Genomic DNA, 144,179 nt, shown 5'->3' with positions numbered 1-144,179 from the left:
TGGCCATTCATTGGTTGTTCAAGAGCCTTACAGCGGAGGGGAAGAAGCTGTTTTTGTGGTGTGAGATTCTGGTCTGTAAGGACCTGAACCTCCTCCCTGAAGGTAGGGCTTCAAACAATCCATGACCAGGGTGAGAGGGGTCAGCTGCTGTCTGACCTGCACGTTTCAGAACCCTGGAGTTGTACAGGTCATGTTCGGATAGAAGACTACATTCAGTGACTTTCTCCACTGAGCGCACCACCTGTTGCAGTCTTTGTTTGTCCCCGGCAGTGGCTCCTGCATACCACACAACCATGGAGGAGGTGAGTACTGATTCGATGATGGCCGTGTAGAACTGGATCATCAGCATGGCTGGCATGCAGAGGTTCCTCAGTTGACGCAGAAAGGAACATCCTTTACTGGGCCTTCCTGATGAGGGTATTGATGGACACCTTCCACTTGAGTTCATGGGTGGTGACGGACCCAAGGAAGCGAAAGGAGTTCACAGCACTGCAATGTTGTCACGGGACCCAAAGCAAAGAGATCTGCTGTGTGGAGTAGACAAGGAATGGTGTGTGTGTGTGTGTGTGTGTGTGTGTGTGTGTGTGTGTGTGTGTGTGTGTGTGTGTGTGTGTGTGTGTGTGTGTGTGTGTGTGTGTGTGTGTAGGTGTGTGGTCTTGTCTGAGCAGTTGGGAGGGAGGGGAAGGGCCCCGTTAAGGCGTGTGAGGCGGCCAACAGTGCTGTCAAATGGCAGATTTTTACTGTCTCTACTGTTGCAGTTCTAATTTGGTTCCAACTTTGTCAGCCCTCTGGAGTCCCCTGGTGGCCTTGAGCTATTTGCTCTACCTATTGGTATGCAGCGCCTCTGCCTGTTAAATAGTTGATCTCTTTCTGACAATCTAGAGAATGCACTTGCGTACTTTTATGGTTCTACGGATAATAATACCTGAGCAACCAGGTCTGCTTGGAAGCACGTTGGGACCGGTGAAATCATAAATCAGGGCTTTTAAATGTGTTGAAGCATCTTGGTCAGATTTGCAAAAACAAACATGCAAGCTGCCAGTTCAATGAGATGTGAAGATGTGAAGCCAATCACAAAGAACGGTGATGGATGCGCATGGCCGACACGCGTTCCATCATCCAAAAACACCCCAAAACAAAAGAGTTTTCTCCACGGGGTGGCTGGACTCACCCTTACGGATGGGGGAGGAGCTAGGTCATTCTGGAGAGACTCGGAGTAGAGCCGCTGCTCCTCCATACTAAAGCTTGGTTTATGCTTGACGCATTCACTTTCCGCTTGGTGATGCGGCTCGCGGATGGAACACGCTTCACAACTCGCGGCGTTTATGGTTCATGTGGCTTGTCTCTGCGGTGAGCCAATATTCTCCCAAACTGTAGGGGGCAGCATGGAGCTCTACGGCATGCATCCAACACTACACCATGGTAGAAGTAAAAATGACTGTTTACAACATGGCATTTCAGCATTTTTAACAGCGTCCTCGTCTTTTCCGACAGTGCGAGCTATTTCTCTCCAAGAATTATTAACAACATGTTGATCACGGTGATCTCTGAGAGCTGAATCATACAAATGTCTGTATTTACCAACCTCTGCCATACTAGTTCTTGCCGGTCTGCCATGTTTTTCCGCGTCCGACCGTTCCGCGTGGTTAGAAAATTTCCGAGGTGCGCGTTGCGGAAATTTTGGGCCGTGCGGAGGCGCGGTGGAGGGGCGTGGTTGTTAAAATGACGCAAAATGACGCAACTTTTCCGTGCGGAGCCGTGCGGACCTCGCGGACGCGTCAAGCATAAACCAACCTTAAGAGGAGTCAGTTGAGGTGGTTTGGGCATCTTGTTAGGAGGGAGGTGTTTCAGGTATGTCCTGCTGACCAGAGGGCGCCTGGTCGACCCAGGACACGTTGGAGAAAGTACATCTCTGAACTGGCCCAGGAACGCCTTGGGGTCCTGCAGGAGGAGCTGGTGGAGGTGGCCAGGGAGAGGACAGTCTGGAACTCCCTAGTTGGGATGCTGCCCCCGTGACCCGGACCCAGATAGGCGGAAGAAGACGAGAGACGAGAAACTTAAACAATACGTGTTTGCCGCTGAGCAGTAGTCAGAGGCCCTGTATTATTTGCTGATTGGTCACTCTTTTCTCTGTTCTGCACACCCTCCAGGCGGTAGATATCAGTCATGCGAGTCCCATGCAGGCAAGACTCTAAACATGTATGCTCAGAGAGCACACGGTCACATTTCCATTCCCCTTGTTTCTTCCACCAGATCTTTCAGCAAGTCGACAGGGTGAGGGTCTCTCCCTTTTTGGCGTCGCACCTTTCCGTTTGTCTTTCGATGCCTCAGATTTCAACATCACGGATCAGATTAGGCTCACATTGCCTGGCTGAGCGTCAGTCTTTGAGTTCTGTCGCACAGCGAGCGGGAGTCCACACGGGCACACGGTCGAGGAGGGATGCCTCTAAATTGGATTTTTGTTCAGATGCAACCTGAAATGAAGCTGCACAGATGCTCTATTTTTCTCTGCGCTCCTCGTTTGCTTTGTGATTCAAGGCACACAGCCTTGTCTGTTCAAATAATATCCAACCAAGAATTCCACACATATTAATGTGCAAGTCGCTTTGAATATTAATATCAGTCCGCAGTGGGTATTTTTTCATTTTTAACTGAAATATTTTAGTAATATGCATAAAATTTCATCAAAAAAACGATGTTGTTTTGGAAAGAAATGATGCACCGAGCTTGGTATGCATTTCTCAATGACAAATTGATGGATATTCATTGAAATTTAGTGCCCACATCACAAAATAATACAATGTTTTTAAATCTAACAACAGCAAAAGATGATATTATTACTGGTTAAATAAATAAAAGGGAAGAAATTCCTATAACATATAACGATGCCACTCCAGTTAGTCCTGTAACAAGGCCCCAAATAAGTCTGGTTCCCTGCTCCGTGTGGATGCATCTCTGCAGGGAGTTATAAAACAGGAACTTGTTCGTGTTGCCTCTCCGGAACAATCGTGCACCCTCCCAACACTCAAGTATCTGGGAGTCATCATTGATGAAAAAATGTCTTGGAAACTGCGTATAAATACTCAAACATACTCAAAACTAAAATATCTAAAACTATTGCACTGTTACATAGAGCAAAATGGTTACTTGATAATAATTCCCTATATTTGTTATATAACTCACTGATCATACCGTACCTGAACTACTGCATTGAAATCTGGGGAACAACATATAAAACTTACACAAATTCCATTTACATCTTAGAGAAAAAAGCAATAAGAATAATCACAAGGAGCAACTACAGAGATCCGTCCAATCCATTATTTATAACATTAAAAACACTAAAATTCTATGATCTGGTGGACTGCAATATTTTAAAATTGATGTATAATGCAAACAAAAGGAATGTACCTGCATGTTTAATCAAAAGATTTACAAAAAGACATAGCAAAAATGACTTCGAAGGACATGAATTATTCAATATACCTAGACATCGGATACTCATAAAGGAACATTGTGTGTCCATATATGGAGTTAAAATGTGGAATAAATTAAAGGGGCATTATGGAAGTTTGACAGCCAAAACATGAATAGAAATAATAAATGTCTTCTTCATACATTCTCCTGCAATGCCCTGGTCCTGTAGAATGAGCCCTGGCATTTTTACTGTGATTGCCTGTTTTTCTGTAAAATCACAGAAAAAGAGAGATGCTCGGGTCGAGCAGGCTGCTTCATGCGCGTTCACGCTCAGGCGTAGCTCGTAGCATTCGCTATCCGTAGCTTTAGCAGCAGAGAGAGAGGCAGTGCCACTTTGTCGCTGTTCCTAACGCCTAGTGACAAAGCTAGCTACATTTCTGAGGACCCTTAGCTACTTTCTGTAGAACTTTCTTCTAAATATTTCCTGCAAATTAGCAACAAAATAGCCATTTTTGCTTTGATCCGTTCTTTGAACGTTGTTTCAGCTGTCATCAAGGATATAAATGTTACAGATACTACAAATGTTACTGGTGTTAGCTCACCTTGTAAGACGTCAGACTCTCGTGCAGAAGACCTGGGTTTGATTCTGGATGTGAACAAAGTTTATTTAGAGTTTCTTTTTTACATTAATGGTATTTGTTTAGAGTAAGATGCCCACATTTTTATTTGAGACTGGCCGAACGGCATTGAATTCACAGATAAAGAAGATGTGGGTTCAACTTTCATTTTGGAACAATTTTTCAAGCAAGGGAAGGGAATGATCTGAGCATGCAGGAGGACTGACCCATCATAAACCTTTGTCGGCTGTGCTGAAGAGAAAGGTACAGAACCACATTATTTAATTAATTAGCTGCGCATTCTCCTGTCCTCTGTCCTCCGGGCCACACACACACACACACACACACACACACACACACACACACACACACACACACACACACACACACACACACACACACACACACACACACACACACACACACAGACACGGGACTATCTCACCTGTTATTTTCGTTAAGGAGTGTGCACGTACAGCATGCACTCCTCGTGCACGAGCCTACTATTGAAGCTGCCGTTACGCTTTTGGCCTGAGGGGGCAGTCGCGAGCATAACAATTCAAAAGTCCGTCAAGTCCCTTTAAATACTGAAATCAAGAATACAAAAACAATATTGACTTTCAAAAAAGAGATAAAAATGAAATGATTAACTGATCTGTTACATAAACGCGTTAGAGGAGGGGGGTTGGGGGGGTGAAAGAAAGAAAATAAAGGGAAAAAGGGCACAAGTCTATGTATGCATACGTGTATTTATGTAAGTATGTATGTACTGTATATAGCGTTATGCTTCTTTCTGTGTAACTAGTTTTCTCTCTTTTTTTTCAATTCATGGGTTGAGGTTGTGTTGGCCAACCAGTACAGAAACTATATTGTTCAAATTTTTTTAAGAATCATATGTTTGTTTCATTTGTAATAATGTTGTTTTAGTTAAAAGGGGCAGATAACATAAGTTTTTCTTCTTTCTGTCCCCCTTTTCATTCTGGCTTTTAGCAATTTAGTTCTGTATTTTTATTTTAATGTCAACAAATGAAAATAAAGTTGGGAAAAAAACCACTCCTGTCTCCTTCCCCTTCTTCTACATCTGCTGTCACGTTAGCTTTTCCCCCAGACGCTGCCACGGTTATCATCACGCTCCTTTATTTTGGAGTCCTGAATTAACCTCTATGGCCTCAATTCTGAGCACAGGGATGTGAAAGAGTTCTGTCCCTGCAGCTGGTTTGGAAAATTTGAATACCAACGTGAACAGAGGGGGAATTGAACTGATAAGATAAAAACGTTCATGCAACAATTTCCTTATGCAAAATGTATTTCTGTTTCATTACAAGTGGATAAACGGGTTGAAGCACAGTTAAAAAATTAGTGTCAGCTAAAATTTTAAAGCTAATTTTACTTTGAGTGACCTTTTTTAAAAATGTGTCTGAATTTTTTGGGACTTGTAACCATGGCAGCTTGTTTAACAAGCTTGTAAGAACAAAATGAAAATCCCCGTTTGGCTCCAAAAGACCTCTTTCAGAAGAATTACCAGACTCTGGCGTGGCGGTGAATGATTCGTCTGTATGGCTATCTGCTCTGGTAGAACCTTCACGGAAACACCAGAGAACACTTTCTGCACGCTGACCTCAAAAACGAGGCATCAATAGTTGTCTAATGAACAAACAAGGTCAATCCTTTCAGGAAGCAAGCTGTGTGAGCAATGGTATTAAAATAGGATGTTTTCACTCAGAAGTGCGTCTGAAGGCTTGTCTCCCTTTAGATAAGAGAGGAGGGATCATGTTAATGAAGCTGAAACATTTTCCTCAAACAAGAATTGGAAGACTTTCAGCTGCAGGTCCCTGAGGTCCAATGATCAAAGCCTACTGGTTGTGCAGCACCAGGCTAAAGGTCAAAGGTGACAGATCATCTGCTGCTGTGGCCCCCAGACTCTGGACCTCTCTCCCCCTGAGCCTGAGATCAGTGGACTCAGTGGTCTCCTTTAAAAAGCAGCTGAAGACTCACCTGTTCAGGCTTTTGTATGACCTTCTTCACCACTCTCTCTTTATTCTGCTCTCCCCACCTATTCCACCTTCCTCAGGATCCACTGATTTCCCTCTTTCCTGCTCACTCCCTCTCTTTCTTAACATTTTTTCACCACAATTGCCTATTTTTGCTCATTTTAAATATATTTTTAAACATTTTCTAAATTCTTTTTTATATTTTTACATTTTTTGCTTTTGTGAAGCGCCTCGTGATTTTTATCTTGAGAGGCGCTACACTTTCTTCTTCTTCTTCTGTAAACAGCGTTTATTGTTTGATGTGGGGTTGCTGGAGATTTCAGTTTTTATTCAAAAACTGTAAAAAGATCTGAATCAATAAGTTCTCAGGGCTAAATAATAAAATAGCTTCAACTTTAGCTCTGGCTTCCAAAAGAATCAGGTGTTGAGTTAGATTTGTTGCAGCTGTGCTTTTGGAGGCGCTGGAAGAGGCCGAGGCGGTCGTTTCAGGTGAAAGTCGTTTAAAGCCTCGGGAAGCCCTTTGAACAAAATGGCTACAACTTCATCATTTCCCAATATAAAACCATCTTCAAATCTTGTATGGGAGCATGGGACAATCTTTCCTTTTAAAAGATTTAGACTTTTGTCTTTTTCTGTAATTGCTCACTCTAAACCATAGCACCTGAAAAGTTGATGTGTGAAGCAGATCAGCTACCCTGAAATCCTCTCTAACAACCTGAAAATTTTAATATTTGAATATCCGTCCATCCAGTTTCATCCACTGATCTGGGAATGGGTCGCAGGGGAATTGAGCTTAAGCAGGGAGGCACAGACGTCCCTCTTTCCAAGTACTTGTTCCAGCTCCTCCGGGGGAATCCCAAGGCAATCCCTGGCCAGCCGAGAAAAATATACTCCCTCCAGTGTGTTTTGGATCTACCTTTGGGTCTCCTCCCGTTTGGACGTTCCCAGAAAACCTCACCAAGGAGGCGTTCAGGAGGCATCCTGACCAGATGCCTGAGCCACCTTAACTGACTCCCCTCGGTGTGGGCAGCGGATCTACTCCGAGCCCCCCCCACCGAGCTTCTCACCTTATCTCTGAGAGACACCCTGTGGAGAAAGCTAATTGCAGCCGCTTGCATCCGGGATCTGATCGCGTTCTTCCGGTCACTACTCAAAGCTGGCGACCATAGAGTAAGAATGTAGTGAATTTTAGAGCTTTGCCTTCCAGTCCAACTCTCTCTTCCAGTACAACACCCGCATCGCTGCAGACGCAGCACCAATCAGCCTTTCAATCTCCATCCGTCCCTCACTCGTGAACAAGAATCCGAGACACTTGACCTGGAGACGGCGTTCTACCCTTTTCCGATTCAAGACCATGTTCTCTGATTTAGAGAAGCCGATTCTCATTCCAGCTGCTTCACTCTCTGCTGCTAACCGCTCCAGCGAGAGCCAGAGATCACGTTCTGATGAAGCCAGCAGGACCACATCATCTGTAAAAAGCAGAGGACTAATTCTTAGGCCTCTAAAAAAGATTAGAAATCTGCAACTTCCCTTCACTGAGAACCTTCATAGACATCATCTCAATCTCTATTTGTTATCTTGGTTCTGGCCATCACTGTTTTGGCACTGGTCCACGCATTAAGCCTTTTTGCTGATTTGCAGACTGTTCAGGCGGTTTTGCAGCATTCCTAAGCCCTAACCCTAAGAGACATGATATGCTTGCTGTTTAACAATGCACATGCGTGTTTAAAATGGCTGCCACGCGTTGCTTGTGTTGATTTGAAGTGTTGTTTGTGTGCGTCCCTCGAAATTTACTCAACGCAACACGTCCGAATGCTGCAAAATTCCATTAACGAGTAGGTGGAGTTAACAAAATGTGTGAGACACACTCACCTCAGTACCTCCGTCTCTGGTTTAGAGATCTTTTACACCATCTACGACACCGCTGCTCTCTTTTATTCTGTCGTGATCTCAAAATTAACCAGTTAGTTAGCTCTTTTTTTAATTGATGCTATGTTTGTTTTGGTTGCACCCACAAACTTGACGCTCTATCCGGTCTGAGTTCTCTAGTTCTCCCCCTGGTGGAACACTCCAGTACTACATGTACAGCAGTGCCGCGTAGCAGCAAGTATGTGAACAAAGACGTAGCCTGCTGCCTGTGCCAACACAAGGTCTGGCCCTGCCACTCACCTCTACACACCGTTCTTTTCAAAGTCACGGAAACCCAGCTGACACCTCCCTGGAACACCCTTTGTTGCCTTTTCCCTGTCCTGTATTTAACAACAACCCCACACATCACAGCTTTGCTCTGGTTGAATTTTCTTAATCGGCTCTGTGTAAACACCACGCTCACGTACGAGCATGCACATGCTCAACCAAGTTCTGGATTTACTCGAGCAGGGGGATAGAGGTGCCGGTGGTTCAAGCGTTGTAAACATGTCTGACAGGAATATCTGTTTGGGTGATGTCATCCTGTGAGCTCCTTCGGCCAAATTCAGCACTCTTAAGTCGCACATGCAGGCAGCAGTCAGGGGTCGTAGAAGACAGAAGAAAAAAAAACATTTGACCAAAAGAAGACGATCCAGCATTGGCTCATGCATCAGTAGTCTGAAGCAAACATCATTAAGCTAAGAACCGTGACTAGCAGAGCAAAGAATTGAGTTAGGCCCGACAGTCAGCTTTCATCTAGATTCATTAGCTCACAGCTCATTCGGAGTCCTGACACACGACTATCTCTGCTGTTTTCATCTTCCTTTCCTCTTCATCCGTTTGTAGTTTCCTTCTTGTGTCTACATCCTTTTCTCCTTCTCCTTCTCGTGCACACACACACACACACACACACACACACACACACACACACACACACACACACACACACACACACACACACAAAACAAAACTTATTGACTCTGCATTGTGGAATGATTGCTCGTAAGCTGGTGCGGTGGCAGACTGCAGCCTGGTTTCAACTCCGTGACTCACTGTGAGCACATTTGGTACCAAGTGAGGTGGAGCTGTAGTGGAGGAGCAGGGTGCTTGACAGTCTCTTACATTGAGCGGGACAAAGGCAGACAAGTCATCCCCTGGTCGGCTGCTCCGCCTCACAAGGCTATGCAGACATTTTTTGTCTTGTGAAGCAAAAGACACTTTTAAGATGCCTGACCAAAGAGCCTTAAATTTTCCCTCCAGATATCATACTGCATGCATGCTCGTGTACTTGCATTACATTTAGCAACAACAAACAGATTGCATGTATGCTCTGTGCACATGAATAATTCAAGAAGCATGCAGCAACTTCAGAGCAGACTAAGAAGGCTGTGGAGAATGTCATTCTGAAATGTGTGACTCTGATTGTTTATGCATACAAACCAACGATAATACCTCACCAGTAGGAATATTTCTCTTTAGAGAGCTATTTCACAGAGAAACCTTTTTTTTTTACTTTAGTGATCGGAAGGCAGTATTTGGAGGTCGAGCGGCTGTGTGACGTAAAAAAACTGCATTTTTACGGTGCTCTGTAGGTGATCAAAAAGTGACGTGAATTACGGGGTTGGGGGGGATTTGGCAGCATTTTTTGCAGAGGTGTGGACTCGAGTCACATGACTTGGACTCGAGTCATTATTTTAATTACTTCTAACTTGACTTAATAAAATATGTAAAGACTTACGACTTGACTCGGACTTGAACGCCAATGACTTGCGACTTGAATCGACTAGCATCTGTTGACTTGAGCGTTTTTGATATTTTAGTACAAAAGTGACACGGCATGGAAAACAATCATAAATCATTCTTCGTTCTGGGTTTGATATTGTGACTTAGACTTGACTTGGACTTGGCTGTCTTTGACTTGGACTTGACTTGAAACTTGACTGGAAAGACTTGTGACTTACTTGTGACTTGCGAAGCTGTGGCTTGGTCACACCTCAGACTTTTTGGCATTGGGAGTTTAGAAACGGTGAGTTTACTTTATTTCCCTTCTTTTTTTCTTCTCCTCCAGCTCTTGTTTGGCGACGTCTGCCAATATTTTTCACCAAGTTACAACCAATCAGCAGGAGTTAGCCATAAGTCCCGCCCAGTGATTCTACTGGGCCTTTCTACTCGGTTGGTCCTTGAAATGGCTCGGAAATCAGTTCCTTCCAAATCGAGACATGCACATGCCACAAAGGTCCAGTACAATTACTCTGAAGTTCTGATGGTGGAAACCGGAATAATTTCATGAAAATGGAGTCAAGTCACCCTTTGAATGAAGCTCATTTGAGCTGCTTGTGCTGGAATTTGTTAGTGATTGTTTATATCTTGTGACCATCAGTGTTGGTGTCTTAGTGCAACGGGAGCGATTCTACACTGCTATCGCTACGTGTTGGATACACCGGGTATGTTAACGCAGCTCAACAGCAAGCCAGACTCGGCATTCATGAGCCAGGAAGCTGAGCGTCTTGCTCCTTTAATAATCCACTTGTCAGTTTACAAGTCATTACAAACGTGACTCAAAGCTCGGTGAAAAGGACGAGTAAAACCAAGAACAAGAAACAAATAATAATTAGCTCCTTATCATGTTAATAAATACAACAAATACAACTGAAACTTCAAATTGTTAACTTTAGCTTTTGTCAGTAATAACTGTTGTTTTCGAAGTATTTTAAAACGTTACTTGGACCTGTTAGCATCATTGCTATGTTAATATACAGTACTGTAGCGTGATGAATTGTCCATTTCTGATCTAAAGGCCCTGCTCTATTTGCTCTGCCCAAGCAGAAACACAAGTTTCTGACACAAGCCTAATCTACAAGATATGGGCCAAGGCCACTCATGCTCTGCTCTTATCTAAACTGTTGCTTCCTCGGACAGCACAAGAAAGAAGACGAAGAACTCTTTCTCTTTAAATAATAATCAAATAACTTTGTTAGTCCAAATAATGATGTGAAGCTCAATGTTCAATCTGTGAAATGAGAATATTCATTACTTGATATTATAATCCTATAATAGTACTTTAATAAGCAATATAACTTTAAACAAGACACTGGACTGATCACACGTAATGCTAAAGTCACATGACACATCTCCTTTTTCTGATCCAATCAGAACCTTCCAGATCTGACGCGAGGCGTGGTTTTGTTGGTGTTTGTATAATCCCCTTTTTTCCTGTCAAATTCTGATTCGACGGTAAATCAAAACATCCAAATTATAAAACTATGCCCCATGTCATCTTAACTTGAGTTCCAAGCATTCTAGAGAAGTTATCGGAGTGGCCAATCCGTAACTTTCCTCTTAAAGCCGAAAGAACCTAACGACAGGCTGGATTACATCTGTTGCATGTTCCACCTGCTGCAACTGTTCCTTTCAGAATAAAAGCTGAACCATCACAACCCACTTTTTGGGTCTTGCTAGATGCCCATAAAACTGTCGTGACCCGGAAGTATCTCAAGACTGGAAGGGTCGGCAACCGCTGCATATCTACAGGCGTCGGTTCCAAGAGGGTCCAAGCTGGACCCCCGACATTCCGGATCAAAACGGGAACTTCCGTTGGGGTACGTAGACCGACAGAATGGCGTCTCAATGTGTGTTATAATCTCCAAACCAAAGCTTAGAGCGAAACAGCCTTTCACTCCCATCAGAACTAATAGAGCTCCGGGAGTTGACGTCACGTTTCCCGGCATGCAACAGTTCAAATCGAAACGGCGCCATTAGGCAGACAGAAGCCGGCAGCCGGACTATTTGTTATTGTCAGAAAACTCAATCAGACAGGAAATATGGTAGATTCCTGTTGTGCCCCAGGATGCAGAACAGACGCGGACGACATAAGGAATGAGCCATCTACAGGATTCCCCAAGATCCGGAGCGCCGCAAACGTTGGATCATTGTAATAAAACGCGCTAGTGACCGGGCTAAAATGAAGCTGTGGGATCCCGAGAGTAATGGTTTTCACTTATGCAGCGACCACTTCATATCAGGTACTTAAACTAACGTTTCCTCAACTGTGTATGGTATTTATTTTAAATACTTTCATTACGATTCTTAGTGGGCTTCCAAAAATTATTTTGGCGTGGCTTTTTCTGTCTTATTACTCATAGTAATAAGTAAACATCACGTAAAACGTTGCCTCGTGAGTTCTGCGTGCTGCCGTTTACGTGTTATATGATCACAGCAATTAACCGGCTAAGCTGTATTTAATTTTTAAGCAATGGTTGATCAATTGTCAGATCACACATAAAAAGCACTTTGGATTGCTATTATCTGTCTCACCGAGACAGATCCTGAGACGCTCCTGCGTGACATATTTATTTTATTCACGAAGAAAAATCAAACTAGTGATTTCTCTTGGCGTTCAGTTTATACATTCAAACAGCACAGCACTCTATTTAAACTACTTACGTGTAAATCTGTTATTTCTCCATCCATCCATCCATTTTCATCCGCTTATCCGGAGTCGGGTTGCGGGGTCAGTAGCCTAAGTCGAGAGGCCCAGACTTCCCTCTCCCCAGCCGCTGGAGCCAGCTCCTCCGGGTAAATCCCAAGGGGTTCCCCGGCCAGGTCCAGTAAGAAGTCCGCTCCAACAGCTTCTGGCGTCGGAGCGGGCAGTAGCGTCGAGTCCCAGACCTCTCCCCAGCTCCTCCGGCCGGGGGAATCCCAAGGGGTTCGCCGGCCAGGTCCGGTGTAGTCCGCTCCCACAGCTTCTGGCGTTTTTAAAAAGTATTCCAGGGGCACGGTAAGGGTCGGAGATGTTTAGTCTATTTAATTTCTGACTATATAAAACAATTTCTTCGGTTTAAAAGTGTGAAGTAAACTCCGACGAAGTAAAATCCAAGCGGATCCCGTTCACGTTCATGGTTACATCCGTGTTTGTTTACCTTTTTTCCTGCCAAAATGGCGTCTACTAACTGAGAGTCACGTGGGGTCCGGAGCTCTATAGTCTCTCCGGATTTGCTGGTTCTGAACATATTTCACACACACACCATCCTCAGTCTTACTCCACCTTAGTTACATCATACACATAGTTTTTAGAGTTAAGCTTGCTTTATGCTTGACTTATTCACTTTCCGCTTGGTGATGCGGCTCGCGGCTGGAACGCGCTTCACAACTCGCAGCGTTTATGGTTCATGCGGCTTGTCTCTGTGGTGAGCCAATATTCTCCCAAACTGAATGGGGCAGCATGGAGCTCTACGGCATGCATCCAACACTACACCATAGTAGAAGTAAAAATCACTGTTGTTTACAACATGGCATTCCAGCATTTTTTAACAGCGTCCTCATCTTTTCTGACAGTGCGAGCTATTTCTCTCGGAGGCGCGGTGGAGGGACGTGGTTGTTAAAATGATGCAATTTCGTCGCGCGGAGCCGTGCGGACCTCGCGGACACGTCAAGCATAAACCAACCTTTAGTCTTGTTTAAATTGTTTAGAAATAAATCTTTTAACTTTTTAAACCTGACTCTCTTTCTTGGAGTTGATACGAAGTGTTGCTCAATCCCTGCAATAAAAAGATCCGATCTTCTGGTTAAATTTACTCAAAGATCCATTAAGGTGAAATTTCATATTTTATGATATTTCGCATTCTATGGTTTCTAATTAAATGTAAGAACATCTTCTCTACAGTACTTTAAGCTAAATCAACTGCTGGGATAAGGTTAATTGCTGGTTTCAACATACTCAAAACTGGTTCCTAAATAACATCCTAAAAAACATACAAAGTTAGCCAGAATGTTCTATAAACTTAGAGTCAATGCTTTCCAAGGTGTAGATAAGATTTATGACACAAAAATTAGGTTAACAATTGAGAGGCAGGTCTACCCCATAATGCCTTGCAACAAAAGTCTACACCTTCAAAATAAGATAAAATATAACTCACTGTATAGGAATTACCTTTTCTTACATGAAATCTTAAAGATGAATTACAACACATTTTTATTTATCCCTAAATTATGAATATTGCATAGCCCTGGGCAGAACAGATTCACATTTGAGTCGTCACCTCCAAATCTGAAGGCGTGGCCCTCATCTGAAAAAAATATGGAATCCTCACTACCAAAACTGTTTCAGTTTAGGTCACACTCTCCTGCATTTAATCAAAACAACCTACACAATAGGGCTCAATGACATCAACGACCTCCCGAGGGTTGGGAGGAGGGGTATTCGTAGATAGTTTCAGCTACGGTTTATAAGTCAGAATTGAAAAAATTCTTTGAGTAAGAAGTGTAGCGTCATGAATGGCCTCTAATTTGTGACAAAGGTCACATTTTCCCAGCTGGGTCGTTCTGTAACTTTGCCCCACAGATTAACCGCCAGGAGCCATTATGTCTGCTGAAACCATCTTTAAACCATAGTAGATAAGTAGTAGCTCAACAGGTTGAGCAGGTTGTCCAGTAATCGGAAGGTTGCAGGTTCGATCCCGGCTCTGGACAAGAGAATTCTGCTGTTGTGTCGTTGGGCAAGACACTTAACCCACCTTGCCTGCTGGTGGTGGTCAGAGGGACCGGTGGCGCCGGTGCTCGGCAGCCTCGCCTCTCATCCCCACCAGTGTATGAATGTGTGTGTGAATGGATGAATGATACACTGTAGTGTAAAGCGCTTTGGAGTCCTTACACTGAGAGGCGCTATACAAGTGCGGGTCATTTATCATTTATCTGCCGCTGTTCCGTCCCAAGATGGACACTTTAAGTTTCACAATAATAATTTTAATTAATTATTTTAATAAACTCTTGACTTTATTACTGTTATTACAACCATCATAAATAATCTCTTGATTCAGTATAATTGTATTTTAATTACTGAAATGACTTATTATGCTTTGGGTATAATAATGATTATTGTTGATGATCCATAATGTGTGTTCAGCAAACCAGAAGGTCATCTTGCACGTTAACCACCTCACTCAGAGGATATCCAGGGTTAAGGGTAAACCATCACATGTCGTTACCTCAAGACCAAGCTTTCTGACGCTGAGAGGGCGTGTTCTGAGGGTTTTGTTAAAACCAAATCCCGCAGCAAAAAGTTCAGTACTTGAACCCACCAGAGGAAGAGGGCCAGCCGCCCTAGCCTTACTAAGCATTCTGTCATGCTGATAGAATTGCTTCGAATAAACGCACTGTAACCAGCTGACGCAAAACTCCTTCAGAGTTATTGATTTTGAGATGCAAATAGTTTCACCAGTCGAGTGACCCACTGAGATATCTCAGGACCGATTTGGTCGCACTAAGGTCCTTCTACCAACCTCGTGCCCGGAGGACATCATCTCCACCTGACATTTCGGATCCAGAAGAGGGTCTCCTCATCTGGGTGAGGTAGACACTTTTGACAGATTGTGTCTGTATGCTGTTCTTCCTAAGAAACGACTCCGTCTTTGGACCAGAAATCCAGAAAAGGAAATTGCTTAGTCAATCACCTGACCTGAATGGCATACATTAATCTCCGAGAACAAAGTAAGGAACCTTGGTGTTATCTTTGACCAGGACATGTCATTCAAATCCCAGGTTAAACAGGTTTGTAGGATTTCCTTTTTCCACCTTCGGAATATTGCTAAGATTTGAAGCATCCTTTCCAGGAGTGATGCTGAAAAACTAGTTCATGCATTTATTACATCAAGACTGGATTACTGTAATTCATTACTCTCAGGAAGTCCACAGAATGTAGTTAAAATTCTTCAGCTTGTCCAAAATGCTGCAGCTAGAGTTCTGATGAGAATTAAAAAGAGAGATCATATCTCTCCTGTCTTAGCTTCCCTACATTGGCTACCTGTTGAATTCAGAATAGATTTTAAGATCCTTCTTCTCACATATAAAGCTCTTAATAATCAAGCTCCATCATACATCAGTGATCTGATTGTTCCATACGTTCCTAACCGAGCACTTCGCTCTCAGACTGCAGGTTTACTGGTGGTTCCCAGAATATCTAAAATTAGGATGGGAGGCAGATCTTGTAGTTATCAGGCTCCTCTCCTGTGGAACCAGCTCCCAGCGTCCGTGAGGCCGACACCTTGTCTACTTTTAAGAATATGCTTAAAACATTTTTATTTGATAGGGCCTATGGTTAAAATCTGATGTTAGCCTAAATCAGGACAAGTGGGGGAGTAGAGGGAGGTGGAGTGTACAGTCGGTAAAGACGGCTCACCCTTGCCCTGACTCCAACATGCCTCCTTCTAAAAAGGCTAGGTTATCCAGAGTTATCTCTGTAGTTATGCTGCTATAGGCTTAGACTGCTGGAGGATACACTGACTACTTTTCACACTCTACTACTTTCTTCTACTATCTGCTCTTTAACTGTACTATTTTCTGCAATTTCAGCTGTTAACTTTATTTTCTCTCTAAGTGTTTTTCTCCCCAGAAGAAGCTACAATGATGTTCTGCTGAGCTGTGGTGGCCTCATGGAGGGGGCCATCGTCTAGCACACTGCTGCTAACCACTTAAACATTCTCTCTCTCCTGATAATAACTTTTTTCTTTCCTTGACGTTGGATGTGCTACTACTAGTTTATCCGTTTAATTATGGATCCACTAGGATAAATACAATAAAGTTTATCTCTCACCAAATAGAATATTTACTAAGAAATTACAATGTAAGTATAGACACAATGCTTGGTGTGTGTGTGTGTGTGTGTGTGTGTGTGTGTGTGTGTGTGTGTGTGTGTGTGTGTGTGTGTGTGTGTGTGTGTGTGTGTGTGTGTGTGTGTGTGTGTGTGTGTGTGTGTGTGTGTGTGTGTGTGTGTGTGTGTGTGTGTGTGTCTGCTCTGTCTTCTCGATCCCCCAGTAAGACGTGGTGGATGGCTGTTTATACTGAGCCAGGATTCTCTGGAGGTTTCTTCCTGTTAAAAGGGAGTTTTCCTCTCCACAGTCGCCATATGCTTGCTTAGTATGAGGATTGCATCAAGTCACTGACACTAGTTCTCCCCAGAAGAAGCTAGTGTCAGTGACTTGATGCAATTTGCTGGGTTCCTTACATAGGAAACATTTTTTCTGATTGGCTCAATGAACTGACCTGAATTGGAATGTTTATTATGTGAAGTGCCTTGAGATGACTCTTGTCGTGATTTGGTGCCATGTAAATAAAATTGAACTGAATTGAAAGTTAGCTGCAAAACCAACTTTTCACCCAGAAACGCTTCTCTCGCTGAAAGAAACCTTCTGATATTCATTCATGCATCCAAAAACTCGCATTTTCATTTTAGCTTCCATTCAGTCACAGTTTTGCTTTTTAAAACAAGTTTTAATATCAAATTGTCAGTTAAAAATTGTCATTTCAAACTGTCATTTTTTAAAAGTGTTAGTAATAAATTCTTAACTTTAAAAACCTGACTCTTTCCTTTGAAATTAAACACAGAACGGTATATATTTCTGGTTATTGAAAAAGCAAAGATTCCTTTAAACTTCTGATTAAATAAATAACTTTAGCTAATAAAATTTAATTATCTTAAAATTAAACATTAATCTTTGGATTAAAAATAGACCAAGCTCGTTGGCATGTGAACTTCCATCGAATATATAATATCCTAGATATTTATATATGATAGAAGCTTCATTGTCAACTTGTTTGAGCTTTTCTCAGAATCTAACAAAGATGATAGCGAACAGCGTTAATTCTTGTATGTAGTTAAACACGCTACAGAAGTGAAACATCTTAAAAAGAAAACAAAGAAGTGAAGTTGCTTTCATTAAAACCTTTTTGAATCCTCATTCCAGGTTGAGAGTGAGTGTCTGACACAAGTGGAGGAGTTTGATAATGCTCACAATAACGCTGGGATGGAGCAGACTGCCCGGCGGATTTAGAATTAGTTTTTGTTATTTTGCCACAAAGTGAAACTCTCCACTTTCACTCCTATTCAGTCCTTCAATCTTTAGCATGTCTGGTTTTCCTGAGGCAGTATGGGTAGCGTAGTCCCTTAGAGAAGTGTCTCAGGGTGGGTCTGAGCTCACTGCTGCCTAAAGGGATTGGATATGCTCTGCTAACGCTATTAGCGCTGCAGCCGGGGATTACCGTCTCCCACAGAAAGGAGGAAAAGGTGTGAAAAGTGAAAGGAGGAAACATTTGCAAGTACAGTTTGTGTTTATTCCCAAGAGAAAAGGAGCGATTCAAATAAAATCAGTTGCACCTAAAATAATCAGAATAATCCTTCTTATTTTAGTCATCAGTGAAACAACAACAACAGGGATTTTATCTGGTAATCTATCGAACGCCTTTCAGAATTATGTATATTAAACACAAAACGGTATCATTTTAAAAGAAATCTAACATTCTGATGCTTTAAAAAGGATTTTGATAGAAAAGCAAGAGAATGGACCTTTTACTGAGACACTAGGGAATATTTTGTTTCTCTCATTTTCAGTAAAATGTCTTTTTGTTATATTTTATTCAGTTGATAACTGTACAGAAAAAGGTGATTGGGGATTTCTACCAAACCAAACGTGGTCTGATTGGTAAAAAATGCGCTAGTCAAAAGCTGCGATCAATTGGGAGTTAATTTCTACAAGGATTTTTATTTGAGTGTTGGCTGGTTGACATTCTGCTCAACAACAACATCGGCGGAGTACAGAGGAGTGGAGGAGACATCATCAGGGGCTCATTTAAAAGCTCAAAGAATAAAAATGTGCTTCAAGTTGGTTTACAGAACTACTGTATTTTGTGTTTACTCCCTCAAACACTTCAGGGTTGAAGCGGGATTGGAGTGGTCTGTCGACAGGTGTGAAATTCAATCCAAAGAACTGAGAAAGAGGGTTATTTTAAAAGCGCAGCGTCCATCTGCAGAAAACTAGTCCATACAGCTAGCGCCGTCCTAAATGTTCCATATGTCATAATGGTGAGAATGTGGTAAACAAGTCGCCCTGAAGACAGAAAAACTTTACTAATAAAACTAAAATACTGACGCAGCAGCAAAGAACTAAACATTAACAAATCCAAAAACCATCACGGACCAGCGCTCCAACAGATCCGGGGAGGATCCCAGTCGGGAATTGGGTTTTCAAGACTGTTTTACCTGCTTGCCAACTGTTGGGAACAGACGGTTCCACCTGGAAATTACTTGGAGCTTGTGTTTAATTTATTTCCAGCGGACAGAAAAATACATTCAATCATTAAAAGTTTACAAATTAGAGCCTGTTCTATCACAGCCAGAAAGGCTACCACCAGGCCTTACTTTTAACTGACGGCACAGTCAAACCAACTCGCTTGCTCCGTTTGGTGTATTTGTCTTCTTTTCAAAACATAACGTCATTTTTGTGTATGCAAGTCAGGCTCTGCAGGCTCTTTTTAGACTGCTTTAGTATTTTATTGCTGGCAAACCTCATATATGGACTTGTGGCCGACAGTGGTCAGATATTACATTTGTGCAAAACGCTCACATGAAAACTAATGTTCAATCGCACGCATCAGAGCGAGTGGTTTTACTGGATCAGCTATTTACAATTTAACAATTTTTATTGACATAAAAACGATATGTATCACGATATATGAGACTTATCTATACAAAAGGTGATTTTTCTGTAATAAAATTTTGTTCATGGTTTCTATTGGATTGTTTTGCCTAATTATCAGATTTGGTCCCGGTATTTAAAAAGGGGGACCTGAGCTATAACGCCCCACCTGTGAGAATAAGGCCTAGTCCACACGTAGCCGGGGTTTTTTGAAAACGAATATCCGCCCCTCCAAAAACTTGCATCCACACCACCGCGTTTTAAAACAAAACTCTGTCCACACGTACCCGGATAAATACGTTGTTATGGACATGCCAGACCTGTAGGCGGCAGTACTTCCCCCGTTCTTAACCTCGTCCTTCGTCTGTGGTCTTCCGCAAGGAGCAGTAATTCCGCTTGCAAAAACAAACAAGCAGAAAGTGCTTGGACAGTTGATGGATCGGGTAGTGACAGAGCGCAGCTCTGAAGGCATCCATGATGTCGGCTAGTGTAAACACAGGTCGCACACGTGATGTCAGCATTTTTTGTCGCGGAAAGTGACGTTGCGGACCTTAAAACTCCGGTTTTGTCTGTCCACACGCAGACACCCAAAACGGAGAAAACGCAGGTCTTCACTTTGGCCGGAGTTTTTAAAAAGATCCGTTTTCGTGTGAAAAAACTCCGTTTTCGTGTGGATGACAGGCCAAAACGTAGAAAAATATCTACGTTTTGGCAGATCCCCGGCTACGTGTGGACAGGGCCTTAAACTGCAAGGCTTATCTTCGGTATTCAGACATTGATTTGGATTTCTTCACAGCCGTACAGGGCACGGTATAAACAAACAAAAGTTTTTAAAATGATGGATGATTAAAAAAAATATTAAAATAACAAGGGGAACCACGTGATCACACTCCTGAGCCTCCCTGGTAAAGTCTATTCAGAGGTTCTGGAGATGAGGGTCAGTCGGATAATCAAACCTCGGATTCAGCAGGAACAATGTGGTTTTCATGCTGTCCACGGAACACTGGACCAGCTCTTTTCCCTTAGGCGGGTCCTGGAGGGTAAGTGGGAGTTCACACAACCGATCTAAATATGTTTTGTGGATTTGCGTCCTTTGGGGGGCTTGGTTGGGGGTCGCTGTATGACAGAGCACCTGAGTGTCAGCGCTTGGTCCCGGTGAGAGTCAGACTCTGCCAAGGCTGCCCTTTGTCTCCGACTCTGTTTGTAATTTTCATGTACAGGATTTCTAGGGGTAGCCAAGGTGTTGATCAGTTCTCCACGTTTTGCAGATGATGTGGTCCTGTTGGCTTCATCAGAACGTGAAGCAACTGAAATGAAAATCAGCTCCTCTAAATCCAAGACCATGGTGTTGAATTGGAAAAAGGTAGAATGCCTTCTTCGGGTCAGGGACGAGGTCCTGCCCCAAGTCGAGGGGTTTAAGTATATCGGTGTCTAGTTCATGAGTGAGGGAAGGATGGAGCACAGCGTGAGATTGGTGTGTCTGCAGTGATGCGGGCGTTGTACCGGTCTGTCGTGGTGAAGAGAGAGTTGAGCCAGAAGGCAAAGCTCTTGATTTACCGGTTGATCTACATTCCTACCCTCACTTATGGTCACGAGCTTTGGGTAGTACTGTAGATTGCAGATACAAGCGGCCGAAATGATTTTTTTCTGCAGAGTGTCTGGCCTCTCCCTTAGAGATAAGGTGACAAGTTCGGTCATCCGGGAGAGGCTCGGAGTAGATTTGCTGCTCCTCCACATTGAGAGGAGCCAGTTGAGGTGGCTTGAGCATCTGGTTAAGATGCCTCCTTGATGCCTCTGACGAGGTTTTCCGGGCACGTCCAACCGGAGGAGACCGAAGGGAAGACCCAGGACACGTTGGAGGGACTATGTCTCACGGCTGGCCAGGAATGAGTTGGGATTCCTCCAGAGGAGCTGGTCCAAGCGGCTGGGGAGAAGGAAGTCTGTGGGCCTCCCTGCTTAGGCTGCTGGCCCCGCGATCCAACCATGGATAAGTGGCCAACAATGGATGGACGTCTGAATTGACACAGCACAGGGACATTAATATAAAGAGAGTGATGAAGCTACCATACCTAACCCCTCCCCTCCCCCACCACCACCACCACCAACCTTAAACCCATCTAGAAGAAGTGAGAGAGCCTTAAGGGAAGGAAATTCTGAGTCTGAATTATAAAATGAGCAATGAAGCAGTGCTTTAAATCATTCAACACTCTGCACCTCATGTGATAAATGACACATCTGCATGAGCATGAACATGTGTGCAGAGGTGCTCTAATGTTACTCTAGGAGTTTTTTTTAAGTGGATTCAAACAGCAAAGACTTTCATTTAAGTTGGTAAAACTTCAAAAGTAAATATTACTTCCATGTTCTGTCAAATAATGTCATTCGACAATTAAAATGTTCTGGTCAAGTGTCAATTATGAGTCTGAAAAACAAAGTAGCGGCTCATTAGTCTGGTAACGTGTTGGCATCCTCTTTGGCTGAACTGTTTCCATCTCATCCCAAGTATATTCATCATATAAGCAACAGTTCTTCCTCTTCTCCTTTTTAATCTTTCATCCTTTTTCCTAAAGGTATCAACACCTCTCCTCTTGCTGCACACACTCCAGTGTTCGTTACCTCATTTTATTATTATCTTCATCCTAACGTCTCACACATTTCTACATCTCTGCTGGCTTGGATGAGTCCAGAGATCTTACTTATGAATATTTACCAGCAGCAGGTTACCGAGGGAAATCTGCTGAGGCTTGTTCACTCCCACCATGTTTACTGTGTGTGTGTGTGTGTGTGTTTTATTTTTCAGTATTATGCTCCTTAAGGCAGCCGCATGTATTTAGACACCCCCCCCCCCCCCCAAGCTATCTGAGATGTCAAGACTTCCCGCATCTTAAGCAGTACATATGGTGCCAAACAACCAACGAGTTTTAGGTTTTCTACATCTTTCTGAGAAGTAAACAGTTTTCCTTCACCTCTGATTCCCAGCTCGTATGAGCAGTTAGTGCTGTTATAATGACTGATGCAACTTTAGGCTTCGCCAACTTTAAAAAACTTTTAAGTGGGCCTAAACTCTTTATTTCAAGTCAGTTCACCTGCTGTGGTCTCTAGTTTGAACGAATGCCTTTTGAGTCATTTTCTGTGCAAAAACAAATAAAAAAAGCTCCTGTTTCAAACAGTCAAAGTTAAAGGTGTGGTTCACTAAAAAACGTTTTTCTAATGATTATTTCTGATTATAATCAGTCACTCTGAGTTTTTCACGCAGGCTGAACACGAAAATAGTCTCCTACACCCATCTCCTCATTTCTGATAGAGAACAGAAAGTGAAACTAAGATAGATCTATGTTACTGGATCTGAGACATTCATGGACTCACCCATCTTGACTCCTCTGTTGCCGGTTTTACGTCCACCATTTCAGGTTGGATGAATCGCTAAGATCAAGCCAGTGCTGTCGAGAGCATGTTTGGCAATGGTTGCACGTGCATTCGTGCAGCCTGGCTTTGACTACTGCAGTCCTGTGCACGCTATGGTGAGTTTGGGTGCAATTACCCACCTTCAACATGTTTAAAAATTTTGTTGCACATTTTCTGATGGGCTCTAGAATCAGAATCAGCTTTATTGTCAGCGCTCCAGCGTTCCGAAGCATAGGAAATAGACTGTGCAGTACAGCCTGGGCACATACGCAAAACAAAACAGATACAGGCAGACCACAAGAGCTGTCATTCAAAGCAGGCTCTATAAGAGGAAGCACACCATTCAAGTGTTGTCTAAACTCAACACATTCTCACACCCTAAGCGTCGGAAACAAACGCTTGGTCAGCCACCCTCCACGTCAGACCCCAGACGCCAAAAGTGCCCTTTTTCGTGACTTATGTGCGAAAAGGGGGTTTTCCCTTTTGTAACTGCAGATCCCAATGCAGCGTAAAACTGACGTGATTAGATATCCGCTGATGCGGGACCGAACCAGCTCGTTTAACCGCACCTAAACCTTAACGTTTCACTATTTATAGCCTTCCCCTCTCCCTCATCCTAACCTTAACCCTCTTGCTACCTAAAACGTTACTCTCACTGTGATCAAGCGTTTGTTTCCCATGCATTCTGACTCTGACTGTCAATTTTCATATTTGCCGCCCAAGGGGAACGTTAGAACATACCATCTGGCGAGGGGGAGGTTACACATACCCTCTACTTTTAACATCCACCGTGGTGGTTGAAACCTCCCCCTCCCGTTAGCTCGGTCCAAACTCGACCAATGACAAGGCGGCTCCCGCAGTTCACTTCATAGAGCCGGCTTTTAGAGCGACCGACACATCACTAACGTGTTCGCTAGCAAGATGGTTAAGGTTAGGATAGGGGTGAGGGGAAGGTTAAATAGGAGGATAAGGTTAAGGTGAGGTACAATGAGCTTGTTTGGTGCCCTGGCTGCGGACATCCCATCACGTCAGCTTAACGCTGCATTGGGATCTGCAGTCAAATAAGGGAAAAACCCCTTTTCGCACATAAGTAACGAAAAAGGGCACTTCTGGCATCAGGGGTCTGACATGGAGGGTGGCTGACCAAGCGTTTGTTTTTGACGCGCTGGGAGTGAGAATGTGTTGCTAAACTTCACTGTCTCCCGGTTGAGTACTGGATTAGGTTTTAGGCCTAGTCCACACGTAGCCGGGTTTGTTTAAAAGCGAATATCCACCCCTCCAAAAACTTGCATCCACACCACCTCGTTTAAAAACAAAACTCTGTCCACACGTACCCAGATAAATACGTTGTTAAGGACATGCCAGACCTGTAGGCGGCAGTACTTCCCCCGTTCTTAACCTCGTCCTTCATCTGTGGTCTTCCGCAAGCAGCAGTAATTCCGCTTGCAAAAACAAACAAGCAAAAAGCGCTTGGACATTTGATAAAGCGAGCGCAGCTCTGAGGGCATCCATGATGTTGGCTAGTGTAAACACAGGTCGCACACGTGATGTCAGCATTTTTTGTCGCGGAAAGTGACGTTGCGGACCTTAAAACTCCGGTTTTGTCTGTCCACACGCAGACACCCAAAACAGAGAAAACGCAGATCTTCACTTTGGCCGGAGTTTTTAAAAAACTCTGTTTTCGTGTGGATGACAGGCCAAAACATAGATATTTTTCTACAGATCCCCGGCTACGTATGGACAGGGCCTAAGACATTGGTCCCTAACCCTCTGGACTTGTGAAGCACACACCATCCCTCCAATTCTTCAACTCTCGCTTAAAAACACACTTTCAGGGGGGTAAGGGGGGGTAAGGGAAAAAAGGGGGAAGAAAAAAACTAAATAAACATATGTTTTAAAAAACACACACACACACACTTTCATCGATTTGCCTTTTCCTCCTGACATTTTGACCTGGTTTCATTCAGTTTGTTGGTATGAAATTGGTCATGAGTTCCCTTGATTTTTCTAGCTTAAACCTGGTTGTATTTGGTTTTTAACGCTTTTTCCCCTGTCTCCCCACCTGTGAATGTGTGTGTGCGTGGGTGACTGACGGATTGTGTTGTAAAGCTCCTTGGAGGGTTGTAGAACCCTAGAAGGCGCTATACAAATACAGGCTGATTATCATTTATCATGTTTCTGTTGGACTGTACGGCACGAGGGTGGTGGAAGGTGCTATAATGATGACAACAACAATGAAAATGTCTCTTTATATTCATTAGGATGCTACTGAGAGGAAAGTTAAGAGTCTGCATGCTACAAATGTTTAAATGGAGTTCTTCTTAAAGGGGCATTATGGAAGTTTGACAGCCCAAACATGTATAGAAATAATAAATTTCTTCTTCATACATTCTCCTGCAATGCCCTGGTCCTGTAGAATGAGCCCTGGCATTTTTACTGTGATTGCCTGTTTTTCTGTAAAATCACAGAAAAAGAGAGATGCTCGGGTCGAGCAGGCTGCTTCATGCGCGTTCACGCTCAGGCATCGCCCGTAGCATTTGCTGTCAGTGGCTTTAGCAGCAGAGAGAGAGGCAGTACCAACTCAGCGACTTTGTCGCTGTTCCTAACGCCCCGTGATGAACCTAGCTACATTTCTGAGGACCCTTAGCTACTTTCTTCTGGATAATTCCTGCAAATTTGCAACAAAATAGCCATTTTCGCTCCGAACCGTTCTTTGAACGTTGTTTCAGCTGTCATCAAGGATATAAATGTTACAGATACAAAAGATGTCACTGGTGCTTTAGCTCACCTAGTAAGATGGCGGACTCTCTGTGGAAGAACCGGGTATGATTCTGGATGTGAACATAGTTTATTTAGAGTTTATTTTTACATTAATGGTATATTTTTTTACAGTAAGATGCCTAAATTTTTATTTGAGACTCGCCGAACGGCATTGAATTTACAGATAAAAAAGATGTGGGTTCAACTTTCATTTTGGAACAATTTTTCAAGCAAGGGAAGGGAATGATCTGAGTATGCAGGAGGACTGACCCATCATAGACCTTTGTCGGCTGTGCTGAAGAGAAAGGTACAGAACCAAATTATTTAATTAATTAGCTGCACGTTCTCCTGTCCTCTGTCCTTTGGGGCCACACACACACACACACACACACACACACACACACACACACACACACACACACACACACACACACACACACACACACACACACACACACACACACACACACACACACACACACACACACACACACACACACACGGGACTGTCTCAGCTGTTATTTTTGTTAAGGAGTGTGCACGTACAGCATGCGCGCCTCGTGCACGAGCCTACTATTGAAGCTGCCGTTACGCTTTTGACCTGAGGGGGCAATCGTGAGCATAAAAATTCAAAACTCTGTAAAGTCCCTTTAATTCTGTTGGGTGAGTCTGTCTGTGCAGCAAAAGCTGATTGTAACATGAACACAAATGCCTCAGCCATCTTCCACTCACCTATCACATAAAGATAGGGGAAGATCTGTGAAAAAGTAAATAATCTCTTTTCCAGCGATGTTTGAAAAGCTACAAAACTGTGTAAAACTATGGAGTCCACTCAGATCTTTCATTATTGTGCTACCAAAGAGTCAAATTCCCTTATAACATTTTGAATCGGTCTTGGTCAACAGTTCTTCAGCTTTTCTGAAGGCAATTCAGAGGTTTTTTTTGGACTTTGTTTCTTTTTATTTAATTAAATATTCAGTGTAACAGCTTCATTTATTTAACACCGAACTCCTTTCTTTGAATTGTTTAAGAGTGTAAAAGTTCTTAATCTCAAAGGACGGACCAGTGTGACAAACTAAACAAAAACCTATTTTAAGTGGGACGTTTTGGCCGTTGGCACCGTTCCCCCTTATAAAAATAAACCAGTTCATTTCCAAAGAGTGTTTAGTTGGTGCGTGATCATGCCTTCAGACTAATATAGAACAACTTCCCTCCTAACTGCAAACGTACCGCATAGTTCTGCTTTTCCTGAGCTGAGGACAATCTGCTTGTTTATTTAAAAACACACGAACCAGAGTTCAGTCGGGTTTCATTTTTGACCAAAGCTGTACTAAAGTCTCCATGCTGGTGCTGATGCTTATAAAAATAAATACATCATATAATTACAAACATTTTTACATCAAAATGGAATTTGTAGATTCATGAAAACCCGCAAATATTACCTCATCTCTTTGGTATGTTCTTGCTGTGTTGTTTTTCTAACTGCATCGTTGGTTCTTTTTGAAAACACGGAAAAGGTTTCTTTTTACCTTGCTGACAGTTTTGTTCGCGGCTACAAACTTCCTCAGAGCTGACGCTGATGGAGGCGTCACTTCCTACTCCGTTTATTCGCGGGCAGCAGAGGACGTTGACAAAATACCAGCTGGACTTAAATGTGGAGTCGTTTATGAAATCCCATGCAAACTCTGCAATAAAACATACGTAGGAGAAACCGGACGCCAACTCAACACACGAACAATGGAACATAGAAAGGAGTGTGAGAAAAAAACAAGTCAAAAACACACAAGAGCAGCAAAAGAAGAAGCAGAAAACACAATAAAATAAGTCAGCCGTAACAGATCACTGCATAAGAGAAAACCATATAATAGACTGGGACAATACAAGGATCATAAACACCGAACAGCAGAAATACAAAAGATGGATAAAAGAAGCTATTGAGATAAGGAGACGTGGATGTGGGACCATGAACAGAGACAATGGGGTCTACACATAGGATCGTGCATGGGACTGCATCATCGGAGAGGGGAGAGCGAGCAGCAGAGGGCGACAACGTCCTCTGCTGCCCGCGGATAAACGGAGTAGGAAGTGACGGCACCATCAGTGTCAGCTCTGCGGATGTTTGCAGCCGCGAACAAAACCGTCAGCAAGGTCAAAACAAACCTTTTCTGTGTTTCAAAAAAGAACCAACAATGCAATTGTCTCATCTCCTCACCAAAGAAACCTGCAAATCAAGATACATTGCAACATGGTATTAGTGCACAGCAACTGTGCTTTCATAAGATCCAAATTTAGGTGAACAAAAGTCAAAAGGCAGTAATAATTACTCCTACAGGTCCGCCACCATCATTATGCATCAGCCTAATCAATGGTCACTGCGCTTGAGGGGACTTCGAGTCATTAATGAATAGTTTTGATGATCAACAAGTGTGTGTGTGTGTGTGTGTGTGTGTGTGTGTGTGTGTGTGTGTGTGTGTGTGTGTGTGTGTGTGTGTGTGTAGCCAGTGTTAATGTCTCTAATGAGTAGATGAGACACACTGAGCCTCTGGACACCTGCTACTGCTATTAGTCCCGAAGAGCAGACTAATCACACAGGCTCTCCAATCTCAGCAATTTATTCAACGTCCCTTAAATTCAAGAACCCTTCATTACAGAGACCGCACGAATGTTCGCTGACAGTGCCGGGGGATATAGGTTTCTATCAGAAACAAAACAATAAATACTGTTTTTTATCTGATTTATGGTCCTCTCCTTCAAAGCATCTGCAGGGATCACTTAAACTTAAACCCTGGTTGACACAGCAGGATTTTTTTTTTAAGAGTTGATCACTATTTAAAGCATAAGAGACCACACGTGGTGATTAAAAATCATGGGTATACCAGGTTTGATCCTTCAGTGTGCAGCAAAGACTACACATGAATCACCTTCACTCATGGACACTCTGCTCTCAGAAGGGAAATCTTGTGAGATACGTTGCAGCTTCATTGTGCTGCATGCTTCTGCCACCCCACTTTATGATTGGCTAAACATCACATTCACAATCACACTCTTTTGCCCCTGAAAATCAAACCAAGACAATCTAATATTTTTGAAATCGCAGATTGACATCAGCACCAGCACATTCGTAACACACCACACACAGTAGGATTATCTGATCAGATTATCTTAAGAGCCATTACAGCAACCATGTGAAACTTTAAGATGGTCGGAAAGGGCGGAGCTGGTCAAAAACCTGCAGGTTGACTTTTTTTTTTCTTTTTGTACTTCAAAATGTGCCTAAAAAATGCCCATTTGTAACATTATGAACATAAAACTGTCAGTGTCAAACTATATCACCAGTGTTCTGGATACAGACATTTTATCACTCTGGAAATGCCAAGTGGGGGCTGCGCAAAATTGGTCTGAGGACCATAAATTTCATTCACATTGTATAAAATAAACACAAACAAATACAGGATACATTAACATATTGGGAGAAAAAACATTTGAATGAAAAGGAGCAGATAGAAGAAAAAATCGTATGATTTCTGCCCCTTTTTACGAAATAAATTTATCCGCCAAACAAACACAATATAACCTCAGTCACTTTCTAATAGTTTCATGTCTAATCTTTGACATTATAATTCACCTTTTCATAATTACTAAATACATTAGATTTTATACATTTTTTAAATATAGCAAGTGAAGTTGATTTTTTAAATTCCTTGTTAATGGCATTCCACAATCTTACACCATTTACAGAAATGTTACATTCCCTAACTTTGGTTCTGAATCTAGGTTTCTTAAAGACATCAGTTCCTTTTAACGTGTACCCACACACTCTCTTATGAAACATTTTCCGAATATTAGTTGGTAGACTATTCGTATTCGCTCTGTACATTATTTGCAATATTTTCCACTCTACCAAGTCAGGAAATTTCAGTATTTTGTATCTAATGAATAATTGATTAGTGTGATCTCTATAGTTACTGTTATTAATGATTCTCAATGCTCTTTTTTGCAAAATGAACAATGGTTGTGTAAAAGTTTTGCAAGTGGCTCCCCAAATTTCTAAACAATAAAATAAATATGGTTCAATCAGTGAGTATCAATGTTAACAACCCCGACAAATTTAGAAACTTGACTCTATATAATACACCTATGGCTTTGGCGATTTTCCCCTTTATATAACCTACATGTGATTTTCACGTGAGACTCTCATCGAACATGACTCCAAGAAATTTGGTTTCTTTTACTGTTTGAATTTCCATTCCATCTATCATTAAAGACACATCACAGCTTCTTCTATTATTAAACAGTATAAAGTTTGTTTTGTTCAGGTTCAGTGACAGTCTATTTATATCAAACCATTTTTAAACTTTAATCAATTCACAGTTTATCACTTGAGTTACTTCATGTGCATTTAATCCTGAATAAACAATGTAGTATCATCCGCAAATAAAACTGTGCCAAGTAAATTAGATACATTTATCAGGTCATTAATAAACAATATGAACAGTTTAGGTCCGAGGACTGACCCTTGTGGCACACCATAATAAATATCTTTTAATTCAGATGTAGCATTATTTATTTGAACAAACTGTTTTCTATTGCGTGAATAACTATTAACCCATTGATGCGCCACCCCTCTTATTCCATACCGGTGTAATTTAAGAAGTAACCTTGAATGATCAATGACATCAAATGCCTTTTTTAAGTCAATAAAAACACTAATAAAATAGTTTTTATTGTCAATTGCTGATGAAATTTTATCTACTAAATCTATAACTGCCATTGCTGTTGAATGTTTGGTCCTAAAGTCATACTCTGTTCATGATTTAAAAATGAATTTTTGTCAATGAATGTGTCCAACCTTAATGCAAACACTTTCTCTAATATTTTGGAAAACTGTGGAAGCAATGACACTGGCCTGTAATTAGTGAAACTCTGTTTATCACCGCTCTTAAATAATGGAACCACCTTGGCAATTTTCATTAAATCAGGGAAGACTCCTGTAGATGGTGACAGATTACAGATGTAAGTGATTGGTTCAATAACAGATTCAATTATAGCTTTTACAGTCACCATGTCCAGATCATCACAATCAAGTTGATCTTTTGCTTCCCCAGTTTTTTACAATGTTTCTTATTTCTTGTTGATCTACTTTATCAAGCAGAATACTATTGACATTTCTAGGTATTGTATTCATTGTATCGTGAATTATTGGTTTGCTTTCCACCAGACTCCTTCCAACATTTATGAAAAAAAAAATAATTGAATTCATTAGAAATTTCTTTAACTTTATAAATGTCTTTATTGTCCTTTACAAAGTAGTTTGGAAGTCTTACATTTGTATTATCTCTGTTAATCACATTATTTATTATTCCCCATGTAGTCTTGATGTTGTCTTTGTTCTTATTCAATAGCTCACCACTCTTTCTTCTGTTTCTTAATTATTGATACTAATTTGTTTTTATATTCTTTACATCTATCTTCAGCTTCCTTTGTTTGTAACTTTAAGAACCTCGTATACAGACTATTTTTTTTTTGCACGTGCATTTTTAATTCCATTAGTCATCTATGGTTGGTTGTCCCTTTTACCTGCTATTTTAATTAATTTACAACTACTGTTAAACGATTTCAGCAGTATTTTCATGAAGGATGTATATGCGTTGTTCACATCACTGACATAGACTTCCGCCCAGTTCTGCATTTTAAGATCTTTATTTAGGTCCTCCAGGGCTTTAACTGATTTATTTCTTTTATAATTAATAAAATTATGTTTTATGATATTTTTATTGTTATTGTGATATTTAGACACTACAAAAATAGGTAAATTATCACTAATCTCTGTCATCAATATCCCAGCTTTAACAACGTCCTCCTTTCTATTAGTGAATATATTATCAATTATTGTTGCACTTTGGGTTGTGATCCAGGTAGGTTTGTTTATCAAAGGAACCAAACCTAAACTATATATCATATCAAAAAATCACTTGATGTTCTCAGTCCAACGGGATGTTCTAAGTTAATGTTAAAGTCCCCACACATAAACAATGTTTTGTTTTTAATATGATCCACAAACTCATTTATTTTATCTGTAAATGACCCGATGCACGAACCCGGTGCTCTATATACACAACTGATTATTATATTTTTTGATGTGTCATTGATAATTTCCACTGTTACCATTTCCATAACATTATCTACCATCATAGTCATTTTCTTATCTAATTTACATTTTAAATCATTGTTAATGTACAGGGCAACACACCACCCCTTTTATTTATTCTATTTACAAAATGAAGTTCATAACCTTCTATTTGCACTTCAGTCATCCTTTCATCATAAAGCCAAGTCTCAGTAATGGCAATGACTTTGAATTTACTTTTAAATTGACCTAAATAGTCCTTTATTGTTGACATCTTGGAAACTAAACTTCTACATGACTGCCTTAGAGGAACCTTCTCTACAGCCCCAAGTGTCACAATGTGGTAGAGGATAGAGTATTGATCTGGGTGGGAGGCAGCCAGGTAAGGTAAAGGAAATAAGTCTTTAGTTTCAAATGAGAGGATCGGGACGCACAATATGTGCAAACCACATAACACAAGTAACCAACAAAGAACTGTGAACTGGCTTAAATAGGACTGAGCAGGTGAGTGGAGACAAAGGGAACGGGTGTGCTGATGATTGATTACAACAATGGGCAGGTGTGAGCAATTAACTGAGGAGTAGGGAGGCAAAACAGAGAGACAACAGGAGGAGAGAAAATGACTGAACTAAACAATAAAGCACAGTGAACTAAAGCAAGATGACACTAGAAACTAAAAGTCTGGAAAAGAAACTAAACAAGGAAGAGCTGGCCGTCTGTTTTCTGGCCCTATAGGCAACTTAATGGCACTTCCACATCTGGGTCAGTACGATCGGTGCTGGGTGGCGTCAGTCTGGGCTCATTCAGGCAGTTTTTGTTCACAATATGTTTCCCACGGACTTCTCAGGAATGCAAAACGTCCCCGAGCACGTGGGTGCAGAAGACATGCAGAAATAAAGCGGTGTTGCTTTTGGAGACTTAGCCATTGATACTGCTGTGCATGTCCTTATAACACTGTTGGGGCTGAAGCTAAAAGTAAACAAATGCAAGTGTGAGCTGTGGCGCTCACGGCTGATCCTCCATGTTCCTTCCTCTCTCGTCCCACTGAGCAGCAGGCTGCCGCTGCGCTGGAGCGAGAGCTCCGTGCTGTAAACAAAGAGATGTTTACTCCACAGCATGCAGAATGATAATGAATTGCGCATGTGGGAATCCCCCACCGGCTAATTCCATCCAACAATTTGAGGTGGTAGGAGTGACTTTCAGCCAGCCAACCAGTTTGTAGTGTCACCTCGGTCCCAGTCAGACCGCCTAGGAAAGAGTCATCTCAGAATGGAAAGCACACATATTACCCAGATGTGAAACCAAAAAAGCTGCCCAGCTCGTACCGTACTGACCCAGATGTGGAAGCGGTGACAAGTCTCCTCCATTTCTGGTTGGCTCCTGAAAAAGGAATGCAAGTGAAAAGGCTTCGTCTTCGTTCGTCGTCTTCGTCTTCCTCCGCTTATCCGGGTCCGGGTTGCGGGGGCAGCATCCCAATTAGGGAGCTCCAGGCCGTCCTCTCCCCGGCCTTGTCCACCAGCTCCTCCGGCAGGACCCCAAGGCGTTCCCGGACCATATTGGAGATGTAACCTCTCCAACGTGTCCTGGGTCGACCCGGGGGCCTTCTGCCGGCAGGACATGCCCGAAACACCTCCCCGGGGAGGCGTCCAGGAGGCATCCTGACCAGATGCCCAAACCACCTCAACTGGCTCCTTTCGATCCGGAGGAGCAGCGGTTCTACTCCGAGTCCCTCCCGAATGTCCGAGCTCCTCACCCTATCTCTAAGGCTGAGCCCAGCCACCCTACGGAGGAAACTCATTTCGGCCGCTTGTATCCGTGATCTCGTTCTTTCGGTCATTACCCAAAGCTCATGACCATAGGTGAGGATTGGGACGTAGATCGACCGGTAAATCGAGAGCCTGGCTTTCTGGCTCAGCTCCCTCTTCCCCACGACAGATCGGCTCAGCGTCCGCATCACTGCAGACGCCGAACCAATCCGCCTGTCGATCTCCCGATCCCTCCTACCCTCACTCGTGAACAAGACCCCGAGATACTTAAACTCCTCCACTTGAGGTAGGACCTCTCCCCCGACCCAGAGGTGGCAAGCCACCCTTTTCTGGTCGAGAACCATGGTCTCAGATTTGGAGGTGCTGATCCTCATCCCAGCCGCTTCACATTCGGCCGCGAATCTACCCAGCAAGAGCTGAAGGTCAGAGCTGGATGAAGCTAGGAGGACCACATCATCCGCAAAAAGCAGAGACGAGATTCTCCTGCCACCAAACTCGACACACTCCACACCACGGCTGCGTCTAGAAATTCTGTCCATAAAAGTGATGAACAGAACCGGTGACAAAGGGCAGCCCTGGCGGAGTCCAACCCTCACTGGGAACAGTGAAAAGGCAATTTTCTAATTTGCTTTAGGTCCTGAATGCACATATGTTTTACTTCTATTTAAATGAAAAGTAATGATGTGAGCTTTGACCACGCCTGTCATGTACTTTGAGATTCATCAGCTTGTAAAAGTTTGTAATTATTACGGCTGCAAATCAGACGATGGCACATCACAAATATGACGTCACCACAGAATCTCCTCTCCCCTAGCGTAACTGCCACTTACATGGCCAGATTTATGGTGGTTCGTTCCTCCTGAGGGAAGGATTTGAAGTTTGCTGAACGTACAGCCATTTTTCTCTGATCTTCTCCATGTCTGGTTCGATGACATCAACACGGTGATGCGCATTTGTAGTTCTTTACGTCTTTTCACGCAAACGCTTAACCTCATTTTTGTGTTTTGTTTGACAATTGCAGATCTGGTTGTTTTGTAATTTTCTAATGAAGCCTTTTTGTGAGCAGTGATTTTAATCAAAGGCATGGTTTAAAATGTGTCACCCAACAGAATCCTCCCTTCCTGCTGCTTGCACTAAATCTCAGTGTCCTGAATCAAGTGCATATTGAATCACATATTATTAGCTTCTGCATTTGCAGCTCACATATCTCCAATCAGTCAGATTGTTGACAGGGTATCACGTTGGCCTCCTCAGACCATCAAGAAACACGTTTAAATTATTTAGTTTTATTTTTTTTAAATGATCACAAGCGAGCCTCTGAACTAGTCTGAACTCAGTAGAACTTGCTGCCTTCCACTTCATTCACAATACCTTTTGTTTTCGTTGCCAATCACACCGGCTGAATCACCGTCGCAACAATTTCAACAATCAATCCAAAGTGAATCCCAGTCCGCACCTGTTCCCATGACTACTGGAAGGACAGACAGCAGAGTTTAAATGCTGTTTCTCTGATATGCTTTTAAACTTGGGCCTAGTCCACACGTAGCTGTTTTTTTTTAAACGAATATCCGCCCCTCCAAAAACTTGCATCCACACCACCTCGTTTTGAAAAAAACTCTGTCCACACGTACCTGGATAAATACGTTGTTAAGGACATGCCAGACCTGTAGGCGGCAGTACTTCCCCCGTTCTTAACCTCGTCCTTCGTCTGTGGTCTTCCGCAAGGAGCAGTAATTCCGCTTGCAAAAACAAACCAGCAGAAAGCGCTTGGACAATTGATAAAGCGAGCGCAGCTCTGAGGGCATCCATGATGCCGGCTAGTGTAAACACAGGTCGCACACGTGATGTCAGCATTTTTTTGTCGCGGAAAGTGACGTTGCGGACCTTAAAACTCCGGTTTTGTCTGTCCACACGCAGACACGCAAAACGGAGAAAACGCAGATCTTCACTTTGGCCGGAGTTTTTAAAAAGATCCGTTTTTGTGTGAAAAAACTCCGTTTTCGTGTGGATGACAGGCCAAAACGTAGAAAAATATCTACGTTTTGGCAGATCCCCGGCTACGTGTGGACAGATCCTTAATCTAACTACAAGTTTCTCTTAAAATGATAAAGATTGGAGCTTTAAGTCAAAGGGACTAGTGGAGATGACTCGTATTCGTCAGGGAATTAAACGCGCAAGAACACTGAGTGTTGGAGGCTATCAGCGCGACGGTTGCTCTTTAGCATCCGGCCTAAGGTTGCTGATTTGCACAGCCTAAAGGACAACCAAGACCTACCACCCACTCTCTTACCACAGGAGATGCGGATCATTTTCATTTTTCCATCACTCTTTTCTCTTGTGTGACTTCATCTCTGTTTTTTCTTCCTCTGGCAGTTTCTTTCTAGAAATCAGCACTGAGGGAGGGCTCAATCCAACCTCCAGTCATGAAACCTGAACCAGCGGCGCCACCAGGCACGGCCCGTCCTTCAGCACACACAGAAGAACATGACAAATTCATTTCTATGGTCAGTTCAGCCGGACGTCCCTTACTGGAAACGTTACTCCTGCGAGCGTCGTCACTCAGCTGCAGGCCTCGGCGCGCTGGCAGCGGCTGCAATGGAAAAGAGGAAATAAACCATGAAAAGGGAACCAACATCAGCTTCCTGTAACTATTACACCAAAAAACTAACACTCAGAGACAAACACACATGTTCAGGAAGGATTGTGCTCACACACCAACAGCTGCTATCTGTCTGCCCCTCTCTGACTGAAACAAGCAACAGTTAGAGAGCACATGTTCACATTAGTCTTACTTTGTTTCATCCTAAACTACAAAGCTGAAATTAAAAAGAAGCAACAAAAAGGGCTCATTATGAAACTTAGTTCTTATTTTCACGATATCTATCGATTTAAACGGAATACACACGTAAAAAAGACTCAAACAACATGACACGAGCAAGGAGGATGGGAGGAGGGAGGCTGTTACCATGGCAACTGAAGCCGCGGCAGTCGTCATCACGAGGCTTCTTCTGCATCGTGCTTGCATGACAGTGTGTATGTGTGTGTGTGTGTGTGTGTTTGCCCTCCTCTCTCCAGTCAGGAGGTGAGGACATCCCCCCATGACACTGTGCCAGCAGAGAGAGAGAGAGAGAGAGAGAGAGAGAGAGAGAGAGAGAGAGAGAGAGAGAGAGAGAGAGAGAGAGAGAGAGAGAGAGAGAGAGAGAAAATGAGAAAGGAGAAGAGGAGGAGAGAGAGAAACCCCACAATGCACTGCACGCTGCAGGGCTGAAGTCGTGCAGATTCATCAGTTCCTGTTTGAGGAGTTGTGTGTGCATGTGTGTGTGTGTGTGTGTGTGTGTGTGTGTGTGTGTGTGTGTGTGTGTGTGTGTGTGTGTGTGTGTGTGTGTGAGTGTGTGTGAGTGAATGAGCACGCACACATCCACAGAGACAGACCGAGCACAGGAGAACGACGCAGACAAGCTGGCAGGTAAGAGGGCTTCGCTCTGACAGTGCTGATAGCTGCCGGTTTCACAGGATGATCCGATGGTTGGTCTGCTTCTGCCAGAGAGAGGACGGAGGGAGAGTAGCTCTTTACCGCGTCCTAAACACACACCGGACTGTTGTTAATGTTTGGCGTGTTGTGATTCTAACAACTTCCTCGCCTGTTGAGACAAACAGCTTATTTTACTTTTGTTTTTTGGCTCAAAACCTTATAAGGAGAATGTGTGTCAGGTATCTGTTCATCTTTATCTTTCACAGCTGTTCTGCCTTTTATTCCCTTCCCTAATGCAGCTACTGTTTAACTGTAGTCTGATCTGAATGTGATGGGACACTTTTGGATGAGCGAGGGGGGATGACTTTTGATAAAAGGCTATTTTGAGTGTCTTAGGGTTGGGGTCAGGGTTAAATAATCAGAAAAAGCCTAAATGAAGCACATTAATAGTGTTGGGCTTTATTGTGTTATTTTAGTCCTTTATGTGGCTTGAATGAGCAGTTGCAGAAGTACCAGTTAGTCCCGCTGTGTGAAATCATCTGCTGAAAGCAGGCCGCTTCCCTTTTCTAGGCGTGTACATGACACCAGCGTGAAGTAAAAGCCAGTCGGCTCAGTCACGGGTCATTCTGTGGTTTAACTGCCACCGAGGCGCGTTACCACATCAGTTGCACCAGAGAAACAGGCGGGCTGGGAAGTGTGAATGCAGCAGCGTAGGGCAGGAACTCTTAACTTTTATTAGGCCGTGTCTTGAAGGGGCATTATGGAAGTTTGACAGCCAAAACATGTATAGAAATAATAAATTTCTTCTTCATACATTCTCCTGCAATGCCCTGGTCCTGTAGAATGAGCCCTGGCATTTTTACTGTGATTGCCTGTTTTTCTGTAAAATCACAGAAAAAGAGAGATGCTCGGGTCGAGCAGGCTGCTTCATGCGCGTTCACGCTCAGGCATCGCCCGTAGCATTTGCTATCAGTAGCTTTAGCAGCAGAGAGAGAGGCAGTGCCGCCTAGTGACAAAGCTAGCTACATTTCTGAGGACCCTTAGTTACTTTCTGTAGAACTTTCTTCTAGATATTTCCTGCAAATTAGCAACAAAATAGCCATTTTAGCTCTGAACCGTTCTTTGGTTTGACGTTGTTTCAGCTGTCATCGAGGATATAAAAGTTACAGATACTGTGAATGCTACTAGAGTGTAGCTCACCTTGTAAGATGTCTGACTCTCGTGCAGAAGTCCTGGGTTTGATTCTGGATGTGAACATAGTTTATTTAGAGTTTCTTTTTTACATTAAAGGTATATATTTTTACAGTAAGATACCCAAATTTTTATTTGAGACTCGCCGAACGGCATTGAATTCACAGATAAAGAAGATGTGGGTTCAACTTTCATTTTGAAACAATTTTTCAAGCAAGGGAAGGGAATGATCTGAGCATGCAGGAGGACTGACCCATCATAAACCTTTGTCGGCTGTGCTGAAGAGAAAGGTACAGAACCAAATTATTTAATTAATTAGCTGCACGTTCTCCTGTCCTCTGTCCTCCGGGCCACACACACACACACACACACACACACACACACACACACACACACACACACACACACACACACACACACACACACACACACACACACACACAAGGGACTGTCTCAGCTGTTATTTTCGTTGAGTGTGCACGTACAGCATGCTCGCCTCGTGCACGAGCCTACTATTGAAGCTGTCGTTACACTTTTGACCTGAGGGGGCAATCGCGAGCATAAAAATTAAAAAGTCCGTAAAGTCCCTTTAAATGAGAAATTTCAGGTCTTTTGGGTAAGAGTTGTTTAGTCAGGTTAAATGTGACAATGAGGAAACAAAAATGTGGCTTTTAGTAGGAAGTGAAGCACCGCTGTAAAAAAATGGCCTTGTGAAAAAAGCAATGTGCACATGTGTTATAGTTTATAAAACAATATTAAAGTCCGAAATATGATTTCATTGCTTTTGTCACAAAGAGTCTCAGTGTTTTATGTGGATTTGTTAGGCCGTTTATCATGAATATAACAGACCAGACAAAGAGCTTTTGTCGTCTGAGGGAATAAAAAATAAATAAAAAAAGAACAAACAAACAAAAACTAATAAATAAATAAATAAAACAACACACATCAGACATAAAACTGTTTTAAAACTCGTTTTGTCCTCGCTTAGCTCAGAAAAACCCTCTCAACTGCAGAAACCCACCCGTCAAGAGTCAAACTGGAGACACTTTTTTCATTTAATGTTGAGTGTGTACATGTTTGACGCTTTTAATGAGATAATGCCGATCTGTACATTCATGGAAGAACGTGAGCAGTTAATGTCTTACCTCTTGTAGATGTACCTCTCTGATCAGCCTCTGTTCAGATAAACAGAGTTTGATTCTTATTGAACTGACAAGCTAACGGCTAGTCACAAAAGGGCCAGTTTAATGCTGGTAATATTTCATAAAGATTTACCATTCTGCACATTGGATTACACAATATTACATAGAATGGATACGTGGTCCATCGCTGAAGAAATCAGTAGAGATAAATATGGAACCATTTAAAGCCGATTTAGAATACAAATATATTTTCTATGCTTCTTAACAGCATTTTAACATCATTTAGCCATAAGCATATTGTCGAGATGAAAAAACAAACAAAAATATTAAAGTGGTTCTCTCGCATTTGTCTGAATACCTCCAGCAATAACACATTTCAAACTGAAAGCAGCCATTGGACCAGCCGGCTGTCGGTCTGGCTGAACCACGGCACTTTCCTGGGTCGTCAAGTTATTACGCACTCATGTCATCAGCAACAGAACACAACTGGTGTGAGAAGTTCTCAATAATATCAGAGAAGGAGAAACAGCCGGCTGCTACCACTTCTACTTTGGGACAAATTACCAGAGTCCCAAAACGACAAACCCCATTTGAAGTCACTGACAAGAAGACATTTGGAGCTAAAAAACAGCCACCGGTGTTTAGCAATATGTCGTTTCCTCTGTCAATGCTGGTTTCTAGTTCCAGTGGACAACGATCCAGGGAAGATACCCAGAGAGAGGGGAAAGTGACCGTGTTTGCGTTCAGCTTGTTTGCAGCTTGTTCAGCATGTTTGCAGATTTGCTATAACAGCTTCAAAAGGGACATACTATGACTCCCTCTCAAATAAAGAGATTTCAGCAGTTTCATTTTTGACATTTTCAATACCTTCCAAAATGAGTCGTTTCAGGGTTCTGTCATTTTCAGAAACCAAGCTGAAACTGGCCATGCCCACCCATGATCTCACTCAGGCTGCTATAGGCTGAGAAGCTCTGATATCCAGGAGGGGCTCAGAGTGGCAGCTAACACGAGGAGTGCTTTCATTCTATTCATAACGAGCTGTTTAAAAACAAATTCTCCTTAGTGAAGTCCCAAATGGGGACTTTTTGAAACAGCCCATTTTAGGCACACTTTGCAAAACCAAACACTGACAGAAAACCGATGAATGGTTTTTCTTTTGGAGTGTTATACAGTGAGTTTTGATCTGTTTTAAATCAAACATAAATGTGAATTATTGTGAAGGATTTTGGATAAGAACTATTTAAAACATTTTTGACACTGGCTTGACTTTGACTAGCCGTTAGCTTGTCCATCCAGCCAGAACTTCAAACTGATGGATGCTAATTTATGTTTATTCATTTAGGGGACGCTTTTATCCAAAGCGACTTACAATTTATAACCTATAGGACATGTTGTGATAATTTAAGATAATTTAAGTAGAAATGTGGATTTTATTCCAGACTGATGTATTTTCACTTTAGAGAGGGGGGGGGGGGGGGGGGGTATTTTTACAGTATGCTCTAATGGGAAACCGGCTTCAACACAAACGGCTGTTTTCCGCTTGGTCCTAGAGCTCAACCAGTGTCAATTTAATATAGCGTAATATTGTTTTTGGATGGTAAAAAGTGCAGGGGTCAAAACTTGACTTTGGAAAAAGCGGGGGGCATGCCCCCCCCCCCCCCCCCCCAAATTACGTCCATGCATCCCGGCTCCGGACAGAGAATTCTGCTGTTGTCTCCTTTGGCAAGACCCTTAACCCACCTTGCCTGCTGGTGGTGGTCAGAGGGACCGGTGGCGCCTGTGCTCAGCAGTCTCACCTCTGTCTGTGCACTCCAGGGCAGCTGTGGCTACATCGTAGCTCATCCCCACCAGTGTGTGAATGTGTGTGTGTGAATGGATGAACTGCAAAGGGCTTTGGAGTCCTCTGACTCTGAAAGGCACTATACAAGCGCCTTTATCATTTATCATAACTATCCATTTACATTAAATTGTAATTGAAAATGAGGATTTGTAGCTGTTTCTAGTTAAAGGATTGCGCTCAAGCAGACCACAAGAGTAAATCCAACATGTCTCTATCACACAAGAGTCGTGCCAAGAGAGCTTGAGGTTTTAAAGTTTTTGCAGTGACTGACATTCATTCTTCTCTACCCCTCTTGCTGCTAAGCTGACATGTTTGAACTCGGGGGCAACATCTGTGTTGTAGTTTTTAGACTGGTTTGGAGTCGCGGCATAGACGCAGTATCTCTGAACATCAACCACAAGTACTCTAGAAGAGAACGGGAAGCCCGCTGTGAGTGCTGAAAACACGTCAGACCAAAACCGTGGTGAAACTCTTGTTCCCACCTCTGCTTTTGCTTGGAAAGGATCAGAGAATCCGCATCTCCTTGTCTGTTCCTTTTCTTAGATTTTCCCTCATTCCTGTCTTTAATGATCTGGAAAACTGCGGGACGGAGGTGCTCAGGAGTCTATGACTTTGTTTTGACGTGATCAGAATGAGGGACACCGACACGTGTCACAGAGCCTGTGAAGTTCTCCGTTTTCTCCTGGCTTCACATTCATCAGCAGCGCAGTGAGCAGGCGCCTTAGTGTGCATTAAATCATCTGCAATTGCAGCAATTATCTGCAAGTCTAAAACCTTTCACTGCACCTTGGTTCTTCAGTACCGCGTCTCCCTTTAGACTAAAAGCCTGCAACTACAACATGTCTTTATTCAAGAGCAGATTTTAAAACCCAAATAACACCAGTTAAAACAAACATGGCTATCCGCTGGAGTGTCTTTTTTTCTATTTGTGTTGAACTATATATATATATATATATATATATATATATATATATATATATATATATATATATATATATATATATATATATATATATATATATATATATATATATATATATATATATTTCCAGATAAATAAAAAATTTAGCTAATACTATGATTGTATCAACATATCTCCCCAAAGGAAGGTCTTTGTGAATCAAGTACAGTAAAAACCCATCAAAGGATGGTAATCGGATCCTTCTGTTCATTTTAGTTAAGCTGAGCATTTGGAGCAGTTATTGTGAGTTATATATGATTATGCGTATGATTTTAAAGTTAGCTCCTTTTTTCCCAATCCATTTGCAGCAGTCTCTGGCACAAATGAATGCCTTGTGAGTTTATTTATGTGGGAAAAAACCTCTGGTGCTCCTGTTTCAGAAACTAGAAAGGAGCCAGAGGAGCGGCAGACGACAGGTTTTGGAGTCTTATGGGCCATTCCCATCTGTACCGGGTCGGTCCGGGCCAGGTAGCCCCAGTTGGCCCCAGCCTGGCCCGGTTGATTCCACACATCCTTGCCTTAAGCCCATGTGGGCTGATTCTACCCACCAATCAGAGACTTGCTCTAATGGAAGGTGTGAATTTGCTGTCAGCAGTGGGTGTGTTGGCCCTGGTCTGCCTGAAGCAGACCCCCTCGAGAAGAGGGCTGAGAATGAGCCTTGGTTGGCCCGGAAAAATGCCAGGCCACCCACATATGTAAATAACCTACGCTACCCGGCCCGGGCCGACCCGGTACAGATGGGAATGGCCCATTATTTCCTGATAATTGGACATCTCCCGTCTGATTGGCTATGGCCAATGCCACCTCTAACACTGGCTCCTTTGCTCTGCAATGTTGATGTTTTATCTCTACTAATAACACAAGCCTGCAGAAGTTCCACCATGTTGTGGAGTTGCTGATGCTAACGGTTAGCTTCTACTAGCTGGGACGTGCTCTGCTCTCTCCTGGATGCTAAATCAACAACAGCCTTCCTTTCTTTCTTTCTTTCTTTCTTTCTCTCTTTCTTTCTTTCTTTCTTACTTTCTTTCTTTCTTTCTTTCTTTCTACAGGTTTGAAGGTCCTTTAATCACACAGAGCGTTGTTTAGACATGAAAAAACAGTGACTTGCAGTTTTCCAGCACTTTTGATTTCCTGATGCTCACCAAACAACAACTAGAGACACTGTAAACTGTTAGCAGTTCAGCACAGACCTGTAACGTAGCTGCAGGACCTTTTAAGGACACAAGACAATGACTTGCCAGCTCTGAAGTCGAAATTCCTCATAAGCGGCCTCCGTGGTGTGTCGCCTTGGCTCGATGAGCGAACTGCTAAATATTTATAGAAGCCAGAGCTAAACATTAACACGTAGGGCAGTTCAGACATTCATCATAGGTGCTCTAGGGGGCAGGCTGCGGGCTGCTGTTCAATCAACACCTTTCTGTTACACACACACACACACACACACACACACACACACACACACACACACACACACACACACACGCAATCACTTGTACGCACAAAAGCCAATATGGTGATAAATTCCAAACAGCCTGATAAATTGCAGCCATTGGTCGGTGATGTGGCTCTGACTCAGTCCCACCCAACACACACACACACACACACACACACACACACCGACAAACACACACACAGATGCTCACACGCACATGCACCTGACGTGGTGTTTGATGGAGTTAGACACCATGGCAACAGAGCTGTGACTCTTGCTGTCCTGTGAGTGGACTGAAGCTGTGGAGGAGGGAGGAAAATACCAGCCAGCGCCGCGACTCAAGAGCAGCTATTATTCTTCCCACCCTGTTCCCCTGCTTCTCCTTTTCGCTGTCTTGCTTTTGCGCCTCAGCTGAAGTCTGAGCGTCACTTTCTGCTCATCTTGAAGGTGCGATCAGCGGCCTGGAGATTGTAAAGCCGTCGATTTAGCAGAACCTCAGCTGTGATCTGAGGGATGATGCTCGCGGGCAAAACCAGGAAGCCGTCTTGTTTGTTGATGTTTTAGCTTTATTTCACTTTTTCGGGCAACATCTGCAAATACAAGTGAACTCCTCTTTTCTTGATCACTTCTCGCCATCTTTTGATTTGGAGTTTCTTCTGCCAGCCACGTTTTAAAGTAGACGTGCAGGTCTCAAAGCATCTGTGAAGGTTTACCGCCTGCAGACTCAGATGGCGGAGAGACGGGGGAAACGGGGGAGGTGAAACGCATTTTGGTCTCTGGGTTGCTTTTTCACGCTCTGACTGTCAGCATTTGTTAACACACGCAAACAGATGCACACACACTTTTCACCCAGTGTGAAATTGTGGGAACGTGGCTGTTGACAGCAGAAGTTTGTCCGTTCCCCTACATTACTCCCTCCCTCCCTCCCTCCTCGCTTCCCTCCCTCTCCTCCCTCTTTTGCATACGATCCAAGTGCGAGCTGTGAAAGGTGAACTTGCAGCCTGCTGTGGATAAATTATGTGTGACATGTTTAGCTGTGCTGCCTTATATGGAGCCCCGTTTAGCGGAATACAGTAAGGCTCAGCCAGGAGGGAGGAAGGAAGGAAGGAAAGGAGGAGACGGAGGAGGAGGAAGAAGGAAAAAGAGGCAGGGCAGGGTGAAAGTGAAGGGAAAAAAGGGAGGAGGAGGGAGAGTAGTGACAGAGCGAGTGAAAGAGAAGATTGCCGCGAAGCAAGCATGAGGTTTTAGCTTTCCGTCCCCCTCAGCAGCAGTCAGATGAGTCCTTGCAGATGTACAGTAAGTCTCAGCTGTTTACTCTATGTGTGTTTAGCCGAGTTAGCCATCGTTACTTCATCTTCTTCCTTTAATGGCAACATCTCGTTTAAAGTGATGCTTCTGTGTGTGTTTGAATGAAGTGTGCGTTTGCACCAGATTTTGCTGCTTTGATCGAGAGCAAGGATATCAAAGACTGCAGAAAAGTGAAGTCAAACGCAGCGATGCTGGCTGGTTCCTCTGGGAGCCGTGTCCTCTCGTTATCAACATCACAGCTAATAAACGTGTTTGTGAATGAAGTAAAAGAAAAGTACACACTTACACCACCTCATGTGAAAAGCCTTGGCTTGTAAAGCTAACAGGACGACTGGTGTTTATACTTCGGCTGCCCTCAGAAATCCAACATCAACCAGACCATCTGTTTGAGTCTGACTCACGAGCACGAGCACATCCGCACGCGACGACACAGAAAACGGTGGATGCGAGGTCGCCATCGGGCCTCACTGAGTGCAATAATAAAGCTGTGGTTATCTCCGGCACACTTTAATGAGATAACTTGTGGGTCAAGGACGTGACGGGTCTGAAAAAAGGGGTGTGTCATGACAGTACTCTGGTGATGCTTGAGACAGGTGGACTAAACCACTGACAGGAATCATAAAGGGGACACAAAGGTTTCGCCGACAAACAGAACATCTGTTCTTTTTGAAAAACGTCCAGTCACCCCGAGTCTCACATGCATTCTGTAATTTGAAATTTGTCTTCTGCCCCTATATCCTACCAACACTCAGGTCAGAGAAAAACCGCACAGATCCACGTCACTCTGAAAATTTGCATTCATGGACTCACCCATCTTGACTTGCCACAAGGAAGGCTGTTGTTGGTTTAGCATGCAGGAAAGAGGAGGGCACGTCTCGGCTAGTAGAAGCTAACTGTTAGCATTAGCAACTCCACAGCATGGCGGAAAACGTTGACACGGGTGTTATTTGTGGCGGTAAAACATCAGTGTTGCACTTTTTACCAAAGGAAGATGAGTGAACGTGGGCAGTGGAAGAGTTGCATTGCTGTTAGCCAATCAGAGGCGATACATTTGAATATTAAATCATTCGCTGCCAGCGTTTCTCACCGTTTTTACTGTTTTCTTAAGAGTCACAGAACATTGCGTGCTAGGATGATGTCGACGCCAAAACTAACAAAACAAAGACTAGACTCGCCTCTTACATCAGGAAGAATCCGCGTGTTTTGAGTTTTATCCATTCTTTCATAATCAGTTGTTGAATTGTGATCGGCAGAAGCTTTTCCAGTTTGCGCCTCAATTTTTTTACAGCAGCGGCCCAAAACGATCTCCTAACACATGGATGTTCTGATTCCTGATCACGTGACGTGCGACGTTTGCGGATGAAGATCGGCTTTAGAGCTGGGATGTTTGTTCTCACGGTGAGGGGGCTCGTTCCGACGCCCACACAGTAAAAAAAATTGCAAACGATGACTTTAGTCGTCGTTGGCAGTGAATGAGTTAATGAGTAACACTCCACATCCTGCAGTTTTCCACCCCTCACTCCTCTGGCTAACTTCTACTTCCTGAAACAGGAGCGCCAGAACTGAATCAGACCTTTAAAGCTGAACAAAAGCAACAAAATGGTGTTTTTCTAAAAAAAATGACAACACGTCTTATCTTAGATCTATACTGAAGGGGCTGTTTTTGCCGTTCTCAGTCACTAATCTGAACACCTCTCTCCATTTTGCTCAGTTTTTCACGTTCACACATCCGGCTTTTGTGTCTCTATGCAGCTTTCTGTCTCATTCCTTGTCTTAAGGCATGGTTAACTATGATTCTTGCCTCATGTCTGGCTGGGGAAAAAAAAGAGAATAAACACACTCTGCAGATCAGAGAAGCCGATCTCCAAGGTCATCAGAGTCTAGATGCATATGGAGGAAGAAGTGGCTCATATAATCTTAACTGCATCCGACAGTTAACTTGGGAAACGTACATGTTTATACACAGTTTATTGATAAATGCGTCTTCGCTCCTCCTTCCCATCTTCCCAACTGAATCCCTTAGCTCATCTGTCCCGAGGAAGTGATGTCATCTCCGTGCTGTCCTCAGCAGTCAGAGGGCAGTTTGTCGCATGCAGATGAGCTTTGTGTGGAAAAAAGGGAAAAGTGGTGCGTATGTGGCACGATGCCGGCGCATTCCCGGGATCTGATTTGTTCTATTCATTTATGACAGGAAAAGAAAACGGGGCAGACGCTCTGACAGAGGTGACAGCAGCGGAACTTGACACCTGGCCTCGAAGAGAGAGAGAGAGAGAGAGTCACTCACTCACACAAGTGGTTTGGGGAGTCCGAGGAGGCCATTGGGCCAAAGTGGTAGAATCACCAGGAGTTAGTCAGTGGCGTATGATTGGTGTTTTCCCTGCAGTCTGCAAAGCTGTCACCGGACTAATGCACGCCAGTGGAAGAGGTAATCTATAGTAAATACAGTCCACTCCATGGAGCAGCCCTCCGTGATTTCCACAGATTACCGTGTCAAACGGAATCAGCGGTCACAGACAGCTGAAGAGGACAGATTATCCCGCCGGTTTGGCCCAAAGCTGTGCTGATGACAAGTTAAAGATTCTTCACGTCATGTGCAGGATTTCTGTGAACATCCACGACTTCTTTTCTTTTTCAGATTTCAACCCAAAAGTCTAGAATGGGAATTTTCCCATGCAGCACTTCCTCATTTTCTCCCCTCAAGATCATTATTCATGGAATGCTGATCAGCTTTCAAGTTACTTGGGTTCTTATCAAAAAACATCTGCAGTCAAGGATTTTCCAGAACTCAGACATTTTATAACCTTTTCTCATCTTGCTGCACTCGCCCTCTCTCCCTCTCTTTCTCTCGGAGCTCCAGCTCATCCGTCTCTGCTCTGTTTTTGTCTGTGGTGACTTCCTTCTGTTTACCTGTCTGTCCATCTGCCTGTCGCTGTCTTTCTCCTGTCCTTTTGTTTACATCCATGTGCATCAGAGCAAAGGAGAGATTTGGACACGCACGTGCGTGCTTCTGATTCCCGTAGTGACCCTGGCTTGACGTGGCTGAAACACCTTATGCAGCGGTGGTGCGTGGCACCTAGGAACTCACTGTCTCATCTTTAGCCCATCTGTCCTTCTTCAAATCCGTCTTTCTGTCTCTTCCTCCCTTTCAGTTTCCAAATCGTCCTCAATCTTGCCACCCACGTGCACGCTCCTCCTCCATTGCTATTCCTGAGAGGAGCAGACTAGTCTGGCTGTGGTTTGCTTTATGTCCATGAACTCAGTGACACCCTTGCTGCCGCTGCATTACACCACAGTCGCGTCACAACAGCCAGGTAGCAACGCTGCAGCGAAGGCAGGAAGGAAGCGCACCTGCACAGCTACGTCTGCACAACATGTGCAGTTATCTCTGTCTGTGCAACACATGCACCTCTTCATCTGGTTAAACATGTGGGATCTCTTGTCCACTAAAAGCATCGCTCTGTGTGCGCACGAGGCTCTTTAAACACTTGCACTGATGCCACCGTGCAGACAACAGATTGCATACGTGCCACTTGACTGCACTCGTCGTCTGTCTTCCCCTCTGTTTGCCTCACAGCTGAAGGAGGGGAGGTAGGGATGGAGTTTGTTTTTGTGTCTGTGTGAGATGGAGACAGCATATGAGAAATAGCTGCATATTTGAATATGTGCAACTCATACGGCAGAAGATCGACTGACCTTTTAGCCATGTTTGCGGGTGGGATTCCTCTTTAGATAGGGCAGAGCGGCCATCTGAGGACAAGTAGAAAAAAATATGTAGGAAAGGGAAGGAGTTATTGGGGGAAAAGATGGCGACTGTGGTGATTTTTTAACAACGGGTGTTTCTCAATGTCAAGGCGTCTTGCCTTGCGAGGCGATGTCTTGTGAGGACACGATCCTTCCTTGGTCAAAGAAAACGGTTAAATGGGAACAGACTTGCATCACGTGACCGCGGCTTCCACGGCGGTCACGTAACGTCACGTGACACAGGAGATAACGTTATATTTTATATATATTAGTCTCAATATAAATATATAACGAGCCTTTTACTTTTTAAATTGTGGTTATGTTTATTAAATTAAATATATAAGTGAGTTACTACCCGCTAGCCACCAAAGCTTGAAAATTGTCCCCGAAGTAGCTGCCGGCTTCTGATCCACCGTCTTTTTGAAAGTACCGAGATGTATTGTGGGTAATTTTTGACCAAGGCTAGGCTACAAGACACCTCACATGTATCCTCGCTCAGCTAGCTAAACGGCTAACAAACGGAGAACACACGCCTCGGTAGAACATGGTAGAACAGGCTGCATGGTGGCGCAGTGGTTAGCACTGTTGCCTCGCAGCACGAAGGTCGCAGGTTCGAAACTCGGCTGCGGCCTTTCTGCGTGGAGTTGCGTGTTCTCCCCATGCATGCGTGGGTTTGCTCCGGGTGCTCCGGTTTCCCCCACAGATCACAACATGCCCTACAGGTTATAAATGGTAAGTCGCTTTGGATAAAAGTGTCTGCTAATTGAATAAACATGAATATTGGAACACGTCTTGGCGGCTCCCGATGACGTATCTCCTAGGCAACCGGGGTGGGGCCAAGACATCAAGGCAAGGTTCCTTGGTATTGAGAAACACCCAATACCTCCTTATCTTTTGCAGCTTCCTGAATGGAGAAGTTACATTTACATCCTATAGGACTGATGAGCTAACTACTAGTCGGAGTGTCAAGAACAGTGTATGCAGTTAAAGTCCCATTCTGCAACTTTTACACCTTAAATAATGTTTTTTTTTAATATTTACTAGTAAATATGCTGGGTCCTCCAGGACCAGGATTGAGGATCACTGACCTAGGGACCGTCCATGAAGTGCAACACCGTGCTACAAAAAGCTTCAATAAGACACTCTAACTGTGGCCATTCACAGAAGAAACCAGTCGGCTTTGATTGAGCTTCAAACTTAGAAAAGAAAAACGTTGAGGAGTGTGTGTGTGTGTGTGTGTGTGTGTGTGTGTGTGTGTGTGTGTGTGTGTGTGTGTGTGTGTGTGTGTGTGTGTGTGTGTGTGTGTGTGTCTGTGTGTTTTACTTATTTTCTCCTGCTCTCTTATTTTGAAAGTAACGTTGACAGGTGAATGCCAGCTAGTTACCTGGTGTTGTAATGAGTCTGCAGCAGGCTGCTAGGTTCAAGCACGCTTATTATTACGGTAAATACAGCGATGAAAGCATTGGCTGTCTGCTTTTCATCTTAAAAAATAACTTATTTCTTATGTAAAAAGTATTTCACCTCTCAGCACACACACACAGCTGACTGACAGCTGGCAGCAACAAGGAGGGAAGTGCTACTCTGTGCTCCACATGACCTGAGAAAACCCCAGACTGTCTCTGACGTCCCATTAAAGGAACCCAGCCCTGTGGGGTGACTCAGCTCGCCTAGAGCTGTGCACTGAAAAAAAAGAAAAACTTTAAAAAGATTAAACTATCAAATCAAATGTCAGCCTGTTAGAAAGCCTCTGTATAAATGTAAAAACATATTTTTAATCTGTATTTTTAATAAGTTAAGGTGTTATTGTAGGACTCTGTTATTTTCTTGAAATATGTTTGTAGAAAGAAATTTCATTATAAAACGACCTAAGAGAGGTCAGATTATTATTATTATTATTATCATTATTGTTATTATTATTATTTTGTATTATTATTATTATTATTATTATTATTATTATTTGTAGTATTAGTATCAATAATTCAATAATACCAGTAATAATACTTTTTACTGTGAAACTTTTAGGATCAGCAACAATAAAAATTAAGTTAAACTAAAACTTAAATTAAATCATTTCTATATTTTATATTAAAGGTCCAATATGGAACACGAACACTAAAGCGACATCTAGTGTGTGAAGGTTGTAGCTGCAACAATAGAACAATGTATCCAGCCATCAGGACACCAGGTTTGCCGTCAGTAAGTCAAATTTGGGTCCATCGGTTCAGGCTTCACCCAAACTCACTCTGGTTTTAGATCTTTTATTGTCGCTCCTCTTCTGAGAAGGATAACGACACCTTCTGGGCTCAGAAGCAGCTGCTTGACTTGCCGAGTACGCCATTTTCCAGTGCCAGCCTCGCTGTGCCAAGCGGACTGTTTGGTGCCCTCTACTGGCTGGTAGATGTAAACAAAAACCCAGTGTGGTCCCCAACAAAATAAATATTTTTTAAATATAGCTTTATACTGTACCTTCATTCTGCACACCTCTAAACGTCCTGTGGAGGTTTTTTTTTTACTTTTTAATAAATCGTTCCATATTCAACCTTTAACACGAGTTATTTCATCATTGACTGAGTTTCATCTGCTTTTTTCCCTTACTTTTGTTTTCTGATAATTGTTTTTATTAGCTATAAAGCCCTTTGATTTACATCCAACCATAAAAACAAGTTTCATAAATAATGTTAGAATTATTATTTTTATGTTCTATTCCTTTCGTCGTGGCTCGAATCACATCTTTATCGCCATTTATCACCACATCTTGAACAAAAAAGGGACATAATGGCGTTTATAATAAAGCATGCTTTGGTGGCTTGGTAATAATAACTCAGCATCATACATTTCAACTCATTTGAGATGTTTTATCATCAGTTTTAAACCCGAGAAATTTCCCCTTTGAGTATATTTGTGTCATTAGCAGCTTTTTCTGGTGCTAAAATCTAATCTAACCACTAAAGGCTAATAAAGGAGCGCCACGGCATCGTTTAAAACCCTGCTTTGCTTTCCATGCATTTTCCACCATGTTGCTCTGATGTGAGACCGGACACGACAGCATTAACTGCTCCGTCCTTGCTTTAAGCGCGGTCCATCCTATCGCCGTGGTGACAATGACCTTGCAGCACAATGCTGTGCAGCTGCAGCATAAGGTGTGAGAACAAGAATGAGATGAGAGACGGTGCTACAGGGAGAGACGGAGGGTGCAGGGATAGTGGGCAAAGAAAATCAGGACAGCTATAAAAGATGAGCCCCATTCATGAGCTGTTTATGCCACATGAGACCGGGGGTGCACCGTAGAAGACCAGTGGATTTCTAACAGACTGGGACAGTTACAGGTGAAGATAAAAAGTAGGAAATGGGTGGAACCAGAGAGCGACAAACAAGGATGATCATGATCAAAGCTGATCAAAAATAAAATCTGCGTTTTGCCTTTTTTTACAGTTTTCTCTCTCCTCTTTCTCACTTCCTGACATGAAACTCTACCTCTTATCCTAATCACTCCTGTTTGCCTCCCTTCACTCTCTCTCTGGCCTCTGTGCTTTTCCACTCGTCTCTCCTTTACTCCGTTCGTCTCCCGCAGACACGTCTCCCTCGCCCCACCTTACCCGAGCTCCGTAAAAAGGGCAGCTCAGGTCGCTTTTAGACGATATCCTCGTCAGCTGGTGATGCTGTGTAATACGAAGCGTCCAGCATCTGGTTTTTGCTGCTGCAGTCAGCGCCCTTTAACCTCTCACGTTACTGACTTTCCTTCTCTCACTCCATCTTTGCTTCCTCTTTTTTCTTGTTTTGACTTGAGCCCTGAGCATTTAGCTGTTGACTTTGCTTCTCTGTGCTGCCCAAAAAACAAATCAAATATAGAAAAATCAGAGTTTTGTTTGGGGTTTGTACGACAGCATATGGAAGAATTGGTTTTTACTTCATGTACAAAACTGACAAAATAGCATAATTTTCTTCTTTTTTGAATAAAGTCATGAAGCTTTGGGCAGCTGTGCCCAATAAAATCAGGCATTTTCTTTTTCTTGTTGCATTTTCAGCTTAATATAAGGCTTATAATCCAATAACAGTGCTCTAATGTTTCTAAAAATACCTGCTTAAAGGCCTGAAATGGTTTAAATAGCTTGAAAAAAGGAGTTTTAAATTTTAAGGTTTTTCCAAAGCCCTTGAAACTTTTCTGTTTTTGAGTTTTAACGAAACAGAAGAAACCAGGATGGAAGAAAATCAGATCTTTCATTTCTCTTTTTCTTGTTTTGGCTTGAACCCCTTGCACCGTCAACTTTTGACCTGTCTTTCATCACGGATAAATCAGATTTATACGTGTCCCATCCAGAACCTTTAGACAGCTGAGGATTTTTGGAAAGTTCACAGTTGACACCGTGACTCGTGAATTTTGACTTGGGAGGAAATAGTGTCCTCTTTTCCCCGGTCACGTTTCTGTTTCACTGTCTGTTAGACGAATTCGAGCACAGGAAACCAACTTTCTCACCCAGTTTCATTGTTTTTCTCACCAGGAATCATCCGAGGTGAATAGGTGTTTTAGATCTGTGGCTGTTATTCAGCACGGTTCTCTCTCTGTGTAATGCTCTCACATGCAGAGCCAAATGTGGCTTCACTTAACGGTGGCATTCCACATTTATGATGCCAAGTAGTGCACATTAATTTCAGACTTGCAGCTACGTCAAGCAAGCAAAGAAAAAAAAAACAGGATTGGCACGTATGAACAAATGAATTCACTATTATTTAGGATTCAATTAAATTCTTTATTCAGGACAATGCACATTAATAAACAATCAAATACATTGTATTGATCGTAAACGGGCCAGATTATAGCATAGTTGCTAATTTGCATCTGTAGTCCGTCAACAAGATAACTAAGTAAAACAAGTAACACTCTACAATTTAAAAACAGTCAGATAGAAACATTCCATTAAAACAGACTAACAAAAAATAAGAATAACTAAAGATGCAAACAAGTCTGGGAACCTTTAAGATGTAGTTTGAGGTGCTTTTTAAAGGTGCTATAAGTGGCAAACTCTCTGATATTCGCTGGGATGTTGTTCCAAAATCGACTCCCTCTAACGGGCAGTACCATTTGTCCGAACGTCGTTTTCCTGTAGGGGATCTGAAGGTCTCCTCTAGTGGAGGCTCTAGTACCATAGCCTTTGTCTGGTCTTAATTTCACGTATGCGGAAAGTGGAGGTGGAGCTAGTCCATTAAGTGCTCTGTAGATTAAACAACTATTTTTGAACTTAATAAAAAAAATTTAATTAAGCATGTTGTACTTTGCCAAAATATTACAATGGTGATATGACAAAGGCTTTTGAGCCAAGATTTTTATAGACTTATTGAATAATATTTCTATTGGTTTTAAAAGAGTGTCCCCAGTGAATGACCAGGTTGTGATGCAATAGTCTATATGAGAGAAAATCATGGAGTGCAAAAACATCGTAGCTGATCACACTAAGGTTTGAATAATTAGCTCATCCTTCATTTGTTGATTAGCTGCACCCACATTTTAAATGAGCAAAACTTAATTTAGAAAAGAATCCTGTTTCAGATCTTTAATGTTTTTATTTGTGTTTTTAGACACTGATGTAAAACAAGCAAGGGCGTCAGTTTGTTTTCAGAATTGCTGGGGACAATAACCATACACTTGAGTGGGGTTTAAAAATTGCTGGGGACAATAAAGTAGGCTAGCAAAGGGGTCGGCGGCTCTGGAGCCGCATGCGGCTCTTCCATCCATCTGATGTGGCTCTCTGTGCTTGTAAAATAATGAATGGATATTTAAATAAAAAGCTTTATATGTTACTGCATTAATTTTACATCTGTATGCCAATTCTAAATGTAAAGATTGTCTGCGTAAACCTGAACAGGTCCAACCCGGTCTTACTGTGAGACCGGGTTGACGCGTCACGCTTGCGCGTAATCATAGGCGCTTCCTGAGCTGGAGGATGTCAGATTCTGGGCTTCTCCTCAGACGGCTCCTGGATGCATCGCCACATTGGAGACAGGAACAAGCACTATTCAGCCAAAGTTTCATAATCAGGTGTGGCAGTGTCCTGTCACAGTGTCCTGATAGATAATGCGCCCTGGCTACTTGGCCAAGGGGTTGTCCCTTTGGCTGACTGGTTAGAGCGTATGACTCTCACCCGGGAGTCTGGGGATCGAATCCCGCCCGGGCCCTCGTTTCTCCACCTTGCCACATATTGACGGATGAACTCAAGGATGTTGGTTGTTTTGAAAGAATTACCCCGACGCACACTGATGCGCATGGATGAGCTGACATTTTAATCGTTACGCACATCGCAGAGGTAACTTGATTCCCATCAGAACATCAGAGCTTTATACTGGACAGTGTTCAGCGCGGCTCGGAGCACCCACGGTGGACAGTGGGCTGAAGATCTGTAGAGGGGTTCGCAGCGCAGCGCAGAACCACGGTGCATGCGATAAGATTTCCTCCCACTGAAGCGGTCTGGAAACCCGGTCTCTTTGAGGGATGTGTCACTTGGAAAAATTTTCTTTTTATGAAATTATGAAACTTTGGCTGAACAGCGCTTGTTCCCGTCTCTAATATGGAGACGCATGACGCATCCAGTCTGAGGCAGAATAGCTCTTCAGCTCAGAAAGCACCTGTAGAGACATTTGATCACGCACAAAGTTTATGTGGAGCAGAAGCGGTCGGGCCACGGCAGGTGAAACATTCCTAGCCTACATAAAGTGAAACTGTTTAATTGTAACATTAATATGTTACTGGACACGCTGGTCTGGTTGGTTAGACCAGTGTTTGAAGTGGAAAACACACACATAAACACACACAGATTAAAATAATGTTGATAGCGTGGACTAGAAGACAGGTGATGGGTTACGTATTTAAATGATGATCAGGCTGCTGTAAAATGTAATCTCCATCCACATCCAGACACAATTATCCTCTCTTCTTTCTCTAGTTGCTCTGCTCTTGTCTGGGCTGATGTAGCTGACGGTGCGCGCGGCGCGCCTAACTAGCGGCTGATGCACATTTTACGCATTTGGAGAGGTGGGCTGGATACTTTGCTTTTACTGGAAGATGGTCCACTTAAAGCATGGGTGTAGACTACATATTAATGACAAATGAATGAAAATTAAATTGGGAGTTTTTTCTTCATATTTTAGAAATAAAAATGACGGGGGAAAACATTTATGACGTATTTTTAAACTAAATTTTCTAGCGCGACCTGCCTGCTTCACTTAAGTCACTGCTTATTAAGGTCCGTCCAGAATTACCGTGGCCCACCAAAAAATGAAAACCTGGCGCCGCGCCAGTTATAAACCTCTGCAAATTGTTGTTCTTCACTTTATCAAACTCAGACTTTGTACAGCTAATGTCAAGATGTAAAATTATGAATTCAGTCGAGCTCTTCCGTCCCTCCCTCTCCTGCTCTCCCGGAAACCCGACACCGGCTGTCAGAAGCGGGAGGTGAAGAAGGAGATGAGGCAAACAGAGAGAGTGTGACGTAAAGAAACCAGACTGGTGTGGAGGTGAGCAAAACAAAAGGAAAAGTGTGGGTGTTGAATCCCCCACGGGTGCGACGCCCATGCGAGCGACCGGTACCGGCTGCTGTCATCTGTTGTGAGCAGCGCTCTGCTGTCTGAGGGTAGGCCCCGCCCACAACGCTGCGGCCGCTGTGGCTCCCAGTGTTTTCATTACTGTGGGAAACGGGTAATAATGGCTCTTTGATGGGAACAGGTTGCCGGCCCCTGGTATAAGATCTGAGCTGGTAAAACAAAAATCCTCATCAGCAGGCATTTTTTAAAGTGGGGGGGACACAGCTGCCAATCACAAATTTTGCCGGGGACATGTCCCCGGCGTCCCCGGTTAAAATGACACCTGAAAACAAGCATATTTTCTTAACTCTGCTGATTTTATTTCAAGTTGTTGAAGTTGACTCAAAATGAACATGCATTAAAGAGCAAGTCACCCCCTACCAGATTCTTACTCAACTCCCACTTCCTGATTGAAAAATGCAACAAATGCTGTTGCCTGGCAGACCGAGAGGGCGGAGCCGCTAACAAATACACACACACACACAGGCTTACAACGACACTGTGACATCATATGGTACCAGCTAACGTTCTAGGGTACCTCTCAGCCAATAGCGATGGCAGATTTTATTTCAAATGCAGAACAGAGTTTTTACCTGACAACGGCACAACACTGACAGTTTTAGGCAGAAAACTTAAATTTTAACAAAAATGCACTAAAGTGCAAAACTATTGACTACACATGTCTGCAGCACTATTAGAAACACATTTATATTGTTCATTTAAAAAAGTTGATTTAGGGATGACTTGCTCTTTAAATATTAATTTGCTGTTTTTCAGTGTACAGCAGATGATGATTTCCTAATCTGAAAAATACCCCATTTGTTGTCATGGAGTTGGCGGCCCTTGAAGCCAGTACTGGAACCAGCTTCTAGAGGTGAAGGATGTTTGATCCAGCTTCACATCTCAGGATCTGGTTGGCCGTCTAGTGGTCTCCTTCTCCAACCCGCCTAATGAAAAGGTTAAATGAGCTACTGGACAAGTCATCAAACTCTGCAAAAACTATAAGTGGGCATTCACTCGTTATCACAGTACACACAGCATGCCCGAATGTCCCGGTACGCTGAGAGTTCACATAAGTAATGTTTGATAGATTGGAACAGGATCACTTTTTGGGCTCCCTCTGGGTGTGTCAGTTGAGGATTTCTTGGGAGCTCCTCTTGCTTCGGGGGAGCCAGACTCCCCCTAGCTCCCCCGTGATTTGAACCCTGAGGAAATTAGCCTTTGCAGGACCAGAAACAGGCATTACTGCCTTATGGAGCAGAACATTTACATGTTAAAGTGAAAGTGTGATGCGAGAAGATGAAGAATGTTGATATGTTTTATGGAAACGTAAGACTTTGTCATCAGCATAAATAAAATATGCTTGTGAACATTTCACCTCAAATGCTGGACAATTTGTTTTAACATTTTTAGTCAAGAGCTTTGTTTCAGTCATTTGTATAAAAACTATTTCTGTTGATTGATGACGGACATAAATCAACTTTTGCCACCTCATTGCATATTAAAGTTATTCAATTTGCTTGCACATGTGTGTTTGTTTGTGTGTGTTAGCAAAGCTACAGTGATGGTGTTCCAACAGGATGTGACATTTTCTACATTTTGAAGAAGTGATGGAATATTAGTGGACAAATTAGCATAAAATCAGACGCGTCAGTCCTTTACATTATACTTAACGTTCTGCACGTAATATTCAGCCAATGCTTCCTAGTGTCGCTTGGACATGTGGTGCATTCACGGATACAACCCTCTCCATATACCTCTGCGACTAAACCTATTGCTTTGGCTGCTTCATCTGACGGTGTATTAATACCTCCGCCCTCTGGCTATGGGAAATGGCCACATGCATTATTCACAAATGCTAAGATGCTCATTGAAGGACCCTTCATTGATATATTTCCCCGATGCTGAAGTCTTTCCCCACATTTGATACCTCATTTGTTTCAATCTTGTGTTTTTGAGGTAAGCCGCGTGCCTTCAGCTCTGATTCACTCTCCTGTGTTGAACTAATAACGCGCATGGAAGTGGAGGCCACATTTATAGAACTGGCTGTTTTCACCGCTATTGCCTGGAACAGCCACAAAAAAACAACACAACTGCCTTGAGGATGATAATAAAATGAGCACATTGTTGCTTTTGGATGCAGGGACAAGTTTGTCCAATCAAATTTGTTGGAATTTTTCAGCTTTTGAACTTCTTTTCGCTCTTGCAGTCAATGCAGAATAGTTCATTTCTTCTCTCATTACAGCACCACTGGATATTCGGAGGGCTTTTGCTCTGATCTCACGTTTCCTTTCTGCTTTAGATGCATGACCTCAGAAGAAGCATTGGCAGCGCTGCGGTGAGCTGCGTGTTCTTTTCTTTAACTGTTCACTTTCCTTCACTCTGCTGCCCAGAAACACCTCAAATAGAGAAGAGTTATACATTTCTCAGAGTTTTATTTGGGGTTTGTACAATAACATGTGAAATAATTGGTTTTTACTTCACGTACAAAACTGACAAAACAACATTATTTCCTTCTTTTTTGAATAAAGTCAGGGAGCGGTATGAAGAAAGTCCATAAATAAAAAGCTTTGGGCAGCTGTGCCCAATAAAATCAGGCATTTTCTTGTTCTTGTTGCATTTTCATCTTAATACAAGTATTATAATCCAATACCAGCAGGCCCGGATTAATGCACAGGCTTGATATGGCTTAAACCTAGGGGCCCACGCGTGTTCTGGGGACCCCATTGGCCAGCCAAAAATATACGATTTTATTTAAATTTACATGCAAGAATATTCTTCAACTGTATTGGCCGACAAAATCATAAGCGACACTGATTGGGTAAACATTGTGGCGGTCTTGAGTTAAGTAACGTGTCACGTGACACGTCACATTCATGTATCATAGGCTGCTGCACTTAACGAGGGAGAATGAAAAAAATGTCAGAAAGAAAATATGAGAGCGTCGCTCAGAAAAGAAAAACGGAAAGAATCAAAGAACAAAATCACAAAAATCTTCTGCGGAAAATCCCAAAATTGTCAGGATATTTTAAACCTGCTGCTGGACCCAACAGCAGGTTATAGAAAAACAAGACGTTCACGATGGAGGCTGCGGAGCTATGCTAGCTGGAGCGACAGAGGTTCATGATGCTAGCTCAAAGGAGGGAACGAGCAGTCACAGAGAAGCTGATATTGTCCACTTGGGGGCAGAGGCAGACCTGCTTCAAGTAGTTTCTGATGGGAGCCCGGCAGAAGGTCCTAGCCAGGTGACGCTGATGGTGGATGCTAACTTAAACGCGGATCCTGCTGTTGGGGTGAAATGGATGAAAATGCCAGAAAATACTGGTAAATCATGGTTAATTCACAAATACCCTATGATTAATTAGATTAACATTTTTGTTGTTTAACAGCCCAAAATAAGATAAACATCTGCAGATAAGAATAAGAATATAGGATAAGAATATTTCGCTGCGATCAAGCATTTTTGGTTCCGAACAAGTGTAGCCTATGGGCCCCTGTACACCTTAATCCTCCCCTGAATACCAGTGCTATCATTTTTCTAAAAATATCAAATTAAAGACCTGAAATGGTTGAAATGGCTTGAATAAATGAGTTTTAAAATTAAAAGTTTTGCCATTGCCCTTGAAACTTTTCTGTTTTTGAGTTTTAGTGATTTAACATGAAACAGAACAAACCAGGATGAGAGAAACAAAAAAGGAAAATCAGATCTTTCATTTATTAATTTTATATTTAAGGTGTGGGCAGTGATATTCTCCTTCGGTGTTCTTTTATTATTGGTGTTCTTTTTTTGCTAGAAGAATCCTGTCCAAGTGTGTGTGTGTGTGTGTGTGTGTGTGTGTGTGTGTGTGTGTGTGTGTGTGTGTGTGTGTGTGTGTGTGTGTGTGTGTGTATAGCATCACCCCCTGCCCAAAATACCAGCTTCAGATTGGAAAAGTAGTTCAGAGAGTGGCTGGCCCCAAATGAGACAAGATTGGGGCAAAAATGCAATCAATGTTAAACCAAGTAGCATTTTTATTTGTTCTGCCCTTTTTTCACTCATTATTGTCCTTAAACCATCTTTTTATTTTTATTTTATTTTATTTTTTGCATTTTCACAAGTCACATTGCAGAATGATGAAAAAAATAAAATTTCATGAACCAAGTCAGTAAAATTCTAAGTTGATTGTGTTCTAAAGTAATTTAGTTGATTAAAAAAGTGATTAATATATAATGTTTTACACTTCTTTGGCTCTGATTGAGATTATGGATGACTTGTAATTTCCTAGTTAGAAACATAACTGAAAACATCCACACTTTAAACCTTTGTAACTTTGTTTTGACGGGAGAGTAAAAAATAATGTAGTTATTTTTGGGACCTTCAACTTTTACATAATTGTGATATTTAATCCTAACTACTCCAAACTTTATTCAAACAGTTTTTACTTGTAATTTTTTTATATGATCGACCACTCTGAGTTATGAGTGCTAAATGTGAAAAAAGTCTTCTACCCCGTTTCCTGCAGCTTCTGATAGAAAATAGACACGGAAATGTGCAGATTAGAAAAACCTGACAGATCTAAGTCACACTGTCACTTAGTGGTCATGAACTCATCCATCTTGGCTGGTGAAGGGCACGGCTGTAGCTGGTTTAGCGTCCTGCAAACAGCAGCGGACATAGCTAGTAGAAGCTAACTGTTAGCATTAGCAACTCCACCGCATGGCAGAATCCTCCAGGCTTGAGTTATTTGTGAAGATAAAACATAAAAAAAAAACTCAACCAAACAATCTGTTTACAGATTTCATTCAAATGATCAACACAGGTGTTTTCCCCGTGTGTACGTAGAAGATTAGAACACTGACATGTTGTCATCAGTTGGGACATTTTCCGCACCAGCACCGCTTGGTCCAGATCAGAGATTGCTCCTTCAGATTGGCAGCCTTGTTTGGGTAGATGTGAAGGTTCACTGAACTCTGGTGTGGACCAAACATGTGGACTCTACTCTGGTCTGAAAACGCAAGTCCCAGTTCACTTGCACCTGAACCCTGGTGCAGTTTCCTCAGAGTGAAAGCAAACTGAATTTGAGCAGCAGCAAAGAGAAGACATGAGAGAGAGAAAGGAGCTGGCCCAAAGAAGCAGAAGTAAACAATCAAACATCTCATTGGTGAACGTGGAGCAGTCCTGCTCAGGTCAGAGGAGTAGAACTTCTCAGTAGCTTGTGGCTTCCCTGTTTGCTCTTGTAAACAGGCAGAGTGAGGACGATGGATTTAGGCCCAATCTCAATACTCGCACTGCGGTCATCAGCAAAGAGCACTTGGAGAAAGTGCACAGTAGGGTTCGAGTGTGTAGTATACAAGTGTGTAAATAATTACAAAAATGAGACGGGGCATTGCGTCATCGATTGCAACACATGCCGGGATGCTGGTCGCTGTGATACTTTTTTCAAAAACCTTTATTAACAACCTTTAAACAAACAGCCAAACAGTTATTTGAAAAAATGAATTTACATTTATTGCTGCTTTGTCTAAAAGTTTTAGAGCATCAACTAATCGTCCTAAAATTAACTAATTTCATTAGCAAATACATATACTTGAGCCTTTTCTCCTGCAGCAATGACTTGTGGGTAATGCCCTTGCCTGAGGTCCGCATCACTGCAGCCTTGGTTGGAGTGCAGATTAAGGGTGCAATGAGGGCGTGGTCAACTTCCGCACTTGAGAATCGGGACACCCTACGCACTCGCACTCCTGTCCGGGAACGTGCAATTGAAGGGCGCGAGGGTGCAAGAGCGAGTATTGGGATTGGGCCGAGGTCTGACCAGGGCTGGGCGTTCTTCTTTGTGTTTGGAGCTTCATTTAGATCCTGTTCAGAGCAAAAGTGCCCCGAGCGAGCAGCTGCTGTAACTGCACGCCCCGTTGACTGGATGGTTTGGTTCTACAAAACTTAATGCAGCTTTGAAGCTGGGGTGGAAACTGCATCTAAATGAACAAAACATTTCCACTTGTCTGTTATCTTGCAGCATTTAAACATGAAACTGTTGGTGCACTCACACACAGCAGCCTGCTTTAACAGTTAGCCCGACGTCATGACTACCAGTAGGCGTTAAGCTACTGGCTTTTCCTAACTGTGGGCACAGTTAGCATAGCGAACAAAAACACGACCATCAGGTGTTCACAGCTCAAGATTCGCCCCCACCTTTAATGCATATTGTTGAGTGAGCAGATATGTGAGCTGTGTGTGAAAACCAGATATAGTTATACCTGCTGTGGTCGCTTCTTATATTCTGTATTTGTTAAGATTAAGCATCAATTATCAGACCCCGAAGAACTGAAATATCAAACTACCTTGCAGGGCAATTTTGACACACCATCAGCTTTATTACGGCAGTGATCAGGCTGGTGAAAACTCCGCTGGTGATCGATTCAGCCCCGGGGGTGTAAACCGCGGGAAATGCAGCAGGAGGGGGAGGAACCGCAGGAAAAAAATCACTGCTAGCAGGGGGGTGGCCCAACACAGCCTCAGTGACCATAATAATGATGGCTGGGTTAGTTTGGGAGAAGAGGAACAGTATTCCAAGTGGATCAGGCATTTTGATGAGCCAGTTGGATACTGTGGAGACAGGGATCTGTCAAATTCAGAACACATTGATTTTGTGTCAGTTTTTTTGGATGAGGAATTCTGGACCCTCACCACAACTGAAACTAACCGATATGCTCACCAGTATTTAGAGAGGGAGGAACTGAAATCTAGCTACAGATATAATGACTGGTACGATGTAACTGTCCAAGAAAGCGTTCATTGCCATTCAGTTCTGCATGGGGCTTGTGGAAAAGCTTGAGATTGAGGATTATATATATATATATATATATATATATATATATATATATATAATAAGCAAAATAAACCCAAGAAGGGATGAGTGAAATGTGTTCATGACACTGAAGCACCAAAAACAGTGTTCTTGATTGATACGCAGTAAACATAACAAAATACCAATAAAGTAATAAATATTATATATAGTTATATATAGTTATATATATATAGTTAAATATGTTTACATAGGAATATGTATATATGTATCATAAATAATAACAACACTAAGAAAATAAGACAAAAACAAAAAATACAACAAAAATCTGCAAATGTGATGCAATCCAATATGGCTGCCACCTGATGATGTCATAATATGCAAAGTATGTGAGTGAATTTGTTCCTATCACAAAATTTGGCTGGTGGCTGGTAAGGGTCACAGCGCCTACACCGCAGCAACGGTAATCCACCGAGATAATTTAAAAAAAAAAAACAAGACGGTTATTATTATTGTCAACTTTTTACCGAGGTTTACTAGCCTAGTGAACTAGACCAAATTCTACCGCTACACCGGTTACGATGACAACCCTAACTCTTAGATTATTTAAGAAAAAGAAAAAATTACGTGGATAAGAAGTCAATTTAGATGTAAAGTAATGTCTTAAGCTTGGCTCCTAGTTTAGACCTGGGACCTCTGGTGGATTGTTGAGCTGAACCGGAGGATCCAGAGCTCAGATGTGAGCCACATTTCCTGTTGCTCTTTAGAGGTCACTTCATGAGCGGCTTAAAACATTTAAACGAGTTTGGCTTCATGTTTTCTGCCTTCCGCGATGATCTCATCCAATCAATATGTTGCCATCTTACCTGGCCACAAGCCAGTGATGATGCTGGAGCCATCTAGGCAGCTGATTGGTCCAGACTTAATCTCACCATAGATGAGCTCACATATCCTTCACAACTTTTTATTTTCAATATTTATGGCATTAATAATCCTATTTACCCACATAGAATGTCCGTCATTTAAAATTCCCCTGTTTGTCTTTTTCTGTCTCTTTGTCCACTTCCTGTGAGGAGATTATACAAGAATAAATAGAGAGCATGTTTAAAAGTTGAGTGCATGCTATTTTTTGTCTGTGCCTTGTGTGAATTGCTGCTCTGCTGACATTCTTCTCGGCTCCTCTGCAGAGAGAAGTGCCTTCATTTGCTGACCCTCGTGGCTGTTTGGCTCTGCTGAAGCCTCCTGCACCCGTCCACGTCTGCTGGAGCTGCCAGCCTCAACAGGAGCACCAGGACGGCCGTGACTGCCAGCCGCATCCACTGAGGCTGTCCCCACACCAGTGACGCGCGCCTCCTCCCCACCCCCACCCACCTGCTCTGTGGCCAGACCTCTCCGTATCCATGCCCTTCAAGCCTCCGCTGCGGAGGCCGAACGCTTCCTCCTTCTCAGCAGACAGATCCTGATACCGAAGACAAACAGCTTTTATCGGCTCCTCTGAGCGGAAGGAAATTGTTTCATTGCCGTCCCCTCCACCAGACTACCCGCCTCTACTCCCTTCCTTCCCTCAGTCCTGCGTCCTTTCATCATGGGCCAGGCCTGATCGATAATGTGCTTTGCTCTTTGTCTCATCTGACAGTTCAGCTGACAAGCGGGCATACTGAGAGAACGGGCGTGGTGTGATGGGTGCACGCGTGTTTTTATAAACCAGAGATTACAAAACAGAGCTTGGTGGTCGCCAGCAGCCGAGGCACCGGGTTTGAGGCTCTGAGGAATTCCTGCTAAAGCCACAAACACACTCTTGGGATGGGCGGCAGGTGGTAGGCAAGTCTGAGGCCTCACAGAACCTTGGGACAGAACCACTGAAGTCGGGCTTTTTGTTTCCCCCCATGTCCCTAATCCCTCCCTGTTCAGCCTCCGTCACAGTGTTATTAGTTAAAAACGGACTTGCACGCAACTGCTGGACACCTCCTTTTCCTAATCCACCCCTCCTGGTTGGTTAGAAATGGCGGTGAATGTGACACCGATCCGGGACACAAAGTGGCTGACGCTGGAAGTGTGTCGAGAATTCCAGAGAGGAACGTGCTCGCGGCCGGACAGCGAGTGCAAGTTTGCCCACCCCGCCAAGAGCTGCCAAGTGGAAAATGGCAGAGTCATTGCTTGCTTTGACTCACTCAAGGTGAGTATAATAAACACCCACGACAACCGCTCATCAGCGGCAGAGAAAATGACGATTGTCTGGAGTTAGACTCAGAATGTGAGCTTACCGCAGTTACAGCAGAATTCATCAGGAGTTTCTAGTTTAACAGCAGTCTGATGTTCAATAGAGAAGTAGCTGAGTTAAGGCTTGGCATAGGACTTGCCTGAAGTCATTCCTAAGTGTGTAAGGGGCCGTAATCACTCAAACATCTGTGAACGAGACTCAAAGTTTCCTTTGCAGGACCGCTGGTTGGCACACTGCAAAAAGTAAATCTGCCTGACCGTTACATCAAAAGGCAGACTGAGAAACAGAAGTAGGGCAGCACGCTGTGTATTCCACATTTGTATGTGACTTTATGTCCGTCTGTGTTATTTTGAGGTCACGCTGCATGGTGGGGTGTTCTCTGAAGGCTCTGTAATTTACTGTCTATTTTTGCCCTGGCACTGAGACAACACACTCCCCACCACACGGCTCCTCTCGAAGACGAGAGAAGAAGAAAAAAAAAAGTCAGAAATCAACCAGGATAGAAGGAGGTGGGAAAACGGAGTGGACGGAGAAGTTAGAAAAGTAACACAAATCCAGTTTTAGGAGCTCTGCTGCAGACTGCTAACAGCTGGTCTTTGTTCCTTTTGTTTGTTCCTAATTAAACCTGCCATGATAATTCAGAGTTGGCTTTAATTTAAGCTAGCTGTATTTTTTGAGGCTGTGTTCGGCAACGCCCACATATTGTCTAAACTCTGTTAAAATGGTTGAACTGGAGCAGAACAGTGAGTCAGTTTGACTTTAGTCTATTATTACGGTTCGGCCAGCAGTACCAGCTTTTATCATGAAGGCTTCAGATCAACTTTGGGTGACGTGAGACTGTCGCTGGGATCCAAACTCAACAATAATCACAAGAACGTGGATTCATTAAGAAATGTTTTAGGCAAATCCAAAGTCCTGCTCCATAAAAATATTAAAAGATGCATCTAAATGTTGAAATCTGAAATTAAATTTTAGCATTCTTAGCTAAATGTGTAGGTAACATGTCAATTTAGACAGTCACAAAAGAGTAACAGCCTACCAAAATAAAAGCATGGTGTAAAGAACCCCTATCTAATATCTCAGAGTCCCTCATACAGTATGGTTGTGTGTTTATTTAACCAATGTTCCTCTCTAGGTTCCTCATATATCCTTAGAAAAGATCCATTGGTTTACTAGGGGTTGTATGAACTAGTCGACTAGTCGACCTCACTGCTCTGTAGTGACTTTTTATGCCTGCCATCGACTAGTCGCTGTCACGTGATAATGACAAGATGCAGTCCTCGGAAAAGACAGCAGGTGACGAGCCCCTGCGCGTCTGGATCGAGGCGGAGGCGACGCGCTGTGCCAGAGCGTCGGTACTGACACCTGCCGTAAAACGGACATTCAACGAAATTGTGACCTTTTCCCTCTTGCAATTTAACCTTCCCCTCACCCCATCCTAACCTTAACCAGCTTGCACATGCAAGGCTCTGATCGTTGACGCGCTCCAGACATCTGCGTCCTGAGCACGCCACAGTAACATTATATATATATATATATATATATATATATATATATATATATATATATATATATATATATATATATATATATATATATTTCTAAATATTTATTAATCAATTTTCTCAAAATTCATTCTAACATTATTATTTGTCATAAAATCTGACTTTTACTCTAAAATTTACATTCCATATTTCTGCAAACATTTGTTTGGACTAAACAGGTACTTCGAGTTTTCTGTTGTCGATAAAACAACGCGAACACAACTTACATCACTTTAGACATCAAAACAACTTAAGATGAGGCAGATGCTGTTCTAGCCACACTGGTCGTGTTTGTTCTCTCTTGCCACAACCTATAAATTCAGTCAGAAATAACTTTGAATTCAGTTCAAGCATAGATGTTTTGTTTGACAATGATCTACAACTGTCCCAGCAACATCACTTTTTAGCTTTCGGTTCAAGACCAGCAACTGATTGGAAACCATTCATCGACGCCTTTTTGTCTGCTGCAGCATGCCTCAGGAGGTCCACCGGCTCTGCCCATCAGTGTCTCAGTCAGCCCTGGTGGACATGTGACAAACATGTTTGTGTTTTATCACTTAATGCTGCACAACATTTAAAATAACAGAAATGTTGGGAGAAAACAACTGATTTTGTTTTGTTTGTTTTCGAAGTCTGGGGAAAAGAAGATGAGAAATTAGTTTTCATCAGTAAACAAGAGTGTGTGTAGCAACCTGTGTGCATGTCGTGGTTGAAGGAAATTAATGATATATAAAAAAAAAACATACACCGTCTGTAACTTACTAGAATAAAAATACTCCGGCAGGTGATGTTTGTTCGTCTTTCAGCTGCGATCCAAGCGAGCTGATGAGACTTTGTTATGCTAGATACTTGGTCTCGTGGCTGTGCCTCCAAGCAGGAAAACGGTGAGAAATTAGCTGATTTTCCATCTTTAATCCCCTGGCGATCTTGTGTTGCACCCCACAGCATAGCCACAATTTAAAATAGTTGCACAAAATAACCGATCAAATGAATAATAGATTAATTTAAGCCGCAAGAATGAGACTGAGCACTGTTGTCAGTGGTAACAAGCAACAAATAAGGACTCGTAGGCTGCCACCAGGGCGGCCACGACAGTGATGGCGTCACGATCAAAAGCCCTATAGGGAACCTATGTCTCCTCCCCTGCCGGTTGGCTCATGCGTCCCCGAAAGAACGAAAAAATGAATGCAAGTGAATGGGGCTAATTTCAGCCTCACGGCATGGATCAAACATATGTTTATGTTTATGTTTATTCACTTAGCAGACGCTTTTATCCAAAGCGACTTACAATTTTCGATGACTTCACTTTCATGAAGCAGTCCTGGACTTATTTTCACACATATGATACTGTTTTACCCCGTTCAAAAATAAGCGCTTTCTTGGTATCAAAAATGCGTCTTCAAAATTCATGGACATCGATAAACCCATGATATAAAACAAGCGGAATTAGAAAATAGCATTTTAAGCCCCACTGACTTGCATTCATTTTTTTTTGTTCTTCCAGTGACCAATGGTCCAGAAGTAGATGGGTGTGACTTAGGCTCCCCATTGAAAGACACATGGATCAGTGTCAGTTAGCAACAATAGTTGTGAAAATAGCCCAAGACACTGCTACTGCCAGCCCTGGCTACTGCTAATGCTGGCTCAAGCTACTGCAAATGCCAGCCCTGGCTACTGCTAATGCTGGCTCAAGCTACTACTAACACCAGTCCTTGCTACTGCTAATGCTGGCTCGAGCTACTGCAAATGCCAGCCCTGGTTACTGCTAATGCTGCCTCAAGCTACTGCTAACACCAGCCCTGGCTACTGCTAATACTGGCTCAAGCTACTGCTAATGCCAGCCCTAGCTACTGCTACTGCTAGCTCGAGCTACTGCTAATGCCAGCCCTGGCTACTGCTGATGTTGGCTCAAGCTACTGCTAATGCTGGCTCAAGCTACTGCTAATGCCAGCCCTGGCTACTGCTACTGCTGGCCCAAGCTATGCCTGGCTACTGCAAATGCTGGCTCAAGTTACTGCTAACACCAGCCCTGGCTACTGCTAATGCTGGCTCAAGCTACTGCTAATGCCAGCCCTAGCTACTGCTAACGCTAGCTTAAGCTGCTGCTAATGTTAGCTCGAGCTGCTAATGCCAGCCCTGGCTACCGCTAATGCTGGCTCAAGCTACTGCTAATGCTGGCTCAAGCTGCTGCTATTGCCAGCCCTGGCTACTGCTAATGCTGGCTCAAGCTACTGCTATGCCAGCCCTGGGTACTGCTAATGCTGGCTCAAGCTACTGCAAATGCTAGCTCGAGCTACTGCTAACGCCAGCCCTGGCTACTGCTAACACTAATTTAAGCTCCGCTAATGCTAGCTCGAGCTACTGCTAATGCCAGCCCTGGTTACTGCTAATGCCAACCTGAGCTACTGGTTATGCTAGTCTGAGCGTCTAGAGTCCTTGTTGGACAAGAAGAAAACAACAAAGAAGATTGTTGGCGCACCACTCATTTTCAAGGATGTACTGAGAATATTCAGACTTTGCCAGAATAGATAGAACCACAGCTTGTGGTCCTTTTCCTATTCTCCATTTGTCTCTGAACCCATCTTCCTACACACACATATTTCTTTGTTCCTTTTGTTTGTTTGTTTTGTTGAGCTCGCTGTCATGTTTTGACACATTTTGGTGACTTGGGTTGGTTTGGTTGGTGCATGTAAAAAATAAATGGATGAGTGTGGTTTGTTGGGGCGTTGCACAGATCATGAAAGCAGACAGGAAGGCTGAGCCGTAGAGGACGGGAGCAGGCGCAGCAGGGAATGTGCGAGGGAGCACAGCACTTTGCACGAGCCCTTCTCTGCTCTTTGTGCCAGGGCATTCCACAGTCCACCTCCCATCCCAGCCTTCGTGACAGAATGATGGATCTGCTTATCTGCACATAAATTCATAACACATCTGGGCTTAGAGACAGTGGCAAAGGGGTAAGGGAAGGACAATCAGGAGGATGTGGAGAGGGAAATAAAAGGTAGGAAAAGAAGGGATGTTGGTAAATTTGGCTTCCACCTTTAACAGTTTGTCACACCCTGGCCTTCAATTCAATTCAATTCAAGTTTATTTATATAGCGCCAAATCACGGCAAGAGTCGTCTCAAGGCGCTTCACATAATAAATATTCCAATACAGGTCAGTTCATTAAGCCAATCAGAAATAATGTTTCCTATATGAGGAACCCAGCAAATTGCATCAAGTCACTGACTAGTGTCAGTGACTTCACAGCAATCCTCATACTAAGCAAGCATTTAGTGACAGTGGAGAGGAAAACTCCATTTTAACAGGAAGAAACCTCCAGAGAATCCTGGCTCAGTATAAGCAGCCATCCTCCTCGACACACTGGGGATCGAGAAGACAGAGCAGGCACACACACACACACACACACACACACACACACACACACACACACACACACACACACACACACACACACACACACACACACACACACACAACATATATACCAAGTAAGGTTTCCATGGTTACAATGTGATTTCTTAGTAAATATTCTATTTGGTCAGAGATAAACTTTATTGTATTTATCCTAGTGAATCTATAATTAAACGGGTAAACTAGTAGTAGCACATTCAGCGTCAAATAAAAAACATGTTGTTATCAGGGAGAGTATTTATGTGTGGTCCAGTAGCAAGGAAAGGGGAAGAGTAGCTCTCTTCCTTCTCTTTTAAAGTCTCACTAAGATCTATTTCACAAACTTCACTAAAACTCCTCATGTTTTAATCACAGCATGCTCACCTGTTCAAACAAGGAAAATAAAGTATTTTCTACAAATCAACTAAATATGTCTTTTTCTTTATTCTCAATTCTAACAATAAATTAAAGCCAGTTTTTTCCACTAGTGTCTTTCCCTTGAGGTATAATTTCCACGATGCTTGTTCTAAGAAAGCATAAATTACTTCATAAAAGAACATTCTCTTAATACTTTCGACTGAACCAAACCGCTTTGATCCAGAAGACAGATCAGAAAACTCATTAATGTAGAAGTCCCAAAAAGCAATGAAGTTTGGAGATGTCGGATCAATGTCGAATGCTAGAGACGCATAAAACAGGTTTTGTGTTTTTGACTTTGACTTCTGCTGAAGGGATCCACCATGCAGCTCCAATTAGACACTGGATACAGATGTTTTCTGTGTAAAGTGAATAGAAAGTATTGCATAATTTAAGCTGAGAACATACAATAAATTCACCTCTGGGTTGTGGGAAATCAATGAACATCAGAGCAAAAAGTATCAACCAACACAATGCTCCACCTATATTATGCTAGATCAGACGCTGATGACAGCTGAAACATTCAGAGAAGTGTATCTTCTCATTAAAGTTTCTGTTATTTTTTAACTTTATTTGGATGAAATTTAAACAAGATGTGGGAGAAAATGTGTTGCATGAAAGAAGTTGACTTACAAACAGTACATTTGACTAGGATGTGTCCTAGTCCTTCAGCTCATAACAAGCTTTCGTAGCATTCCTCCCAAAAAGTTAATTCAGTTAGCAGATCTGAAAATACAAAGTGCTGCTAAACCAATCAGAACACCTCTGCAGCCAGGTGAGACAGATGTTTAAAGTAATACAGAATGAGTAGCTTTAATTCAGACATATTACGATGTTTATGACATCTCCATCCATCCCTTTTCGACTGCTTATCTGGGGTCGGGTCGCGGGGGCAGCCTAAGCAGAGAGGCCCACACTTCCCTCTCCCTAGCATCTTGGACCAGCTCCTCCGGGGGAATCCCAAGGTGTTCCCTGACCAGCTGTGAGACATAGTCCATCCAGCGTGTCCTAGGGCTTCCTTTGAGTCTCCTCGCGGTTGGACGTGCCCGGAAAACCTCACTAGGGAGGCATCCTGACCAGATGCCTGAGCTACTTCAACTGGCTCCTCTCGATGTGGAGGATCAGCGGATCTACTCCAAGCCCCTCCCGCATGACCAAGCTTCTCACCCCATCTCTAAGAGAGAGGCCAGACACCCTGCAGAGAAAACTCAGTTTGGTCGCTTGTATCCATGATACATGATCTTTCGATCACCACCCAAAAATCGTGACCACAGATGAGAGTTGGAATGTAGATCGACCACTAAATCGAGAACTTTGCCTTCCAGCTTAGCTCTGTCTTCACCAAAACAGATCGATGCAACGCCTGCATCACTAAAGATGCAGCACCAATCTGCCTATTGATCTATCGATCCATCTTTCCCTCACTCGTGAACTAGACCCCGAGAACTCCTCTAACTGAAGGAGGATCTCCTGCCGGAACCAGAGAAGGCATTTTACCCTTTTCTGACTCAAGACCATGATCTTGGATTTGGAGGAGCTGATTCCCATCCCAGCAGCTTCACACTCGGCTGTGAACTGCTCCAGCAAAAGTTTGAGATCACCGTCTTATTAAGTCAAAAGGACCACGTTCTCTGTTAAATGCAGAGGCCCGATCCTCGGGCCGCCAAAACAGATCCCTTCAACAACTTGGCTGAGCCTAGAAATCCTGTCCATGAAAGTTACGAGAAGAATCGGTGACAAAGGACAGCCTTGGCAGAGTCCAACTCTCACCAGAAACGAGCCCGACTTACGGCCGGCAATGCGGACCAAGCTCTGACACCGGCCATCTAAGGACCTAACAGCCCATTTCAAAGGGCCTGGTACCCCATACTACTGGAGGGTCCCTCAGGGCCCCATTGAAGACGCGGTTGAACCCCTTCACCAAATCCACATAACGTAGTTGTGTGTACTCCCACGCACCCTCCACGGCCAGAGCTGATCCAGTTTTCCACGGACACAACAACAACCACATTGCTTCTCCTGAATCTGAAGTCTGACAATCCGACAGACCCTCCACTCCAGAATCCCCGAATAGACTTTACCAGGGACGCTTTTGACGTCAATTACCCATAATCCACTTGGCTGTAATTTCATTAGGGCTGTTCACTTTGGAGCCAGCATTGCTCTTTGCGGCATATTGCATGTTTTTATTAGGATGTAATCTTGTTGTTGCAGTTTTACTTTATTATTCCATCAAAGTTCACAGCGACTGAAGCGGTGCACCATCGGAGTGGAAATCTCACAACATCCAAAGAAAAGGCTGCAGTAAAAACAGAAGTGATATCAGACTGATTCATCATTGAACTTTCACAAACCAGTAATTACTTCCATTCATCTTTTCACGCTGCGTGATGTTCAGCAAGACTTTTCCGTGTCTGATGTGTGACTTTAAGATGCTAATGAAATATCAGATGTCGGTGTTTGAAAAGGTGTCACAAACATCGTTATTCACTGGGTCCTTTCTCCTGTTATAAGAGAGAGTAAAATATATAAAGTAGTAGCAGTAGATATGTTATTGCAACTATGATTTTATTAATGTTGGTGATTCCTCTGCAACCCCATGGTTGATGTGCTAGCGTGGCGTCATCCTCTAGCCTATGGAGAGCCTTAGAAGAAGCTTTGTTTGATTATTTCTAATCCCAGGAGGAGATCCTTCAGTTTTATGCACTTTTTAATCAAAATTTAGCCCAAACGTCTTTTCATTCCAATAATGTTCTCAAAAAATAAGCAAATATGTTTTCATTCATAGTCATGGAAAGGAACATTAGAATGAATAACTTTCTGAGGATATTGACACTAGATCATTTCACCCGATTTGTCCCAGATCTATTAAATTCTTTTGTTTGTTTCTATTTTATGCTTTTTGACATTTTTTTCTTTTTACTTTCCAAATAATTCAAATAATGTTTCTGTTTAACTATTGACGAGGTCCTGCTTATTCCAGATGAAAGGGGGAATAATAAAATAGAACAAATAAAAGCTCTGGTCTCGGGAAGAAAAGAGTAAACACATTTTCATACTGCTGGGCATTTCGTTTCTGTTTAAATCATAACAGGAGGGAGCAGAACCGTGCATTTTCACCCCACTTTAAGGGAGTGTTTGCTGTCAAGAAAAAGTGCATATGGTAGCAGAATATGACGTGATCACGGGTGCCCGTGGAAGAGTAATAACAGGCGACGTGGAAAACAAGAGAGCATCTCAGGGATGCAGAGGAAGCCTAACTGGTGACCAGTTATAACCACAGTTGGGACTGTTGCACACCGAAGGAGGATTTGCAAATTTGCAACAAGTTGCGCAGGAAGTGAAGAACATAGCATCCCTTATATCAGCTGTTGAACCTTCCAGCTAGGAGTTTACATTAGATCTTTTGACCATTATGAATACATAGTCACATGTAAACCTGTAACAAGAAGTGCAAAGAGCAGTGTTGGGAGTAACGCGGTACAAAGTAATTAATTACTGTAATGCATTGTTTTTTGCTGTAATGTGGTAATGTAAGCCATTACAGGGAAAGAAAATGGTAATATTTACTCGGTACAATTGTCAGTAACGTGGTAATTAAAATGCATTTTTAAACCCAGAATCAAGATGTGGGTTTCCTAAAAATTCAAACTGCGGGAAGCCTGAAAAAAGATCCAGTAACCACATATATGACGTCATTTATGGACTCAGCTTTGCGGGTATTCTATGAGCAGAGAGGACGCAGCGGTAATGGCTCAAATACTCCAGCTGTGTCCTGCGCGCGGCCGCTGTTATATTCACAAAATCGCTCCACCAAAACAAAGTAATTCGTTTGCGATCGTTTATATCAGCCCCTATTCTCTGGTACTTCATGTACTTTTCAGCTGAGTGTGCCCTGGTGATTTCAACTCGTTTCTGCTGGAGCGCAGCGCATATTAAGTTTATTTTATTTATATATATATATATATATATATATATTTTTTTTGCGTTCGGTAGATCCCTTTGGCTGATTAGTTAGAAAGTAGGAAATCTAGGAAACAGTTTTTGTGGAAGACGGAGAAAACATGCAGCATGCAGGAAGGTTAGAGAGAGAAAGGGCAGGAAATTATTCAAATGAAATCAAGAAAACAAAACAAAGTGCTTGAAAAGAAAAAAAAGTAGGAAGATTTATCCCCAGTACACATTTTTACCAGTGAAAAGCAATAATATAAGCATTTAATATTTATACATGTGATAGAATCTGATCACCCCGGAAGTCAGTCCCACATCCAGGGCCGTATCAAGGCATTTGGGGACCAAGGCAAATATAGGCTTGGAGCCCCCACCACCCCACTCCCTGCTCAGATGGCCCTTTAAGATGGCAGCGTGCTGAGAGTACAGATTGTTGTTGCTTTTATTTAATAAACATTCATTTTAAAGCACTGTTATTATATCTGACTGTTTTTAACAGCAATCCTAGCTCAGACACCACATCACCTTCCACATATATGTCATGAGCTCACTGAGCGTCACGTTACCAGATTCATATTGAAGTTGTTTTGGTGAAAGTAACTTAAAGTAATGCAAAAGTAGTGTAATGCCTTGCATTTTAAAATCAGTAATATTGTAATGTAATGAATTACTTTAAAATGAGGGTAACAAGTAATAAATAATGCATTACAGTTTTGAAGTAACTTGCCCAACAATGGCAAAGAGAGATGGGAGAGAGGAAATCAAGCGTAACAGAAGAAACATGTGACACCATTTAAATTAAGACAAATGTCCCAGTGTGTGTGTGTGTGTGTGTGTGTGTGTGTGTGTGTGTGTGTGTGGACTCAGACGGATCCAACAGTGGCTGAGAACTCTTTGAAAACAAAACGGGCTGAAACAGAGTTAATCTGCTCTGTATCTGTATTCCACTGTCATGCTCCTGCTCTCATCCTCTCCTCTCATTACCTCTGTTAATCTATTTTTTCTCAACCCTTCCTCCAACCTGATGCTCTCCTGTCCTGTTTTTCTCTCTCTTCCTGGCATCCCACGCACTTTTCATTTCCAGTTTACTCAAGGTGATTTCATCTTTTCATCAGATTTTTGGGAGATATGCATTTTTTCACAGCTGACACCGTTCATCAGAAAAGAAAAATGACTTAATTGATTTATTTTTATGTTCACTCCTGATCCATTCTACATGAAAATCTTTAACTCATTTATTAAAGCTGCAATAGCAAAAAAAAAAAAAACAAAAAAAAAAACAATAATGAACAAGGGTCTGCTTCTAGACCTGCAGAAAGAGAAAGAATAGACAAAAAAGGGACACACAACTATACATCAGGAGCAAGCTATCACTGCGTCAACCTGATGGTGAAATATAAAATCAACATTGTTTAACTAACAATCACATGATAATAAATCACAGTGCATTTGGTGGCAACGACAGCCTTGAGACCTGTGTTGAACGTGCCCAAGCCCATACCTTTGAGAGCACCATGTGAGCACCTGTGTGTGTACACGCGCTTGTTTATGTAAGGTTTCTCTATAGGAGAGTCCAATAGAGTGTGAGGGACCACAGATCTGCCCCCAAAGATGCGTAGGAGACGGGGGGAGCTCCAAGTCCCAGAGATCCAGGCGCTGCCCCAGAACACAGGAACCCCAAGGAGACTGCAACCAGAAAGGTTCCGGCCCCCCTCGAGAGGCACAGAGGATCGCCCCGGGGGGCCACAACCGGCAGAGTCCCGGGAGATATCAGCGGCAAGCCCACAGGCCCGCCCGCAGCCTCCCAGCCCCTAGCCGGCCGAGCCCGGGACCCAGCGACACGGGACCCATGGGCGACCACCCCCACCGGGGACCCAGCAGAGCCCAGGGACCCAGACCCCACCAGGCAGCCACTGGGATTGATCAGGCAGACGCCAAAATTCTCAAACCCCCTGACACATAACGAACACTCAGGCAGACCAAGGCACCACACCCCAATAATACACACTGTCACTTTAATCTCCACATATTTAAAACTATACTATGTTAGAAAGTTGTCAAGAGGCATTAAAATAACATTTTAAAGCCAAATTTAGCAGTTTTGGCTTGCTTTTAGCAGCCCCTAGTGTCTGTCTAGTGGAAACCAAAAGTGAAATGTGTCTCTTTGTGTTCTTCGTTTTAACAACTTCATCTAACAGCTGAAGTGTCTCCTCAGACTTCATTAGTGTCTACAGGAGTATTTCATCACTAAAGTAAACAAATCAGCTGTGTTCGTGATCTAAAAGCGTGCAGGAAGCCTGGAAGCAAACTGCAGCGCCAGGTATGTTAGCTCATTTTTTTGTAAGTCCACACGTGGCGACCTGCCACTCTGAAGTTGCAAGTGCAATATTCTGGCCACAGGGGCATGGGGTCTTTGTGATATTTCACTAAACCAGTAATGGGTCATTTTATAACATGCTGGCTCAAGAAAAATATGAAAAAATATGAAAATAGCTAGCTTTAAACTAGCATGTTAGGCAGATTTGCCATTGCATCTTTAAGTTGTTTTTTTTTTTCATATCAAGGAGAGTCAACTTGGATACTTCTGCTTGTGTTTGCATGCAGCCCAGAAAAACATGTCAGGACAGTTGCTTGCACTTGTTGAAAAAGAAAAAACTTTATCTCCACTTTTAAACATTTCTGTTGCTGAAGCTTGTTGATGTTTTTTTGCACAATATTCTTTTTTTATACACATAATTTAAAACTGACTGACTTTACAAGTCAACTCATAATAAAATTGGATTACAATAAAAACAGAATTGCATGTGCGTTCCATTCATACTTGGCAACCAGGGCAGAAACCACAAACCTTTCCTGGGTTTCGTCAGAGTTGATTATCTCCCTCCATTCCTACTATTGTGGGAAACATCAAGACAAGATCTCCCATTGGGCTCAGACTCATTGATGCATGTAGTAAAATGTACATGAACTAAACTAAAATACTTCAATCCATGTGCAGTTCGTCTTAAAATGCCTATTTTGCCATGCATAGTAAAAAGAAGACAAAAAGGGTGAGATGACTGAAATATTCCAACAGAATTCCTAACCAGAGGAAAAGCCAGTTGCATGAAAATCCTCATCATATTTCATCCATCTGCCTCATTCAGAATGTTTCTAAAGTTAAAAGTTCTGTGTCTCTTAAACGTGAAGCCGCTAAATATCTTTTTACTTTTTAACGGGGCATCGGCGGTGCTGGTGACAATTGTACAATCGCGAGCTTGCGTTCTCTGTTACTTTCAATGGGTGTTTAAATTTTTGGGCATGTGTCCGCCACCCTCTGTGAGTCCGTCGGAGAGCCCTTGCACCAACGCGTGACGGCGTTGCGTGCCTCCGCACCGACGCAGATACGAAGTATAAATCAGGCTTTACGGTCTCATTGGACGTGCCTGGTAGACCTCATCTCAATTATAAATGTCAGTGTTAAAAGGTTTGGTTAAAATTCTCACAAAGACCTGCAAACCTGTTCAGTTCACCAAAGCAACGGCACCAAAAAAACACAAACATGACAGAAACTTTTAGGTTTTTGATTTTTGATTCGATACTCTGTTTTTGCTTCTCTACACTCAAGTTTAATCGTTTAGTTTTTGATGTTTTTGATAGATTTTGAACATTAGATGATTTATTTACCTGGAAAACAAACATATCTTTACGCTTGCATGCAATTTCACTATCAGAAAAGACTTTGGGTGAAACTAAGCTCACCTGTCTCGTACACAAAGGACAGCTAGCATGTTGCTAAGAAGGAACTAGCGAACGCAGCCGGTGGCTATTAACTTTGTCTGAAGCGTATCCTCTAAATGTCTCCCTGTCCTCAGAGAGGCCATCATTTCTACATCCATTTGTGGATGCGCTGCATCAGCATAGACACACGTGCACACACACACACACACACACACACACACACACACACACACACATCCATCTTTAGACATGCTGTATCAGCATGGAGATGTGACACAACAACACCAATGCCAACAAACACACAAGGGCATCGAGAAGTGCCTCCCACCACATCAGATCATTCCTTTTTCACCTTTCGGCGTCCTTCGCTTCAAAACTTAGATTTTGTTTATCCTGCTCTATTCATCTGAAACGTTCACCAAGCAGAGCTGAAGCCCGTGTACATCTCTATGTTTTCACACAAAGCCGAAGGGCCTTGGATGCTTAGACAGTCTGAAGGTAATAACAGCGTCTCTGCCTGCTGAGTCGTGATGTCCCATCGCTACCGCCATTCCTGCTACTGCTGCTGTGAACAGAATATCTAATGAGCGATGTCTGATGTATTCCTGCTCGTCCGCCGTCGCACCGAACCCACTTCCTGTCTCCACGTTCGGAGATCACCTCACCTCGTTCCGCCCTTTTTAATTCCCCCTTACTGCTTTTAAAGCTCACCGTTTGTGATGTTCTACTGCAGCAAAACAAACACTTAAATCAAACTGGAGACGAGGAAGGCGTGAAGAGGAATAAAGACACAGGGAGTAGCAGAACGTTAATCACCACAGGACAGGGAGTTGTCTGCCAACTTGCATTCCAGCATTCACCGCCTGGCAGACTTTAAATTCCTTCTCCTCCTTCCCTCTTTCTGTCACAGTCTCTATTTTTCTCATCCGATTTTAGGAATTCAGGCACTATGTATTCAACTGTCTGGCTTGTAATCCTTCACTTTTAACCTGAAGCACACAAACAAACAAATCGACAGCAAAACGGACTCTCGTCTGCAGACACGCTAACGCTGAACTCTGTACAGCAGAAAGAGTCCTAATCAGAGGATGGTGATCATCCTAATGGAGCTCTGGTAGTAGGAAGGGTAAGGCTTGGTGTATGCTTGACGCATCCGCGAGGTTCGCACGGCTCCGCACCGCAAAATTGCGTCATTTTAACAGCCACGCCCCTCCACCACGCCTCCGCACGGCCCAAACTTTATGCACCGTGTACCTAGGAAATTTTCTAACCACGCGGATGGTCGGACGTGGAAAAACATGGCGGACTGGCAAGAACTAGTATGGCAGAGGTTCGTAAATACAGACATTTGTATGATTCAGCTCTCAAAGATCACCGTGATCAGCATGTTGTTAATAATTCTTGGAGAGAAATAGCTCGCACTGTCGGAAAAGACGAGGACGCTGTTAAAAAATGCTGGAATGCCGTGTTGTAAACAACAGTAATTTTTACTTCTACTATGGTGTAGTGTTGGATGCGTGCCGTAGAGCTCCATGCTGCCCCCTACAGTTTGGGAGAATATTGGCTCACTGCAGAGACAAGCTGCATGAACCATAAACGCTGCAAGTTGTGAAGCGAGTTCCATCCGCGAGCCGCATCACCAAGCGGAAAGTGAATGCGTCAAGCATAAACCAAGCTTTAGGAAACACATCCTGAATGGTTTTTTCCTGATTTTGCACGTACATTGATGCCATTGTTTCATTACAGCTGACAACAAAATGACGCACAGCAAATAAAATGGAGAGGACTGAGGCAGAAGGATCCAGATGAAATGTGATCTTATCTCATTGGCTGACAGCTGTGGATTTAAATGAAATGTGTGAAATCTGACCAGATAGGCTAAAGTGAAATTCACCACCAAAATGTTCCCAAGCGCAGCTGTGTCTGTAGTTCACCACTCCCCCAGGGGATGGGTCAAATGAGGAGAACAAATTTCCCACAAACCAGTGTGACAACTGGTGGGATTTTGAAACTTCTCCTCAGCCTTTATTAGTTTCTACAGGAGCGATTCATCACTAAATCAAACAAATCAGTTTTGCTCAAAATCCAAAACATGCAGGAAGCATGCTAGCATGTCGGATAGCCACTTTACTATTGACTAACAGAGTTCCTGGTTAATTTTATGATCAAGATCAGGAAAAGAGGAGTCATGTGACCAAAGGGAAAGGATGTAGGTTACACTACAAGCTGAGCGGCTAGCCGACAGGACCGCTGCACAAACTGGTCTGCAGTGGTCTGGTTCTCGGGGGTTTGTGATGTTTTGGGAACTGGAACCATACAGGATGGGGTCCTGCTCCAGATGAAAACTCAGGTTGAACATGTGTGTGACCACTTTACAAAGCTAGTCAGCATAGTCTTTGAGCAGTCTGGGGCTAGTCCTGCAGCTTTCGCCGCCTCAGTTCTCTCCTCACCTGGTCAGATGTAACTGAGAGGAGGTAGCGAGGGAGTGTGTGGTCATTCAAGGAACGTTTCAAAGCTCTTATATAATTTTTTGTTGTAAATAAATATTATATTTGTGCAATTAACAAATTATATTTTGTTCTTACTTAAAGTTTGAGACAACTTCTCACACAGGTACCCTGGAATATGTAAATCTTCCTGCATCATATCTATCCATCCATCCATTTTAGCCCGCTTATGCACGCAGGGTCGTTGGGGGCTGGCGCCTATCTCCAGCTGTCATTGGGCAAGCAAGCAGGGTACACCCTGGACAGGTTGCCAGTCCATCACAGGACAAACAAGCAAGCACACACACTCACGCCTAAGGACAGTTTCAGAAAGACCAAATAACCCGACAGTCATGTTTTTGGACTCTGGGAAGAAGCTGGAGTACCCGGAGAGAGCCCACGCATGCACAGGGAGAACATGCAAACACCTTGCAGAAAGATCCCCAGGTTGGGATGTGAACCTAGGTCCTCCTTACTGCAAGGCAATGCTAACCACCATGCAGCCCGCATCATATCTAGAAATTCTACAATCTGAACAGAGTTTTAAGGCCGGGGACACACCGGCCGCCGAAGCACCGGGAGGCGAAGCGCTCACGAAACTCGGCCGCTGCTCGCTGCTCCTCAGTTCAGACCAGATGCTTGTTTCTCTGCTCTGGTCGAGGCGCGCCTCGTAGTTTTTCTTTTAACCACCTGGTGTCCTCCATTTCCTCTCTGCCTTTTCTCTGCTCTTTTCCTCGACACCTCCCCCTTGCTGTTTGTGTGTGTGTTTGTATGTGTGTGTGAACCTATGATGTGAAACAGCTGTTAGTAGCTGTCCTACGACTTTCTGCCTCTCTGTCCTGTTTGCTCCGGTTGAAAGACACCCAAAACCACACCCCCTTCACGGGTCACACACACACACACACTCAAGTTCGCTGTGTGTGTTCGTGTGGTTTTTATGCAGTGTCTGTTTACGATCACATTTGACTATCGTGGAATTGTATTTTGAAATGCTTTATTTTGTTTAATTTACCGGCCTGCCTCTTATGTCTAGGTTTGACTTCCTGCCAGAATTGACGCGGTTCACCCGCGGCTCGCGAAAAAAATAGAGCAGACGCCGAAACGATCGCTGCTCGGTGTGGGCTGGTGCGCCGGCACGCGTGGCGCTTCAGCAGCCCATGTGATCTATAGAATCGGATAACAAGAGCGCCGACTGAAGGCGGTCCCCTTTTCGCGGCCCTTCGGCGTCCGGTGTGTCCCCGGCGTAACTTGGAGGGGTCTGAAATTTATTTTAACACGGTTACGTTTCTACAAAATTATTATTATTATTATTATTATTATTATTATTATTTGATCATCTTGAAACACATTTTTAGAGCACCGCCTAAAACTTTGGAGAAAGGTGTTTCTGCATTGAGCTTGTGGCTTCAAGGTTTTCGGTTAAAGCTTTTTCAGTGTATTTCTGTGGCTTGTCTGCCTCCTAATATGGTCTCCTCTTGAATGGAATTCCTCTTTGATATTACTTAATGCATATCTTTAAAAGTTGGGTCATACCCTGGGAAATAATCTGGAATGTGAGTGAAGGAGTTGAGAAGTGTTTAGCCTCACCGACATCTGGCCTCAGCTGCACGTTCATCAAACCTTCAGCTCTAAACAAGGTGGCTTTCGTTTTCATTTATGCGAACCCAGATTTATAATGCACAAGTTTAGCTATCGACACAGATCGGCACAAATGAACAAAGTGGCTGGAAGCAAGGAGCATAAATTGCATTTCAATCAGACTTTATAAATCGACTTTGCCATCAAAGATAATGATGAATGTTCTTGTAGATACAGCTTGATTAGCAAACCTAAAACTATATTTAGAACAGATGCCAACATACTTTAAGATTTATTAGAAGGGATTTCATGTTGGGATTTAAATTTGTTCTACCAAATGATCCCATCTCCCATGAGGGGGTAAAATAAACAAGGTTCAACACAGTATGATTACTGTTTTTGCGACTGGCATCAAAGTGTTTGTTGTTTCGTTTATTTATTTATTTTTTGCCCCCCTGCAGTTATAAACATGCATTCGTGAATGCAGTCATTGACCCATCACTCACTCCTTTAATTAGAAAATAATCAGAGTTGGATGAGAGCTTCATTAAATGTCGTCCTTGAGAGCCATCAGCCTCTAACGCAGAAGTGGGATATTTATCACGCTTATGAAGAGCGCTGAGATACCTCCTCTTATTTTGTTGCTTTATTCCCTGTGCAGGGATCAGCAGAGATAGACGAGGGGAGAATCAAACGACGGAGTACAACAAAAGAATCGTTTCCAGGGAAAAGAGATAAAGAGGAAGAAAGTTGTGTAAAAATAAGGGGACAAGAAAAACAGCAGAGAAAGTTTCATTAACAAAAAAATTAATAAATAAACGCAATAGCAACAGTCTACCGCCACGTAATATCGATCAGAGCGACTGTTTTTGTCTTAACACCTCTTCGTCTTCGTCTTCGTCTTCGTCTTCCTCCGCTTATCCGGGTCCGGGTCGCGGGGGCAGCATCCCAATTAGGGAGCTCCAGGCCGTCCTCTCCCCGGCCTTGTCCACCAGCTCCTCCGGCAGGACCCCAAGGCGTTCCCGGACCATATTGGAGATGTAACCTCTCCAACATGTCCTGGGTCGACCCGGGGGCCTTCTGCCGGCAGGACATGCCCGAAACACCTCCCCGGGGAGGCGTCCAGGAGGCATCCTGACCAGATGCCCAAACCACCTCAACTGGCTCCTTTCGATCCGGAGGAGCAGCGGTTCTACTCCGAGTCCCTCCCGAATGTCTGAGCTCCTCACCCTATCTCTAAGGCTGAGCCCGGCCACCCTACGGAGGAAACTCATTTCGGCCGCTTGTATCCGCGATCTCGTTCTTTCGGTCATTACCCAAAGCTCATGACCATAGGTGAGGATTGGGACGTAGATCGACCGGTAAATCGAGAGCCTGGCTTTCTGGCTCAGCTCCCTCTTCACCACGACAGATCGGCTCAGCGTCCGCATCACTGCAGACGCCGAACCAATCCGCCTGTCGATTAACACCTCATTAAACCTAAATCACAGAGAATATGCACTTGTTGGAGTTGCTCAGAAACATGCCAGACTGCAGCAAATGAGCTAACTCTGTCTGCCCAGTCGCCAGCATCTGTAATCGCATTAACACGACATCAGATATGAAGTAAAGAACACGAGCCTTAGGGCGGCGTCCGGCGAGCCACACAGACTCCTCGGTAATGAAGGGAAAGAGACTGGAGGAGTGGTGGATGAGTGTGCAGACGTCTAATAGTGATACAAGGGCAGCGTTGGACAGATGGAGGAAGGAGATGCTGATGGATGCCCACATGGATGGAGAGAAGTAATAACAGAGGGGGAGAGTGTAGAAGTGAATGGAAGCCGTGTCACTCGTCTGTTATGAATATTCAAAATTAAATGAGGTCTTGGATGTTGCATTATTGTTGTAAGGCTCGCTGAAGGGCTCGCTGTTGGTCATTCCTCAGAAGGCTGTAAATGCATTACAACGATATCAGGTTTGTACCAAAAGGGGCCACAGCATCTGTGTTGTGAGTAATCTGCTTGACGGCTGGTTTTCTGTCACATCTGTGCAGCCTAGACTGGGTGACATGTTTCCTAGATCATAGTTAGGTCACTGGTGCAACTATTGACTCATAAGTTAAGGTTTAAGCCAAACCATTTCTTTGAACATCTTCTGTATGTTCTGTATGATCAGTTAAACTTCATTGCTTGGTTCTTTTCTAAAAACTGCTTAGTAAAGATTTGTTTTTAGCTTTTAAGCTGACACGTTTCGACTAACGCTGTAGGATTCCTCAGAGCACCGCTGATGTTGGCGGTGTCACTTTATTCTCCATTTATCTGCTGGCAGTAGGGGATGATGTTGCCCTCTACTGTCCGTGCCATACTCGCCAATGACAATGTCTCGTGAGCGATCCAATGTCTAAACTCCATCATCTCTGTTCATGGTCCTGGGTCCATGTCTCCTTATTCCTATTGCTTCTTTAATCCATCTTTTGTATTTTTGTTGTTCTGTGTTAATGATCCGGCATTTCTATTAGCAATCCTTGTTTTTTGATTCTGCAAGAGGTAATCTGACAACAGGTGAGCCTATAATTAAAAGTGGAAAATGTGACAGTTTTCATTCTGTTGACTGGGGGCATTGTCAGTTTTTCTCCTTTCAAAAACAACGAAAGAGGGACCTACTGTTTACAATCTGTGAGTCTGTGAGGTTGCTAATGCTTGGTTTATGCCTGACGTGTCTTTATGATTCGACCCATAAAGATCACCATGATCGAAATATTTTAATAACTGCTGTCACAGTCAGAAAAGGCAAGGACACAGTGAAAAAATGCTGTAAACAGTGATTTATACTTCTACTATGGTGTAGTGTTGGATCCATGCTGCCCCCTACAGTCTGGGAGAGTACTGGCTCACAGCAGAGATAAGCTGCAGACGGCCATAAGGAACCATGAACGCTGCAAGTTCCAACACGCGTTCCATCCGTGCGTCTCATTTCTGCACAGAATGTACATGCGTCAAGCATTAACCAAGCTTAACGCTGCAGCGCCAGCATTTGTAATTCGACACCGGCAGGAAAAAAGCTCCAGAGTTGTTTAAAGTATCGAAGCCAGTAAACTGGAGCAGCCCAGAAGTTATTTCTTGTACCAGTAAGAAGCCACAGCATCTTTTTGTTTTACTTTAATATCAGGTGAAGCAGACTAGAGGCTAAAGTTGAGCTAACAATGCCAACAGTGAATTAGAATCGAATAGTCGGCTCTAAAAGTATCACAAGCTACTTTTTCCAAACACCAACAACTCAATATTACAGTGAAATGTGTGTGTGAAGTGAAAAATGAGTCAATCATGGTGTTTTACTTCCTTTATTGAGTCGTTCAGAATGAGCTAACAGCAAACACGTCCACCCCCCCATCCCCATGGAGTGTTCCTGAGATGGTTGACATTCAATGACCAACACTAACCCTTTTGCGGAATGACAACAAAGACAAAGCACACCTGGACACTGTTTAAAATCCTACAAATAAAAACAGTTTGAAAGCACACGCCACTTTAAACTTTCCTCATGGGAAATATCCCAGACGAGACCCCATTATGTTGTGATTAGTGAGTGTTCAAATGAAGGACACATCATTACAGAGGCATGTGCAAGTTGGTAAAATTCAAACACTATTTTAATATTAAAAAAAAATACGGATTTTTAAATGCAAAGCTCCGTGAAAGTTTGGAGCACAAGAGGGAGCCAGCACTATGGTCCTTTAAAATCTAAAAGCACTCTCGCTTTAACCCATTAAAAACTACCTGACTAAAACCACTATAAACCTTTAAAACACCAATGAAGCCAGCAATGAGACACGGCACAGATCCGGTCTCTCTTTCTGTCTCAGTCTCAGTCCCTTTCCAGTGGCAGCTCCTTTCAGTTATGCTGCACTGGGCCTGATGAGCTGATAGCGTCCAGGTGTGGCAGCAGAAGGGAGGAGGAGGTTAGGTCTCTCATGATTGCTGAGCCTTTGTGAAGGTAGGACTGCAATTTATGTCCTGAGCTCCCATCCCTACGGTAAAAAGGCACCAGCTGTAACAACGGCAAACAATCACACTTCCTGTAATGCCAGCGAAATATTACAGTATAGTAATAAGTGTAGTATGTGCTCCCTAATGTAAAACACCCAAGAGTGCTAACACCAGATATGACAATCTATTTATCTACTTATCGTCTCTTATTAGCTTGTCATCTAGAATCTTCTGGTGCTGATCCGTAACTGACAACCGCCATGAAACTCACTGAACTGGAGTGAGAAATTGATTCACTGAAGTAACCAAATCTGAATACAGGATGTCATTCTTACTTCATTCTTACCTAATGCACCTTTAAAGGGTTAAAATTGGTAATAACCCCACTTTAACCCTCCCTTTTGTTGATAAGGTGGTACGAGGTCTTGATCGACGCGGATCGATGTGGATGAGTGTGTAGCTAGAGAAGTGCTCATGGTCCTCTGCTTTGTTGTTCCACGTGTGTGTTCCACGCAGTGGCAGTTCTACATGGAATTACTCCCCGGGCGAGGCCCCCTTCGAACCATTTGAATATTCGTTTCAATATTTCAGCCCTATTAGCTCTGTTAACAATTAGTTGACCAAATTTAACCGTTAAAATCCCAGTTAACCGGTTCAAAAAATTGAAAACATGCATCATGAGAGCGTACATACCTTTATCTTTCTCCTCTTTTTTTTCTTTTCCTGAATCAGGAACCTGGTGGTTTTAGCCTTTTTATGTCCATCTCTTCTGATTGGCTCTTGACTCAATAAGTGTCCTTTAGTCAGGACTAAACAATTTGACCTTGATGGGGGGGGGGGGGGGGGGGTGACCACAAAATCGTTTTGTTTTTCCTTTTTTTATTCGGCCATTTCACACAATTCAGAAAAACCTGAAAGAATGATAGGCCTGTGTTTATGATATTACGAATGAAATGTGCGTTAAATGGAAGAACATCAAGATGTGATTGACTTTAGCCATGTTAATACAGTTGATTCAGCCCCTACCCGCTCATTTCATTTGGGAAAGACCCAGAGGTGAATTCCCCCGCCACCCCTCCCCTGCCTCTTCATACACGCATGGAGCACGTGAACGTTCTCAGTCAGCAGGAGCGCCTGCAGCTGCAGGGGGCGCCAACTTGCTGTTTCCAATCCAGACTCTGTCATATGACAGACAATAGAAAACCTCGGTGCGGCGCAGATTTCTTTCTTTTTAATTTCTTACTCAGCGCTTGTGCGCCCCTTTTGTGTCATGAAAAAAATGCCGCCCCGGGCAACTGCCCTGTCTGCCCGTGCCTAAAACCGCTACTGGTTCCACGTGTGTGTAGGTTGGGGGTAATTAAGACACGCAAGTGTCGTGTGTCCCCACATGATGTACTGAAGAAAGAAAATATATCAAAGACCTATAAGTGACTTGGCTTCTACACTTCCTGTTGGGTTCTGTTTTGTGTATTTATAGAAACATCTCTACCAGGAGGTCGTTTGCAGTCATGAGGCTGTAATCGGGGAAAAATGGGCATCGCAAACATTTTTTTCATTTTCATTACCTGCTACCAAAAGGCTAAAGCCAGGCAGTAAGGCTTTAGCGTTTCTCTCTATTTGTTTTGGCAAATTATCTCATGAATCATAGAACGGATTTTATTGACAGTCCCAGGATGTAATCATTAGATGAACATCTACAGCTGATTAATGTTTAGAGCCAAGATGGCCACCACAGCAAACTGACCTAAGAAAAAACAAAAAAGGCTATAACTCAGTCAACTTGACAGATATCGAGCTGAAAATTGGTGTGGCGGTAGCTAAGAGTCACTCACAACATAACCCGAGTGCTAGCAGATTGCTCAAAATGTCATGTGGGATTGCACATAATGTTAAGTCCAAGATTTGACAAAAAAAAATGCCGTAACTCCATCACTTCTCAGTTTCAACACCTCGACATGAAGCTATTATGTTTCGTTTTTATTGAATGATGGCGAAGATCAGGTCAACTGATGGTGAAGATCAGGTCAACTGATACATTTGATTTTTATTTTCTTTAAATTGCAGAGTTAAAAAAAACACACAGTGGTGACAGAAAAAAAAGAAGTCTAAGGCTTTTGTGTGAGTGAGTGCTTGTAGTGGGTTTACCCTTCCTTTCTGAAGTAATAAATGCTAATCCTCTCTTATCTGCTTTAACCTCGAGGCAACGGCACTCGCTACTGAAGCCAGTACAGCAATAGCCTTTGTTAGGAAAGAATTGGTGTGTGTGTGTGTGTGTGTGTGTGTGTGTGTGTGTGTGTGTGTGTGTGTGTGTGTGTGTGTGTGTGTGTGCGTGCTTTTAAATATTTTTATTCCTTTCTGCATTTCTTGGAAGCTTCGGGGTGTGGTCTCATGATCATCTGCCACGTCCCTCCTGTGATTCATCAGAAGTAGAAACTCAATAAAACATTCCAGCCATCTGACTCTGCGCTATCTGATCCCTGCTCATTTCATCAGAAGAGAAAGTCATTTGATACTAAGTCTCTCCACAGGTCATTATATCAAAGAGACACTCTAATCGTTCTTTTTGCTCTCTTGAGCAACTGTTTGCCTTCAGGAAGACTCACTTTTCTCTGACTCTAACTTTTGCAGTGAGCACATTATTTGTTGTTGTGTTTATGTTCAAAACACGTTGTGTATCTGCTTAAAATCACAGCAGATGTGAGTCTTGGACAAGCTTTATGTTTTTATTATTTTTTGTTCCCAAAAATTTTTTTTTCAGGTTTTGTTAAAATAAAAACAATCTAAGGAGATACATTCATGCCCTGCATCTGCAGAACAGATGATGCATAAGTCAGAGTGATCCAAATGTTTTCAGCACACATGTTAAAATTGAGAGAAGGTAAATTTGGCCTACAAGCTGCAATTGCCCTCAGATTCTTTGAAAAGTGTCCTCTTTAACGTCACGAGGAGCATCGGAACTTCTGGGTATTTTGCAGGACTTTTAAAACGTGTGTGGAAGGACCCACTTTCCGGGCCATTTCAGTGATCTACCGAGTACCTGAACAGTGTGCATTTGGAAAGGCCCGCGAGAGTTGACACGCGAGATTTAACTCATGCTGACTGATCGTAACTCAGTAGGAAATGATATCAGAGACGTTGAGAAGAAATGAATTGGAGAAGCTGCTGGTGAAGCGAAATGGAAGGAACATAAAATAAACTGTGTTCATGCTGCTTTAAAATCTCCTTTTTAAACTTCCAATGTCACCTGTTCAAGCTGGCTTTTGGATGACCTTCTTCACCACTCTCTCTTTATTCTGCTCTCCCCACCTATTCCACCTTCCACAGGATCCACTGATTTCCCTCTTTCCTGTTCACTCTCTCTCTTTCTTAACATTTTTTCTTTTAAATCACAATTGCTTATTTTTGCTCATTTTAAATATATTTTAAACATTTTCAAAATGCTTTTTTATATTTTTACAATTTATTTATTTATTTATTTATTTTATTTTATTTTTTTTTTTTTTTGTGAAGCGCCTCGTGATTTTTATCTTGAGAGGCGCTATAGAAATTTTATTTTCTTCTTCTTCTTCTTCAAAAGAAAAGTGGCAGAAGTTCCTACACAACACCGTCGTGGTCGCCAATAGAACGGCGTAAAAGAAGGAGCTTCCTCTGGTCATTGGACGCCACTTTTTTCATGCCATCACTGCTCTCCCTGTCCTCCAAATGTATTGAATACTTACAGAATTATACTCTTTAAAGTTACAATGTCACTGGATGCCTTTAGGCACTGATCAGTGATTTACAAACCGTTGCAACATGCCAGACGTCTTAGCAAAGCCCTGAAAGTGCCAATTTTGTATGGAGACAAAGCGGCTAAGAGGGCCGAGCCATCACCTTTTTCCTGTCACAGATATTTCCTGGAACTCATATAATGGAAACATGGCTAATTAGAGATAAAAGTGAATCCAACTAAACTTTGAAAACTGTGAAGAGCGGACGAACGCAGCAAGGAAACAATGAATGGATCAAAGACATGGTAACGGGGTTAATTGAGAGAGGGAAAGAGGAGACGGGTCAGATCTCAGGAGCTGAGTGGTGGCTTCTCTCCATCGCTGTTCCTACATGTGTGTGAGAGTAAAATGTGTAATGGTCAGAGTGTATGTGTGTGTGTTTTCTGTCTGAGGGGAGATAGCGTTGTAGACCTAATGAGGACAAAGCTAATTAGAGACTGCCTCGCACAACTCCATAGAGACATTCTACTGGACCCGGAACAACACACAGCACCTACGCTGCAGCTGCCACTGCAGAGGCTTTGCTCATTTGAACTTTTTCGTCCTCGCTCTACAGCAGATTCTCTTACAATCAAGAGGAAAATGAAAAAGTCTTGGTTTCACGGCAGCAGCAGAATAGTGAGCAAGGAAGACTTTACTCATCTCCGTTTTTATGTCTCAGTGCCTCATGACCACTCTGGCGTGTTTTCTTCCACAGCAGTCACACCCTGATATGTCCGAGTCCGGTGATGATCACATGACAGTCAGCATCTGCCCCTGAGCTCACCCTGCTTCCTGTGGCCCACACATTTTGTAACACATCCACGTTGGACTTAACAATAGTGCTGAGATTATGATGTTCCTCCGATATTCACCTTGGGTTTGAGATCTCTGACCTTATATGGTATTTGGATTAATTTCATCACAGCCAAATAGACAAAATGAATATTTACCTCTGCCTTAAATCTGCTGATTTCACTGCAAAAAAAAAACGATGGCATTAGAATTCAATTTGTAAACTTGAAAACTGTATTTTGTTCTCCTTAAACGATCTAATGATACATATTAGTGTCCATTTTTATGCCAGCATGTTGTCGTAAAGATCACTTACTCATAATTATAGTATAATTTTGATGCTAGAGACACTCTAAAGCACTCAGTGACCTCCCGCAATCAAACAGCTAGCTCATTCACATCAGCTGACAGTATTTATTACGTTACCCTTATATAACCCTTTCATTTTCTAACGTTTATGTCCTTTGAGCACAAAGAAATGCACTAAGGTTGTTTAAGGGTTAATACACATCCATAAACAACAAAGCTCTTTGCATCGTGGCAATGAGAATACAGAAAATTGCCAGAAAAATAACTAAGTGGTTGCAAATCTATCAGATACCTAGTATTTACACAGAATACTTTTTTTAAACCAAAAGATAAAAACATTTTAATGGCCTGACATCAAACTAATAGACCCAGTGATGATTTATCCTGAAAATACTGACATTGTGAAGCCACAATATTTGCATTAATAATTATTTTACCATGGACAATATGGTATGGCACAGCCCTAGAGCGCAGTATGCTTTCTGCACCTATCATACAAAACATCACATCATCTGCAAACATGCTGTGACACTCCTGTTACCACATGGTTCACACACACGACCACACAGTTTTTTATACTCACGCGTAGCTGCACTGCTCCAACGCTGACACTGAGTGCACCCAGCTCCTCTCGTCTGCTCTGTCTCTCGCGGTGTTTTTAATCAACCTGCGACTAGTCCGGTGCGCCAGCAGGGTCCCTCCGGCCCTCTTTTTCTGCACACCGCTACACATGCACAGTTGGAGAAAAGGTAGTTCTTCTTTGTCTGAATGACTTAAGTCTGTTTCACAAAGAACGCAGTGCGAAGGCGGTTCGGTTTCTGTACGGTGTGCTCAACGTCTTCGCATATCTGCTCCCACAAGAGCACCAAACAATTCGATGTTTGATATCGTACCTGTAAAGAATGTAAACACTGTGAGCTGATATCTCTGTCATTAATATTTTTAATTGTCAGTAATAATTTTAATCTGGCAAAAACAATGTTACACGAGTTTTATTTATTTTACTTGATGACATGCACATGCAGTGTCTGAAAACATACTCTATTAGAAAACGTTGCGGCGCTCCACATTCGGATCCGCGCCACAGCAGGTGAGGATGCTCTGATTGAACTCGCTGATTTTTGGTCCATGCAGAAGCCGTAAAGAAAACCGGTCTGCATTCGTTCCACATCTGGTGTGAAAGCTTAAAAGAAGCTAATGGGCCATTCCTATCTGTACCGGGTCGGCCCGGGCCGGGTAGCGTAGGTTGTTTACATATCTGGGTGGCCTGGTATTTTTCCGGGCCAACCAAGGCTCATTCTCAGCCCTCTTCTCGAGGGGGTCTGCTTCAGGCCGACCAGGACCAACACACCCACTGCTGACAGCAAATTCACACCTTCCATTAGAGCAAGCCTCTGATTGGTGGGTAGAATCAGCCCACATGGGCTTAAGACAAGGATGTGTGGAATCAACCGGGCCAGGCTGGGGCCGACTGGGGCTACCCGGCCCGGGCCGACCCGGTACAGATGGGAATGGCCCATAAGATTGTCTGCACTTTGATTGGTTGTTGATTGCTTTAGATATGCCAAATGACATTTTTAGTGCTTTAACTATTATCTCGGTTTCTTTTTAGTTTCACTGTTAACCAGTGACTGAAATACTGGACAAACCCAACCCACAGCTTTCTGTGGGGTTTAATTGAAGCCACATGGGTGGTTCCTATCATCGCCATCTTGGACGTGTCACACATCTCGTCATGCCCAGACAATTTGCTTGCTCACTATCCTGCTGCCCTGAAACCAAGAAAATAGGTGGAGCTGACAGGAGCTGTGAGGGTTGGAGCAAATGATTGACACCCATGAACTCTGAACCAATGTAGCTACGAGCTAACCCGAGGCAAACTCTCGGTACCTCAGCAGAGCTGGCAACATCATCAAGGCCTACTCCCACCCCAGCAACCATCTGTTTGACCTGCTACCGTCGGGTCGAAGATACAGGTCACACAAAACATGGACAAACAGATTCAGGCATAGCTTCTTTCCCAGGGCAATCACCATTGTAAATAAATACAAAGAATTAGAGAGGAACTGTGTACATGTACACTGATCTTGTGCAATTACAAATGATACACTATATATTGTTACTATATTCATTCGGCTGCTTTCGTACACCCTTTGACTGTGTTTTTATATTTTTTATATTTATATTCATTTTTTTGGGGGGGGGGGGGGGATTTTGCAACAATGGGAGTGGCACTCCAATTTCGTTGCACTTTGTACAATGACAATAAAAGGCTATTCTATTCTATTCTAAATGAAGCTTGGGGCCAATAGGGGCAGTCACGAACTACCTGAGTAAATCCAGAGCTAACCCAAAGCTAACGGAGGCTTTGGGGTGATTCCTTGTTTCTGCCTTTTATAACATAAGAATATCAAATTGAGGCTTTAGTAAATGAAATGCTGAGTTTACCGTAACAAGTTATGTCAAGTGGATCCTCTAAAGCTAGCTGTTTAAACGTAGAGTAATATACATCGTCATACTTTGTTATGTTAAAAGTAAATGTATATTACTTTGTACATTCAAGTAACTAGTGGAACCAGTTGAAATAACTTGGTTGAGTAACTTCAACAGTTTAATTATTACACTGTAGTTTAGTTAAAATCGTAAACAAAGATCTCCGTCAACAGATAAAAAAAATCAGATTTTGTTTGAAGATACCAACGAGTGACCCTCCAGCCATGATTTCACCAAGACACAGCTCTTCTGAACTACTTCTTGAATTGAGAAATTTTGTAAAACTTGCTTTTGAACCATTTTAGGTAAATGTAAGAATTAATAAAATGACTGCTGATTTTGTGCTTTTTTTCCCCTGGATCTTGAAATAACACAATCGGAATTTTGCAGTTTGCAAAAGTGTTTAAATAATTGGGGCTGCGCAGTGGCGCAGTGGTTAGAGCTGTTGCCCTGCAGCAAGAAGGTCCTGGGTTCGCCTCCCAGCCTGGGATCCCTCCACATGGAGCCTGCATGCTCTCCTTGTGCATGCGTGGGTTCTGTCCGGGTACTCCGGCTTCCTCCCACAGTACAAAAACATGACTGTTAGGTTGATTGGTCTGTCCAAATTGTCCTTAGGTGTGTGAGTGTGTGTGTGTGATTTTGTTTGTCCTGTGTGTCTCTGTGTTGCCCTGCGATGGACTGGCTCTCTGTCCAGGGTGTACCCCGCCTGATTGCCCATTGACCGCTGGAGATAGGCACCAGCCCCTGCGTGGACAAAGCGGCCTCAGCAAATGGATGGATGGATGGTTTAAATATTTGTTCATAGTCAGAAAATGTTTCAAAGGACAAAAAAGATGCTTGTAAATGAGAAACTCAAGACTATATCATCTTAGTGGGAGACAAAGTGTGAGACAACAAAAATCTTAAATATGCGAGGGTTCACTGACATAAAGTTGAAAAACAAAAACAACATGGCAGAAATGATTTAAATATCCGTATGTGCATGAAAAATTGTTCAGACATGCCTTTGAGTAAAAAGGCTGAGGATGTTGTTGTGGATGTTATCTGATAACATTGAAAGAAAATCTGTGTGTGCACATGACACAGCTGATGGCTTTGATCTTCAGACCCTCCGGTAACTGCAAAATGAAAGAAAAACACGAAACTAAAAGTTTTTACATGGACTTATGAAACAAGTTTAGGTGAACAGGATGTGTGGCACCCCAAATACTCAAGTGATGGTGTTAAAACTCAAAGAATGATGAATAAATGGAGATCTTGCTTTTTTGTTCATAGTGTTGGGTTAAGGTCTTCAGCTGTAAAACAAACACCCAATAAATATTTTCTGAGCTTCATTCAAATCCATCAAGTGGTTCTTGTGATGTTTTGCTTTGAAACGGAACAGTCATTCACCCACACGCACTCCTAGGCTGGTGGTGATGAGGCACGACTACAAGTCCTAAAACATTCAGACTCAAAACCTCCAGTTCATCATTCAACACATTCTCACTCCCAGCGCGTCAAAAACAAACACTTGGTCACCCTCCACGTCAGACCCCAGACGCCAAAAGTGCCCTTTTTCGTTACTTATGTGCAAATAGGGGGTTTTTCCCTTTTCTGACTGCAGATCCCAATGCAGCATAAAACTGACGTGATGAGATATCTGCTGATGCAGCACAGAACCAGCTCATTTAACCGCACCTAAACCTTAACGTTTCACTATTTATAACCTTCCCCTCTCCCTCATCCTAACCTTAACCCTCTTGCTACCTAAAACGTTACTCTCACTGTGATCAAGCGTTTGTTTCCCATGCATTCTGACTGAATTTTCGTATTTGCCGCCCAAGGGGAACATTAGAACATACCATCTGGCGGGGGGGGGGGGGGTTGTTACAAATACCCTCTACTTTTAACCTCCACCGTGGTGGTTGAAACCTCCCCCTCGCGTTGGCTCGGCCCAAACTCGACCAATGATGAGGCGGCTCCCGCCGTTCACTTCATAGAGCCGGCTTTTAGAGCGACCGACACATCACTAACGTGCTGGCTAGCAAGATGGTTAAGGTTAGCATAGGGGTGAGGGGAAGGTTAAATAAGAGGATAAGGTTAGGGTGAGGTACAATGAGCTTGTTTGGTGCCCTGGCTGCGGACATCCCATCACGTCAGTTTTACGCTGCATTGGGATCTGCAGTCAAATAAGGGAAAAACCCCTTTTTGCACATAAGTAATGAAAAAGGGCACTTTTGGCGTCAGGGGTCTGAGGCGGAGGGTGGCTGGCCAAGCGTTTGTTTTTGACGCGCTGGGAGTGAGAATGTGTTGCATCATCAGCATCAGTGCACCCCCGTACCAGAACCCGCACATCTGGGAAATCACCATTAATTCCACATGACATGTTTCAGTTCTGGAGTTTTACTAATAAAAACAAAATGAAGCATCAATAAAGACCAAACCCCAGATCAGCTGACAGCATTCTGCTGCAAGAACAGGGACAATAGTTTCTTGTGGATTGTTAAAAGAACGGGTTAAGCTGCTTCCTCTCAGTGCCGATTTCCTGCCTGTGAGATCATCATTACTGACCTGAACCTGATCCAAAAAACAAATAAAAACATCTTTAGGACGTTATATCTGCCCACCATCCATGCAGTATGAGAGCTTTATGCACGTTTATTTCATCCTGGGGCGTGAATGCCATCTTCAAACGAGTCTCAAGGACAAACATGTGCAGGAATAAAGATTCGAGACAAAGTACAGACTTTCTAGCAGCGTCTCTAAATGAAACACAAACCTGGAAGATTTTTGTTCAGCAGCAGCAGAGTGATGTCATTCGCCATTACAGATAATGATTTTGCCCCATTATTAGCTTCCTGCGCTAACGATTTTGTACCCATACTCACCCGGACCTTGCTAACATCCGTGGGCTAAGTGGTACTGTTGGGGGCTGTAATCGGTCTTTGGGCTAATTGAGCACTATCGCTAAAAGCTTCACTCGGACTGTGAGTCATTTGTGATGTGGAGGAACGTTACCGCTGCCACTGATCAGCTGTTTTGGTCTCAGACTCGCTGCATTGGGCCACCTCTGTGTTGTGATTCTTCAGTTCACAGATCTATCCTCGTCCTCCCAGAGGTTTAACTCTCCGCTCACTTAAATTAGATTTTTGAGGTCATTGACTGATCCAGGCTATTAAACTAATGCATCAGGGGTGTTCCAGATTCGCTAAACGATTGAAAAGAGATAATGAGGCTTCTATAGACGTCCGGTATTAGTGAAGGAGAAGACAACAACAAAAAAAACAGTTAATGAGCGGGCTTACTCCCTAATAACAGTCTGTGTGAGTGGCCAGCAGGCTGAAGTGTGTGCTGCTTTATAAAGTCAAGTACATTAAAATGTGTGTGTGTGTGTGTGTGTGTGTGTGTGTGTGTGTGTGTTTGAACTGTCTGGCTGCACTCTCGGTCCTCAGACAGGCTGGTCTTTGTGCCGTGTCTGATGTCATAATTTCTCTGACGTATGCTTGCCAACAGGAACCTTCAGTCAGGAAATCACATGGCTGTGTGTGTGTGTGTGTGTGTGTGTGTGTGTGTGTGTGTGTGTGTGTGTGTGTGTGTGTGTGTGTGTGTGTGTGTGTGTGTGTGTGTGTGTGTACATGTGTGTGTACTTGTCCATTCTTGCTACATGTACTCATCCAGACGGTGCCTTTCTTGATTGAAGGTTGTCTTTGGGAGCAGGACAGAGAAGCCGTGCTGTTGGGGGCAGATTAATGATTCATAAGGAGAGATTTGGGACAGTCCAGACTAGAGCTCCTGCAGCCGTCACGCCGGTCACGGTGTGTTAACGTTGCAGCGACAACACAAGCAGGTAGAGAAGATGCAGATAGGTCCTAGAGTGTTGGATTCTGTAGTTTTAGTGAGAAAAAAAACAATTTTGGATGAGTAGAGTAAAATCAGTGGATTATTACAGGAGGTGGGAAGCTCTGGTGCCATCCCTCTCTTTAGAGGGTTTGTCATGTGACAAAACTAAAATCACCTGCAGAAACAGCTTGGATTGAAATAAATAAGAGAAACAGAAGCTGATTCAGCCACAGATGTGAAGCAGAAAACCAGTTTCAGTTTATTTTACTCCTTTGGATAAAACCTTATTCCATTTCAATGGATGCACATGCCCTTAAAACTAAGCAAATCCATACACAATGCTCTGTTTTGCATCAGGACATAAAAGAGTAACATTTGGTCGGCTAAATGTGATCAGTTTTACAAAAGGAAGGCTTTGTGGGCATTTTTGTGTCTGTAATAAATCAAACTACATAAAACCATCATGTCATGACCTTGCAACTGTGCAGCATCAGATGAATGTGTATCAAATGTAAATCCCTCACCTTCGTAGTTCTTTTGTGCTCACCCAGTGCATTAGACCACCACACTAAAGAAAGTGTTAAGTGACTCATGCATCTGCACTGAGCCCTCAGGACATCCACCATGACAACATTTACCGTATGTCGTGCAGATCCCATCAGGTTCTTGCGTAAGCTCACCCAGGGTGATGGTTGTTTTGGGGGTTTTAATGTGGCTTTTAAATAGTGCTGTTAACGCTAACGTGTTTTTAATGCTTTGTAGATTTGAGGGAGTGTGTGAAAATGTGTGTTTGCCATTACAAACAGTCCTTTTTTATTTACACGGTCACGTTAGTTAGTTGTGTTTTAAATACCGTGAATCCACAGATATTAGCCTGTATTTAATTAACTGCCGGGTATCATATTTTGGCCGGTGTCGGAGTCGGCGGAGGTGAATAATGGCCGTTTTTTTATTGTGGCCGGGTGGAATGTGGTAACAAGCAAGTACGGGGGGCGGTTGTGTCATCCGTCTCACTTTTGATTTGCCAGTGATAGACCGCGAGGGTAACTTTAACCGTGCGGAGACGAAGAGGAGGCGAAAATTTGATATCAAGTTCAAAGAGAACGTGCCGATTATGCTGCAGAACACTCCGGGGAGCAGTAGCAGGGGTTGTATGAACTAGTCGACTTCACCGCTCTATAGTGACTTTTTATGCCTGTCATCGACTAGTCGCTGTCACGTGATAATGACCGGCAAGATGCAGTCCACGGAAAAGACAGCAGCCTGCTATCAGCAGGTGACAGGTGATGTGCCCCGATCCACAGCAGCGAAACGCATCAAGCACCAATAACAGAATAAAAAAACAAAAAACATAAAAGGAAATGAGCCGACATGAACGATCGCGTGTTAAATTAGTTTTTGAGGTGACGACACCTGATTTGATAATGTTACTGTGGCCGTGCTCAGGACGCAGATGTCTGGAGCGCGTCAACAATCAGAGCTTTGTATTCACAAGCTGGTTAAGGTTAGGATGGGGGTGAGGGGAATGTTAAATTGCAAGAGGGTAAACGTCACAATTTGGTTAAATGTCCGTTTTACGCCGGGTGTCAGTAACGACACTCTGGCACAGCGCGTTGCCTCCCGTGGCCGGCAAGCAGCGCGCACTCCGCTGTTTTTGCAGTCAGTAGATCTTTTAGAACAGCAGTTCAAAGGTAACTCATGAGGTGAATATATATGAACCCAGCTAGCATTTTTCTTTAGGACTGAGAGGAGATGCAGGAAGATAATTAACAGACAGGACAGAAAAATAGTCAAATAAAAACAAGTTAGTTTTTGTACCTGGTGGTTGCAACAAACAGACACCATTGAAGGTCATCAGAAGTGAGGAACAGAAAATTAAATAATTATTTTAATGTTTAGAGCAGCAGGAACTCCGAGAGGCTGCAGGCGCATCAGTGAGTTTGCGGCCACTGCGCAGGGGGAGGGGGGAGAGGGCTGAAGCAGAAACTACCGTTGTTAAAAGAAATGTGTTTAACTTTGAAAATGTGGGTGCAATTTTAATTGTCAAAAACTCCAGCGAACCATTAGTTCATTTTGCTCAAATAGAAATTGAGGCCTGCCTTCCAATAAAGGCCTGGAGCTTGATGAGCTTGAGTCAAATACAGACCCGGGCCTGTATTAGAGGATTTACGGTAACCCATTTTACTGCAAGACGCTCAAAATAAGGATTAGTGAATATTTGTGCAAGGGTTTGCATTTGTGCATTAGCATTTAAGAATCGCATTTGTATATTTAGCTGAACTAAACTAACAAAAACTGTCCATCAAATACATTTTAGAAGGAATCTTTGCAACTTTTTCATATTTTTAAATCATTTTCTTGAGCCAGGATGTGCTAAAATTACCCTTAACAGGGTTAATGAAATTCCACTCTGCCAATATCGCCCCCTGTTGCCAGAATATTCCACTTGCAACTTCAGACTGGCAGGCCGTTCTGTTGGGACTTAGAAATAATTGAGCGGACATACCTGGCGCTGCAGTCTGCTTCCAGCATGTTTCAGATCATGAACACAGCTGATCTGTTTAATTTAGTGATGAATCACTCCTGCAGACACTAATGAAGGCTGGGAGACATTTTAGCTGTTAGATGAATGTGTTAAAATGACCAACGCACAGCGAGGAGCTTTCAGTTCTACAAAGGGACACTAGGGGGTGCTAGAAGCAAGCTGAAACTGCCTAGCACTTTAGCTCCATAAATAACCTTGGTCTGAAAAAATCTGTTCAAAAATGTTAATGGGGCCCGTTTCAAACACCTCAAAGACATTATTCCCAAAACGTCTGCAGTGCTGTGAATGACTTGTTGCACCACTTCCCATTGAGAAATATTCAGTTTGCACAACAACAAACAAGGAGAAAGACTTTCAGCATGTATCCAAAATGGTCCTCGGCCACGCAGGTGTCATAAGTGAAAACGTAGTATTTTTTACTAATTCAGCTGGAAATCAGCATCTTTTATTTTGAATGTTGCTGAATGTTTTGCACCATCAAATTTGACTTCCTGCCTGGCTCAAACCAAACTGCTGAGCTTAATGCGATAATTCAAAACCGTTGACTTTAACCGCAACTATTAGCTAAGTTCTGCCTTATAATCTATGTTAAATAAATGCAGTCCAATGCAGCTGTGCAAAAAAATGAGAACTTTTCGTTCACGTGAGCTTAAATTAGCAGCTTAATCTTGGCCCTAACCAGGCTAGCCATTAGCTCATCAATCTGGCCAGAGCTAATCTCTCTTTCTCCACTTTGTAGCTGCTAATCTGATTTAACTCAACAGGTGGGATAGAGGAATTTTAAGATGTTGTCTTTTATAGTTCTAAACAGACATCAACTATTTCAGCTGATTGATTACCTAAAGAATCCGTTCTGAGTAAAGCACGGCCAGACAGCTTTTTTGTTCTTAATTTTTTAGATGTGTGTGCTGATTTTCTCAACAGGCGAGTCCGCTGCCAAAGAGTTCAAGAAGGAAACTTGAGATTGTAGTTCAGGAGGTGAAACTGAAAATAGGCCGATGCTGAGAAACGATGCCAGGCAACAGATCTACATGTAGAGTTTGGCTGCCACCAAAATGAGGACAAAAATCAACAAAAAATAAATAAAAGCTTTTTTTTTTTTTGCGATTGTCTCAATGAGCTAAAACTTACGTGGTAACACGATATATGTAAATGTACAAAAAAAAGCTTTTAAAACCAATTAAAAACTAATTTCTTCGGCATCCTTGGGGAATATTATTTTAGAGGGAAGAAAATGACAGAAAGAAGGCAAGCTGATAAAATGGGATGACAAGAAGATAGAGCATTTAGGGGAGTATCTGAACAACCGATGCAAACGTTCCGTAGAAACATTAACGTGTCAGAGGAGGAGGAGCAGAGAGGTGAGGGTGAGAGAGCGAGTCGACTCGAGTCAAGTCTGGTGGTCGCACCCTGGGTCAGACAGACGTACTGTTTGGGTTTGATGCATGTGCCAGGTCATCTTTTAGGTGTTTGTTGGATTTTGTAACCCTTGAAAAAATAAAATAGCTATTTTTAGGCACATGCTACAGAATATGATGTCACGATTATGTCATGGTCTGCGTTCTGCGTCTCCCTCATGTGTCTCCTGGTGTTCTCCATCCCTCTCTAGGCTTCCCTTATGTGTCTCCTTGTGTTCCTCAAGTGTCTCCTTGTCTGCATCCCTCCTCACGTACATCCTTGTGTTCCCCAGCCCCCTCCAGGTCTTTTCCCTTAGGTGTTCCTCCTAGGTTTCAGGCCTAGTCCACACGTAGCCGGGTTTTTTAAAAACGAATATCCGCCCCTCCAAAAACTTGCATCCACACCACCTCGTTTAAAAAAAAACTCTGTCCACATGTACCCGGATAAATACGTTGTTAAGGACATGCCAGACCTGTAGGCGGCAGTACTTCCCCCGTTCTTAACCTCGTCCTTCGTCTGTGGTCTTCCGCAAGAAGCAGTAATTCTGCTTGCAAAAAGCGCTTGGACAATTGATAAAGCGAGCGCAGCTCTGAGGGCATCCATGCTGTCGGCTAGTGTAAACACAGGTCGCACACGTGATGTCAGCATTTTTTGTCACGGAAAGTGACGTTGCGGACCTTAAACTCCGGTTTTGTCTGTCCACACGCAGACACCCAAAACGGAGAAAACGCAGATCTTCACTTTGGCCGGAGTTTTTAAAAAGATCCGTTTTCGTGTGAATGACAGGCCAAAACGTAGAAAAATATCTACGTTTTGGCAGATCCCCGGCTACATGTGGACAGGGTCTCAGTGTCCCTGTGGTTCCCTAGCCCCCTCCAGGCTCTCTCTAGGTTTCCCTCACCTTTTCCCTGAGTCACCTCACTTATCATTGGTCTTCTGTTAGTGTTTATCTAGTTAGTATTCTCCCTTTGGTTCATTTTTGCTCCCTTCCCCATTATTAGGTCTGGCTTCCTCCCCTGCGCCGTTGTGCTCCTCCTCCCTGTTTACTGGCCTCACCTGTGCACAATTCCCTTATCACCCAGCCCTTGTACGTATATATAACCCTGTCTGCGGTGTTGGTCCATTGTTTGTGTCAGCGTTGTCTCGCACCCTCTCTAGGTCTCTTGTGTTTTGGATTTCTCCAGGTTTTCATTCTAGGATTTTTTGGATTTTTGGTTTTTGGCTTCCAGCCCTTTGGATTTATCCCTAAATAAAGGATTTTTTACGTTTATTCCTCCTCCTGCCTCGTGTCTACCTGGTTTCTGCATCTTGGGTCCTAACCTCCCCCCTACTCACTTCGTGACAGATTAGGAATTTAAAACATCTACAAGAAAAAAAAGAGAATGAACAACTTAATAAGACCTTCAGAAAACATAAAAACTACATAAAGTCAATTTTATTTTTACAAAAACATCTGGCTCTTTGTACGTATGACCTATGGCACGTAAAGTGCTTTAAAACTTTTGCACATTACTGGATGATGAATTTCATGATTCTAATATACAAAAAGCCTTAATTTTAAAAAATATTTAGTATTTCATATCTCATGATGGCTACAGATAATGTTTAGAGAATGTGTAAATTAGTCTTGAGCATTATTTGTCAATGCTCCCTCTGGGTCAAGTTATGCAGATGACACCCAGATATAGCTATCTCTACCACCTAGTGACTGTGGTCCTCTTGACTCACTCTGTGAGCGTTTGGATCAGGTTAATGACTGAATGCAGTCGAACTTCCTCCAGTTGAACAAAGACAAGACTGAAGCTATTGTCTTTGTAAACAAGGATAGAAATGAGGTCACTGCTCAACTTGGCTGCAGAGGAATGAAGACAAAGATTCAGGTTAGAAATCATGGTGTCATAATTGATTCAGACCTGCGCTTCACTGGTCGCATTAAGGCTATAACTAGATCAGCGTTTTATCGTCTTCATCAGGTGGCACGACTCAGAGGTCTCATGTCCAGACGACCCTAACCCTAGAGAAACTCATTCATGCGTTCATCTCCAGCAGGCTGGACTATTGCAATGGTCTTTAGTGTGATCTTCCCAAAAAAAGCTGTGAAGCAAGTTATTCAAAACACTGCTGCTCGAGTCTTAACAAGAACCAAGAGAACAGAGCACATCTGAAAAGAAGCTAAGCTATAACCTACGCAGTCACAGGAATGAATAAATAAGCAGTTTAAAGTAAGGGAAAGCTGTAGAGAAGACGAAGAAGAAACCAGCGAATTACCTTTGTTAAGTTTTGTTCCTGAAGTGGATTCACTCCCTTATGGTTACGTGCAGCCAGCGAGGTACGTTAACTGTGTTTTATTTATAGCGTACTTGTTAACTTGGGTTAATGTTTATTTGTAATATTTATGTTTGGTTATTCTGTACTTTGGTGTAATGACAGTTTGACGGTGGATTAATGGTGTTTTGGAAGAGAAGTGTGAAGGAAGAATAAATCCATCAGTGAATGAAGAACCGTGGTGTCGTCTGTTAACCGGAGGGAGCGAAAGCTCCTGTTCTTAAATCTCCACACTGGTTACCAGTAAACTACAGAATCTAGGAATGTAAGAAAATATCGATATAGCAATATATCGCGATATTTTTTCCTGCGATATTATATTGATGTTAAAAAGCTGTGTATCGATTTTTTTGGAAGAATTTACGTGCAAACGTTTGTGTGTTTTCTTTTCTTTTGGTGCAAATCAAATGCCGTCCGCTAGTCAGCAGTAGGGTGCAATGGAGTTTGTTTCCACCACTGAAATGTAAATCCCTCTATTATGGTTCAGATACCTCATGTAAATCATGTTAAGTATCAGTTTGGACCATTTATTGAATTTTCCTACAATAATTTTAGTCTAAAAAAAACGCTATAATTGTCCGACTGAATGTATCGCAATATATCGTGATACATCGTATCGTCTCCCCTGTATCGTGATAAGTATCGTATCGCCAGAATTTCACCAATACACATCCCTAACAGAATCCATTTCAAAGTGCGTCTACTAGATTATAAATCACTCAGTGGCGTGGGACCAAAACATATGTCAAATCTCCTTCCTGTATATACACCCAGCAGGACTCTGGGATCCTGTCAGCTGGTAGAACTTCGGGTCAGAACCAACCAGAGCGAAGCTGCTTTTAGCTACTATGCTGCACACAGATGGAGTCTGCTTCCTTATGACCTTAAATGTTCCCCAACTCTAGTAACTTTTAAATAAAAACGGAAAGCTTTCATGCATTCGTCTGCCTTTGAATGAATGTTTCTTACCTTCTGCACTATAACTCCTCTATCTCATTCTAAAATCTGAATTTAGTTTGTGTATTCTAATTACGTCGTCGTGTTGATTTTGCTGTTCTTGCTCCTGGGAAACACTCTGAATTGCCTCTGTGCGTGAAATGTGCTGCACGAATAAAGCTGCCTCGCCTCAAATTATCAGCAGACTCTCGTTACTTAATAAGACTTCATTCGTTTTCAGTTTCACTCCAAAAACTTCAGTTTTTATTCACATATTTACTATTTTCTCTGGATTAAAGTAATATCTTCTACATGGCTCGCTTGCATCGTGTTCCCAGAGCAGCTCGTTAAACTGTTTGAATGTGTAGGACCTGTTGAATCAGTGCGCAAGAGCACCTCTAGGATTTTAGTTTCCCTGCGTCTCTAACGACGAGCCGGCCACAGCTGATCACACAGACGATCCCTGTCTGGAGAAGACATGCTCGAGCTTAGTCGGCCAGAGGGAGTGAACTCTGAAAATCAAAAGACATTAACCAATTAGCTCTGATCAATAGTCACAGCCACGCTGGGATGAGCCAGACTCGGAGCATTGTTAATGTGTGCCTCTAGGCCAGGAGACAGACTGGGAATACTTCTGCTCTCTGCTCTCAGCCAATGGAAATGTGGGAAGAACCACTGACACGCTGCAGCTCTCCAATGCAGAGCATCCTTGCTGCTGTAGCCAGGCAGAACAGGCCGCAAGACGTGAAAAGAGAGACAGAGACGGATGAGGGAGGAGAGGTGCTAAGAGCAAGAGAAGGATTGGAGAGCGTGCGCTAGGCTGTGAAAGCAGGTGTTATAGCGGGTCACAGCGAGCAGCAGGTAATCTCACTGAGATAAGCAGTAGCATGACAGCCAGCCTTTAATTCCTCATGAGAGGTGGCACTGTGGCGTTATCACAGAGCCAGGTCCCAAATCCCTTTTGGAAAATAGATTTATAAAAAGCCGTAATGTTAAAGAGCGGACTGAGGATGCATTCTGACGAGGTGGGCAGAGAGCCGTCCTGCTCTGCACACACACCACGCACAAACGTGCACAGATCACAGCACTGCAGCTGCACCGCTCCGTAGTTATGATGGGGGGGATAAATATCAGCATGGGGCTCGGGATGTAAGAGCTATACTGAAGTGAGGGGAAGGAAACAACGAGATGTTAAAGAAAAGAAAAGAAAAGAAAGAGGAGGAGACGTCTAAGATATTGCACCTATCCAGGGGAGTGTTTGAAGGAGGAGGCATTATGAGAGTGTAAATTACACACCCTCCTCATCCCCTTAGGCTGCCGGTGCCTGGGTGAATAATATTAACCCAACAGCAGCGAGTGCTCCACACACACACACACACACACACACACACACACACACACACACACACACACACACACTGCTCATAATTTGCCTTAACGTCTGTCGCAAAAGTCTCCAATCATGTATCAGCCCAGCCTCGTCTCTCCTGAAATAATCTCAAATATTGACACACGACTCTTCTGGTTTATTTGGTGGACAACTGACGGCCAGTCGCGCACTTCAAACAAGTCAAAGATGGAAGGATAAAAAGGAATTAAATTCCCGATGTAACATCATGAAATGGACTGATTTTAAAGATCCCACAGGTCATACACAGCCATAGCAAATAACCCTGGCTGCTACATGTTCTGCTGTATCTTCCCTTGTCAGGAGTCTGTGAGTCTGCACAACTCAGCATTTTAATCAGATGACTTCATCAGCTGAGCGCAGCTTCATCAGATAATAAAGATGAACAGTAGCATTCCTTTCCCCAAGGTTCCTCACAAGAGAACTCCAGTTAAATGAATCTTTATTCCCAGAGAAAAGAAGATTTCATAATTAAAGTTATCATTTTATAATTCAAAATAATCATTGAAGAAAGAAGATTTTATGATTAAAAATCATTACATATTGCCATGTATAATTAACCTATGAAATGTTCAGGAATCTGTTTTCAGTGATGGTTTAGTATGTTTACAGGATGAGGTCATCATTACACCAGACAGAGAGTAAGGTGAAGATTAAAAATGCATGACACATAACTAACCTTGTCCCTAGACTCAGAGACTCTGCATCTCAGAGCGCATATTTCTGAGATTCTTGGTAAGTTTGGTCATAGATAACAGCGGGTATATAAACCAGCTGCTCTGCTTTCTCTGCGGTCGGGAGAGAAAGCTGGAGACTGGCCATCTCTTAGCAGATCTCTAGCTCAGAAAGATTTTGACACGCTGTCAAAACCTTAAAGCTTTTTGCACCTGCGAAGCTGAACAACAAGATAGTTTTCCTGCAGTACAAAGCTTACCCAAACTCCTTCAGAGTTGATTTCAAGACTCTTGGTTCCATTCATCTATCGTTGTGACCCGGAGGCATCTGAGGACTGATTTGGTCGCATCGAGGTTTCGCTACGAACCAGGTGCAGCGGGGTTGCCGGCTCCTGGACATCTCCGATCCAATCGGGGTCTCCAAATGGGTGAGGTAGACGCAACGAGATAGCGTCTGCGTGTGGTTCTGATAATAGCAACTAAATAGTTTAGATGCAAACCAAATTCTTTTATCCAGAACGCACGTCTCTGAAGGTACGGAGATTCTGATTCATCATCTCATGTTCACACATTGTTTTCAGACACCCATCTTTTAGTTCCATCCACTCACAGGATAATAGTTTAAACCATTTGTCAAAGTCTTAATTGTTTGCAAACACTGACTGGTTTTTGAATCATAAACGAAGTGTGAACGATCCCCTAATAATTAAAAGAATTCTAGAACCTTCTAATTAATCTTCCTAAGACCAAGCAAGGTGATATCATATAGAGTATTACAGCTATCGGTCACAAGTAATGAGAATAGAAATAAATAGCTTCCGTTGGTCTTCATGGCCATACGGGCCACTCCTCATGAGTCTACAGGTGTCTCCCCGTTTGAAATGATGACGGGTAGACAAATGACCCTGCCGCTTCACCTGCTGTATCAGTCAGGCCAGCCCAGTGCCACTCCGGCTTACACTAGCGAGCAGTATTTGCAGGACCTGAAAAACCATCAGCCTGCAGCGTTTTCTTTTGCACAGACAAATCTGGAGAAATCAGCTGAGGGCAGGAAGGCTTTTAATGATCAGAAGGCCTCACATTCTGAACTCAACGTGGGTGATGAGGCCTGGTTCTACATCTTTGCTCCTCATTCCGGTCACACAAAAACAACCTCTGGTAAACCGGCTAAGAAACTTTTGCCGAAGTGGTCAGGTCCATGCCTGATAACTGAAAACCTCTCTCCGGTCGTGTATCAGATCAAGATCACCGAAGGAAACAAAGACCCCATCTATAAGTGGGTCCACAGGAACCAAATCAAACCGCCCAAGGGTTCCACTAATCTCGATGATATTCCAGCCCAAGACTCTGATGACCCAACTAGCGTCGAACCAAAAGGGGGATGAATAACTCTCTCCTGTGCCATTTTTCTCTGTTTCAGGTTACACAAGATTGTTTGTGTTTGTGTGTATGCATGGTTGTATTTCCTGTCTATACATGACGTGCAGACGGAGTGACTTGGGATGGTCAAGCTGTGGGTTCCTGGAGTATTTAGATCACATTACTCTACTAGTTTACATTCCACCAGTTTAATGAGCTGTAGTTCAAATAGTAGTTTGCCTTTTCCCATCATTTCTCTGTGATTTCATATCTTACATAACTGCAAAAAACCCAGGATGTTATTTCTTTTAGGTGTTTAGCTGCTCTTGCCTCCAGAAAACACCAGATTGACTGAATCTGTACATATTTTTATCAAATCTTTTTTTTTTTTTTTTGGTTTTACTTCCTAAAATAAAATCTTCTGCTTATGTCCCACCAAGCAGTGGCGGCGATAGTTTTTAATGGTGAAAACAAGGAGTGTTTGGATAATTAAACGTGACTCATTGAGCTTGGAGAATTTAAAAATCGACGGGTTTCCGCTCAAGTTATTGGTCCAGATAATTAACAGATTCATGTCCAGAAATAAAAGATTGTTCAATAATAGGACATTTCTGGGATGACTGTCTTCTGTTATGTTAAACGCAACTTCTAGAGCGAGTTCTTGAGGTATTCTATCATTTATGAGGAGAGGGAGGTACTTACTGGAACCAGCCACTAGGTGGAGACCATCCTAACTTTAGCTTACATGATGCATTAGGCTAGAAAATGAAAAACTAAATAAACATGAATTATAACCTTACAGCTAACAGGGCGCCGGGCCCAGATGTAATCCATGTAAGGTCAGCTCCCTCCAAATAGAAGTGCAACAGCTTGAGTCAAGGCTCATTACTTCTTGGGATTAGACGGCGGGTAAATGGGGAGACTATCGTTATCCACCACTCTTCATCTCTTCCTCTTTCCTAACCCCCACCCCCATCAGGGTCGCTGCTCTAGGGAGAACTGCAAATACCTGCATCCTCCTCCTCACCTAAAGACTCAGTTGGAGATCAATGGAAGGAACAACCTCATCCAGCAGAAAAACATGGCCATGCTGGCCCAGCAGATGCAGCTGGCCAACGCCATGATCCCCGGCACGCAGCTACAACCGGTGGTGAGTGGACGCATCTTTCACAAATTTAAGGTTCCTGTATGTGCAAGTGCAAAGAGGAAGTCTACAAAAGTAATTCCAGTCACTGAAAGTGGTTTTTGCCAAAAATCGTGACGCAACAGCTGCTGGACATTATTTCTGATGTGGCTATTTTTGTTTTAACAAATCAAGCACATTGATATAAAAGAGTAACCAAAATAAACCAAAAATCTGAACAGTATTTGTCAGTTTGTCGTATATTTTGGTCAAAGTGAAGCTCGGTTTGTTTCTAATTTTGTTTTTCCCTCTTACCATTTTGATCTCCTTGGGCAAATATTTTCTTTTTATTTGACCCATCATTACTTTAGTAAGAAGCAGAGGGCGGCAATATGATGCCTGGCAGGCAACTTGGGGTCCAGCCTCTTGCCCAGGGACACGTTGACATGTGAGCTGCTGAGACTGGGGATTGAGCCTATGAACCTTGGATCATCGGACGACCGCTCTACCCGTTGAGCCACGGTTGCCGCTCACAACAGGCCACCATTAGACCCTTGACACTTGTTTCACACTGATTATAGCTCTTTGTTAAGTTCCTTCTGTGTTGCTTTGTCAGTTCCATTTTTCTTTGGCTCCTATACAAAGAGGAGTAAAAGCTCTGCTTTTACCTTTTTAGTTGACAGTTTCTGATCAAGGCGACAGACAGGAGGCAAAACTCAGCTTAACAACTTGCGTGGCTTGTGGCTAAACAACTCGCAGCTGCTCCTGATGAACATAACATCTATGATAGTTTCCAGTCAGGTTTTCGTAGAGCTCATTCTACTGAAACAGCTCGTCTTAGGGTCTCTAATGACCTTCTGACTCACAGTGAGGCAGGGGACTGTTTTGTTCCGGTCCTGCAGGACCTGACTGCACCCTTTGAAACTGTTGACCATCACTTGCTACTGGAGAGGCTGAGAGACTGGGTAGGCCTATCAGGAACTGCTCTTATCTGTCTGAGCGTTCCTTCTCTGTGGCCGTCTCCAAGTTTCTGTCCTCCTCCCTTCTTCGCCCATGGTGTCCCACAAGGTTCTGTGCTGGGACCTCTACTGTTCCTCCTCGAACTGCTTCCTCTTCAGCACATCCTGAGCTCCTTAAAAGGAATCTCCTACCATCTTTATGCAGATGATATCCAACTGTGCATTTCCTTTAAGCCCCATCAGATTTCTAAGCTGCAGCTGTTGCACACCTCCTTAGACTCTTATAAACTGGATGGCTGCTGCAGATTTTTTATTTGAACGCACGTTCACGTTCCTGAATACCATCTGCTTTACAATATAATGTCAACTGACGCAATTTTTTATCTGCATTTTTAGTTTATTGATTTTTTTGGTTAACTTTGGTGAAATATTGGATTTTAGTACTGAGGAGTGCTCAAAATTAAGATTCAAGAGGTGGTTAAATGCAATGTTCAAAAATGGATTCAGGTTCAGAAATGTGCATCCGTTGTTGTTATTTGTGACATTTTAGCAGAGAGTTAAGGCAAAAATCACATATCAGACCATGGCCTGTACGTAAAAGTAGAAAAACTCATATCGGTGCAATTCCATTTTACAGCATCCGTAGCTTTACGTTCTGCACATTTAAAGACATATTTGTGCACTTCGGCCAAATCTTAGAAACAATGGCTGAGATGAGAAGAACCAAGAGAAATTCCCAGAACTGCTGAGTCTTTTGTTTCTGCTTGTGTTACGATGAGAAAGTAAAGTGAAGTTAAGAGAGCAGGTGGAAGACAAGTTGACAGGGAAGGACACAGCAGAGGAAGAAGAGGAGGCATGAAGAGATAAAGGGCTAAAGAGCAAAGGCAGGCAGCTAAAGGGGAGGCGAAGGGACGACAGCAGACCTTTAGACCTGCCCTACAAAGACAAGTTAAAAGCGAGGACAAAAGAAGTGTCCAGGTGTGATCTTCTCCTTCCTCCATCAACTCCTTGTGTCTGCAGCCTCCTGCTTCCTTCTTTGGTTTAAAGGTTGTATGTTTTCTGCTGCTCTCCTACATCTGTCCCTCATCCTACATGTGCATAAAGAGGAGAGATTTCATTTCACGCATGGAACTGTGGCAAGGTGATACGGCTCCATTACATCTGGCTGCTCATGATTCTTATTATTAAAGGGTCGAATCAGCACATTGTCCACATTACACACTTTCACAGGACTGTATCACTTACTAATTCATTTCTTCACTTACTCTCATCTAAGAAGAAATTAATAAATAAAATTATCAAAGGATATTTCATTTGTTCATCTGCCACAAGATCTCACAGCTGAAATATAAAATCTGAACCGGTTCTGCAGAATTACACAGACGGTCCACAAAAAGGCAGAATGATGTCACTACATTGTTAAAACCTCATGACTGTGAGAGTTTTCAATGACATCATGTCTCTGGTCTCAACCTCGAGCTGTAAATATCTCAAACCCATTTCTGAGCGCTTTACTTTTCTCTTCAGATGCTTCGTTTTTAATGAACAGAAGAAACTGGAACGTTTACGACATCGTTTCCCATTTTCTGATTTAACACAGAGCAGTGAGAGGGTTTTAGAGGAACGTAGCTGTCCCGTTCCTGGCTGCTACCCCTCCTCTATTACTCACTGTGTCCTCTTGGCAAGGGTTCAGGAGACAATCCTCAGTCTGGGGCTGAGGTCAGGAACGTGTGAGGATTGCTTGCAGTGCGCTGCTTTGTCAGCTTGTGTACTCTTTAGCCTCCCTTTCTGAGAGCTGCAGAAGGAGACATAAGGTTTTCTCCTTTAAACTCCAGCTCGGCGTACAGAAGCAGAGCAGCTTCTTCCACGCAGCACAGCCTGACGTCCCTCATTAGCATCGCTGTAATTTGTGATCTCTGCTACACGAAGCACCCGATTGTAGCTGAGGGAAGAGAGTAGGTGATGTGACATGCTAACTATAGCTCTCGTTTTATTTTTAGTGCAGATATAAACAAAAAGATAACATTCTTACTTCATTCCCTCTGCAGCTATGGAGGCAGATTCTCCTTTGCCTACAAGCTTTTTCTATAATAGTTGTCATTAAATTTGGCGTTTCAATTGAGATTTGGTGTAAATGTAATAAATAACTATCAAAACTTACTTGTTGCTTCCTGAACAACCTCAGTTTGGGAAAACAGTGTCCTTTATGGCCGCCATCTTAACCCTTTAATGGCACTGAAAATCATTAAAATGCTATATTTACACTAGAGATGCCCGGTAATAGTGGTTTACCATGTATTGCCCAATATTGGCATTAAAATATAATATCGTCAAATATCGGTTACTTATTTATCAAACTTTTCAGCTACTTCTCTATTAAAATGTCTAAATATGACAGACCTGAGTTAGTTTTCAAGATACTTTAGTTTATTTGGCACAAATTGTTAAGAAATAGAAATTTGCCCTAGTGAACGTGTGCTGTCCTTGCGGCACGTGTAGCTAACTAGCTAGCGAACAACTCAAACACAAACGAGAATCTACACCCAAGGCTTGCTTTTCTTAACTGAAGATCTTTATAAAGGTTTTGTCACTGTAACTACAATACATAGAAAAAGAAAAAAGAAATTACTAACTAATACACACATCTTAGCATCATACTTAGCAACTAGTCTAGCTTAGCATGTGAACTAAGTAACACACAAACGTTTTCTAAACACAAGGAGAGTTACAAAGATGAATGTTCTTTATTGTTTAAGCATGCATGATAGGAAATATGTAATGTTAGAGAGCTAAAATAATTTTGTTTTTATTGTTTATGGGGGGCAGGGGGCATAGCATATGGTCAGTAATGGTATATCAGATACCGGCATAATATCGAACATCTCTAATGTCAACCACCGAATGTCACCGTGGGCCGTTTGAAAAATTCTTTAGAATTTTTAAAAAAGGTTTTCAACTTTCTAATTCTTTAAATTTCACATTTTAAACTATATTTTCACTTGAAAGTTTCTGATTTATGCTGACTCACTTGCTCTATACAGGGTTAAAGCAGGTCAAAAATTCTTTTATAAACCTTTAAACAACCATCAGTTTCACATCACATAGTTCTTTACTTGTTGTGTAGAAGTGTAAACACCACCAAAAGCAATTTGTAAGGCTTCCAGTGTGCCCCAGGGTGACGTCCAGAGTGACATATTTAATATTTCTACCCAAATATTAACCTTTTCATGCATGTCTTCATGTCTGGGTGTTACAATTGTTATCATAAATCATGAAAAGACATGTAGATTTTATACTGAAAAGCCTTAAAATGGCAAAGAAAAATCCCTTTAAGTGCAAAACCAATGCTGTGAGGTCGTTTTGTTGGATTTTGACAGCCTATGGTTTCTGCTTGTGCTCTGCAGCCAATGTTTTCAGTCACACCCAGCCTTGCCACCAACGCCAATGCTGCTGCCGCTGCAGCAGCGGCCGCTGCATTTAACCCCTACCTTGGCCCCGTGTCGCCTGGCCTAATGCCCGCTGACATCTTGCCCTCTACTCCTGTCCTGGTCACCAGCAACCCCAGCGTTCCTGTCCCCGCTGCTGCTGCACAGAAACTCATGAGGACAGACAGACTGGAGGTAAGACACACACGAACCCCCCCCCCCCCCCACGAAGAATCTCTCTTCGACGATCACACAGATTTGTATAATTGGTTTGTTAGTTCCAAACCATTCACTGATTAAAGGCACGGATTAAGAAACCTCTAGTAAATGCATCTTTTATTCTCTAAACTGTACAAACTAACAGAGCTTTGGCATGTGGACCGTGTCTGAATATTAAAGGCACGGAGCTGCAGCCTCCTGCCTCAACAGTTTCTGTTTGTAGTCCCTAATTGCATGTCTGGTACACAGATTCTGCCACAGCAGCTACATATTATTAGCACAACTCAGTCATCAGCCTGACTAAAGCAGACAGACGTAGTAATGAGATTACCTCTTTACAAACATCGTCCTCATCAACAGGCGAAAGACAACACGGTTTGGCACAAATTCAAGTTTTATTTTGTTTGTTTTTCTTAAATCTTTCCTTCTGAAACCTGATGAGCGCCCCTCCCCTCGCCTGCTAATTGGACAGTAAGTCAATCTCATCCATTATGTAGCTGCGCTCGGGAAACACTCGCAGCGGCATAATGGGGAAATCGTTGGAGGCAGGCAGGAGGCGTGCAGGATCGTTGGGAAGGCTGCATTTAAGCCGTAATGTTTGGTAGCCGGGGTAACGCGGTGAAGGAGGGAACGACATGCAGCGCGAGGGAATGGGTTAATGACGGGAAAGAGAAATGCAAAGGGGCAAGGGATTGGAAATCAATCTGTGGACCTGTTGTGGTCATCAGAGGAGGGATGGGGCAAGGAGACAAAAGAAGATGGGAGTACAGGAAATGGTCATGATTGGGTTTCAGACAAGAAGAAGTTGTTAGTAGAGGTGCACGTGCCTCGGTTCAAACTGAGGAGTAAAACAGTTGTCTGGTTAAAGATTGAGTCTTTAGTGTAAGATCTGATAGACCCAGAACAGGAGGTGAAATATTCATGAGCCTAATGCAAAAATAATCTGCTCAGTGGTTGTTTGTCCACTCGGGGCTGGTGCTTAACTTCCTTCATTTGGAAAAAAGTGAAACCGAGACTCTTTATTTTCCTTTTTGGAGCAAGGTTTGCTAGAAATACCGAGAGGAAAGTGCCTGGCATATTTCAGCTTCAAGTGGGTGTCATTCAGAGTAAGCACAGGGAATTCTGCAGACAGACACACATACCAGTCGGATAAGCTACGGACAGCCCAGAACTCCTGAATCCTGCTCATGGATTCATTTAGAAATATTTCTGTGTTCGTTTCTTTTGTTTTGTTGTTTTATTTAATGTTTTATTATTTTCTGCAGCATCTCTGCACGCCTTAAATCATACGTTGCTCACCTGCGGTTGTGGCGATTTAAATACCCTTGAGGGACAGTTTCCGTGGAAACACGATTAAAAAAAGTGCTCTTTATCCGCTTGACCAGTAAATTCCTTTTAGTGTTTAACTTAATGTACAACTTAAATAAAATGTGCACACCTGCGGGCCCCCCGGGTGTCTAATCGCTGCCGTTAAATCGTTTCCTGCTTGTCTAATTTACGCATAACCTCTGTCTCCTCCATCCCCATCTGTCAGTCCTCTTCTCTTTATTCATCAACCATGCTAATATCTTCTGTTTTTTCTCCCTCCCTCGCCCCACTCGCCAACATCTGCCTAACAACAAGGCCATCTCTCTCCCAGCATCAGTGACAATGGGAGCAGGAGGAGGGAAACAAATACCTCTTGTAGCTTCCTGATGATCTGTGTTAATAGTGAGAGGGGCGTACTAAACAGAGATAACCCCACCTCAGTCCTCACACCGAGCAGAGATGGTGAATGATCAGCTGTCCTGTCAGAAGCAGAGCTGATGACTTTTCGTCTGGTGGCTCCTCTTCATCAAAATCAGCTTTCTTGCTGCGTGAAGACAGCAAGACTGATAAACCGGCCTGGCTACTTCCCTCACAGTAACTTATGGGTCAACTTATCATAAAAATGGACTTTATTAGGCGAGGAATTGCATTTGAAATGCAGAAACACGCTGGCAAGTCGAGAAGAAGTGATGCTGCCTCATTATTAATGTGCACACAGCTTTGTGTTTTTTATTTTTACGATGCGTGTTCTGGTTATTGCGTCAGCTAAAGTCTCCCTTCAGAGTAACCAGCCTCTTATTTCCCACGGGCCTCACTAAACCAACAGGATCATGCTCAGTTTCCAACTGCTCATGCAGGTGCTGCCCCCTTCTGTTGATGAGATGGAATGCAACGCTGGATTTAACCCTTTGGTGCATGAATTATGAAATCTTCAAACATGATTTATTTAACTTTTTTTAATTCATCTTTAGGTGTGAATGAAAAAAATGTCAACAAATATGTTTATAACATTTAATAATTTACAAAAACTGTATTACGTGTCCACCTCAGTGGACAGCGTGCATTCTGAACATGAAATGTGTTGGCTTGACTTACTGAAGTCCAAATGGAGGGGCTCAAATGCAAGAAAGTCTTCAACAGCTGTGCTTAGTAGCAAAAAAAAAAAAAACAATTTTGAGTTCCTGTCCACTGTAGTGACCATTATGCATCAAAGGGTTAATGATAATGATGCGCATTTTGTGACTGAATTGCTGGTAAACATTGATTTTCCCGTGACTCTACGGGGGCACATGTCCACGTGAATGTAAATGGTAAATGGCCTGTATTTGATATAGTACCTTCTAGAGTCCTGTAACCCCCCAAGGCGCTTTACAACACAGTCATTCACCCATTCACACATTCACACACTGATGGTGATGAGCTACGATGTAGCCACAGCTGCCCTGGGGCGCACTGACAGAGGCGAGGCTGCCGAGCACAGGTGCCACCGGTCCCTCCGACCACCACCAGCAGGCAACGTGGGTTAAGTGTCTTGCCCAAGGACACAACGACAGCGACAGACTGAGCCGGGCTCGAACCTGCAACCTTCTGATTACGGGGCGAACACTTAACTCCTGTGCCATCGTCGCCCCAGCTCAGCTCAAAAGTACCTGCTGTTTTGTTTGTGATCCAGGTTTGCCGGGAATACCAGCGAGGCAACTGCACACGCGGGGAGAACGATTGTCGCTTTGCCCACCCGGCAGACAGCACTATGATTGACACCAACGACAACACAGTCACTGTGTGTATGGACTACATAAAGGGCCGCTGTTCGAGGGAGAAGTGCAAATACTTTCACCCCCCAGCTCATCTGCAGGCCAAAATCAAAGCCGCCCAACACCAAGTCAACCAGGCGGCTGCTGCGGCGGCCTTGGTAGGTACCGGTCCACCGTTTGCAAGATCAACAAAGAAACACCTTAGATTATCACACTTCTCTGTTTTAGATTCAAACCACTTAAATGGACCGTTTGTGTGAGCTTCATTGGGAGCAGGCTAGTTTGTGACTGAGCTTCCTGCTCCTCTTTTTTGCTTGTTTTGCTGCTTTGTTAGTTGTATAATTTGCTGTTCAGTCAATATTTAGCCTGCACTAAAAAAAATATTTGCTGAGAAGGCAACTGTGCAGAGACCACTGTTCAGTTTAATCTTGTTCCTGCAGTGCAGCGATTGCTCTCTCAGGGGACACATTAAGGCTCTGTTCGGCTAAATCCTGCAGATGACATTGTGTCACAGGTAATCGAGACAAGAGGATTAGCTAGTAACACACAAATTCAGATTATTCAGGTAATCTAAACTAAGCCTTTCTCCACTTTATTAATATTGAGTCCGTCTATATCCTTCGATTCAAGTGTTACTGGATTAAATCCAAGCTGAAATGTCATTTAAAAGTTATTTACATCCTGTGTTCAGATTACACTTTAGTGTTGCGCAAGCTTAGAAAAGTAAAGTAAACCAACAAAATAACAGGGTAAAAAATTACACAATATTTACAAGTTTGCCTAATTAAATTATATATGTATGTATCTGAATAAGTGAATGTGATATTATGGCGCTATTCTTTACGTAGCTCAAATAAAGCAACCATCTTTTGTTAACTAGTTGGGGAGCATCAGAATTTTGTCTTTCTAGTTGTCCAACAGTGGTGTAATGTTAAAAAGCTTCAGCAGCGTCAAACAAAACTGAAAACAGGAGCAGAACGTCTTGGTTTTAATGTTTCGAAGTCAAACTTTTTAATGTAGGCCCAGAAAACATGACTTTGTCCCCCAGAAGCACAGAAATTCGGCTTAGCCTTTCAAAGCAGCTTGTTCAAGGAGGCACGTTTTAACCTGAATTGAACAGGCGTGGTCACATGAGGCCCATTTCCACTAATGGAAGTTCTGGGTAATTTCAATGGACCGTCACAGCCTGCGCGTCTCCGTTTTACCAGACCGGCCAAAAAGGACCACATTCTGGGCCATTTCAACAACCAGCCATGGACCTGCCTTGGCGTCTGTACTGCGAAGCGATGCTGTAGAGTTGCAGGGCGGGGCTTGTGGTCAACTCATGCCGATTGGTTGTACGCCAGTAGGAAATGGCATCGGTAGACGTTTCCAAACAGCCGGCATTTGTAAAATTGGTAAAGCTGCCGGTGAAGCAGAATGCAAAGAAAAGGAAATGAGTAGCATTGATGCAGCTTTAAAAGTTTAATTTCTTAACTCACTATACCAAAGATAAATGTACGCTGCTTTGTGGTCTCCAACAGCGCTGCGTTAAAATACCTCTTGTGGTCATCGAATGCCCTCTTTACATCACACAGATGCTCTACTGATCCCGTGAACGGATTAAAATATGGCGTGATTTAATAAAGAATAACTTTTTATTGTTGTTAAAGCTGCAATAGCTAATTTGTTTAAAAGATTTATTTCCATGCCTCTGAACTACATTATAACACAGTACAGCTATATATATATATATATATATATATATATATATATATATAGTAAGTAACTAAGTAAGTCAAAGTTTATTTATTTAGCGCCTTTCACAGATATAAATCACAAAGCGCTGAGTGTATATAGTGTATATATAGTATATATATAGTGTATTTGTACATTGACACGGCTTAGAGGACAGTGTAGTTTCTATGCCCCCCCCAACCCCAACCCCCAGGAATTTCCCAGAACTCCTTTAATGGAAACATGGCAATAGAGAACCTTCCTCTCTGACCTTGTGCCTCATTTAAAGTAGTAATTTATTGAAATTTTATTCTCCTCCAACAACCAGACTTCTTTTCAGTAACCCTATGTGCATGCCCTAGTCTTGTAAGTGGTGAATACTGCATTCCAATGATTTTGTTTTTTATTTGTTTGTTTTTCAACCCACACTGCACTGCTGCCTCCCCCATGATGCACCTCTGCTTGCTGGTTTATGTTATTGCGCTTGAATCCCATTGGCCCATTGCCATCATGTGCTCGCTGCCTGCTAATTAAGACTCAGTCGGCTGTCAAATCACTGAAGCGACCCTTCAACTCAACTTTTGACCCGGTACTATGACCTTTCACCTTTTAGCTTGGCATGTAGCCATGGTGTGATACATACATGTGAATGATGTAGTTAACTGACCTGAACTGAGGGAACGCTGAGTGCCAATGAACTGACTGCAGTACATGGTTTTTCCATAAAGGATTTTACTGCACCTTGATTTTAAATCAAGTAAGTGTCTTAAATAATAAACTTATGTCTTCACGCCAGTTCATCGCCCTTGGCGAGCCTTCACAGTTACCCTTGGGGAATATTTTAGCATCTAAAAACATAAAGGATGGTAGCCTTTGCATGTTTTTGTCCCTTCCCATACTGCATGAGTAATATTTTTAGAGTTGTCATCTTAATGTGGCTGATAGTGGAGCTGGCAGTGCAGCTTTCTCTTACTACATCACCTCTATTGATGGTCTAACTTCTTGTATCATCAGCGTTTTATTTATAAGAGACAGTCCTTATCCTGTATGGTAATTTACAATTTTGTTAGCTTAAAATAATGTAGGATATTTTTAATACAATGTGGTGTGTCTAGCTAGATACAAGTCCCATTTTGTCAGCTAGCTTCCCTCTCCTGCTCTGACAGCTGTAATGTGGTCCTGTGTTATTAGAGGTAACATTATGGTGAAGGGCGAATTTGTGTCCTAATGGGATTCTTTGTTTTCTCTGTTGTAAATGTCACCGACACCATCCTTTTGTTTCCCCCTCACTCCCATCCTTTATTTTGGTGGCGTTCCCCTTATCAGGGGCTCCCTCCTGTCTTGCCTCCTTTACCAAAGAGACCTGCACTTGAAAAAGCCAATGGTGCCAACTCTATGTTCAATGCTGGTGTATTCCAGTACCAACAGGCCCTGGCCAACATGCAGTTTCAGCAGCAGGCTGCCTTCATACCGTCAGGTGAGGCTTTGATCTTCCTTAATCCATCTACAACTGCCCGTCACACGATGTGTTTTTCACTCCCTGGTTTATGTTTTGCTACCACCAGAGAATGGCTCTTTGTGTTTATTTGTAAGAACTTGCATGAAACTGGTTGTATAAACGCAAGATTGTTAATTTTGGTGGAAGGTGCAGAAAAAATTAGGTCAGAAGTTTTTCAAGGATCTGTTACCTGTTGTTGACGCTACAGTTTCGCCGACGGCTGCCGGATTCTTCAGGCTGACGCTGATGGTGGCGCGTCACTTCCTTCTCCGTTTATCTGCGGGCAGCAGAGGACGTTGTCGCCCTCTACTGCCCGCTCTCCCCTCTCCGACGATGCAGTCCCATGCGTGGTCCAGCGTGTAAACTCCGTCGTCCCTGTTCATGGTCCCACATCCACGTCTCGTTATCTCGATTGCTTCCTAGATCCATCTTTTGTATTTTTGTTGTTCGGTGGTTATGATCCGTGTGTTGAAATCGAAAACACACAAGAGCAGCAAAATAAGAAGCAGAAAGTACAATAAAAAAAGTCAGCCGTAACAGATCATTGCTTAAGAGAAAACCATATAATGGACTGGGACAGCACACGGATCATAACCACTGAACAACAAAAATACAAAAGATGGATCAAGGGAGCAATCGAGATAAGGAGACGTGGATGTGGGACCATGAACAGGGACGACGGAGTTTACACGCTGGACCACGCATGGGACTGCATCGTCGGAGAGGGGAGAGCGGGCAGTAGAGGGCGACGACGTCCTCTGCTGCCCGCAGATAAACGGAGAAGGAAGTGACGCACCACCATCAGCGTCAGCCTGAAGAAGCCGGCAGCCGTCGGCGAAACTGTAGCGTCAATAACAGGTAACAAAACTGTTTCTGTGTTTTAAAAAAGAACGACAACATGGAATTAGAAATAACGCACAGCAAGAACACACCAAGGATTTTCAAGGATCTGCTCTGAGAGTTGGTTCGCGCACCTTCAAGCGCTTGATGTATCGTGTTCAAAAATCAGAGCATCAGATAATCAGAGCAGCCAGAGTTTCCAACATCCGGATGAGGAACAGATGTCACCGTTTGGCAAAAAAATATTTAAAAGAATCGATTGGGGACTTTAAAAGAGTCATCTTAAAATCAAGGAGGATGCATCCTCTTGATACAGCAATCCTCCCCTGGAGAATGTGCGTGTATACGATGCTCAAAGACACATAGACAAGGACAGCTTATTTGAAGTACTCTTCTTGGGGCACTGCAGAGTCATCTTACACTGTGGCCAGTATTCTCACCCGACAGCCTAAGAATAGCCTGCCATCGATTCCCCGCAGTTCATCATACAGTAGGTCTCACTTTACTGGGCTGTCAGGTCACTACAACACACATAAGGGATTCAAAAAGGAGGTCATTCAAATGTTTCATGGCACAAACGATTGCTGATGGGAAATCGAGGCCACAGATAAAGTTTCATTTGTATGTTTTGGATCAGATTACCAGTTAACTCATGGAATTACTTGTGCCGCTTACGATGATGTGCTCAGAGAACTGTTTGCTTACATCGAAGATCATTTCAGTTTTGTCTGACTCTGTTACACTTTTTCCCCTTCCCCCCTAATCACTCTGATCGATTGTTGCAATGCATGATGGGCAGGCTCGATATTGTGCATGACACCTGCAACAAGTGTTGGTAGGTGCAAGCTTTCCCTAATTATCTTTGAGTATATCTTGGTCTCTCTTGTCTCATTTAACTCATGTGATACAAGCACATTTGTCACTTTGCAAATTTTGAATTTGAACTAAAACAGGGACATCCGATCTCTTTTGGGCTAATAAAACTTAAATTGCACTCTAATTTTGTAGCTTCCATTGGAAATGTTTTGTCATAGCTGTCATTCAGTGTTTTTTTCTTTTCGCCCTGCCGTTCGCCAGTCACCTAATGCTTGTTGCAGTTCAAAATCCCCCTGCTTCATCATACGTCCATCTCGAGCTCTCTAACCTCTCTAGCTCCTCGTTTAACTGTCTCGTTAGACATGCCATGTACGCATGAGTCGATGTTTATTGGTGCAAAGAAGCGGTAGAGGTAATATTTCTATTTGCTGGAGAAGGTTCTCAGTCATCCAGGTCATGGTAATTCAAAAGGGTTCTACTGAAGGTAAATGGACTTCTTTGGTGTCTTGGAGATATTTTGCTTCTCATCCGAGGACCTTTGTTAATTCTGACTGGAATATGAGTGAGTCAAGCTTATAAACTAGCTGTCTGTTGTTTCTTAAGGAGCTGAAACTACATATGAATACCCCTCCTTCCTGCCCCTTGATGGGGGGGGGGGGGGGGGGTTACCTAGACTGAAACTGTTTTTAGAATTAGGTTTAGCGCTGCATTACTGTGCTGGAAAAGTGAAACCTGAGGTTTTCTCTATTTAATGTCGGCCTTTCTCTTTTGACATAGAGGGCTTCATTTACTCCTCTCTCAAACCATCTATCCTCTGTCCAGAATGTGTACTTTGTCATCTTCAATTCAATTCAAAAATACTTTATTAATCCCAGAGGGAAATTGAAATTGATTCAGAAGTGTGTCCCTTGTCCTTCAGGTGTAAAAGGACCGCAGAGTCTTCCTCTGCAGAGGTGGCTCTGCTGTGTTGTGCCATGTGCTTGTGTAGTTGCTGTTCAAGCTTGGTTTATGCTTGGTGATGCGGCTCGCGGATGGAACGCGCTTCACAACTCGCAGCGTTTATGGTTCATGCAGCTTGTCTCTGCGGTGAGCCAATATTCTCCCAAACTGTAGGGGGCAGCATGGAGCTCTACGGCATGCATCCAACACTACACCATGGTAGAAGTAGAAATTACTGTTGTTTATAACAGTTGTTAATGAAAGTTGAGAGCCAACTCAGCTCTTTTAGAATTGGTGGAGTGTTCTTGTTTCCACCATGATCACCGCTTTTCCCTTTGTTCCCCTTCCTTGCCTCCACATATCGGCCCCTCATGTTTTTCCAGCATTTTTTAACAGCGTCCTCATCTTTTCCGACAGTGCGAGCTATTTCTCTCCAAGAATTATTAACAACATGTTGATCACGGTGATCTTTGAGAGCTGAATCATACAAATGTCTGTATTTACAAACCTCTGCCATACTAGTTCTTGCCAGTCCGCCATGTTTTCCGTGTTTGACCGTCCGCGTGGTTGGTGCGGAAAGTTTGGGCCGTGCGGAAGCCAGGTGGAGGGGCGTGGTTGTTAAAATGACACAATTTTGCCGCGCGGAGCCGTGCGAACCTCGTGGACGCGTCAAGCATAAACGAAGCTTTAGTTTCCCCAATGTAAAGGTCAGAACAGCCCTCACTGCATTGGACTGCATAGAAGACACCACTAAGAAACAATAGATGGCTACAAGCTCGGCTCTCAACTATCCCATATTCTAGTCAGAACTGGCAAAGCTCCTCAGGTGAAAACCAAAACAACTGGAAGAAACCAAAGAAGTCCAGTTGCCCTTCCTTTGAACCCTTTGAAGTAGTATTTTGATTGATCCTTTTTGCATTTTTTGTCATGTGAATCAAAGCTACGTATTTTATGCAGCCTAAGGTTGTGAGCCTATTCCAACTCGTAGAGAGCATTGGAAAGTCTATCAAAGCAAGATTCAGAACATTTCCACTCAAAATGAGTTTTTTCCACCCTTCATAGCTGCCATTAACTGTTTTTTTACTCAAATTAATGTAGAGTAGATGTAAAGGAAGGTGGCTTGGTTCTCAGTCACCAGGAAAAGGCTCGTAGAAACGCCCCCAGCGCCACTCAACTATTCCTAAAAGGAGCAAAAACCAAACATTATTCATTTTGGAACTTCGAGGAAAAAAATGTTAATAGCATCATCTCTCATGTTTATCAGCAGCCTACATACAGACATGAAAAGGATGTAAAAAAAAAAAACCTTCTCTGGTTCAAATGCCTGTCTGATCTTTCCTTCAAGTACCCATGATGCACGGTGCCTCTCCAGCCACTGTGTCTGCAGCCACCACATCTGCCACAAGTGTTCCCTTTGCAACAGCATCAGCCAATCAGGTTTGCTTCTCTCCTGCTTCTTCACTCTCTTCTTCACATCCGGTATGAGCTCCTGCTCTAGTGTGTTGTATTAATGACATTATTCTGACGTGGCTCCTGATGAAAAATGCATGAAAAGCGAACTCGGCTCGTCCCTAGTCTCTGCTGGATGTCTGGACATCAGGTGTTACCTTCAACATCAGGTTGCTGGTTGCAGTGCCCTTTCTGCTTTCATTAGATCCATCTGTTTATTTCACTGTATTCATTCACCGCCTTCCCCCTCCCTTTCTGTGTCTCCTTTCAATCAGATTCCAATAATATCTGCAGACCACCTGACTAGTCACAAGTATGTGACCCAGATGTAGGAGTCTCGGGCAGAAACGTATGTACGGCTTCCTTTCTCAGCATTGCACATGCTCTCTCTCTCTCACACACACACACACACACACACACACACACACACACCCACACACACACACACACACACACCCATGTTAGGATTTTGTATTGACTTCCATTCATTTTAGTGGGTCCTCTATGCCTAACCCAAACCCTTACCCTAACCCTAACCAGTGTATTCCTAAAGTTATCTGTAACAAAAACTCAATTCACATCTCATCTGTAAACCTCACCCCTAGGGAGTACTCCATATTAGGACCGGGTTTTGGTCCTAACAAGGACCATCGGTCGTAAAAAGGTTAGTAAATATCCCAAATCCAGTCTTCACAAAGGTACAAATACAAGCACACACACACACGCGCGCACACACACACACACACACACACACACACACACACACACACACACACACACACACACACACACACACGCACACGCAGTCTGAATAAACTGTCTCAAATGTGATTGGTGGGATGGTCTAAACCTGCAGTTCCAAACCCTTTTACTTGAGGAGCCCCCTACCAGTGTCCAACATAAGTCAGAACCCCCAACCACAACTTCTACCAGCAGACACACACTTAAAGTTATTAAAGAGCATGTCACCCCCTAACAGAGTTTTACTTCACTCCTACTTCCTGTTTGACAAACACAATAAATGTTGTTGTCTGGCAGACTAAGAGGGCGGAGCCGCTAACAAATACACACACACACTGGCTCACAATGACATTGTGACATCATGATGTACCAGCTAACATTATAGTGTACCTCTTAGCCAATAGCGATTAAATTCAAATGCAGTGCAGAGTTTTTACCTGGAGACGGCACAACACTGACAGTTTTAGGCAGAATATTTAAATATCAACTAAAATGCACTAAAGGGCCAAATTATTGAATACACGTGTCTACAGCACAAGTAGACACTCACTTATGTAGTTTATCAGCAAACAAGTTGGTTTGGGGGTGACTTGCTCTTTAATTAAAAGCTTTAAACGGCTACACAGAACTTTAATTATACCCTTAAGTGTGTTATTGAGATTTTATAAATGTACTGATTTTTTCATAAACTTCACAAATTGCCCAAATAATTATAGTCAATGTTATGAAAGGTTTCCCTCAGCAAGATGCTTTTCCAGATAAGACTTAAACGTTCTTATTAAAGATAGAACATGAACACTAAAGCGACATCTAGTGTGTGGAGGTTGTAGTTGCAACCACAGAACAAGGTGTCCAGCCGTCGGAATACCAGATCTACTGCTGATATGTGAAATGTTTTATTTGGGTCAATCTGTTCAGGTTTCCCCTAAACCGACTCTGGTTTTAGATCTTTCATGGTCGCTCCTCTTCTGATAAGGATGGGGTGCAAAAGCAGCTGCTCGACATGCCGAGTTCGTAGTTTTCCAGTACCAGCCTCGCTGTGCCGAGCGGACTGTCTGGGGCCCTCTATTGGCTGGTAGACGTAAACATAAACCCAGTGTCATGCCTGTCAAAATTAATGTATATTTTTATTTATTAAAATATAGCTTTTAAAGGAAATACTGTACCGCACACCTCTAAACCCCCCCCATGAAGGTATTGTTTTTAAACATATGGCTTTTTATTAAATTGTTCCATATTAAACCTTCAACTGTAGCTTTGAAAAAATGTTATGAAAAAAATCACACTAACAGAAAATGTGCTTTAGTGTCTTTTATACGCATTTTTATTTATTTGTTCATTGGACAGTCATTGTCAACTAGTAGTTTTATCTTGTCCATCACATGTAATCTGGTGTGTTTTGTTCATCTGTCCAGACGAAACTGGAGTGGGCTGGTGTCGAGTGCAAGATTAGTGGTCATCTTTCACTCGAAAGGACGAAACAGAAAACCAGATCTGGTCCGGTATGGAAAATGTCTGCATGATAAAAGAGGAAGAACAGCTGGTCAGAAAGGTTTTCATGTGGTGTTCATGCACACCATCACACAACAACAGAAAATAACATAATTGTATTAAAGACTTTCATTCTGCAGAGGCGACTAACTTTTGTTCACCAGACACATTTTGAATGTTAGCAGTCGTCAGAAAGGCCAACTACATCGGTACGTTCATGAATCATGACTTGTGTAGTTAGTTCGTTCATTTGGTTGTCGGTCTTTGACCTAAACGTGTTCATTTGTTTACACACAGGTGCACCTTGTGTTTCAGCTGAGGTTAGCGAGAGAAAAAACATAAATATGACTGATATGCATGCACAATTATTTCCTTTTCTTTAAGTATTCTTTTTTTAACAGTGATAAGGGAATTTAGCTGAGTGTACTCAGAGACAAAACAGCAATTGAATGTCTGTGAGGTGTCTTTGAAACCTCTGTAGCCTATCTTTCTATGTCTTAAGCACATGTTCCTGTAACGTGCCATACATCTCAAAAATATCATATTCCACTAGTGTTAAACTCGACGGTTCCCTTTAATACATCCATCATTTTACTTGGACAGCATGCTATGTCCAGTCTCAACACCTGCTGTTTGCATCACTGATGATTAGAAAAAGTTCTGCAAAATTCCTGCTGGCTGAATAACGTACGTCTGATATTTTCTTTGACTTTGTTGTCCATGTAGACGTGAAATGACCGGATCCGGATCTCTACTTGAGCCCTCTTCACACTAGAATCCTGCTCTTCCCCCTACGATCCATTAAATCATGGCTGAATTGCAGCACAGTACTTGTGCCCTAAAGTCTTGGAACACATCAAGAAATAGCTAGAAGATCAAATCACAAAAAATAGAGTTCGTGGAGTGTTAAAATGATTAAATTTTGCCTCATTTGAAATGCAAATATCTTTATGATTGTATAGAAGACGACTGAAAACAAAATGAACACCTGTTAAAGTTACATTTGAATATCAGTAACAGGAAGTGCAGAATATTGATGCTCATGGGCAGTTATGAAAACAAGATGAAGAAACATAATTCAAACGAAAACAAAACAAGTTTCCCCTATTGGCTGGTTGCAGTATAGGTTTTAAGTCCCGCCCCCTCTATGAAAATTAATTGAAACGTTTTATTAACTAAACAATAATTATTCTCTAGGTGTTCATTTCCATTTTCTCCTAATACAATGGTTCTGTGTTGATTGTTCCACTGGATACCAGATCGGCTCGGGGGAGGATGACATCACACTAATGCCAACGCCACTACACTAAAATCAGTATCAACCTCTACCAACAAACGCCTCTCAAAATGTTTAATATGTGCGTTTCCATGTATTTATTTAACTAAAACACTTAGCTGTTTGTATAAGTGCAGAATTTTTCTGAATAGTTCATTTGTCCTTATGTTGTATACTGGCTATTTGTTCAATATTAATTTAAAATTGCACCCCATTTCATAAGAATGCCCCAAACTGAGTTTGAGGTTCGAGTTCATAGAAAACTTTATTTATGGTGTACAGTGTGAGATTATTTATTAGACCAATTACATCATGTGCTAACATGGCTCCCGTAACTTGTCCGCTCCGATTAACCTTCAACGTTAACTTGGTAATGTAACTTCTGCAATTTTTTGAGCTAACGTCCAACCAATCATAGTGTGACACCAAACACAGGCGCAGGCTCCCGAGGCAATCTGGTAACCCGAAAACATCTGGTACAGACACTGCAAAGACAACATGGCCTATTAGCAAAACAATTTGCCTTCGCCCTCATTCGGATGTAAATGGAGACATGTCAGCCATCTTTATTTGTCAATATCGATGGGCCTGTCCAACTGCAAATTCTCTATGGCCAAGCCACATTGGTGTATGCAGGACCCTATTTCACGAATATGCTGCCATCTGGACTCTGGTTCTCTGCCATGCAATACACTTTTGAGCATTCTCAAAAAAATTTTTTGGATCAATCAATCTTTATTATCTTCACCATGAACTTGATGCAAAACTCTTGCAAAAGCAGAGCGTTCCACTATAATCCAGTCTGAAGAGGGCCTGAGAGAGATTTGTCTGTCCATCCAATAAGTCACGAGATGTGTGATCGCGTGTGTGGCCTGTGCAAGAAACCAAACACTCCTTCTGTCTTTGTGATGAAGAGCTTTGTAGCCCCAGGGCGATCAGTCTGAGTCTAAACTGCTGTGAGGCCAAACTGAAAATCTGCAGAGCAACTGCTGACGGTGGTGTGATACGCGAGACATGATTAGTTGTTTGTTTTTATTTGTATGGATATGCATATTGTAAGGCAGGTTGTCAACGACGTTTTAGTGTTGTGTGTGTATATATAGTCCCACATTTTTAAGAGTATTTGTTTATTACCTGAGAACAGTTTTTTCGGATAGTCAGCCAAAGTTCTATAGTGTCACTGTTAATAGCTGTTATGGGTAGACTGTAGAGGGCTGGATTTGTTTTATTAAACGCCCCCAACAATGAAGGTTTGGATGTTTAGAGTAGATCTCTTTGTTTCCGTTGTGTTCCGAGTGTTCTTGAGTCAATAATTAGTGGATAGTCCAGGTCAAAGTGGTGGCGGGGAGGGGGAATGATCAACGATTGTATTACTCATCCAAAGCCTTAGAACGTACCATCGGGTCAGCACAATGCAACATGCCATTTTAAAATCGGCTGCCTAATTCACGTCATGTAAACACTCACAGAGCACTATGTGATCGTCACTTTCTGTGTCCGTGTTTTCTTAACCTTGTAGTTTTCTTGTTTGTTTGTTTTTTTTTTGCTGAAAAAAAATGTTTGAATTGAGTTTGTTCAGAAAAAACTTTGATATTAGTTCCTATTTTTAGTTTTACTGATGATATTTATCTTCATAATAATGAGTATAAGGTACTGTGTATGTGTGTTTGTGTGTTCTCCATTCACAGTTCCATGTAATGTTCCTTTTTAGTATGATTATGATTGTAAACTTTATGCATATTGTTGAACCGTATGCATATTGGTAATTTCTTCAGTCTTGTTTGTGTTCTTTGAACAACGGATGTTTTATATGAGTATCTACCAATAATGATTCAATAGAACAGAAAGGCTGAGTTGTCACTGTGACAACTACCGCCGATACCTGAGTAATATTTTAATGATTGTAAGGTTTGTAACTCGTCCTATAAGGCAAAAAAAAAAGATACTACAAAAACATAGTTCTTAGATGTTCAGAGTAAAATATGTTATTTTCTACTGTATCCATTTCAGTTATTGTTGATAATATTAATAATAATAATAATGATGATGATAATAATGATAATAACTATTGTTTTAATATTTCTACTCTCCCTGGAAATTGGGCCATGTTGGAAAGCAAGCTGCATATTTAATCACTTTTACGGGCGTAGCTGGCGAGGCGACGGTAGTGAGTTGGGATCGGGGTCTTAGTACTGGTCTAACTCCACCAACAGCAAACAGCGAGGGTGGGGGTGGGGAAATCAGAGGCGATGCAGGTGATAGCCGTCGACTTTTTTGCACTTCTGTACATAGTCAAACAACTAAGAGAGAATCATGTATATTGAGATCTTATTTTGAATAAAAAAAAAGATTATCTCTATGACGACAAGGAATTTTGCTAGGACAACAAAAATAATTCTTTTGAAAGGCTGAACAAAAACCGCTTGCATTTAAAGAGCACCGAGTTCTCACTCAGCAACAGAAAAAAAAATCAAAGGCCAAGTGTTGCTCTTCTTTTTTGTCAGCAGCTTGTAGTTTGCCAGGTAATCTTCCGGAGGAGGCGTCCACTCGGCCTCCAGCGTAAGAGCCTGACTGGGTTCGTCTGGTCTCTTAACCCGCCTGCACTGACAGGTGCGTTTGTCGCGGCCACGCCCTCCCAGGCCCCTCACCAATCACAACACGTCCTGTCTCTTTACCTTACACCCAGAGGAATGCATGTCAAAGGAAATCCATAAACTGTTCAAGAAAAGCAACAAAAAATCACAACACAGTAATAATAAATAAGACAACGTTAAACAGAAAGATGTATTTACAGTATAACAATATTCTATCAATGTAATGGAATAAAATATATATAAAAACACAGAAATAGAATAGTGGTTTATTTATTTTAAAAAAGATTCCAGAGACTATACTCACAAAAGTTTCACCACTTGGAGAGTTAAAATACACGCAACACAAACACCATAGCTCTGAGTATTTCTGTTTGGGTAAGCGGTGCTTTTGGAGGATGAACTCAGCTACAGAACTCCATCAGGCAAAAGGAACCCTGACTAATTATTCAGACTTCAAGGCCTTAGTTAAATTTCTACTTTTAAAATGTTAAAATCATCTATAATCTTCATATAATAATGATTTAAAAACCAAACATGTGATGTAATGTGGCCATGCTTGATATTTCATTCATTTCATTATGAGTTAACAATAATTTTTTTATTGTCGTTTTAATAGTGCTAAAAATATTGATTTGGTAACTCGTATTGTCAAAAATTTGTAACAAATAAATTAATTACAATGATTGTTTTTTGTTGTTCTTTAAATCCCAGTTTGTATTTAAATACTGTAGCATATGCGCTATGCTGTCACCAGTGATTTTTATTTTTTTTTATGTCATTTTAGCTTAAAATCCTCATATCAGACCTCTAATCTGATTACATCTGTCAAACTAATATTACATCCATGCTTTGGGTCGGTAGTGTTTAGCCCATTAATGTCACCTCTTGTGTGCAGCTTTGGGAAAAATAAAATCAATATGTTACCACATGCATAAAACTTAACAATGACCAAGTATGTTTTTTTGTAAAAATTTTGTTCAGAATTCATGTTTGCAAGAAAATATTTATTGTTTTAATTTGGACACCATCTTAAACCTAACCCTAGAAGGTCAAAAACAATTAAAATACTTTTTAAAACATTAGGTTGTTACTAGGGCTTGGGATCGACTCGTCATAACCCCGATGCGGCCGCCAACAGTCTACTTATTGCTTGTTGCTCCAGACAACAGCGTGCTCAGTCTCGTTCTTGCAGCTTTATTTAATCCATTATTTATTTGATCGTTCATATGACACAACATGGGGTGCAACACGCGATCGCCAGGGACAACGGACTAACTTTTCACCATTTTCCTGCTTGGAGGAATAACCACTAAGACCAAGTACCTAACATAAAGTCCCGTCGGCTCGCAGTTGTAAGGCGCCCAAACGTCACCTTCTGGTGTATTTTATTCTGGTAAATTATATATGGTATATGTTTTTTATACGGGTTTTTTTTCTTCAACTGCAAAATGCACACACACACACACATCGGTAGGCAAATGTGGGCATACTGAAACAACACTTCTGTTACACTTCTTTGGGATGGGATGACCATTTAAATTGTTTTACTAGGGAATAAAAGCCAGTGGAACGGTTACCTCTCATCCAGATGTTTACATCTGCTCACACCACAAACAAGCTGGCCCAAAATGTTTGATATGCAGAACTGCGGCGGCAACAAGTTGTTGTCGGTGCTCCAGTCTTGGGTCTTTCATATGATCTGAACCGTTCATAATGCTGACTTTGTCCATCGACCGGTCCCGGACATCTTCATTTAACACATCCCTGTATGTTCTGCATCGTTTTGGGGATTGTAACATGTTGTTTGACATTTCCTTTCTCCCAAATCTGCTTCTTCTCTGCGACGTACTTTTTGTTTTCACGGTTTGTTTACACTCTTAAGGCCACCAACGTGTCTGCGCACATCCCAGAAGGCAACGCGTAATCACGTGCCATCCCAAGCCCTGTAATTTGTTTTCATGTTTTGTTGTTTTGCTTGTTGAGGATTAATCCCCTCAACTTGTGATCTTCTACAAGACAAGCACATTCATTTTTATCATTTAATAATTTATCACACTATTTAATATTTGATTATTTATCTTCAAAGCACCACTTAATGGCACACAATAAAAAACAGCATTTTGAATATTGTCAGAAAGCCTAACGGAGCTATAATTAGCCAGGGTTGTGAGATTAGTTTCTGTTGTCTCATCTTCTAAAAGCACACGTTTATATTTATGATATAATGTAAACTGAATATTATTTTTGATTATTTGTCGTTTGTTTTTTCTGCTCGTAGTGCTGGGATGATGTATTTTGTCTTCTGCTGCGGTTTGTTTCTGCTTGTTTTCTTGTTCCAGGCCCCTTGAAAGAATGTGTTACGTTGCATGCTGGTCACCTTGTCTTAACCTGTAGAGGATGATTTGTAAAGATCGCAACAGTCTAAAGCCATAACGTTCAATCATCAGAATGAGAAAACGAGGACCGACGACGGAGATGACAGAAACGTGTTTGAGTTTTGTTAAATGTAATTTTCCTGCACTAATTAAAGACATGAAAGAAAGTGAGAAGAACTTTAAAAATGAACTGATCCAACTTTGCAGATTGTGTGTTAGTTAAAAGAAAAGCCATGGAAGATTTTTTTCACGGGGCCTGTATCGCTATATATTCTTGCTGTTATAAATTTAAAATATGAAATAAAATTTCCAACTGAACTGAACTTTTTCAGTCTGCTTTTTTATTTTTATGAGTTTTTATGAATTCCTTATGAAATAATAAATATCTGATCTGTTTTGGGGGGTTTTACCAACTGTTAGCGGTCTTAGGGCTCCCCTTTTGTGGGGGACCTATACAATATATGACCCCATATGACAATAAAAATAGTCAAATATGGTTAATCGGCAGGACAAGACCTGAGGAAGACCCAGGACAGGCTGGAGGGACTTTCTCTTGGCCGGCCAGGGAACGCGTTGGGATTCCCCTAAAGGAGCTAGCCGAAGTGGCTGGGGAGAGGGGAGGCTGGGCCAACCTGCTTAGGCTACTGCCCCCGTGATCCGACCACGGTTAAGCTGCACCAGCAGAACCTGGGCTACAAGGATGTACAAACCTTTTCTTTTACATGTTCCAACAACTAAAACTAACGATAAATGAATTATCACAAATCGATTTTCACACAGCACCACTATGTGAACGTTTTTGCCACATTTCCGTTTCCAATGCTGCTAAACTTAACATTGCAAACACGCTTATTAATATTAATTTTTTAATATTATTATTACTGCATCATTTTAAAGTTAAAGTTCAAGTCCCATTAGTTATCACACACACTGATGTGTGTGCGAAATTTGTTCTCCGCATTTGACCCATCCCCTGGGGGAGCGGTGAGCTGCAGACACGGCCGCGCTCGGGAACCATTTGGTGGTTTAACCCCCCAATCCAACCCCTTAATGCTGAGTGTCAAGCAGGGAGGCATTGAGTCCCATTTTTTTCAGTCTTTGGTATGACCTGACCAGGAATCGAACCCTGATCTCCCAGTCTCAGGGCTGACACTCTAGCACTAGGTCACTGAGCTGGTAGTAGTAGTAGTAGTAGTAGTAGTGGTGGTGGTAGTGGTAGTAGTAGTAGTAGTAGTTGTAGTAGTAGCAGTAGAAGTAGTAGTGGTAGTAGTAGTAGTAGTGGTAGTAGTAGTAGTTGTAGTAGTAGCAGTAGAAGTAGTAGTGGTAGTAGTAGTAGTAGTGGTAGTAGTAGTAGAAGTAGTATTAGCGGTAGTGGTAGTAGTAGTGTAGTAGTGGTAGTAGCAGTGGTAGTTGTAGTAGTAGTTGTAGTAGTAGTGGTAGTAGTAGTACCATACCATACCATTTTATTTATAAAGCGCATTCAACATGGCATTACAACCAGACAAGGCGCTGTACATTAAAAGATTACAGTTAAATTAACACGTTCAGAATGACATTTAAAGCATAGTTTATAAGAAAAAATGAAAACAAGAAAATACTCGAACTAACAGTCGTAAAACACTAAAAACGCAAAGGAATGTGAAACAACAGATAAAAACATATGAAAGAACCACAGTAATACAGATGTTAATTATTGTGCATTCTATTGTAGAAAGAATGCAGATGTCGAAAGTGGTCCATGATTATGTATTATATGCAAGGTTGAAGTAGTGAGTTTTCATGCGAGATTTAAAAATGCTAATTGTTGGTGCTTGCCTCACTAGTAGTGGTAATGCATTCCACAGCTTGGGAGCACAGACAGAGAAAGCCCTTTCTCCACGGCTTTTCAGACGTGCGTTTGGAAGAGCTAGGAGGAGCTTATCCTCAGACCTGAGAGCACGAGGCGGATTGTAGTAATGGACGAGTTGACACAGATATGGAGGAGCTTGACTGTTCAGGGATTTATAAGTGAGCAGCATGATTTTGAAATTGATCCTGAGATGAACGGGCAACCAGTGGAGAGATTTTAGAATTGGTGTAATGTGCTGTCTTCTGTCAACTCCAGTCAGGAACCTAGCTGCTGAATTCTGGACTAGCTGAAGTCTAGATTGAGCTGCTTTACTGATGCCGTATAAGCAGGAGTTGGAGTAATCCAGCCGTGAAGTGATGAAAGTGTGGACTACTGATTTGAGAAGACGGACACTCAGGATGTGCTTAAGTTTAGAGATACGCCTGAGGTGGTAAAAACATGAATTAACTGTGTTATTGACCTGAGCATCCATCTTCAGAGCCTGGTCTATTTTAACTCCAAGGTTGGAAATTACAGTGGAGACATTAGGTGAGAGATAGTTGAGGTCAGGTTGAAGAGTAGCCGGGATGCTGTGAGGATTAAAAACGATTACTTCTGTTTTGGAGTCATTCAGATGGAGGAAGTTATCAGCAAGCCAAAGCTTAACATTATCGATACAATCAGACAGAACTTGCATTGATTGAGTTGGCTTGAATGAAAAGTAGATCTGACAGTCATCAGCGTAAAGATGGTATGAGACAGCGTGCCTTCTGAAAATGGCTCCTAAGGGCAGTATATAGAGGTTAAATAGTAACGGGCCGAGTATTGAACCTTGTGGGACACCCCAACGGAGTGGTTGTGACTCGGATGAACAGCCATCCAACATGACTCTAGCGGACCTGTTATAAAAGTATGACCTGAACCAATCTAGGGCTGAACCAGAAATGCCAGCCCAAGTCTGAAGTCTGGTGATCAAGATGTTATGATCGATCGTGTCAAATGCTGCTGATAGATCCAAAAGTAGCAGAACCACATGGAAACCTGAATCTAAAGCGAGAAAAATGTCATTAAACACCCGAACATGAGCAGTTTCAGTGCTGTGCTGTTTTCTGAAACCAGACTGAAAAATGTCCATTACCTGATTGTCATTTAGATGTGTCAGCATCTGTTCATACACTATTTTCTCAAGGACCTTAGATAAAAACGGTAATTTGGAAATTGGTCGGAGATTAGAGTAATCAGTGGGGTCGAGACCAGGTTTTTTCAAGATTGGCTGAAGAACGGCGTGTTTAAAGGCAGAAGGAACTTCAGCCAATGTCAAGCTACTATTTAAGATGTCTAGCACATTATGGCTAATGAAAGGAAAAACCTCTTTCAGGAGACGAGGTGGGATAACATCTTCTGGGGAGCCAGACGGTTTCGTGGCAGCAACAGTTTTTTCTAGATAGGGCAGAGAGATGGGCTGAAAGCTTTGAAGTTGCACATGTGGGGGAATGACTGAATCAGGAACATGGTTGGTTTGGTGAATCTGAGCTCTGATTACACTAATCTTATTTAAGAAAAACTGCAGGATTTGGTTACACAAGTCAGCAGACGCAGAGGAAAATAGTTTTGTAACTGGTGAAAGCACTGCATTCATAGTTTTATATAACACACCTTGATTATTAGAATTAGCCGTTACGATGCTTGCAAAAAATCGATTTCTTGCGCCTCTGACTGCTCTTTGGTACTGAGACCACGCCTCTCTCATGGATTCAAAGGATACAGTAAGCCTGTCTTTTATCCATTTACGTTCCAGTCTTCTGGCATGTTGTCTCATGGAACGAGTTTGCTCGTTCAGCCATGGGTCAGGTCGGGATGTATTTCGCCTTGATTTTAATGGAGCGACAATATCCAAAGCAGCCAGACAGGATGAATCAAGCGCATGAAGTAATCCCTCAACAACAGTAAATTCATCAGTAGATTGAAATGGAGCTGAATTCAAAGCAAGAATAGCAGCAAAATGTGCAGCAGTATTGGGTCCGATTGTTCGAGAGAAGCTGGGACGGAAACACTCAACACGAGAGGCAGAGTCTAAGTTCATATTAAACACAACTGGTGAGTGATCAGAAAAAGTTGCAGGTAGAATGCCAAGATCACTAATTTGCAGCCCATGACAAAAAATCAGGTCTAGTGTGTGTGTATGACCATGGGTGGGTCCATTAACACGTTGGGACATGCTAAATGAGTCAATAAGATCTAAGAAATCCTTTACCAAAGGTTTGTCAGGACAGCAGACATGAATATTAAAATCACCCAGCAAGAGTATTTTTCCATATCTGCAGGAGACGTCTGCCAGGAAGTTTGCAAATTCATTAAGAAAATCCTTGTTATAGGGTGGTGGACGGTAAATGAGTGCACATAACAATGGAGGGGAACGTCCCAATTCAAACAAACTTAATTCAAAAGACAATGGAGTTGATTGATGGGTAATCGGTGTGCAGACAAGATCTGATTTGAATATAGTCAATAGACCTCCGCCCCGGCGCTGTGCTCTTGGAATGTTAATGAAGGAGCATCCAGGAGGTAACATTTCAACAATAGCAGCTGAATCTCCAGGGGTTAACCATGATTCAGTGGCGCATAGAACAGACAAGCTATTGTTCAGGAAGAATTCCTTCAGAATAAAAGTTTTATTTCCAACCGATCTGGCATTGATCAGTGCAAAGCGAGTCGACTGCTTTCCCGATGGAAGAGAAAGTCCGGCTCCATCAAATCTTGCAATATACTGTAGGTTGGCCAGATTTATTCCCCGCTGATTGTGCCGTCCAAAACGAGAGCGGCGAAAACGAGAGCGGGAGGGCAACCCGGTGGAACCCAAAGAAACAACAGGCACCAAGCACCCACCTCGAGCATCAGGGGAACTCCGAAAGCACCGCTCCTTTCCCCATACGCAGTAATCTGATGTGATTAGGCGATCTCCACATCTCCCCCGATTGTGTGCCGCAAGCTGGTCAGCAGCGGTCGGCCGCCGGATCATCCTCGGTTCCGAAGCACGCATACAGCGCTTGGCTCCGTGAGCTCCCAGCTGGAGAATCATCCCCACATCCCACGCACTCGCGCAGCTCTCAGCTCCGTGAGCTCCCAACTGGCCGGTCATCCACACCTCAGACACATCCATGTAACATTCAGCTCCATGTCCTCCCGGTAGCAGCGAGATCAGCTCGACTCGATTAGTAGTAGTAGTAGTAGTAGTAGTAGTAGTAGTGGCAGTAGTGGTAGTAGTAGTAGAAGTAGTATTAGCGGTAGCGGTAGTAGTAGTAGAAGTAGTATTAGCGGTAGTGGTAGTAGTAGTGTAGTAGTGGTAGTAGCAGTGGTAGTTGTAGTAGTAGTAGTAGTAGTAGTAGTAGTAGTAGTAGTGGTAGTAGTATTAATAGTAGTAGTAGTAGTAGTAGTAGTAGTGGTAGTAGTATTAATAGTAGTAGTAGTAGTAGAAGTAGTAGTGGTAGTAGTATTAATAGTAGTAGTAGTAGTAGAAGTAGTAGTGGTAGTAGTATTAATAGTAGTAGTAGTAGTAGAAGTAGTAGTGGTAGTAGTATTAATAGTAGTAGTAGTAGTAGTAGTAGTAGTAGTAGTGGTAGTAGTAGTAGTAGTAGTAGTGGTAGTAGTAGTAGTAGTAGTAGTGGTAGTAGTAGTAGTGGTAGTAGTAGTAGTAGTAGTAGTAGTAGTAGTAGTTGTTGTAGTAGTAGTAGAAGTAGTAGTGGTAGTAGTAGTAGTAGTAGTAGTAGTAGTAGTAGTGGTAGTAGTAGTAGTAGTAGTAGTGGTAGTAGTATTAATAGTAGTAGTAGTAGTAGAAGTAGTAGTGGTAGTAGTATTAATAGTAGTAGTAGTAGTAGAAGTAGTAGTGGTAGTAGTATTAATAGTAGTAGTAGTAGTAGTAGAAGTAGTAGTGGTAGTAGTATTAATAGTAGTAGTAGTAGTAGTAGTAGTAGTAGTAGTGGTAGTAGTAGTAGTAGTAGTAGTGGTAGTAGTAGTAGTAGTAGTAGTGGTAGTAGTAGTAGTAGTGGTAGTAGTAGTAGTAGTAGTAGTAGTAGTAGTAGTTGTTGTAGTAGTAGTAGAAGTAGTAGTGGTAGTAGTAGTAGTAGTAGTAGTAGTAGTAGTAGTAGTGGTAGTAGTGGTAGTAGTAGTAGTGGTAGTAATAGTAGTGGTAGTAGTAGTTGTAGTAGTAGTAGAAGTAGTAGTGGTAGTAGTATTAATAGTAGTAGTAGTAGTAGTAGTAGAAGTAGTAGTAGTAGTAGTAGTAGTAGTAGTAGTAGTAGTAGTAGTAGTAGTAGTAGTGGTAGTAGTGGTAGTAGTAGTAGTGGTAGTAGTAGTTGTAGTAGTAGTAGAAGTAGTAGTGGTAGTAGTATTAATAGTAGTAGTAGTAGTAGTAGTAGTAGAAGTAGTAGTGGTAGTAGTAGTAGTAGTAGTAGTAGTAGTGGTAGTAGTGGTAGTAGTAGTAGTGGTAGTAGTAGTAGTAGTGTAGCGAGCGTGCACTTTAGTGGTTCCGTTAGAATACGCTGCTTTTTCAGAGAGGTTGAGGCCGCGGTGAGTTTTATTGTACACACCCTGGTTTGGACTCCCTAATTAGAACTCGTTTTCTATTTTAAGGTGGAATGGAGATTGCCTACTTGTTTTCCTGTGACAACACACTTTCCTTTTTAATTTCCCGTTATTTAATGGTTTTAAATACTAGGTTGAAAGTATACTGGAGGCCAGCACAGTTAACTATTATTTGGGTCCTATCAGGATTAGTTTGCGCCTCTATCAGCATATGTGGGCGGTGGTAACTAGAAAATGATTCCTGTTAGTTGATCAGGCTAACATGGATTTATCAATTAATCTAATTAATCCACCCTTTGAAATGGTTCCTTCCCACGCTAAACAGAGTCTTTTTCACACGTGCAGAACAGAGCCTGTTTGAACCAACTAACCATTATGGTTTATAACCCTTAGGATGTCCCGCTACAATAGGGAGGAGGAGATACTAGCGCCCATTACCTAAAGTTTCTTTTCTTAATCTGTCACAACCTGAAACAAGTCCTGGAGTACAGGTACAAGCTAAAAGGTGGCTTACCTTTTGCTACCAGATCTGGTCGGGGCTCCCACTCAAAGGCTAAAAGAGTCCTTCAAGAATCGAGAACGAGGATTCTTTTTCCAAAAAGTTTATTTCAAAATTAAAAAAATACAAAAAGAGTAAATCTAAGAATAACAAATCCCCTTAGGAGAATGCTGCTTCTAAAAAGCTCCCCGAGAATAGCTGCTCTCTCTTCCTGCAACTGTCGCTGCTACTTCGTCAACTTGTGTCAACTCTAACTGTCTCCATCTCTAACTGGACTACTTCTAACTGCTCTTTACATATCATTGTATAAAACTAACAAGCCAAACATTTTCCATAGTGAAGCAATATATCAACCAGTTATGAGACAGCCAAACAATGTCATCATTTGTCAGTTACATACATCTTTTTATCACAAGACAGCAAAACAATGAGATCATTTGTCAGTTGTAAGATGGTTTCAGGTTCACCCAAAGTCCAAACTCTCCCACGGAGGGCTTTCACTTCCTGAGATGTCTCTTCAGTTGGCCTTCTTCTGTCCCTCATCCTGTGCTGCTTCCGTTTCAGTTGGACCACTCCTCTTTATCACCTGCCTGATTCCACTCGCACCAGCAGGCTCTCGCTTATGTTTGCTTTCCTTATGACTTCTTTTATTACCTCCATTGTTTCTGGCATGCGAGAGCTTGCAGTAGTAGTAGTAGTAGTAGTAGTAGTAGTAGTAGTAGTTACAGTAACACTGGAATGAGAGAGTCGTAGTATTCTATTCAACAAAGAACAAATCAGTAAATAAATAAATGATTATAAAAATTAAAAAACATTTATCATCTTTTATAATTAGCATGCGCCGGTTTCTCTGAGGCTGTAATCGAACAATCCCCTCTAGATGTTAGATGAGATGACCTCAGCGATCTGGCTCCAACCGATTTTGATATCCCGTTTCTTCTCTTCACACCAGGTAGGTTGTTGGACAATGGCTTAAATGTAACTAAAATGTTACTTTCACCAAATAAGATTAACTCTACAATCAAAAATAAATAGAAATACAATAATAACAACAAATCCTTGCCATTTTTTGTTATGCTCTGCTTTATTTTACCAATGTCTGCATTCAACCCGCATTATTTGGGCTCACAAGCCTTTGTTGGTATTTTTTGGGACAAAAGCTAACAGTTTTGAGAACCGCTAACTCAACTTAAGATAGCAGGAAATAAACGTCTGACTCGTGCAACTGTTTATTTAAACCCAATATTTTTTTCATCAAAATCAACACTAATGCTACATAACAACATGTGGGAGTACGCGTTAACGACTCGGCCTCGGGTCAGCCGTTTGTTCTTGTGCAACCAACGTCTGCTCTGACGTGACTACTCAGGCTGCAAAAGCAAATTAAAACTGGAAAACTTCTGGTAATAAATCACCTTCAGACTCCATCTTTTATTAGATCAAAATGAACCAGTGAAGCTAATAAAAATCTCCACTTATTTAGTTTGTATGAAGAGTTGGAGCTCATACCAAAAACCTCATAACTTCTAATCACAAGTAAACATTTTTATGGGGTCTCTCAGCTACTTTTTACAGGAAAGGATGAACGACTGTCGGTTCTACTTTGAACACTTTTATTGCAAGGACGATCAGGTGTTTGTCCTTTAGGAATAACTGGTAGATTTCAATTATTCTTTCATTGGTTTAATATATTTTTGATTTATTTCTTTTAATCTTCCCAAAGCACTCAGAGGCCTCATTACAAATGGTGGAATTCATTAAAATCCTATTTGAGATAACTCAACCCCGTGATTCATTTCTATGTCCTGACCAGTGAAGCTTGTAATAAAGAGGTGCATGTGTCATTTATCTGAGCAACAGTCTAAATATTATTATATTTGTTGTTTTTATAAGAATTGGATGAAGTGAGGATGCAATGAAATGCTGAAGTTGTTTTTCTTGTTAAACATTTTTTTTATTTAGAAGTAAAAACATGTTTTGAAATTTCTTTTATGTAAATCCCTTTCTAGCCTCTAGATGGCGCCATCTACTTGTGCATTGGCGCTTCCAGCTCAAAGCAGGAAACTGATGGGTTATTTGTGGGAAATCTAATTCTGTAACAAAAATCTATTGAGCATTTTATTCATCGGCAGTATTATGCTTTGTGTTTATCCGAATATACCTTTCTCTGTTCAAACAGAATAAAATGATTGGTGTTTTTTTTCCCAGTGTTGGTGTAGATTCTCAGTTTTAAAAGACATGACAAATCAACATCGATCTGAGTGTTTCAGATATGAAACTGGTCAAGTTTCTACCCCAACAATCACTGCGATCAATGTTAAAGCTCCAGCTTAAAGTTTAAAGAATAATTTAGTGTTACTTTAAAATTATCAGGATAAAACACCCATTTATGAACCAGAGAAGCATCTCCCTGCATTCCCATGGTGTCGTTTTTTAAACTATTTAACCCTCCATGCTGTAAAAACTCTTTATTTGCCTTGTTGAGTCCTCTTCCTCGTCTCCTTTCATGTTTCTGTCCACCGGCGTTGGCAGCATGTCCCGTGGAGGCTTAATGAAGCGGTGCTGATCCAATAATATCAGCTTCTGTGGAGTGCCTCAAAAAGTGTGATGCATGACCTCGAGATGGCAACGCATCAATAACCTCACTGACCACTGCCCTTTCAAATAGCTGTTCAAGCAGGCTCTTTTAGAATAACAAAAAGACTAAATAATGTGTTTTATTCTGTAAAAGTATAAAAGGGATTAAACCCCCCAGCCACGTTTTCATGCAGGCATAAAGGGAAAAGATAAGGTGCACGCTGCACACTCAGCATTGTTTAATATACAATAAATGTTACTTAATAGATTCCCTCTCAGATGGGTGAAAAGACTGAAAAAGGCAACAAAAGTTGAAGAATTATATGTATTAAAAATATGGACAGAAATGCGGTGCCTGTTCTGTTAAGTGGAGATAAGCAGTTGACTTAAAAAGAAATGTGTGTCATATTCTGACCTCAACATAATGAGCAAGAGAGAAAAAGAGCGCGAGACAGAAGAGCAATGAAAGTGAAAAATTAGTTTTAATATTGAGTCTTTAAATGACTGGAGTACCATTTTGTCAGGACTTTGTCATACAAGTTTCCTTTGAGATCAGAGATTTTAAAAAGATGAGAACGCATGGGTGCATTATTATCTTTATCACTCTGATAATGGTATTATAAGATAAGAACTTTATGACTTTAAATCATGCTCCTTCCCATATTGACTTTAACCCTGCTGCCATCTGTCTTTGGTTATCTGATTGCTGAGTCATCATCTGAATTTCACTGAGTGCTGCTTGCAGCTTGTGTGTCTGCGCCCAGGTGTGTAACTACAGTGTGTGTGTGTGTGTGTGTGTGTGTGTGTGTGTGTGTGTGTGTGTGTGTGTGTGTGTGTGTGTGTGTGTGTGTGTGTGCGCGCGCGCGCGTTTTACAGTAAGCATCAGTGTTTCCTGTGCTGATGGACTAAAAGTGCAGGAGAGTTGTGGCAAGTTCGCCTAATCACATCATCCTTTAAGAGAGGTATTGATTGGGCTGGTATAACCTGATGCCAGGCAGGTTGCTGCACAGGCAAGAGTAGCAGGCATGGGTTTTGGACGTGTGTTAAAAGGATCGAGTTTCATATCAAAGAAACTGAGATGAGTTTTTTATTAAAGGAGTTCTAGAACAACATTTTTACTGCTCTTTGAGTTTACGTGAATAGACCTGGGAAATTAATGTGCCATATAGCCAAAATGGCCCAGAATTTATATATATATATATACACTCAACAAAAATATAAACCCAACACCTTTGTTTCTGCTCCGATTTTTCATGAGATGGACTTAAAGATCTAAAATTCATTCCAGATACACAATATTACCATTTCTCTCGAACATTGTTCACAAATCAGTCTAAATGTGTGATAGTGAGCACCTGTGCTTTGCTGAGATAATTCATCCCGCCTCACAGGTGTGCCACATCAAGATGCTGATCTGGCATCTTGAGTAGTGCACAGGTGTACCTCATACTGCCCACAATAAAAGGCCACCCTGGAATGTGCAGTTTTTTTTTGCTTTTTGGGGGGTCTGGGGACTCAGAACCAGTCGGTATCTGGTGTGACCACCATTTGCCTCATGCAGTGCAGCACATCTTTGCATAGAGTTTATCAGATTGTCAATTGTGACCTGTAGAATGTTGGTCCACTCCTCTTCAATGACTGTGAAAAGTTGTTGGATATTAGTGGGAACTGGTACACGCTGTCATGTATGGCGGTCAAGCACATCCCGAACATGCTCAACGGGTGACATGTCCGGTGAGTATGCTGGCCATGCAAGAACTGGGACATTTTCAGCTTCCGAGAATTGTGTACAGATCCTTGCAACATGGGGCCGTGCATTATCTTGCTGAAACATGAGGTGATGTTCATGGATGCACGGCACAACAATGGGCCTCAGGATCTCGTCACGGTATCTCTGTGCATTCAAAATGCCATCAATAAAGCGCACCTGTCTTCCTCGTCCATAACAGATGCCTGCCCATACCATAACCCCACCACCACCATGGGCCACTCGATCCACAACATTGACATCAGCAAAGCACTCACCCACACGACGCCACACACGCTGTCTGCCATCTGCCCAGAACAATGTAAACTGAGATTCATCCGTGAAGAGAACACCTCTCCAACGTGCCAGACGCCATAGAATGTGAGTATTTGCCCACTCAAGTCTGTTACGGCGACGAGTTGGAGTCAGGTCAAGACCCT

General features: G+C 42.6%; 1 protein-coding gene across 11 annotated transcripts; it reads left to right on the top strand.

The window, feature by feature from the left end:
• The first annotated feature begins 64,668 nt into the window (after nt 1–64,668).
• Nucleotides 64,669–126,416, top strand: LOC107380046 (muscleblind-like protein 1). 11 transcript variants are annotated; one of them, XM_070543597.1, is made up of 10 exons: nt 64,669–65,073; nt 108,964–109,134; nt 113,471–113,686; nt 116,691–116,930; nt 119,024–119,077; nt 119,908–119,965; nt 121,626–121,661; nt 123,927–124,018; nt 124,306–124,379; nt 126,187–126,416. In XM_070543597.1, exons 1-9 carry the CDS (start codon nt 64,900–64,902, stop codon nt 124,360–124,362), a joined length of 1,098 nt encoding a protein of 365 aa, XP_070399698.1. In that variant the 5' UTR covers nt 64,669–64,899; the 3' UTR covers nt 124,363–124,379; nt 126,187–126,416. The 11 variants fall into 11 exon arrangements, 10 of the variants coding, with proteins under 10 accessions (XP_070399698.1, XP_015806551.1, XP_070399700.1 ...); XM_015951065.3 differs by having other exon boundaries at nt 119,815–119,965; XM_070543599.1 differs by lacking the exon at nt 119,024–119,077.
• Nucleotides 126,417–144,179: the final 17,763 nt, after the last annotated feature.

Source organism: Nothobranchius furzeri, chromosome 13 (genome assembly GCF_043380555.1).
Source record: "Nothobranchius furzeri strain GRZ-AD chromosome 13, NfurGRZ-RIMD1, whole genome shotgun sequence".
In the NCBI taxonomy this organism is placed as follows: Eukaryota; Metazoa; Chordata; class Actinopteri; order Cyprinodontiformes; family Nothobranchiidae; genus Nothobranchius; species Nothobranchius furzeri.
Note: the sequence above shows the minus strand (reverse complement) of the source record. Positions and strands in the feature narration are given on the sequence as shown.

Bases quoted from the DNA above. Each gene is read 5' to 3' on its own strand.
- LOC107380046 (XM_015951065.3), top strand. From the start codon at position 64,900: ATGGCGGTGAATGTGACACCGATCCGGGACACAAAGTGGCTGACGCTG. The intron at 113,687-116,690 runs GTAAGACACACA...TTTGTGATCCAG, and splicing joins TGAGGACAGACAGACTGGAG to GTTTGCCGGGAATACCAGCG. The intron at 119,966-121,625 runs GTGAGGCTTTGA...CATGATGGGCAG, and splicing joins GGCTGCCTTCATACCGTCAG to GCTCGATATTGTGCATGACA.